The following is a 144,179-nucleotide window of genomic DNA, read 5'->3' as shown; positions in this document are numbered from 1 at the left end:
TTCATCATATCACAGGGATACAGTGGGCAAAAGATGCATGGGATGAACTCAATAAATTATTTGGTACACAAGCAAAAAATTCCAAGATAAATCTATTAATGCAATTCTACAAATTGGACATGAAGGAAAGTGAACCCTTAATCACACACTTGAACAAATATAAAAGTATTAAGCAACAGCTAGCAGCTATTGGCAAAAAGGTAGAAGATGATGAAGCATTAGCTGTACTTTTGAAGAGTGTGGACAAAGGAGATTATGAAAACATTGTAGCAACACTAAAGAATGTACCTGAACTGAAGATACACGAGATAGAAGCAGCTCTACTAGAGCAAGAGAGCAGACGCAAAGAGAAGAAAGAGCTCGACTCGACAGCAGGAGAGGAAAAAGCATTCTTCACCCGAGGAGGATTCTCTCGAGGACGAGGACGAGGAAGAGGCAGAGTAGGAGGGAGGACCTTCACTTGCCACAAATGTGGAAAGCCAGGACACATGGCGAGAGACTGCTACAGCAAACCCAGTGAAGAAGGAACGACATCGGCAAACTTCATGGAGGCTCCAAGAGAAGTGGAGTCAGATCATCTTTTCTGAGAGAGAGAGAGAGAGAGAGAGAACCCACAACCCAATGTAACCTGCCCCAATAAAGTAAAACCACCTCTGAGCCACCGATGATGTAGGCCAAGTGGTAGATGTATGTGTGAGCACTTTAGTCAAGGTCGCGGGCACTTATAGTAGCCTTGGACACATAGAGAGAAAGAGTGTCAAGGACTATGGAGTTTAGGGACTTGAGGCACTGGTCGCGGGCTACCAAGTAAGGGGAGGCAAACTTGGTACAGGGTCTAGGTGTACTAGGATTATTCACTTGAGGGGAGGTGTTGAAAATACAAGTGAATAGGGTGTGTGTGGGAACAAGCTCTTGGATAGAGGCTGTAAAAGAGGAGATGTAATTGTGAAAGAACCTGTGAAAAGGTTAGAAGAATCTACTGGGAGAGAATAATGGGTAGCATGAGGGAATTTAGGAGTGTGGAGATATTCTGGGAGATATTCAGGGAAAAGAGAAGAGGTGGAGAGAATCAGGCAAGATGTGGAGATATTCTGGGAGTGAATCATGGAGAAATCAATGGGATTTGATGCTTGATGTAAACTCTATAAATTGAGGCATAGCCCTAATGAGAATTTGCTGGTTTTTGAGTATCCATGCCTACATTAATCTATGTGCTAATTATTCACTAATTACGTCTTAATCACTTGCTAATCACTTTGTTAATTATGTTGATTCTAGTGTTTGATCCACCATAGCTCATCATTTTGCTCAAATTTCAACAACCCAAAACTATTGTTAATGAGTGGTGGTGCAATGAGTATATACAATCTTACAAAGTGAGTTTTTGGTCATGCCTCATGCAAGGTGTAGTCAGAATAAGGAGGTTATAGTAAGGTGAGTCAATGATGATCAAATGGTTTGTAATTTTTAAATTTTTAAAAATTGTTATTTATAAAGGAGATTCAAAATATTATGTGAGAATTAAATTCCATGTATTTAATATACATAATTGCATATTTTGGTCTAATTTTGGAAGTGCTGGCTATTGTTCTCATGATTGTAAGTCATTTTATGTAAGTTATTGTTTTTACAAAAAATAAAAACACTACAAAGTGAAAGGAAATCTTTTTCAAATGGGTATTTGTAACTTGTTAAATTTGTAGGAGGCTAAATAACATATGAGTATATATAAATATACGCATATGAAGACTATGGGGTATAAAAAAGGAAACACCAAAAGAAAAAGAAAAACATAAATATTTAGTTAAGGTTTTCCACATATGGAGTTCCATGCATGGCTACCTCTTCTCGGCCAACCTTGTTATAACTTGTATATTCCACTCAATTTTGGAAATACTCTTTCATGTTTCATATATTTGTCATCCTTGTACCATCATTCAAGAAATCCACCTATTGAGACTTGAATGGGTGATTCCCTTCCTCAAATTTCCTTGACTTCAACTTTGATTTGATGTATCAACTATCTCCATGCAAATCTTTCTTTACTTTGGTGTCAAATTCCTATGTATATCAAATCTTCATTTTAAAGGCTCAGTTTGATATCTAGAGGTACTAGGTGGCAAAGTTGTCCCTTCTATGATGGATCCTCTCTAATTGGAGCTTATTGATATATTCTAGCATATAGATGGACCACTCATTTTGTCATGGGCCAAGATCTGTCTTGGTGACACCAAAGTGCTCATAAGAGAGAGTTTCCTTGGCATTATATATATTATACTTCCTACATACACTGAGAGTAAGGTGAGAGGAGACATGCTAGTATGATTACTCTTTTATGTGTGAGAGGCATGTGGGCTTACTTATACTAGTGATGTCTTGGTTGAGTCTCATTCTTACATGAACACTTTCATGAGGTTGATGTGCTAGTAGAGCTTGGAATGGAGTGCCGACCCCAAGCTCCAAAAAAACCCCAAACGGGCACGTGAACTAGGACGCCCACCATACACAAGTTAAAAATGACCACCAAGAGTGTCTACTAAATATAGAGCCCATGTGTATACCATAGCCCCGCTTTCAGTGTTGCAGGCCTCCCCCCTTAGGCTAAACGTGTGCTTGTGTATTCTAGCACAAAAGGAAAACACCAACTATGTGCTTTATTTTCTTTGACATTTTTTCATTTTGAGGAGTTGGCTACTACTAAGAAAAATGGGTTGCCCAAAAGAATGGTACAATGTACTTGGATAACTATCGATGAGGCTTAGTGTAACAATTGCTTGAGATTTTACCGATGCCTATTCTTTCTAGATATGTCCACTAAATATAGAGCCCATGTGTATACTACAGGTGATGTATTAAAGGTGCCATGCAAGGGCATTGGGCTAAAGGTGTGCCTATGTATTCTTGTCCAAATGAAAACACCAACTTCATGATTTCTTTCACTCTCAAGTTTACTTTCTTTGACAATTTTTTATTTTCAGGAGTTGGCTACTGAGAATATGGGTTGCCCAAAAGAATGGTAGAATAACCACTTATGCATGCACCATTCAATGAAATCTACATGATGGGTCATACCATGGGCCACGTTTTTTGCCCACCACCATGGTCTCCCCATCTAGAGATGTACCTGGATGTATGTCAATAATAAGGGTATGGTGCATGCACACTTTGTAGTACTTGGGGTTTAGGGAGACCGTGTCCTTTGGTTGACCTCACAGTTTTGGCATATTGATCAAGGAAAACAATTTGCTTCTTCTTTGAAGTGTTTCTCGAGAAGCTTTTGCTGACACTATTAGTGTTCCTGCATTTCTTATGCAAGGTTGTGTTCTTAGGTTTAGGGGAGTGCACATGTGATTTGTGAGAACTGGGTTGACTCAAGTATAAACCAAAATCTATGAAGGGACATAAGTTTAATCATGGTGGAGAGTAGCAGCACTGCCATATAGTGAGTGGCTTGAGCACCAATTGGTTAAGGGTGTAGAGTGAAAAAAATTACCTACGAGCTCTTGGCAATGAGTTTCATCCTAGTGGGGAGAGTAGGAGCATTTCCATATGATGTCTTGACCATCAACTGCTTAAGGGTGTAGAATGAAAAAATTTACCTACGAGCTCTTGTCAATGGACTTTAAAGCTCTTAACTCCTCTTGCTACCTTTTTCCCACCCGGTTTGTTGGACATGTGCCATTGGCTTTGTTGGATTTCTCTTTTCATGCGTCATGTGTGACAATGGGGGGAACTCACTCTTCTTCTTTTTCATAATCTTTTTTGTCTTCTCCTTTCTTTCATGCCTTCACCATCCACCACTGATCTTCGTACTTCTTCCTTGTTATGTCGTCTTTTTGTGCTTTTTTGCCTTTGTCTTGTCTTATTCTTTCCTCTTCTTCTTTTTTCAATGCTTTCTTTTTTCTCCCCTATCCTTTTCTTCTCTTCTTTACTCACCTTTTCTCTCCATCATCTTTTTTGCTTTCTCTTTTGCTTCTCTTGCTCCATGTCATGTCTCTACCACTTTCCCTTCTTTCCTCCACTCCTTTTTCATCACTTGCTTCTCTTGCTCTAGATCACATCTTTGATGCTTTTTTCTTCTTTCCTTCACTCCTTCATGGCTTAATTTTCTTTTTACGCCTTCTCTTTCTGCTCGTTTTATTTGCCCAATCTTTGTCTTGCTTATGCTCTCTCTCTCTCTCTCTCTCTCTCTCTCTCTCTCTCTCTCTCTCTCTCTCTCTCTCTCTCTCTCTCTCTCTCTCTCTCTCTCTCTCTCTCTCTCATATATATATATATATATATATGATTTCTTTGCTTATGGCTCCTGATGAAACGTTTGGTTATGCCCAAATTTGCCCTTTGATCGTCAAGGAGGATTAATGGGCTCAGTTCACCGGTCCACTACTTTTTGCCTGCCATTGCCAAACTTTCACGTCTCCTCGTATCCACTCTTATTGGGGTTACCGTTAGAGCTCCCCACTTGTTGAGGATTACCATGAGATGATGCACCCTACATACCCTCTAATTACCTGCGAGTGTTTATATTTAGAGAGTGCACTTATGGATGGCACTTGTGGGTGGGTGTGTTTTGTGTATGTACACGTGCATGATGGAAGTATGTGTTTAGGTGCAATTTGTTATTTTTAAATTTATTTTGGTTTCTAGGCTTTCAATCATTCTCGGTAGATGTGTCTATACAAGTGATAGGAAATCCTACGTTACATATGTGCATGGTATGGCTCACCCTAACCCCCCTTGAAATACATTCAACAAGAGATTACCTAGTGAACCGCAACTGTCGTGAGGATCTTTCCAATGGTCGAGCTCATAACCCTTGAGGTCTCCAAGCTCTACAACTCCTTGTTGAGAAGCAATTCCATCGCACCTCCCACGAGAGCGTTGTCACACTGTCGCGTTACACTATGTGTACTCGTTTCTCCTCTCACCTCACATCACTTACACACACCCACTAGCATGCATTAGATAGAGAGATTAGCAAGACGATTAGCACAAGAGAAAGACAATGGGAGAGTATATTCTATTATGAGAGAAATTCACTTATATACATGGCCATAGGTGTTCACACTCACTTAAACTGTGGCCTGCCAGGCACTTTAGGCTCATAAGAGGCCTAATGCTATTACAATGACTACTCTCATAATATATCCATGAAGTACATCACTTAGGACTTCATCCTAACTTGCTACCACACGCTCTTGAAGCGGGAATCGCCATAAGTATTCCGTCAAACCATTACAGGGGCCCGTCCAAGTTATAGATTTGGATGCCATTGCTTCATATCTTGAATGTATGACCTTTTGGTGTATCTATCTTGACTCCTTGATATAAGATAATGGTAGTAGCTCTTGTTAACCCTAGGAATTAGTTAACATTCCCCCTTCTTAATGCCAATCGCATCCTTGTGATTGCGTTAAAGACCTTTGTGTGAGGAGAATTGATAAGCTTTGTTGATGACTTTTGATGTTGAGTGATGTTCAATGGTCGTTATTCCTTCGGAAGGAATGAGAAGGGCTAGTTAGTAATAAAAAGGTTAGTGGATTTTTGGGAGTTCCTAATGGGTGGGTGGGTGGGGTTTTTGCGAATGATTACATTTTTATATTTATGTGAGCATTTTTTGGGTTTTTTGCTCACTTTATTTTTGGCAATCATAAGCAAGGTTATGTGTGATTTATGTTAGTGGAAAAGCTAAGATATGTTAAGAATGGGGGAGAAGAGAGGAAGGATTCGGAGAAACATAGACATAATCATCAGAACGATATTGTGTTTCTCAGTTCCTCATTTGATTTATTGAAGCAACATTCATCATTTGAATATATTGGCCTTCGATGATTTTCCTTTGTGTGGCAGGATTCTTGTCAAATGTTGTTGAGTAGGACCTGCTCCTACATGCTTCTTCCCATGTGCTTTTTATGCTTTTATGTATATTTAAGTGCTCTAATGAAGCAAATATATATGAAGTACAAGCATTGAGTCAAAGACTTTTATTAAGATACTACTTTTTGTTGAAGTAGCCACTCATTGGCAAACTTGAAAGAATTACGTCGACTTGCGAGGCTAAGATATCTTCACTAAGGATTTGAGACCCATGTGTTGTGAAGACTTATGTTTGGAGAGGCTTGCAATTTGAAGGAAAGTTCTAGGCGATGGGTTGTACCATTGACCAGGCTTTTGCCCACCATGGCCCCCCCATCCATAGATGTACGTGGAAAGTTATCGATGATGAGGCCTTAATGCAAATGTCCTCCAGTGCATGAGTATGGATATGTACTCATGGAGCAGCTGTGCTACATTAAGTTAGCCAAAAGAATAGTAAGCTATAAGCTTAACAAAATTATATTGGCTATTGAAGATTGTTGGGAGTTGCTTCTGATATTCTACCTTTTTTAGGTAGGCCATATGTGTGACTCCCTAGTGTTTGTCTTTTTTCTTTTCTTTTTTGCTACCACCTTGCGATCAACGGTTCTTGTGTCTATTCCCTATTTTAGAGAATAGGTGCTTATGCCTTCCGCATAGCTTTTGCACTTATACTTCACATCTAAAGGGATGAAAAGAGCATTATGAGTTTGTCTTTGATGCGCTCATAAGTCTCCGTTGTTGCAAACATGGGAATTGATTCTTGAATTTTTGGCTCAAATATTGTCGAGGCGATAGGTAAAACTGCTAGTTGGTTACCATTGGGATTGCTTGAACACACAAGCTCTTGTGTAGGTGCTAAATGCATGAGAGTGGTTGAGTGACTTGCTTGGTGTTGCTTGGGCCTCCATTCCTGTCGAACTTTAGGTGAAGCTATTGGGGTTAAAGTTGGTAGCGAGGTTGTCTTCACTTCGTTCGATTTTGGCAACCATATGATGGGATTAGCATCATAGTATCCTTATTGTTGAAGCACGTTATGTTTCTTTGAACAGTTTTAGGGGACTTTTTGATGCGCTTGGGAATCCAAGCTTCGGTATTATCTTGGTAGTACCCTTGTGCTTGCAGTAATCTTTTTGGTACCCACACTTGTTGAGTTGGTGGAGCTCTTTGAGGAACTCGCATAGGCTTTTGTGGACAATGTTGGGGAGTACTTTTATTTTTCATTAGCCTTTGAGTGTTGCGTTGAGGAAGAGGCTTTGATGATCGAGGCACCCAAATTGGATTGGTGCCTTCATAGTAGCCTTGGGTTACAAGTAATTTCTTCTCCACCCACCTTTTGATACCATTAAGATACCTTGATTTGAGTTGTCTTGGTGGAAGTGGAAGGTTTTGGGCCCTCATTCTTATTGGTTGACGCTAAGGCTGCAGGTTTGAGACTCATGGGCATTGTTTTGACGATGAGGTTCGAGTCTCTTGCAAAGTGGTGCTTACTGATGTGGAGGCTTTTGAGCATGCGGCCCCCTCTTTTGGCTAGGTTGGTTGATGAAGAGGCGTTGCTTCGGGGCTTTTCCCTTAAGTTCCTTGTTAGATGGTTGTGCTTGGGGTACTTCTTCATGAATAGAAGTGGATTGCAAGGTTGTGGCATTAGACTTTGTTGGTGAGAATGGAGTTGAAAGAGTAGATGCTTTATTGGAGTTGGTCGTTAAGGCAGATGGTAGGTCATTGTGTAAAGGGGCTTCCATGGAAGAGGCTTGTAACTTTTTGCATTTAGTATCATAGAAATCCATTAGGTTTGGATCCTCTTTCGTGCAATATAGTATTGTCAACTTTGTGTCGTTGACCGTCATGATGATCCTATCGCTAGCAAAGCATAGTGGTACTTGGGCAACAATAATCCATTTATGCTCAAGATCAAATCTGCTTCCAACACATACTCAATCAAAAAAGTCCCAGACTATGTCGTACCCCAAGAAGTTGTCAACGAGATGGCATCTCATATCAGTTCCTCTTCTTTATTACCAAGGGGGAGCCAAAGTGAGTCTGCTAAGGTCATACAATGATATTCAGTGCCGTGAAATTATGTACATAATGACGTAATTGATTTAGCAAACATGGAATTAGCTACGTCTTGGAAATGCTTCGAGCTGCAAGTAAGGGGGTTAGTTTCAATATACATTGTATGTTCAAAGTACCCTAGACATGGCATGTTCAAGTCTTATGTAAATGGAATTCTTTCAGGATGGTTGACTTAACAAATCCCATAACTCGAGGGTCATGAGATTCTACTCTTGTGTTGGATAAAGCTGTGCTTGAATTGTGGTGAATTTATTGGAAAGTTCCAATCCAACCATAATTCTCGGTATATTCTCAGTAAGATATGTTGAAAGTTCCAACTCTTCCAAGGTCTCATCCTCCCATAAGAGCAATTGCACAATGCCTGCAGGAGTGTTCAAGGTGATTGTTTGCATGGATTCATCAAGTGAATACGAGTCATGTATCCAAGTTCTACCAATGATAACATCATTCTCAAGGGGATCTGTGGTAACATGGAATCTAAATTCCATATCTCCACCGATTTTTTGAGTAGCATAGCTAAAGTAACCTAGAACTTTAATGTTTTGTCCATTGGCTCCTCTTGCAAGACCATTGCCTTTAGGGATGAGTTTAGGTTGTCTCAATGACACCCAAGTTTCTATTGTCATGATGTTATGACTAGCTCAAGGGCTAATCAACGTGCATTTGCGCTTAACATTATTGCACGTAGGAAAGTCTAACCATACCATGATAAAATATCCAAGAGGAACCATGAATGTTTCAGTTTATGTTTTAGCTTGAGATCTCGCTTTGGTTTCATATTCCCATTCACTTCCATACTCGTTTTGGCTCTCAGCTTTTTCAAGAGTCCTCAATGTGTACAATGGTACACTTGGTCCTCTGATAATTTTTATTGAGAAACTTGTGAATTCTCACATCTTGTCCTATGCAGCTCTTTATGTCTCGGTATAACTCATGTTTAGCCAATCTAATGCATATAATTCCAATACAAACACACAATTTAAGCTAAAATTAATGATTCTAGTTCTATGTTAAATTCTAAAGAGAGCTAACATTCACTAAAAAATACATTCTATTGCATTGTTTGATGTAATAGATGCAAACTAAGCTGAATACACTCTATGTGCAAGCCCTAGGAACATTAAAAACCACATTAACAATAATTTAAGCTAAAATTAAGCAAAAAAAAACATTCTTTACAAAAACAAAAAAGAGAGCTATTCGACACCAAATCCACATCTTTTTCATGGGAAACCTTTAAATTTTGATGTGTGATTTGAACATGTCTATTAAAGACACAAAGGCAAAAAATGAAAATCTCTTTATTCAAGGCCTTCCTCTATCCCCATAAGAGCATGTAATAGAGGTAGATGGAATGTCACAAACAATCATCCAGTATGTTGGTTCAAAGGCATTGTCTGGCACTTCCTTAACCCTTTCACATTTTGCACATACTCTGAGATAGACACAGTACACTTCTTCATGCTATCCATAACTCCTCCTTGAGTTGCATCTTTCTAGATTTTGTTTTTGTCTCATAGAGACCCATAGGAATGTCCCATGCTCCTTTTTGTCTCATAGAGACCCATAGGAATGTCCCATGCTCCTTTTGGAGTCCATATATAATCATGCAGTCAATGACACTCACAGAACCCTAGTGTGGCACCTTGTGTGGTCAATGACACTCATAGAACCCCAGTGTAGCACCTTGTGTGGTCTTTCTTTCCATGCCCTAGCTCTTTCTCATCACCTATAATAATGCCCCACATGATTTTTCCCATTAGAAAGTTCTACATATAGAATTTCCATGCATGGAAATTATCCTTGTCAAATTTCTCATGTGTAATTTGAGATAGATTTGATTGTTCCATAGTTGCCCAACAACACTATGTAAAAACACCTGCAATGATGAGTAGTCGATAGAAGACCACTTCTCTTGAGGTAACCTTAGTGAGTTCCAACAACAAAATAACATCTACAAAGCATGCCTAAAATAATCTTCTAAAATCTAAAATAATTCCACAAGCATCTAATGGCATTCACAACATCTATGCCAACACATGAGCAACCATATTTTTCATTTGGGCGAAGTTGCCCATTATGTAATTGTGTTCCCGCTTCAATGCATCAATACATATGCATTCTAAATACTTAATTCAAATCTTTTCAAGCTCTAAAACTCTCTTGTAGTGTCAATTAAGCACCAAGTTCATTCACCATACATCACATACACCATCACTATTTGCATCATACATAGGATGGACTTGAGCTGCCTACAACCTATAATTTTGCTCAATTTTGACCAAGCATTGATCGCACATGATTTAACCTTTTACTAAGATATCACCACATGAACTTAGCCTATTCAAGTTCTAAACCTCACACAAGAGGGCTCTTAAAAAGACCTCGAGCAAGGCCCTCAAAGAGTCACCTAAAAATGATGACGAAAACTATAAATACTTTGTTTTAGTGTAAATCATAGCTCAATTTTTGTTGCACCTCACACATGAGGGCTCTTAAAAATACCTTAAGCAAGGTCCTTAAATAGTCACCTCAAAATGATGATAAAAACTATAAATGCTTTGTTTTAGTGTAAACTACAGCTCAATGTTTGCTTGATTTCTCCACCACCAATACACCAAATCACTTTCTATTTAGCTCTAGAGTTAGCTTAATAAATTTTTAATGGTATACCTAATCTCTCATGCTTCAATGGCTTTATGTAGATACTTCAATTGTTTGTGCACCCTTTTTTGTATTTTTACTACCTACAGTGGTAACAATTTGGAGCCTTTATCTAGCTCACATATCCTCATACAAAGCTCATATACTTTACATGGACCAAGTCTTGTGGGGGGTGTTGGATCTCTATAACCTCCTTGCACATGCATTGCGTACCCTTAGTTCACCCCATTTTGATAATGATGATCTTGTTTTGGTAGGCCACATTAAATGGGTTTGGAAAGGATTGTAACCCATTTTGAGACTTCCATCAGTGTTCATGAGTATTTTCCAAGTTTTAACAAGTTGGTACCTCACCTTGTGAGTGAGGAGGTTTATGAGGATCTAAGAGTCATGCAGGTGGAAGTGAACATGTCTTCTACACTATAAAGGTAGACAAAGCAAGGGGAAAGGCTCCTTTCATGGATATGCAGGTAGAAGTGAAGGCCAATCACAACAACAAAAATAACCCCAATATCAGTAGTCATCTCACCAGGTGAGGTGGCATTGGATATAGCTTTAGAGGAAGGGGTACCTAGACTAAAGGAATAACTAGTCTTCTCACCAGGTGAGGTGGCAGAGCATGTGGATATAGCTTTAGAGGTAGGGGTACCTCTAGAGGAAGAGGTTCTTGGAATAACCAGCTAAAAAAACAGAATTCCATATGCTTTTATCGTGGGAAGTAGGGCCTCATGCCAGAGGGACTATTGGAAGAAGCAAGAGGATGCCAAAAATGGCAAAGTGCTAGGTAACAATGCATCAACAACAAGAGGCAAGGATGTACATTTGTTTTCTTTTATGCATAGTGTGGGTTTATGCTACCCATAATAATGTATGGTATGTGGACTATGGTGCTTTAAATCATATGACTGAGCATGGTGAATGGTTTTATGGGATGGAACCTATGACTACGAGAGGCTATGTGCCTATAGGTAATGACATTGCTCCCTCAGTTGTGCATATTGGGAAAGTACCTTTGAAGTTGCAGATGGAAAGGTTGAGTGGTAGGTACTATTACAAAGAATCTTGTGTCAGTGGTGGGTCAAATGGTTGACCAAGGGTTCTAGGTGCAGTTTAATAAGCATGGATGTTTTGTAGAAGATTTTAGAAACAAGTGCATGCTTATCACAAAAGGCTAGAAGAATGGAGAGTTGTTTACATTGGATTTTAGTATGCTATTAAGTGAAAGTTTCTTTATTTACAAATGGTAGAGATGTGGCATAAAAGGATTGTTCACAGACATTGAAGACTATGTAGGCAAAAGGCATGTGAAAGAACCACCAAAGTTTAGAGTTCATGGTACACATGGTGTATGTGGGGCTTTCTAGTTTGGTAAACAAGCTAGGCATCCTTTTCCAAAGCAAGGAAATGTAAGCATAAGACCTTTGGAGTTTATAAATGCAGATGTATGGGGACCTACATAGATAACTTCTCTTAGTGGCTCTCATTTCTATGTGTCTTTTAAAGATGACCATACAAGGAAGGTGGTATGGATGTATTTCATGAAGGAGAAGCGTGAATATTTGGGAAATTTTAAAATTTTAAGGCCCTTGCTTAGAAGCATAAAGGGATATATATTAAATGTCTAAGGTCAGATGAAGGTGGTGAGTACATCTCTTATGAGTTCTCTATGCATTCTTGAGAACTCATGGTATCACTAGAAAGCTTACATGTAGGTATACACCTTAGCAAAATGGAGTTACTGAGAGGAGTAATAGGCATATTATTGTAGAGGTTGCAAGAGCCATGATGCTAAATTAAGAAAATGTATCTCATCATTATTGGACAAACAAAGGTCACGTACTTAATTAATAGAACACCCAATGGCAATATATGGTTTAACTCCTAAGAAGAGTTTCATCGAATGTAATAAGCCAGATGTAAGTCACTTGAAAGTTTTTGGATGTGTGGCTTTTACATGTGCCTGATGAAAAGAGGACAAAGCTTAACCATAAGGCAGAGAAGTGTGTATTCATATTCACTACATGTGTTACAATCCACTTACAAAGAAATTGAAGATACTTAATTATCTTTCATGAAATGGGTGGTTGGTAAAGAATGATGATTCAAGGGTTGATAATATCAAAACCACAAGATTCATCGATGGGTCCACATCTACTTCACCATGGGTAGGTAGATTTTAAGGCAAACTAGTCCATGCGTTGTGCCAAGTGGAAAGGGCATTAGTAGTGGTGGTAAAGAGGCAAATTTACATGCCTCAAGGAGAAGGTTGATGATCAACTTAGAAATATACATGAAGTGACATGTGAAAGTGTAAACATTGATGACATATCTAGTGGGTCAAATTTACATGCCTCAAGGAGAAGTTTGATGATCAACTTAGAAATATACATGAAGTGACATGTGAAAGTGTAAACATTGGTGACATATCTAGTGGGTCAAATCAAGACATGGATGAAGAATTTAGGATAGCATCTATCTACACATCTAGTGTCATGTGAAAGTGTAAACATTGGTGACATATCTAGTGGGTCAAAAAAAGACATAGATGAAGAATTTAGGATAGCGTCTCTCTACACATCTAGTGTAAGGATAAGATGAGGCCTATGCATGCATCAAGGAGGTCAACAAGAGTCAAACATACATCACACACAGACTTACTTATGATGGTTTTGCAACTATACATTATTATGCATACATGACAAGTTATACATGATGTTGAGCCCACTTATATAGAAGAACCTATAGATCATAAATGATGGCAAGGGGAAATGGATGATGAGATGAACATACAAGGTGTGAGAATGATACTTGGGCTTTATTTTCATTGCTCTAAGGATAAGAAAGCTATTGGGTGCAATGTGTGTTTAAGATTGAACATAATTTAGAAGGTTCCATAAGCAATTCCATTAACAAGGTTTCAAAAGGGTTTATAAAAACTTATGGGATTGAATATAAGGAAACATTCAGTCATGTTGTAAAGATGGCAATGGTGAGATGTTTTATTGCTTTGGTGGCATCTAGAGGATGGGCATCTAAAGGAAGGGTGCAATGGATGGGTGTTTTATTGCTTTGGTGGCATCTAGAGGATGGACATCTAAAGGAAGGGTGCAATGGATGGGTGTTTAAGATTGAACATAATTTAGATGGTTCCATAAGCAATTCCATTAACAAGGTTGGTTACAAAAGGGTTTAGATGTCCATCTAGAGGATGGACATCTAAAGGAAGGGTGCAATGGATGGGTGTTTAAGATTGAACATAATTTAGATGGTTCCATAAGCAATTCCATTAACAAGGTTGGTTACAAAAGGCTTTTGGAATTGAATATAAGGAAACATTTAGTCATGTTGTAAAGATTACAATGGTGAGATGTTTTATTTCTTTGGCAACATCTAGAGAATGGACATTACACTAATGGGTAGGTAGAGAATACCGTCGGGGCGCGAGACAACTTTCTCCTACCGACACAGGTGGGTAGGTAGAGAATACCGCCGCGGCGGCAACAGCTCCTTATCGTCACCCCGTACTACCAGGACCCCATTGGTAAAATGCACCCCTTTCAGCGGCTGGGGTGTCTTGTATAGCCGCTGCCTCAGGTACTCTTCGATAAGCCAGCGGAACTGGAGGGTCCCCATCCTCTTTCTTAGGGGAGGCGTGTATCTGCCCCTCATCTGAGTGATCTCAGCCTCGATCGCATTCATGATCTCGTAACAGGATCCGTCGTGGGTCGACCAGTATCCGTTCTCGTACTTGTACCACTCTCTCTCGGGCAGCCTGAATATCCACTTGTCCTCGAATCGCTTAGCCACTGCAAATGTGTTGAATTGAAAAAAGGTAGAAGCACCAGTGTGAGCAGGTGTGGACAAAGCGGAAGCGAGAATGTCGGCTTGAGTAACGTAAACATTGGTGAGAATCCAATGCCCCGAAAACCTAAGGGTTCCTCCGCTAAGATCAAGCCGAAAGACGTAGTCGATGGACAATGGGTTAATATTCCTGTACTGCCCCTTGTTGGTCCCGAGGGACGGAGGAGGCTAGGTTAGCCGAAAGATGGTTATCGGTTTAAGGACGCAAAGTTAATGGACCCATTAAGGGTAATAAGGGGTAGAGAAAATGCCTCGAGCCAACGTCCGAGCACTAGGCGCTACGGCGCCGAAGTAACCCACGCCACACTCCCAAGAAAAGCTCGAACGACCTTTGACAAGTGGGTACCTGTACCCGAAACCGACACAAGTGGGTAGGTAGAGAATACCGCCGGGGCGCGAGACAACTTTCTCTAAGGAATGCATTCTTGGATGGTGAATTTAAGAAGAAGTGTATATGGTACAACATCTGCTAGGTTATGAGCATCCAAAACATCCAAATTATGTTTTGGATGACTACAAATGACCTTATCATCCCCATGGAGGATGACTACACCATTCTTGTCGAAGTGAACATGTAAGTCACGGTCCATGATGGTTGAGATAAAAAGGAGGTATCTCTTCATATTTGGAACCCAAAGAATTTTTGTATAACCTTCTTTAGACATAAGTGAAATAGTCCCTGAACCTTTTATTGGGCACTTTGCATCATTTCTCACTACCACCATTTGATCTTTAAGATTCTGAATTCTTGAGGGATATGTGGCCCCATATTGGCTCTATAACAAGGCCCATGCTTTTGTAGATGTGGAGGCATGTTGAATAATGGTTAGCACACTATCTTCCATGCTGTGATGACACAGAAAGCACACTATCTTAAATGCTGTGACGACACAGAAAGCACACTATCTTCCATGCTGTGACGACACAGAAAGCATTTGAATCCCTTCGTCTCCAAGCTTGGACAAGGTTAGTATGTGGAACCGAGTTGTCATCTACATCCCTTGTTTGTGGAAACTAAACATCAACACTAATGACAGTGCCCCAAAGCTCATAGAAGGAAAGAATAGCCTTAAGCTTGAACTTCCAAAGAGGATAAATGGTACCATCAAGCTTTCCAGTAACATTGAATGGTGGTGTGGGTAAAGTTCGGTGGAAGATGCCATTTCTCTAAGAAAGGGGCTACTAGATAGCAAAGAAGTTTTATACCGAGCTGGAGCTCTGATACCATGTAAGAGGATACAACTTACAATGTATACAAGAGAAAACTCAAAAGAAGCAAAATCTTTTACAGCACAAAACTTTAAAAATCAAATTGCATAATAATAGAGATAAAGAAGAACATTGTAGTACTGAAGTGATATAATAGATAGCAAATCCCCACACCCGTTTTGTGAGCTTTGATGGTTGATCTGGAACTACTAAGATAGAGGTTGTATGCTAGTAGAAGCTAGGGAGTAAACTCATAGTAATAATTGATGAACTGTATGGAGAAAGGCCTAACTATGTATCTATAATAGGCCTATATAAACAAGGTAGCCATAATATGACCACATAGGTCCACGATCACAGTCGGTCTATCACCCATAGTGTAGAATCGGCCCATAAATATGCCCTAGAAATTGCATATAGCAGTTTTCCCACCTCCCATGGCCATTTAGGCTTAACACTTGGGCCCTGCAATGTTAGTGGTGGATGGGATGTCTAAGAATAAATTCTACCTACTCCATATGTGGATCATTATGAGATAGTGTAGCATGGAGCCTATTTGGTAGTTTACTTAATCTAATCCAGAATGTCTCTAAACCATCTGGCCTCCTAGGCCATACAAGAATGCTAGGTGCTTAGGCTACTCAATTAAGGCTAGTCCTCACATAATGGGGGCCATATAAGCTAGCTAGTGCCTAGACAATATAATATGGGGGTAGAGCATTGATATCCTCACAAACAATGCTGGGTTTGCCATCCTATACCGGCATGAATGTCTCTTCATAGTCATTGCCATATATCCCTTAGTAAAACTAATCTAACCCTATAGCGCTAGTACCATAGCCATTTGAATTATATTATGCTTCGCTTTATAGACCCAATTACATCCAATTGCCTTCTTTTCCTTAGGTAAAGGAACTAAATCCCATGCCACATTAGCGTCTACTACAACCATCTCTTCATCCATGGCATCTTCCCCCAATGCTTATGTCCAAGTGTACCTCCTGAAAATGTATGTGCTCTACCTCTTGTATAGCTTTAATCATATATACATAATGATGAATTGTATACCCAACCTACCCATTGGATATCTGGCTCGAGTATACCTACATGCACTTGAACCACTGCTAGGTGTTCTCAACACTACTTTGGCTCTTTGTAGTTTAACAATAGTTGGGATCCCAAACTTCTTATCAAGACTCTGTATTGAGCCACTATCTCCATTAACAAAGGAGTGACCTCCTGCTAAAACAGCTAAAATTTCTAAAAGCCTTCATTTAAAGTTTAATTAAATTTTAGTTTTGTCTAAAATTTCTAAAAGCCTTCATTTAAAGTTTAATTAAATTTTAGTTTCTTTATCTCAAGACCCCTCACACACCTTGTCCATAGTTTAATTAAACTGACCATCTTCTTGTTTTATTCTTTCCTTATTTTATTAACTTTCAGTATTTTCCAACCATGTCTAATATTGAAGCGTAGCATAAACAAAGTATAATTTAAATTTTCCAACCATGTCTAATATTGAAGCGTAGCATAAACAAAGTATAATTTAAATATATGTTTCTTGTTCAATCGTTTTTAAAATTTTCTTGTTGTATGTTATAAAAACATTTAAGAGAACTTTACCTAGAATTCTAGATAAGATAATTTTATTTATCTTATCTAAAATTATTTTTATTTTGATTTATGTACTAAAATTTATTTATTTTTGAATTATAGATTTTAGCAATTATTTTTTATTTTCATTCTTTTACAATCAAGATTGTTAAAATTGTTAATAATTTCTCATTGTATTTATGTCTATATTCAAATTTTAGAAGTACTCGACCCTCAAAACTCTCCAAGAGAGACCAAAATTAGTTGTAAAACATCACACCAACTACACTCAGGAAGTTATCATGCCAAATTTTTAATGTTTATAACATTATAACTCAACCATCACCTCACGATCCTTACCCACCTTTGGAGCCCTTACAACTCATGGCACAATTCTGTAATTACTCAATGGTATGCTCAACAGCCCTCGATGGTGGGACAACATTTGGCAACTCTTCGGTTAAAACATCCATATATTCTTATATCAACAAGTTTAAAGTAATTACATACTTTTGATTTTTCAAATTTTCATTTTTGACTTTGGACTGTTTTATGTTTTGATTGAAAGGAGATAAAATAGGGTTTACAAACAGTGGGTTTCCGCCAAAGCCATTAATGTGTTATGTTTCAAACAATAACATCATAAAAACAGAAAAGTACAAGAATATACCTGATCAACTTGGTCGAGCTCTATGGTGTGGTACAAGTCTATGGAAGAAATCAAGGGTGATGCCAGCACATCATGCTCACCATGCAATGCAATGATTCTACCATCATGCATAAACTCAAAGCTGTTGTGCTGGTAACTATGACGTAGGCTCTAGGGCCCACGTGGAATAACCACTCCTTTCTTAGTATCACATCAGCTCTAGTCAAGTGCATCAAGTTTGGTCTCATAACCCTTGGAATGAGATATGCACTCCTAAAACCATCGTGTTCCAAATGGTCTTATCAAAGACATTTGCCAATGAGACCATGTACTTATGTCACACGAGGTTCAGGTAATTTGATTTCTTAACCACACATAGTAAAGAAAATTATGTGTGGCACTGTTGTCGATCATTATGATGACTCTACGGTTGTTAATCGAACCACGCATTCAAATCAAATCATGTGGCCCAAACGACAGCTGCCACACTGCCTGTGTAACACTACAAGCGTGGGTGCGATCTATGTGATATACTGTCCCTAAACTCTGCATGTGCTAGAGTGGCAACACTTGCACCGTGTGCACTTGCCTAGAAGGTTTAGCATCCTTCTTAGCCTCATTCGAATTCTAACTAACACCTAGCTTAGGACAAGCTGCCATACCATGTCATGATTCAAGGCAGTGAAAGCATAGATTATCCTTTTTTTGCTTTTTTATATTGCTCTTTCTTTTGCATGTGTGTGGGGTTCCTTTCTCTATGAGATTTTTTTATGTCTCTTGGTCCAGTGGCCTCCTTGTCCCCCTTTTCTCTCTTGCCCTCCATGACCCCCTTGTCCTCCATGTCCCTTGTCGTTTCGAAAAGAAATTCTTTTAAATTTTAATGCCTCACCCTCCCCAGACTACTGTCTAAAAACTAACTTGCGATCTACGAGATATATCATTGTATATGTAAGCGTACTTGATCGCTTCATCGAGGTCTTTAGGTTCTTTGGATTGCACATAGCTTTTGTACTCGGGTTCTAAGTTTACCACGTATAAATCCACGCAAAATTTGGAATGCATCGATTCCCTTCAATTTTAAAACAATCTCGTAATAGTTTGAGATATACTGCATTTGCGTGAGTGTTATGCCCCCCTCATGGAACATCTATTATACTCATGCCATGACCTCTAAAGCTCGTTCACATATAAAAAATTATTACGGAGCGCACTGCAAACTCGACCCAAGTGTGAGGCTGATAACAACGAACGAACAAGAGAATAATGATGTGCCTACTTTTTGTTAATGCGATGATGAAATCCTTCACTTTGGTTGTGTTAGGTTTATCATTTTACAACACCCTCCACTGCGTAGCTGACGATGCCAAACACGTTGCAAAGGTCATGTGGCTATGAGTGCTAAGACGTGGTCATGAGTGCTGAGCAGCAAACGATTATTGTAATGCTGAGCAGTGAATGGGTTGCTGTAGTACTAAGAAGTGAACGGGTAGCTGACCTTGTACTTCTATGCCTATCATCTTATCTACGAATCATGAGGATAGTGTGCATTTGATTAGTGATGTATCCATTAGCACACTTGATGATAGTAATACTCTGCATGTGAGTTATGGAGACACCTATGAGCATAGGCCTCAGTTACTAGTGTTAGATGCATCAGGCTATTCTTTTAGGATTTCTATTTGTGGAGATATCGCTGATAGGACCACTACTCCTAGTATTCACAGCATTCATGGCACTATTCGTATGGATAGAGTTCACATATTTGAGCAGTTAGGGATAGTGCATGAGAGTAGTGATGATTTCATTGATGTGAGACATCGTAGTAGGATTATGCATATTGACAATTTTCATAGTAGATCATATGGCATAGATCTTGAGAGGTAGCCACGTTGTTGTAAGTACTAGCAATGCTGCGCACATTGTTTTGTGAGTGCTGAGACGTGGTTGTGAGTGCTGAGCAACAAACAATTATTATAGTGCTAAGCAGCGAATGGGTTGCTGTAATACTAAGCAGCGAATGGGTTGCTGACCCTATACTATTGCTTGTGTGTCGTAAAAATACAAGTAGTGTGCTGGAGTTGAATTGTCATTCATGCTGCACCAGCTTGCAGAAACTCTGTTGTACGAGATTTGCACAAACAATCATTGTTACACACGATGAATGGTGTGATGTGTACACAAGTGTTTCATTGCAATGATGAGGTTACGGTGTGATGCGTTGAGATGTCCGACACTGAGCAATGAAGCTTGCGAAAGCTTTGATGTTGGCTGAGCCAAGAGAAAGGCGATGAAGCTCGAATAGCATGGCCTTACACACTGAGTGATGAGGCTTGCGCAACCTCTGCCTTCGGTAGCTATGGCAGCTTCTCAGCTTCCAACAGTTGATGCCAAAGTTTTGCAGCCCCAAATTCCAGATTCTAGAATGGAAAAGCCCCTCCAAGACTACTTCTTTATTTCTTTCTTCAAGTTTGCTTCAAATTCCTCTGTTCCAAATGCTGTCAAAGCATCCACCCCTTCCTACACCTTTTCAAAACTTTATCAATCCCCCCTTGCAGTATGCATGTAGCATCCGTTGTACTTTGATATCTCTTGTCAGAGTATCAAGCACTACCAACATGTAACAATTCTATAATGTCAATAAGCCTTGAGATGCTTCCTCGTAGCCATGAGATACACATATTTTAGATGTAATGCATGCAGAGGCTCTTAAGGAAACTTCGCTAAACCTCTTGCTATGGACTGTGTAACCAGGGTGAAAGACAAGCATGTGTGCATGTCAAAGCTTGTTGTGCATTAATATTTGCTTTCTAGCCCTTGTCAAGACTTATCTGCCACTGTTTGCTTGCCCTAGAGCAAGGATGAGAACTTGATTCTCTCTGTCTCAATAGATCCACCAAGGATCAAGTATAGGAGTGCACAACACGATCCACCAAGGATCAAGCATACATCCAACAGGATCCACCAAGGCTCAAGCATACATCCAATAGCTGTCTTGCACCATTTTACCAAGATTTTACAATTTTGCCATTAAGATCCACAAGATTTGCTTGATCTTGAAGAGTTTTGCACCTTTTTCAACAAGATTCGATTGATCTTGTCCTCATGCATCAATCTTTGCACACTTTTCCAAGCAAATTCTAACCTGCTACTATTCCTAAATGGATGCCAACCAATCAATGGTTGGTATTCCCACACCAACAGCCAACATAATTTCAGCCCTATGGTGTACAGAGCACCTTGGCTAATGCCAGATGCCAGATGACTGGGTCGACTCCCAGTAGGGCTTTATAAGTATCAACAAACAGTAGTGCATACATACATAATTTCATGCTTTACATACATTAAGATTTGCATCAAATTGTCTAATTGGTCAAAATACTTGTTATCTTGTAAGATTTGCACTTTCTTGCACTCCAACACACCAAGATTCACTTCTGTCTCCATTTCTTGTGCATTTATGGCTAAATAAAACTTGAAATTGAAGTTTTATTGCACAAAATGTAAAGATCTTGTACAAATTTCAAGAAAATCACCTTTAGGGCAAGATTAGGGTTTAGAGTAACTCATTGGCACCATTTCTTGCACTAAATTGAAGAGATTTGAATGTTCTACACTTTTCTTGAAAATTTGCACCCAATCTTGAAAATATGCTCAAAATTGCAATGAATCTGCACTCAGCACAACACTATGCAATTCCGTAATAGAAATCTGAGAACTTTGCACAGTAATCTAAATACTATGCATAATAGTCTGAATACTCAGCACAACAATATGAATATTATGGATAGTAATTTGAAAACTCTGCACAGCAACCTTGATTTTTTGCACCACAATCTTCTATTTGAATGCTTCTCCAAGAACTCAAGATTTGGGAATCTAGGATTTGTTCTTGAAGAAATAAGAGCTTAAAGGATTAATATTTGAAAATGTAGGCTCTCTAAGCAAGGTAATGTAAGGAAATCATTCAAAATTGTAAATTGTAAGTAAATACTATGCATAATAGTTTGAATACTCAGCACAACAATATGAATATTATGGACAGTAATCTGAAAACTCTACACAGCAACCTTGATTTTCTGCACCACAATCTTCTATTTGAATGCTTCTCCAAGAACTCAAGATTTGGGAATCTAGAATTTGTTCTTGAAGAAATAAGAGCTTAAAGGATTAATATTTGAAACTGTAGGCTCTCTAAGCAAGGTAATGTAAGGAAATCATTCAAAATTTTTGCTAAAATCTCTACAAAGCCTAATTTAGAGAATCAAGTAAATTTTAAAGAAAATAAAGATCAAGAAGTTCAAGAAATCAAACAATATAGTGGATTAGGGTTTTGAAAACAATGATTAATACAAATTGAAAAATGACTAACATAAATTTCATTGCTAATCTTATCAAAACAAGAAATTAGCAAATATGAAAATTGTATAAAAATCAATTTCGAAAATGGTTAACACTAATTATGATCAAGAGAATGCATTCTAAAAAATTAGATTAACATTAATCTGAAAATGATTATCACTAGTCAAGATTGAGAAAAAGCATTCTAAAAGTTGGATTAAGTATAATCTAAAAATAATTATCATTAATCACTTCCTAATATCATTAAGCAAGGATCTAAGCCAAAAGCTTTGATACCAATGCAATGAAGTAAACCTACGGGATTGCACTCATTAGCAAGGAGTACACACATGTCCCACCTATTGCACTCATAATGGAGTATACATATAGCTTCTCAAGAGGGAGAATTTCATCGTGGAAGCTTAAAGCTCCAAAGAGTAAGTGTACTCATGAAAGTGTAAATGATCAAAAGGGTACAATGTCCATGAGCCCTATGCCTAGGCCCCGTTCCCCATGTGTATGTGTATCCAAATCTACTTCATTACATAATAGATCCTATAGGGCATCACCAACTAGGGCAACTTAATCTCACTCCAGTAGGGCTTCTGCTAATTGGCCTTGAAGCACTCACTCTTCTCGTCGGGGTGCTAATTTTCTTGTCCCAGTCCTTGATCACATTGTGGGTGATTTTAATAACATGTTTGTCTGCCTCCTTCTCAAATGGGCTCCAGTAGGGCTTCTGCTAATTGGCCTTGAAGCACTCACTCTTCTCTCATCAGGGTGATAATTTTCTTGTCCCAGTTCCTTGATCACATTGTGGGTGATTTTAATAACATGTTTGTCTGCCTCCTTCTCAAATGGGCTTATGATCACACACTTTGTCTTTTGGTCATAATAAGTGGCAATGGCCTCACAACATCTTTTGAGTTCTATTCCCCATGGTGACAACTCCAAGTGGGAAGCATCCCTATCTTATCTAAAGCTTGCCTTGTATGTTGGTTTTTGAGTGCTAGCTTCTTGCACTCTAGTGTGGGCACATAGTAGACATAGTTGAGCTATGGGTGAGGAGATCCTAGCGGTGGAATCTAAGGATGCTATCCCCCACCGCTTATAAGCTCTCTTTGTCTATATAGCTCTCCTCGGCTTCACTGACATCCATAATGGCATGTGGCTCTAAATTGGGTGATGGAATCCTAGAAGTGGAATCTAAGGATTCCCCACACCACTTATAAGCTCTCCTTATCTATATAGTTCTCCTTAGCTTCACTAGGGTCCATAATGGCATATGGTTCTTATCACTGGAGTGATATAATATTTTATTTTATATTCTATCACTGGAGTGATAGAATATTTTATTTTTGTAAAAGAAAGCTTGTGGGATTTTTAAGATATTTTATTATCTAATTTTTGTAAAAGAAAAAGATTGTGGAGCAAGCAAAGGCTAAAATTGCTATGTAATCTATTTTTGAAGTAATAAAATCTATAAATACTCAAGCGAGGATGCTTTTGGCACACGCTTTTGGAGGAGGCAATTGGGACCCAATCTGGTGTTTTCTCTCGTTTCTATATTTTTCGATTGTGCGTGTTTCTCAAGGTCTGTGGTTTCCCATTTCAGTGGTATCAGAGCCCAGGGTACGCTCTGTCAAAGGTGCGTGTTGGTTGGGGCACTCAGATGGCCCCGGGACCAATAGGTCCTGTGGTGCATAGAGCAGCACAGCAGCATGGGCACGAAATCCAAGGATCCACCACCCCGTGAGCACGAGTCCTGATAAGGGACACCAGCAGGGCAGCGACAATGCATAGAACGACTGTTAGCACAACCGAGCGAACATAGACAGCTCAACACCGCCACCAGTCGGCATCAAGGTCAACCACCATGACGGCAAACAACACGGCTCAACACCGCCACCAGCCGGCATCAAGGTCAACCATGACGGTGGCAAACAACACTAGCAATAACCGACGAGACGACGGGTGACGACAATAAGCCGGCACAGTACCGCATCGGCGGGCAGCATCACATGATGGCAGACACCAGACCGAATGTGCACCGATGTCTCCTAAGAGACAAATACAAAAGAGACAATGCTTTGCCCTTTATACTCTTGCCATCAACTATACACAATGTTATGTGGGATTAAGGGAGTTGTGTGATAGTGCAAGTGGAGCCGTAGGAGAAGGAAAAGAAGAAGAAGAAGAAAAGAGAGGAAAAGAAGAAGAAGAAGAGGAGAGAGAAGAAAAAAAAGAAGAAAGAAGAGAAGAAGAAGAAGAAAAAGAAGAGAGGAGAAGGAAAAGAAGAAGAGGAGGAGGAGGAGGAGAGAGAGAGAAGAGAAGAAGAAGAAGAAGAAGAAGAAGAAGAAGAAGGAGAAGAAGAAGGAATAAGAAGAACAAGAAGAAGGAGAAGAAGAAGGAATAAGAAGAACAAAGAGAGAGAGAGAGAGAGAGAGAGAGAGAGAGAGAGAGGAAGGAATAAGAAGAACAAGAAGAAGGAGAAGAAGAAGGAATAAGAAGAACAAAGAGAGAGAGAGAGAGAGAGAGAGAGAGAGAGAGAAATCATTGTTATACAATCTACAATCATTTACGGACTTGACCCATTGTTGGATTCAATGGTTTTAGATGTTCTCTCAACTCTGCAAAACAGGGACTTGTGAGACGGGGGTAAATTTTTAGATTATGCACCTCCTTAAGGCCAACGTTATTCTAGACCGTATGTTTATTTCACTTAACTAGATTATAGGCTTGAGTTTGTGCATGAAGGCAGGCATGTTGTTATGTGTGGTGTAAGCATAATGTGTAGGATTTTTCGATGATTTCTATCATGTAGCCGCATTGAGTTTTCAACAACTATCAACTCAACTTAAACACGATAAGTCCTCATCTTTACCAAATGATTATATTTTTTAGTTATTCACGAGTTGTTTTAAAATTCTATATTTTTCTTAACTTTTTGTGTAATCAACAATACATTAAGGTAAGACCTTCTTACTTTTGCATTCTATTTTACATCGTCAAGTTTTATTTAATATTTCTTTATTTTTGTAGCAACTTTTTATTATTGAAAAAATGTTTTTTCCAAGAAACCAATGACAGTCCAAACCTCGATATTAACATTTTTGAAGCCTAAAACCTCTCCAAAACCATTTGATACATCTCTTAATGACCATAACATAGGTATTCACACCAAGGTAGATGATTCAAAAAAATCTAATAAATATGATTCAAAGAAGTGTTTCAGGTATAACGAGATTCGACTTAATATGATCGATGAGATGATGAAGAACAAGACTACCACGAGGAAGGGTAACATATTCATTTGATTATCTTTACAATAAATTTTTTAAAACTTTTTGTAAACTTCAAGGAGAGTTCTTATGCATCAAAATTATAACTTCTTAGAGGAACTGGCCCTTCCATCTTGAACTATACTTTATGAATTTTTCACTATGTATTAGTCTTGTGGTATGGGACACAAGATTAATTCTCTGTGAAGTATTCTGATGCATACTTATCTCTAGATTTGTGTGGGATAATTTATGGTGGTATGGAACACTAGAATTTATTACACATATAAGTCCTTGATACAATGTCTCTTTTACATGTCTATGATGAATCCTTGGGGATATTTATTTGTGGCGGATAACTTATCATAATTAAGAGTTGAAAGGGTGACCCAAGTTGGTTGTGAGTGAATCCAACCAGCTATGACATGTGTGAGGCATGTAAGGTATGTGTGAGTTTGATTGAGAGTGAATCCGATCGACTCTTTTGGTTAAATTTTGAGAGGGTGACCCAAGTGTGGTATAAGAATTAAGAGCGACTCTGATTAATTCTTTAGAGGGTGACCCAACTTGGTTGTGAGTGAATCCAACCAGTTGTGATGACACATGTGACGTATGGTGTGATGAGTTTGATCAACTCTGTGAATATGTGCGACGCGTATAAAAACATTGTGAGTGAATCTAATGTGGCAGTTTGATTGTTGTGAGTGAATCTGATCAACTCTAAGACACATGTGACATATGTAAAGGTTTTGTGAGTTTGATTGTGAGTGAGTCTTATCAACTCTAAGACATGTGCGACACGTGTGTAGTCATTGTGAGTGAATCCAATGTGGGAATGATTAATGTGTTTAATCACTCGTGTGTGATGATATTTACAACCGAGGATGGCTATTCTCAACCAAGAGGACTTTCACGGGAGTGAGATTTTACAATCGAGGATGGTTGTATTCTCAACTGAGAGAACTATCACAGGAATGAGATTTTACAGAATATTTTATTTTTGTAAAAGAAAGCTTGTGGTTTTTTTAAGATATTTTATTATCCAATTTTTATAAAAGAAAAGGTTGTGGAGCAAGAAAAGGCTAAAATAGTCATGTAACCTATTTTTGAAGTAATAAAATCTGTAAATACTCAAGCGGGGATGCCTTCGTGGCACATGCTTGGGGGGCAGTTGGGACCTAATCCGCCGGTGTTCTCTCTCAGTTCTGTATTTTTTGGTTGCGCACGTTTCCTATTTCGATTCTACATTAGGCTCTTGGACCTTCTTTTTTTCACTTAGGGTGTGGGTTCAATTTTGAGGCGATAGTGCCAATACATAACTTGTGAAAGACTGGTGTATAGTTGGTGATTTAAGAGGAGTATTGGTCAATTGGAGATTTAGATTGTCTGCCAATAGGACCTTTTGATCTCAACGATCTATATATATATATGGGTGCTTTTTCACATTGCATGGGTCCTAACAGTCAATTAGCACGCCTAGATGCATATGTCCTTTATTGCAGTCATCTCAAATTGTGTGTTAATGTACCAGTGTGATGAGACTCCCTAAGGAATTACGCTTGGGCTTGTTTTGACCTTGACATTTGGACTCTTATGCCATTAGTGCATTTTGGTCTCCACTGACCTGACTTAGAGTTGGATGCTTACTTGATGGCATTGCTATGCTTTAAGCAATGGCATCTTTAGTTTTGTTCTCTAACTTGAGGGTATTTGCATCATCTTAAATAAGCTTAGCTTCTACCCACATTAAGAAAGAGGCTTTGATGGTCTTTGTGCCTTCTTGTGTAGGGACTATCCTTGCATTGTGTTCTTCAGAGGTTTCGACAAGTAGGGATGTTGGGATTTCATGCAGAGCTGAAGAAGAGGGTAGTCCTTGGATTCTCTTTTGAAGTTGCTCCTACTCTTCCATAGTCCATGTGTGTTGTATCTTTGCTTTTCCCTTATCTTGCCTTTTGGGAACTTATACCTACTTTGGTGTGACAAGTCGATGCACAGTCCTTGACCATAATGATGATTTTGTTTTCTTTTGTCACTTTAGGAGGGTTGTATCTTTGTGTGGATTGCATCTTTGGCACACCCAGATTTGGCTTCTTCCTTATTAGTGTCCTTGGGCTATTAGTGGTCTTTGTGTGGTCACCCATCCCTATGTAGCTAGATCACTATCTAGCTTTTGACTTCTTCTCGGATTAGGGATCCATGTCAACTCGTCATCAACTTTGATTGGCATTTTGAGATACTTTCCTTTGGAAGCCACACCTGTTAAGGCTTTTGTTTTTGGGCTTTGGCTTTTTGGTAGGCATATAAGTTGGTTTCCTTAGCATCTTTGGTACCCATACTTGCTTCATTTGGCTCCTTGGGACCTTATGAGAGACTGAGCTAGTAGTTTTGAAAGTGTTAAATACTCGCCTTTGGTTTCTCTTGTTGTCCCTCCTCGACTGTTGTTGACAAAGCTTTTCCTTTTTAGTTGGGCTTTTGCCTCCTTGGCTTTTGGTTTTATATAATATGGAGAGGGTTGAGTGGATGAGGCCTTGACTTTATGGATAACTACACTTATCGGCTCGATTGGACCTACTTTTAATTACGTTAATAACTTTTGGATCTCAATAGAGATGTGTCCTATCTCCCCTTCTATGAGAAGAATGCTTACAATCTGCTCTTTTGACATCGTACTTGCAGACATAACATAGAAACTACCTTCCACGGGGTAAAAGTTGATGTAGAAATCAAGCTTAAACATCCCTTTACATTCATTATATAGGCATGATATAGTTTGTAACAGAGTTTGACTAGGATAAAGGGTATGTTTTCTTAACGAGACACAACTCTCATTTGACATTAAGTTTCTTCCTGCTCCTATATCCAATAAAGCAAGTTTGGCTATTGTTTATGTGTTTATGGGGAAGTCTAGGCAAAATCTTACGGGTTCGACCTCTTCCTTCTCATGATCATTATGCATTTCAGCTATGTGGACAAGTATAATACCCCTCCTTTGCTTTTCTTTTTCTATCTGGGCGGCGTTAGCTTCCGGTTTGGGCTCGTCTCTTCATCTCAACCTTATGCTTTTTCCTTTCTTCAACCTTGTGAATTGCTTGAAGGTGTTCATAGGATAGCGGCCCATAGTACTCCCTAAGTTTACTCCCATTAAGGAATCCTTCTATCTAGACTCCATTAAGGGTCTCTAGGCATGTTGCCCCTCCCGTCTTGAGTTTGTAGATCCTAAAGTAATCCATCCCTTTCAACTTCAATTTCCTTTTGTTTTTCTTGAGCTTCTAAAGTAGGACCAAGTCCCCTTCCTTGAACCTCTTGGTTTTAATGTTAGTATCGAATCATCTTTTTCTTTTTTTCCTTGGTGTACATGCCCACACCACAAAGTGTAGCCTTGCTTCACCAAGTTTCTTGAGCTCTATGAGTCATTCAGATAACTTGTTGCCCGTCCATTTGCCACCCTTAAAGGTAGGCTCATGAATTCTACTAGGAGTATAGCATCAAGTCCAAAGACTAGGTTCTATCCTAATGCTTTGCTTGTCTTATAAGTACAATACTTAGGACCTTGCTAGTGCTCTTAGTGTGTCCATTTGTGGATAGTATGGGAAAGACTTGTAGTGCATTACTTTCAATTCTTCCAAGAGAAACTCCACCGTGTCGCTCAAAAAATTGGCCCCTTAGTCACTAATTAGCTCTACAGGACATCTAAATCTAGTGATGATATGCTTATAAATGAACTTGGTGGTTGTTCCTATATCAGGTTACTGCGCCTTACCCACAACCCACTTGGTCACATAGTCAGTAGCCACGATGATGTATTGTGCTTGTGTGCTTCTAGTAGTGGTAGGGCTAGTGGGTCCTACAAAGTTAATGCCCCATTTGGCAAAAGGTCTTATGGACATGATTGACTATAAGGGCATTTTGTCATTTCATTCTATCCTTTTATTGGGAAATGGTGTACTCATTGCAATGTTTGACATATTCTAATGCATCAGCGAAGAGTGTTGACCACCATAGTCTTGCATTTAGGACTTTTCTTGCTATGATGTCTCCTCTGGTACTATTTTTCGTCATCCTTTCTTCTCTAATTGGGTCTAGTGAGGAAGGAATCTGAAAGTTGGCATCCTGTTTGTGGCTATAGAATAAGAATCATTGCTTCCATTGGATTGTCTCTTCTTGAAGTGATTTCCTCCTAAGAGGTTCTTGCATCCCTTCCTCTGGATGTTCCTTCACATGCTCTAGTAGGTTAAGGGTGGTGTAATTCCCCCTTGCCTAGATCTTTATGTATTTCTTGCCTCCTTGATAAGTCTTGGGAGGGTGTAGGTGTTACCTTACTTATTAATATATATTATTTGATTAGTGGCATGCTGGTAACACTTACTCACTAGGGGTGTATCAGGGAATTAAATCATCCCTGCAAGTTCCTAGGAATATCAATGATCATGTAGAGGTTGTTTGATTAGTGGCATGCTGGTAACACTTGCTCACTAGGGGTGTATAAGGGAATCGAAATAATCCCTACAAGTTCTTAGGAATATCAATGATCGTGTAGAGGTTGTGTGAGGCATCCTCATACATTACCATTCCTTCATTGTCGACTTAACTCTCAGTCTCTCCTTAAGAAGAATTTATCAATGACTCATGGAGCTGAGTCCTTACCAGCTCTGTTTTTGATACATGGTAGCTTCCTACAATCTTTTGGGCCTTTCTATCTCATTGGCCATGGCCAAAGTTCTAACCTTCTCGTAATCCCTTGTTGGGATATATATTGTCCCATCAGAGTCCAGATAGAACTCTTGATTTCCATTAGTCAACAATACCACTCGCAAGTTGTCTAAGAGTTTTAGCTCAATTTCATGCAGCACTGACGGCATTGGCCCTTTCCAAGTGTATTCAATGAAGATTGGGGCTTAGTTGTGTGGAAGTAATAATGTTGTAATATATATGGTTCACTGGTTCTCCTACGTTGCGGGCCTAGTCCCTAACTTGATTGCTCATGGCATTTCTCTCACCCATTAGTCTTCCATCTTGGGGCCTTTTGGCTCCTTGACTCCCCTCTAAACACTACACGGTCTTGTTCAACCATATCCAAGTTCAGGTGCTGAATTGTGGTAATGCCCCACACGTATCTTCTATTGTGAATGATTCTTGGTCCTCTTTTGAACTAGAACTAGGAGCTATTAGGTGGTTAATTTGACTCTTAGTCTTGTCCCACTCCCTAGCATTTGTGTACGATAATGTTTCATGTTCAAAAGTTGTGTTTGAGTATGAAGTCACAATGATTTGGACTAAATGCAAGCACTTGGTCCAATGCCAAAATCACTTTGTTGAGGTTTTTTTAATGGCTTTCTTTAAATAAAAAAATAAAAAATAATACTAAAATTGAAATAAAAAATAATAATGACTGTGCATATTGAAATTGTCCACAATTTAACTTTTCTTTCCACACTTGCTTAATGAGCGATTGGATCCTTGGACTTCACAGTCCAACGATTGGACTTTCCAGCGAGCAGATTTTGCCTATTTTTTCTTGCACAATCTTGATTCTACTCTCTCTTTTGGGCTAAATTTATCCCCTATAATGCTTATTGGATAGATTAAAGCTCTTCTTAATGATGCCATCAACACCATAAAATCAAGAATCGCTGCAAAAATTGAAAGTTCCATTTAGCTTATTTAAGCAAAAATTGGATAAAATTGAATCTATTGATGATGAAATTGGTACCTAGGGAGGTCGTAAGGCCTTAACCTAAGAACTTGGAGGGTTGCCATTCCTTCTTCTATCACCCATCAATTGATCAAAATTAAGAAAACAAAGGAAAGAAGATGGTTAAAGTTAGCAAAAACCACACAAATCTCTTGCTCTAATTACACTTTCACTACGCTTAAAGGGTTGCCCTTCCTTCTTCCTTCACCCATTTATTAAAATTTAAAAAACAACAAAAGAAGATGGTTAAAGTTATCAAAAACCACACAAATCTCTTCCTTTAATCACAATTTCACCATAATAATCACTCCAAACCCCGACTCTCATTATACCATAAGTTTTATAACTCATGGGCAATCTAAAATAAACAATAGATCAATAGAGTGTCTCTATTTTACTCTAACACTAGTTCTACTCCCTGGCAGTTGTGCCTCTTGTTCAAGGAAGTTTTAGCTTCATCATAAGCTTTGTCTTCACCAAGGATTACAACCTCTCTAGAGCATAAAAACACATTGAACGTGGGAATGGAAACCTCAAGGGTGGTTAAGGCCTCAAGCTCTACTAATCCAATTCTTGGACCTTCGTAACCTAATCACTCATGAGGGAGAAGCTACCAAGCTTCCTCTCTCTCTCTCTCTCTCTCACACACACACACACACACACACACATTCCACATCTAGCTAATCACTCACTAATCACATGCAAGAATCAAGCAAAGCTCACCCCAAGTGCACACACACTCACGCACTCACACATATAAGAAAGCAACTCAACAAGGCTCCATAGTAGCTAATGAGACTAACACAAACAAAATAGTATGCAATAATCAAGAAGAGATTTAGAAAAGCAAGAATGAAGGAGCTCCCAAGCTTAAGCTTAAATGTGGATTGTATTATCAAAAGTTACCTTACACACTTCCATAAGCTAGTTATATATAGGTTGGCTTTGTTTGACTACCCACATTTATGGGGTATTCACGGAAGAAATCTTCACAGAGTATTTGGATGATTTTATTATGGTATTCTTTGATGATATCTTGGTTTATTCAAAAGATACTGCTGGTCATAGAAAACATGTTCACAAAGTCTTGGACATCCTAAGGAAGCACAAACTCTTTACCAAGAAGAGTAAATGTACTTTCTTCACTATTCAGGGTTTATTGTGTCTAAGGATGGTATTTTGGCTGACCTTGCTAAGGTACAAACTATTATAGATTGGCCAAAACCAAAAACAATAAAAGAAGCTTGAGGTTTTCTTGGATTAATAGGATGGTATCACATATTCATCCAAAGATATGCCAAGATTTCTTCACCTTTGAAGGCTCTTCTAAAGAAGGATATACCTTTCAATTAGATGCCAATGTGTGAAAGTGCATTTGACAAACTTAAGATTAACTTGTTAACCAACCTTGTGCTGAAATTGTCAAAATTTGGCAAGACTTTTTGTTAAAAGACATGATGTGAGCTTAAGCTTGACAATGATTGAATGAATCACACAATGGAGATGGTTATCGCATAAGAAAACTCACACCTCACAAAGAATCCACAAAGAAGTCACCAAGTCGATGTAGGCACCACCAAGATAGTCATCATGAATTAACTCCCATCTAGTATAAACACTATATTCGTGAGTCACCAAGTCGATGTAGGCACCACCAAGATAGTCATCATGAATTAACTCCCATCTAGTATTATATAGGAATGAAACCATCAGCAAGATTTGATCTCCATCAAGAAGTCCATGAAGTTCACCACCACGAAGGACCATGATCTCACATAGAGAACATAAATGATTATCACCAAGGATCACAACCAAGGAGATGTGCACAATACATGTGCTCACATAGAGAATGTACCACAAAGGTAACATAAAGATAACCACCGCGAGTAAGAACTCACAAGGTATGCAAGTGACCTCCATCTCACACATGGAGAATATCACATGCATTATCACAAAGATTGATCCAAGTCCTCTATAACATGAGGACATTACATGGTGTTGTTGAAAGATTTCACATGGTGATGATAAAATCACTTCCCTGTCACACGTGAAGTGCCTAGAGCCACCATAATACTCACAAATTAGAACCACCACTAAGAGATCATCACATAGATGCATGGCCACATAGATGAGGTCACATAAGCTCACAAGGATAAAACTCACACAAGCCCTGATGCCAATCACAAAGAAATGGAAAGCCCTTTATATCACTAGGGCATTACAAAGGTAATGTTTCACAAGGATGATGTTTTGTAAATTTTGTTTGTTTTGTTAATAATAATAATGAAAAAAGATTATCCATCTTTTAAAGGAGAAAAAGGCAGGATCTCAGCACCGCCTCTAGATTGACACAAAATGCTGCCATTTGCTACCTTCTATATTCAGTTAAGCTCGCTGCCTGCTTCCAAGTTCACATAGCCCCTTTCTCACACGGCTCTCTCTCAATCGCTTCTAGCGGCTGTTGATGTTGGCAGAGCTAGTGTCTCCCCCACACACAGAACTAGGGCTTTCAATGCCCTATATATTATTGTGAATAAGACGCTATGCCAACCTCTCCACGCAAGAGCTTACAGCTGCGCCAGAAGCACTCGATGGTCACCTTTGTAGATCTATGCTTTGTAGGAGCTGCCTTGCCTCTGTAATCTGAGTAATTGCAACCATGAATCAGCTTGTTCTGAGCTGAATATTGAGCTCACTAGTGAGAGCTTGTAGCTCAACTCAGAAGGCTACTCACTGTTGCTCACACATAGAACACCAAGATGATAATCTTGTAAAGAATTTGCCAAGAGGAGACCCACAATGCAAGGGAGTTTCTCCTTACTCTCTCTTACCTCTTACTCCTCTCTCTCACTTAGAAATGAGGATGGAAAGGCTCTCTCTCTCTCTCTCTCTCTCTCTCTCTCTCTCTCACACACACACACACACACACACACACACACACACACACACGTGAATGCCTCACATAAGATATAAAAATAGGGATTTCGTTTCTACCTCTTCTCACTCACAAAGAACTTTCCATAGATGATTTATCTTCTTTCTCTTGTTCCACTCAAAATGAAGAGGCTAGTGTTTTCCCTCCCTCACTCCTATGTATACCACTTACGCAAGCATAAAGGGAATGCAATGTCACAACGTAACGCTTCACTAAGAAGTTAAAGTTGTTGGCCTTCTTGATGCTTCAAAGTGTCACTCTAAGAAGCAAGAATCAGCCTTCAAATGCAACAAATGCAAAAACGAGTCTCTCACCAAAAATGCCACTTAATGATAAGAGAGAATGTTTGTGAACAAATCACACATACACCCACAACCACTAAGATGTATCCTATCAACACATGAAGGACTCCACTCCCATGGAAAGGAGCTTTGATACCATGTTAAAAGACATGGTGTGAGCTTAAGCTTGACAATGATTGAATGAGTCACACAATGGAGATAGTTATCACGTAAGCAAACTCACGCCACTAGCGCAACACATGCAACCACTTAGATAAGAATGAGGTGTAACCAATGAGCAATAGAATGACTCAAGGCACCACAAAGCATCACATAAACACATGCTAATAAAAATTCCAAAGAGGAGAGTATTTCCACAAAGGACCACTTAGTATATTAGCTACTAAGTAAGTACACAAAACATGGGCATTACACTCTCCACTTAGCTCTCCAAAGTCAGTAGTATACTCTGTTTATATAGGCTCAAGAGAGGGGGGCGCCTAGAGCCCATGAATCTCTCCACCTCTCTTAGATTTCTCACTAGACTCACCTAAAAGGTGATGCCATAATCAAGGGAAAGTATCTACTAGACCTACACTCTGTTAATCTATTAAATGAGCCTTTTAACCTTAGAACAAGACACTCTAAGGTACCACTAAGGATATCACACTAAGAATGGATGCTAGATCACATATTTTCTAACACCTTCCCTTGAGCTTCTTTATCCAAGATTAAAGAAGGATGTAATGAATTATGTTAAAGCCAATACAAATAAGGCATTGGCAAACATAATTCATTATATCCTTCTTTAATCTTGGCCAAGGAAGCTCTTTTTTTTGCAAAGGTCTTCACATAACTAGGATGTCCAGCAATTAGACTATCATGAGCCTCATCTAAGATCCACTTCTTGAATTTCCCATTACTTGTTGGGACACGTAAGCGATTGCCTCCATCTTTGATTTTGTACCCTTGCACTTTGTTCATCTCATGACTAGCTTTACTTTCTAGCATCATCAGCAAGGCAAAAATTAGAGAATACATCCACCCCAATCTTCTCCTTCATTTTTGCAGGGAGGAATGGATTTGATATAACTATCATGCAAGCGAGGATACTTTCCAACTTAGGGCATCTATTGCCACGTTCTCTTTTCTTGACTTATATTTTGATCTCAAAGTCAAACTTTTACAATATTTTCATCCATCTCCTCTGATGCATATTGAGATCACTTTGGATAAATATCTATTTTAGACTTTTATGGTCACTAGAGGAAATCTCTGTCCAAGAAGATAATGTCTCCATACCTTCAATGCATGAGTGACTGCCAAAAGTTCTCAGTCATGGAACTGCATAATTTTGCTCATAAGGCTTGAGTTTTTGTGACTCATAGGCTACTGGCCTCCCATCTTGCATAAGGATTCCACCAACTATAAAGTCACTTGTATCAATAATCACCTCAAATACAAGTATGGATTTAAACACTAGATTACTAGTAAATGCCAAATATGATTCCATATTTCTATAGTCGACCATATTTGTTGTAGTCGTCGACACTCATAAAAGTTCCACACCTTATTCCAATAAAGAAGACCTTCACTCCTTAGATATTGTCAAGATATCTTTGTAAGAAGCCTTATATTTACATGGATTACGTCATAGAATAATAAGCGATAGAGATGCAAAGTTAGCCTCTCAATTTTGGACATCATTCTTTGAAGTAGTTAGAACTTCCTTAGATCTTAGCATGACCTATCATCCAAAAATAGATGGCCAAACCAAAAGGGTTAATCACGTCATTGAGGATACTCTTATAGCTTTCAGTGGATGCGAGCAAAAAAGATGGTTGATTTACGTACATCTAGTAGAGTTGCTTATAATTCTTCTTATCACTGGAGTATTGGTATGAGTCCTTTCTCAAAGCTTTGTATGGTCAAGACTACCTTTCACCTTTAAAGTACTATGACCCTCTTATTAGGGTAAAAATCTTAAGGAAAATTCTTAATAAAATGGATAACCAAATGCAGTCCATAAGGAAAGATATCAAGGCTGCTCAGGACGGCTGCTCAGGACAGACAAAAGCAATGTATAGGCCCAAAGAGGTTGAGTCTTGAACTCAATGAAGGTGATATGGTTTTTTTTTGTATACGATCCAAGAGGAGCTCTTTTTCCTTGGGAAAGTATAGGCAGTTATAGCCAAGATATTGTGGGCCTTACGTTATCACAAAGAAGATTAGGCTTATGATTGCTCCTTCCTCCACATCTTAAGACTCATAATGTCTTCCATGTTAGACTGTTGGAAGAAGTACCTTGGGCACATCTTAGAGGATGATTAGATGATCATGCTAATATAAGGACAGATAGAACTAGAGCTTAAATAATCCTGGATGTTAGAGAAAAGCCTTTGCGAAACAAGATTTTGAGAGAATATTTGGTCAAGTGGAAGTTTTTCCTTGTTGAGGATGCAACTTGGGAAAAAGGGGGGGATCTAGCCAAAGACTATCCCCGATTCACAAGATAAGGATATCTTGATAATTAAGTGGGAGAGAATGTAAGATCTCTCCTACCCTTATAAAAAATGAAATTATTAAATAAAGGATTTTTCGGCTTAAAAATGAAAAAATTGTGTTCTTTTGAAGTGATAAAATTAAGAGGAGACATAGGAAATTTTCTAAGTTGAGTAAAAGCCTTAGAAAAATTAATATTTAGATAGGAGCATTAATTTCAACCTAAAGTTTACATGTGATGGAAAAAATAAAGAAATTCAAATAGTAATATTAGTGCACACATGTAAAAAAATGCACATATATGGAAAGCTCATTAATGCTGAAAGAATTTATAAAAACCAACTTCGTAAACTGAGTTTGGCACGTGGGTTTACCTTAACACCAGGAGCGTGGGGCATAATGTTGATAGTGCTTTGGTAAAAATAAATTAAAAGTGACTTAGCTTTGGAATACACCCTTGGATAACAAATTAATTAGAGTATGGTTTAAGGGACAAAGGTTGGAAAACCATGGGTTGGAATAATACAAGTGGAATTGGGCAAATGGTATGTGTAGACATCTTCACAAAGTCTCTTAACAGGGATCAGATGGAGTGGTATCTTGGCATCAGACCACAACGATAATTCACCTTTGGGTGGACATTAAGGGGGGGGGCATGAAAAAGGATCATGCCTAGTGGAAAATGGGTCAGATGGTTTAGAGACGACTTGGATTAGATTTGGCACACTGCCAAATAGGCTACATGGTACACTAGATCATTATCTCATAATGATCCACACATGAAGTAGGTAGAATTTACCCTTGGACATCTTGTCCTCACATCTTAGGCCTGAATGGGGCGGCCCAAGATGAGCCTAGATGGTCATGGGAGGTGGGAATATTGCTATGCAATGTCTAGTACATCTTTATGGGCGGAGTCTACACTGCGGTTAATGGCACCGACTATGACCATGGACCTATGTGGTCATGTCATGGTGGGGCCACCCCATGTATATAGGCCTATATAGGTACACCACTAGCCCCTTTTCCACATAGTTCATCAGTTATCACACTATGAGTTTACCCCCTTGCTTCTACTAGCATACAACCTTTATCTTAGTAGTTCTAGATCAGTCATCGAAGCTCCCTTCACAGGAGCACACGATTGTGTAAATTTACCATCTATTGTATCCCTTCAGTAACATAATATTCTTTTTGATCTTTGTTATTGTGCAATTTGAGTTTTAAAGTTTTGTGTTGTGAAAGATCGTATTTCTTTTTAGTGCTCTTGTATACATTGCACTTTGTATTCTCTTACATAGTTTACATCTAGGTACACCCCACAACAAAATGGGTTCACACAAAAGAAAAACAAGCATATTGCAAAAGTTGCCCATGTATTGAGATGAATGAGAAAGGCATGCCTCATTATTATTTTTTGGCTAAAAACAATAGTAATTGTAGTTTATATCACTATAGTAGTTCATGGCATATATCATGACACCTGAAAAAAAGTTAACATGCAGTTTATATCATAAACAAGATGCCCACTAAAGTAGTTCATGGCATGATGCTTGAAAAAAAGTTAACAGGCAGTAGAAAACTAGATTTAGCACACTTGAAAGTGTTTAGGTGCATTACTTCTACACGTACCAATATATGAGGTGAGAAGGAGATTGTTAAAAAAAAGTATATTCAATGGTTATTCCCTGGATCAAAAAGGTTATAGATGTTATAACCTCAGTATGTGTGAGATGCAAGAGATGAGGGAGCAATATTATGTTTGATGAGATGCGAGTGATCAAGGATGTTGTGCTTGATGAGATGAGCAGTTGAGTGAAGGATTCTATAGAGGCTAAAGAAGAGAATCACATGGGTGCCTTAAATTTAAAGCAATAGTATCACAGGCACTTAGTGAACCAAGAGAGTCCTCTATAGCAATACATCTATTGTCAAATATGTTGAAAGCAAAATGTTAGGCATTCTCATGAGTCATTTTGATGTGTCATGTGGTGGTACTATAGGTGTTGAAAATAAGTTAGCAAGTTCGCACATGTATTATGCAAGGGAAAAGTAAAGGTGGATCAACTTTTCTTTGTGAGGGTAAGAATGATAAGCTTTTTTTAAAGCTTTTAAAATGGATAATTTATAAGTTTTGTAAAAGCTTCAATAGACTTTTCATCATGAAAGATTTTGGTCTCCAAAGTCTAAAGCTTTACTCCAAAATTTAAATCTTCTAAGAAAAATTATAACCAAAGCTTATATCAAAAGTGCTTTTATAGCAAGTATAGCGAGTCTCAGCACAGTAATAATTTTCTCAACAACGTGGGTTTAGACCTTTCGTCAAAAATTTTTAACTTGTTGTGGTCAAAGATTTATAATAAAGCTTAACATAAGCTTTTAAACAAGTTTTAATAATGGGTTTTAACTTTTAAATTAAGGATAGCTAAAGCTTTCTAAAAACCCTTTGGTCTTTGCCCTTTGGATAATAGATACAACCCTTCCAAAAACCTTTGAATTAAGCTTTTAAGCTTTCAATTCTTGTCTCTGTCTTCCTCGATCTAGCTCTGATACCACTGTCACCGATCTAATTTACAACAAGAGTTAGGGATAGAAAATACCACACAAGGCAAGATTGGGTGCAATCTCCCCTCTCAAGTGTGTAGCACCACTTGCACGACTTGAGTATTTACAGAATTGTATTCATAAAAATAGCCCAAGGAGCTAATAATAGTTGTGCGTATACAAATTGGGTTTGCTTTTTCCCACTTTTGGGTATTGCTTTACATATTAATAACCATACGAAAGTTCCTAAGGTTTATACATATAAAAACCTTTGCCTCAAATATAAATGCTAATGGGCCTTTACACATGAAATAATTTTGTGCGCATTTGCACATTCCATTAAGCCGATTCCTGCACACGTTAAATCAAGCATATTTTTCTACGATTATTAATTCATCAAAAAATATAATAAAATATATACCTATAACAATGAGTTATTTGATCAACTCACTAGAGCGCGATATTTTACTAAGATAGATCTTAGGTTGGGCTACCATTAGGTCCGTATACAGGAGCAGGATGCTACCAAGACTGCGTTTAGGACTTGCTTTGGACATTACAAGTTCTTTGTTATGCCGTTTAGCCTAATGAACGCACCAACAACCCTTATGACATTGACGGACAATGTTTTACGTCCATACTTGGGAAAATTCATAGTAGTTTTCCTAGATGGCATACTTGTTCATAGTAAGTCACATAAACAATACTTACAACATTTGTGTCTAGTGTTTGAATTACTCCAAAAAAATTTGCTATTTGAGTAGAAAAGCAAATGCGAATTTTTTGCTAAGGAGATTCACTATCTGGGCCACATTGTGTCCATGCTGGAATTCGGATGGTCTCAGAGAAGGTGGAATCCATTCTCAAATGGTCAGAGCCTAAAAACCTAGAAGAATTACAAATTTTTATTGGTTTGTCGGGATTTCAAAAGTATATAAAGGACTATGCAAAGATCGCAGTCCCATTAACTAATTAGTTAAAAACAAAAGGTAAATTAATTGACTGGTTAAAAACAAAAGGTAAATCAATTAATTGACTGGTTAAAAACAAAAGGTAAATCAATTCATTGGGAAGAACTCTAACGAAAGATCTTTGAAAATCTTAAGGTTGTGATTGATGTCACACTTGTGTTAAAAATAGTTGACCTTGATCATCCCTTTGTCATAGAAACAGATGCTAGTGGGGGAGCCACTGGGGTGGGGATGCCCAGTTGCATTTGAAAGTAAAAAGCTTCATCGTACCTACAGTCTATATATAAGTGAGAGTTACTTGTAGGAGTTTCTTCAAAAGTGGCAACATTATTTATATGGTGCTACTTTTGAGGTCCGTATGGACCATGAAAGTCTGAAACGGCTTTCTAGTCAAAATAAGTTGAAAGGCAGAAAAGTAAGGTCGAGCGGCTACAAGAGTTTGAACTTCAACTTCATTACCAAAGAGGTAAATTTAATGTAGTAGCAGATGCACTGAGCCACATGCCAATGGTGAACGAGTTGATCTTCACCATATTCAAGAGCAAGTTCTTGGATTTACTACATGGTTTGTCCACACTTGCCAGCAACCATTGTCTTCCTTGTCAGAATGGAAAGCTAATTCGAAGTGATTAGCGGAGGTTTCAACAAGAAGAAGAGAGAGTTCTAGTCCAGAGAGACTAGACGGGTCTCTTGGGTTATGTACCAAGACGAAGAGCTCGGGGATGGACCCTTCACTACCATTTAACACTGTTTCAAATTAAGGTAATAAAGTTTGTCGGGGAGAAAAGTTTGGGAACTTTACTTTGATGATGGGTACTTGCTTTACAAAGGTGGAGTTTGCATACCATCTATTGGTGACTTTCAGCGCCAAATTCTTATTGAAAGTCATGATAATCTAAGTGCTAGTCACCCTAGGGTACAAAAGACCTATGCACTAGTTAAAATATAATTTTATTGGCCTAGTTTATTCAAGGACGTCCAAGACTTTATACTGAAATGCAAGAAGTGCCAGGTTAATAAGCATGAGCATCTCAAAGTTGGAGGTTTGCTATATTCACAAAGGAAAATGGGAGAGTATTTCCTTAGATTTTATCACTGGGTTACCTAAAACGTATCGAGGGTATGATTCGGTTTGGGTGGTGGTAGATAGGTTGGCTAAAATGGCCAATTTTATTCCTACTAGAAAGGAGGTAAAAACTCCTAAGCTAACTAAATTGTTTATCGAATATCTCTACAAGCTATATAGCCTGCCCACATATATAGTTTCTGATAGAGATAGGAAGTTTGATAGCCACTTTTGGAGGGAAGTCTTCAAAAAGTTAGATACTACTCTGAGTATGGGTACGGCCGACCATCTGTAGTTTGATGGTCAAATAGAAAGAGTCAACCAAGTGTTAGAAGATACGCTTCGAGCCTATGTCAGTAAAAAGTAATCAAATTAGAAGGAGTACCTGGAGAGTACCTGTCCACTGTTGGAATTTGCTTATAATAGTTCAAAACATTCAACGACTGGATTTAACCCATTTGTGTTGATGTATGGTTTCCAGCCAAGATCTCCTATAGCCATAAGGCTAGAAAAGGAGAAAATTCAGTTAGTCAAAGATTTCCTTGAGGACATGCAAAATATGTTAAAAGCAACAAGAGATAGCATTCTTAGTGCACAAGATCATGCCAAAACGTATGCTGACAAGAGCCACCGAGAAGTGACCTTTAATGAGGGTGATTTTGTTTTCTTGAAAGTCACTCTACGAAGTCGGAGACTCTCAAGATGAGAAAGTGTCAAAGCTTTCCCCTAAATTTTGCGGTCTCTTTCAAATCCTTAAGAATATTGGTAGTGTAGCATACAAACTTGAGTTGTCAGAGAGCTCTCAAGTACATCTTGTTTTTCATGTCAGTAGAATAAGAACAGTGGATTATCAGGATAACGTAGTTACTCCTGATATCTTGGTGAAACTTATTGAACCACTGTCTCTTTCACATGAACTTGAGAAGATTCTTGGATTTAGAGATTGGGACATGAGGCATAATGTGTACCGAGATGCACTTATCAAGGACAAATACTGGAAAGCATCCTCTTGGGAACGCTTAAGTATGCTTACCATAAACTATCATGAATTTGTTTTTGCTGAAGAAAACTCTTCTTGGAGGGGGAGGTAATGTCATGTAGCTTGTAGTTGGTTACGTAAGGCTCGACCGGATATGGAGCACGTGTTGAGATGTCAAGCTCAACATGAATTGACACTCACGAGGTGCCTACATGACCGTTCGACATTTATATCACTGGCGGGTTTGGTAGTTGTCACCAACATATCTTCACCAGAGATTCTACAACTAGACTACACTGACTAGTCCACATCTACCCACTCCTCTTAGCATGTTCACATTATGGAGGGCTTGTACATACTCTATTATGTGTGTTAGTCACTTTATCTTCCTTGTAGACCTCTTTTGTTGTGTGAAGAAGAAGAAGAAGAATTTTCAACCTCTTACCTTGTGTATTCTCTTCTAGGGTTGTTAACCTATGACGGACATTGAGACGTACTATGTTTTACGTCATTAATTTAAATATTCTGAGTCATGGGCCGGGCTTGTCGGCACCATATGTTAAGGATGAAGGGATTGGGTGATCGTCGATGAGAGGCGCACCTTGAATATTAATAGGATAAGGGTTAGGATCGGTCGGCCATGTATGGGCGCCCAAGTGTGAACGGCCAAGTCACCTATAAGAGTCAAATGTAACCCTAAAATCTTCATTCTCATGTGTTGTGAATACAAGAGTGCTCTTGCCTTATCTCTTGGGTTTCCTTCTCCTGCGTGTGTGTGTGAGAGAGAGAGAGAGAGAGAGAGTGAGAAAGCGATCGAGCAGCACTGTGTAGCGGCACGGCGGCAGAGAGGCGGTAGAGCGGCGACAGCGTCTCCTTCTTCACTGCGACGCGGGAATCCTTCAAGGCGGCGGTTGAGCGGTGAGTGACACACCCTTTGCATTATGTTGAGCTTCCTTCCCTGGATGTATGCTTGCAGCCATTCATGGCTCGCATACGGTGTCCGGCAAGTCCCCAGCTACGACCTGTGCGGCAAAAGCGCACATTTTTGGCGCCGCTGCCGGGGAGTTGCCCTGCACCAAGCTCCAGTCTGCAGCTCTCGGCTGCTGCGTGAAGTTTAATCTGCACTGTAGGAAAGCGACTGTGTGTTTGTTGTTGAGGTGTTTCTGTGTTTTGTAATCTGTTTCTGCAATTTGTCTTCTGCATTTCTGTTTCTTTTGTTATTTTTCCGCTCCACATGTGGGCGTGCATTCTGTTATCTGGCTATCTGCGTGCGGGGGGGGATTTCTGAATCCCCAGATTTGTGCTGTGTGCAAACTGCGCCGCGACCAAGGCTGAACCCTAAAGAAACCCCAGAAAACTTATCTTTTAAAAAAAATAGAAAATAAAAATTAAAAAATATAAAAAATTAAAAATTATTTTTAAAGAAAGAACCAAACGTGTGGAGAGGAAAGATTTTCTAATTGGAGAAAAAAATTTTGAAAAGAAAGAACCCCAATTGACCCACGCCCTGACCTCGGTCTTGGTCTTTTGATATATATATAGGAGAGTGAGCCTCCATAGCTTTCTTCCAAGTGAGAGCTTATGGGAAGTCATGCCCTATATGTAGCCCACTCCCCAAGGAGTAAAGTGAGCATGTGGGATAAAGCCCTCACCCTTTCCTCCACAAGCAAATAGCCTTTTGCCCCTTCCCCCATAGGGAAATGGACTGTTTTGAGGACCACGAGAGCTCTGGATAGGCGAACACGGTGCTATAAAGCACACTAGGACCCTTTGAACGATACGCTCGTTTCGAGCTATCACACGCCCTAGTCTAGGTTCAACCATAAGTAAGGGAGTCAAAAACGGGTTAAAAACAATCTAAAAACAAGTAAAAACGGGATACGAAACACCTAAGAAACCACTTGTGTGAGTTTCAAGGGTAGTTACCAATGCATGTAGGGTACCCACGTCACATGCATCTACGTTCTGGTCGGGTGCTAGAGCCTGAGCCACTAGAAAGCGTTTCAGTTTATGCAGGCTCACACCATCCCTCCACGTTAGCATCTTGGCCTTCGGCTGGAACCCAAGGGAGTGCAACCCAAGATCCACGAATAGTGGATAGTGACTCGTCCTCTGACTTAGAAGCCATGGAAGGGCACCCTACTAAGAACCCTGAGGAGACAAGCCAAAACATGCCAGGTTGGGCCCCACAACCCGGATCTAGCATGTTTAGTCGTCTAATAGAGACCTTTAGTAGAGCTACACGCTCTGAGCATGCGACAAGCGAAGTAAATGAAGAAGGAGGGGTAGTGGATTCACCATTCACATCTTATGTAGACCCTACCCTCCCAAAGAGTGTCCATGTGGATATTCTACCCACTTCATTTAATGAGGGCCCTATTGAGCTACCACCTTCCGACGTGCCTCCTAAAGTAGAGGTCCCTAGAAGCCAATCCATAAGAAGTGACATTGCGTCCACTTCAAGAGAACCGTTTGGCACACCAAGTCTAGATGGGATATTTCTCAATGAAAATTGGAAATATGATCTACACACAGAGACTCTAACTGACCTATACACAGGTTACACATACTATGTAGGTTGGCTAGAAGTCCTACGATCTACATCTAGCGCCACTAATCTAGAGGAGCAACAACAAATGATATGTGAGGTTATTCATAGAATTATCCAAATTGAGAGGCAAAATAAGGGAGTGAACTTAGTTTCCACTGGCCCTATGAGATTTTTGGATACGGGCAAGGCCAAACAACCAACCCTATCACAATTGGAGACTCCCTCGGTGAGTCCCATAGACCCCTCGTATGTTGTTTCGCCTGGAGTCTCAATGCAGGTTGAGCCCATGAGCAGTAACTTTAGCTTTCCAACCTTGGCTCAACTTTCCATTAAGGAATCCACAATGCCTACCCCAATGATGAGCATGACAGAAAGCGCACCTGTTACCACTGTAGTTAGTATGACACCGCTACCTAGTGGAATAGTACATACAACAGTGCGTGCCGGTGCCTATCAACCATATGTACCTATCGCTACTCATGCTCATGTAGCTCCTACGCCTCTTAGTATGCCAATGGCGTATGCTCCACGACCGCCTTATCACAACCCTTATCCAAGAGGAGCTAGGCCTAGTCACATATCATATCCTACGTCATTTGCCAACATACTCAGACCAACGCCAACTCCTATCAGCCAGGCTATCCCAGAAGTACCTCCACCAGCTATGCCTGCTCACCTAGGTGATCTCGCAGCGTTTGCTCAAACGATCGGATGATCCATTGCGGAAAACATGCGGGGCATGCCTGAGAGAGAACCTAGAAGCAAGGCAGTACAAGTGGCTAAGCTCACTCAAAACTTCAGTGGTAACGAGGATGTTAGGAAGCACATTGAAGTCTTTGAACACGTGTGTGATTCCTTGGAAGAGCACAATGAGCTACATAAGTGTAAAGCCTTAGGCTTAACCTTGAGTGGGAAGGCCGGAGATTGGTATCGAACCTTAAGGGTTGAAGAGCGCACTCACTACCCCACTCTCAAGAGATTGTTCTTGAAAGAATACATACGTGAGGGTGTAGCATCTCAACTCCAAAAAGCTGAACGCGAGGAAGGGGAGTCAGTGAGAGACTTTATAAGTCGATTGAAGCATCTAAATTCTCGCTGCACTCCCGATGAGAGCTTCAATAATAACCAACTGCTCGATAGATTCATCCGAGGATTGCGCCACGAGGACATATACAATGGCCTAGTCATTAGAGGTCTTACAACGTGGGAAGCAGTCACTGCCAATGCAATCCAGTTAGAAGACAACTTGATGATTGCAGGTAAAAAGGTGTCTTCGGAGACAAAATCCGTTAGTTCGCAAGTATCTGGGCACGAGCCAATGACGGTAAAACCTATTGCCAAGGAGCCCAAGATATCTGAAATGTCTGTGACCGACCTTACTAAGGCTCTCCAAGAATACTTCAGGGGTAATCGAGCTCCTCAGAATAGCCATGTGTACCCAAGGAGAGAGCAACAATGGTGTTCGGTGTGCTTAGGACCACATAGCACGAGTGAATGTCCCACATTCAGAGTTAAATTCAATGGGAATTGCAATGCATGTGGTAAGTATGGCCATCAATCTAAAGATTGCCTAGTACTTAAGCGAATGTTGGCAAATCAGGCACCACTAGACTGGTCAAACACACACCTCAAGTACCCGCGCTAATGCCTGCACAACCTGTCGAGTAACCGTCACAGCACATAGTTCCAAGGAATCCGAATGTAGTCCAGTCTGTGCCGTTACCACCGCCAGTGCTAGGACCACAACCTCCACATCCAAGGATAACCCCAATAAACCAGATGGGTTGTGAGTCACATAGTGCGTGTGGGGATTATGAAGAGGAGATAGACCCCACTGCTCCATATGGGATTGATACGTTTGAAATGATTCCCCAGTACTACATGGAGGATCATTTCGGGCAAGTCAAGCCTGTATATCAAGCGGCTGCTCTCGCCACAAGAGGGCAAAACCTTAATACCTTGGCGAGGAGACCACCTCTTCAATGCTACGATTGTGGTGGACCGCATCGTGTAGCGGAGTGCCCTATTAGGCTACAGAAGATCGCTACTCAGATGCAACCAAATCAAGGGAGCACATCGGGAATGCCGGTACTTACATGTAATCGTTGTGGCATACATCATTTGATCGCTCAATGTCCACATAATCCTAATGCACCCAAGATTACGCCATTGAATTTGGTTGAGGTCACCAACCAAGCACGAGGATCCACACCCGTTGTACCCGCGAATATAGTTACACGGTCAATGCTTCAAAATCAAAACTACATTCTTGAAGAGAGGGATACTGCATCAATCGCTCAGGCAAAGAAAAAGAAAACACGGCGAAAGAGATCGCTTAATGCCACGAGCTCCAAGCCTAGTTCAAAGACTAACATAGGGACAGGAGACGACCCCGTGTATATGAATGATCCTGAAGATGATTCCGATTCAATAGAAACCATGGGGACAAAAGCCACTACCTTAAGGGAGGAACCCACTCGGGAGCTCAATGAAGGAGAATCAAGCGAGTACCTAAATAAGGGAAAACAGAAGGAAACTTCCTCGGCCCCACAACCAAGTCAGTTAATGCCCTCTCGACCACCCAAACTGACTGAGACTCCCCAAGACAAGCCACATGGGCCAAAAACCCTCAAGAAAAAGATTGGAACTTACCCAAACCCAGTTGAGGAGATTGAACAAGTGCAACAATTAAGGGGTTTGGTGGAAGAAACATCAAGAGAACTGGAGCCAAACCCGAGAAAAGTCAAAATTCCAGACACAGTGTTTCCTATGCAAGTTTAGCCTCACGGGAACCATAAACCGTTAGCTATACCTAGTATCATTCGAGAGGAAAGTGAGGATAGGACATCAGGAAGTGGGCAAACACCCTTCCTGCTGGAAAGAATGTTTAGTGAGGGAATGCCTGACCCTATTGAAGAGGAAGTGATTCCATCTTCACCAGTCCCTAGTCAAGGGGCGATATCTCGAAAAGTACCATTGAATGTGTCCAAGCTAATGGATTTTATGTCCTCCGAGATCAAAACCACGATCATATCCAAATTATATGGAGATCCTGAGCTATTCTTAGCTCTTCGGGCATTTCGTAATGGAGAACTAAAGGCAGGGCTACCACAATTTGCAAATATGGATAGACCCGACACGCTTCAAGATGAAGGGGGACATTGGGATCTACAACCCAACCTAGATGAAGACTCGGTCGTTGAAATACCTGTGAACAAGTTGGGACAGTACTTTGAAGGTGACGAATCTAATGCCACCCTCCCCATTACTACCAAGGGATTAACTCTAAAGGGAATCCTTGATGGTGGTGCTGGCGTGAGCATTGTGACTAAAAACTATTGGGAATCTATGGGAAGACCTCACCTCGAAGCCACAAACATAGTGGTTAAGATGGCAAACAGAACTATTGCTAAACCTATTGGAATGTTAAGGGACCTTAAGATCAAGTTCTGGGATACAAGGTAAAACATACCTTCATTGTAATGGATTTCTCCAAGCATCCTATGTCATATCAAATGATCTTAGGACGTCCTTTCATGAGGGAAGCACAAATGGTGCATGACTGGTCGAAAAACCATGTCTATCTATAATTCCAGGACTCTGTCATTCGAGTTGATCTTGAGAATGGTCGTGCACATCCTTTAGGAAGCAAGGTTATCATTGATAATCGATCGGATACCACTATTCACTCCGCCCCATTAAGGTATTGCTATACATGCAAAAAAGAGACTGATGATGGGAAAGATTCTCCTTATATGGATGTCCTACAGGGTATGACTGAGTCGGATAACGTGGATTGGGTACACCTAGCGGCAACCATAGACACATGGGGGAATAGAGGCACAAGTTGGGTAACACCTGCTGAGGGGCAAGATATGCCACCGTTAGTGCCAATAAACATGATAGGTGTTATGCACTTGACTCCTGATGGCGAGAAAGCGGCACACTCCACTGACACTGAAAGTAGCGAAGACTCGGACCAATGTAACTCTGAGTATGAATCTCAAGAACAAACTGACCGCCGTGAGCCTGATGGGGGGGATGAATCAAATATTCACCCAAATGTGGAAGCAATGTGCTCAAGGCCTAGGACGGTGACCTCCTGCAGTTCATCCGAAAGTGAGGGGGACACAAGTAAAGATCGATCAAGTGAGTTTGAATCTGACAAAAACAAAAATCAAAAACTTGGTAAGAAGAAAACGAGACATAAGCGCCAACGCTATCGAGCTAATGTACGCACTGTAATAAACAAAGAGAGATCCACTGCAGAATGGCTTAGTTATGTAGGAGCCATTGACGCTCATCGGAAGATAGCAGATAATTGGGGACAATATCTCCAAAGTGTCATGTGGTGTATTCCGCAACCTCATGACGTCGCCCAATTAGAGATCGAAGAGAAGCCAAAACTAAGTCGTACTGCAAGAAGGCGACAAAACCAAGAGTTAGCTCAGCAACAAAAGGAGGCGGAATTGAAAGAAAAAAGCCTGGCACAACAAGAACCAGTAGACTTACACCCTGCACCCGAGCATTTCAAATCATTCACCACATAAAGTGGTCTACACAAAAGCCCAACGAACGCCTACCAATGGGAGTAGCGGTGTCTACGATGGCCCTGCGGTAGTTAAGAAGATAGACTTAGCAGATCCGGGTGAGGAGTCTAAACCAATTTTTATTGCTCAAGACCTCACCAAGGCGGAAGAAGCTGCACTTACGAAGCTTCTTAAAGAATTCAAGGATATATTTGCTTGGACATATCATGATATGAAGGGTGTTCCACCCTCGGTGGTGCAACACACGATTCCAATGATTAGCACTGCTAAACCAGTCCAGCAACGTCCCTACCCAATGAATCCTAAGTACGCAAAGATTGTACAAGAGGAAATTGAAAAGCTTGTAAAATGTGGATTCATATACCCTATTGAGCACTCAGAATGGGTTTCTCCGATAGTCATCGTACCAAAGAAGAATGGGAAACTCAGAGTGTGCGTTGATCTCAAAAAGGTTAATGCAGCCACCAGAAGGGATCATTACCCCCTGTCATATTCTGAACATGTGCTTGAAAGAGTGGCAGGCAAAGAGCATATAGCTTTTTAGATGGGTACTCGGGTTACAATCAGATCACAATTGCAGTCGAGGACCAAGCTAAAACAGCATTTATCACAAAGTTTGGAGTGTTTGCCTTTCGCGTCATGGCTTTTGGCTTGACCAATGCACCTGTAACATTCCAACGATTGATAAACACGGCCTTTAAGAAATATCTAAGGGACTTCTGTGAAGCTTTCTTAGATGATCTTTGTGTTTATTCCTCTTGGGATGAGTACTTGATGTGTTTACGAAAAATATTTGAAAGGTGTAGATTATATCGTATCTCCTTGAATCCTTTCAAATGCCAATTCTGGGTTAAACACGGAGTTATCTTAGGGCATATAGTGTCCAAAAATGGGATTTCCACTGACGAGAGTAAAATCAAGGTCATTCTGGAATTACCCCCACCCACCAACTACAAGGGAGTCCAACGGTTTATGGGCCATGTTGGTTATTATCAAAGGTTTATTCTATTCTTCGCCGAGATAGCTCGACCATTGTATAAGCTTCTCATCGAGTTTATTTGGACCGAAGAATGTGACCGTGCCTATGAGCTATTAAAGAAGGCCTTGGCGAGTGCTCCAATCTTGAGAATGCCTAACTGGGATTTACTCTTCCATGTGCATATTGATGCATCAAACTTTGCTATTGGGTGTGTGTTAACTCAACCTGGAGAACACAAGCTAGACTACCCCATTAGCTTTGCCAGTCGCCAATTGAACGATGCTGAGATGAACTACACCACTACGGAGCGAGAAGGGTTGGCAATGATATATGCAGTAAGGAAATTTTGTTATTACCTCCTTGCCACCAAGTTTGTTTTCTATGTGGATCATCAAGCATTGTTGTATCTGGTAAACAAACCATGCTCCACAGGAAGAATCACACGATGGCTATTGATTCTTCTTGAGTTTGATTTCACGGTTGTTGTGAGACCTGGCAAGAAACATGTTATGGCTGATCATTTGTCTCGCATACCTAATGGTGAGGCTCCTACGGGGGTTGATGATGACTTACCTGACACTTCCCTGTTCATGGTGGAGACAATGCCTGAATGGAGTGAGAAGATTGTTAACTTTTTGGTTAATGGCTTTCCACCCAAGGAGCTTCGTAAAGATCTAGCTCGAAAGCTGATCAAAGAATGCGAACCCTATTGCTTGATATCCGGGACTCTTTATAAAAGAGGAAAGGATGACGCTCTTAGGCGTTGTGCCCGAGAGGATGAGTATCTATACATTTTGCAAGAGGCACATATGGGCGTAGCCGGTGGTCACTTCTCAGGAGACTTAACTGCGCGAAAGATCTTACAATCAGGGTATTGGTGGCCCACTATGTTCCAAGATGCATCACTCTTTGTGAAGAGTTGCGATGAATGCCAACGATACAAGAAACCCCAGAGGAAAGATCAGATGCCCCTACATCTGATCAAAGTAAACCAACCATTTGAAAAGCGGGGTTTAGACTTTGTAGGTCCAATTAGTCCAGCGGCCCGAAACACACAATCTCGCTATATTATTGTGGCTACTGACTATATGACCAAATGGGCTGAAGCGAAAGCGACACGTAAGGCAGATGCAAGGACAACAGCCAAGTTCCTCTTTGAAAATATAATCACACGATTCGGTTGTCCTTTTGAACTTGTGAGCGACAATGGGACGCATTTTATAAATGACGTGATTAAGGAGCTCACAACAAATTTCATGATATCCCATCATAAATCTACTCCTTATTATCCGCAAGCGAATGGCCAAGCCGAGAGTACAAACAAGACATTAATCTCTGTTTTGACAAAGACAGTTGAAGCTCATCGCACGGATTGGGATCTAAAGCTTACGACAGCTTTATGGGCCTATCGTACTACGTACAAAGTGGCTATTAATTGCACACCATTCAAAATGGTATATGGCCAAGAAGCAGTCATGCCGTGGGAATTTGTCATTCCTAGTCTTCGTGTTGCTACTTAGGAGGGTTGGGATGGTAATCCCTTAGCAGAGCGTCTGTATATCCTTGAGCGGCTAAACGAAGAAAGACAATTGGCTGTGTACAATGCCCTTGTGGAGAAGGATAGAAGGAAAAAATGGATATGGCGTGTGGTGTCAACTGGGAAAACCACCCTTATCCAAGAGTTCTATCCAAGTTCAAGGAATCAACAAGAAGAAAATCCTTGTCTTAGGAATTCTACACACTCCGGTTGCTTATGACAAGGGAACCATAATTCAAAGCTTTTTGGTTATGCCTGCTGGTACCATGGAAGGGATTGTAATCTTAGGGCGCAAATGGATGATGGCCACCAAGTGCAATATCGATTGGGCAACCAGAAAAGTCACAACGCAAGAACCAACACTAGGTCTGACTGCTCAAAATCCCGCACCTAAGTCATCCACTCAAATATTAGATAATGAAAATTCACAAAGTCCAGTGGCAAAACCATCTTCGATTGTTGGCCACCCCTCTAACGCTTCAACGCCAAGAGTGGAAACAGGCAAGGTGGTCCCTAAAGCTTCGCTTACTATGCCAAAGAGTACATACAAATGGGTCCCCAAAGCTTCGTTAACAGCTACTTCCCCTGCTCAATCTCGTTCAGCCACCAAGAAGCCTCGTAAAAGGAAAGCAGCTACCCACCCGAGAAAGGGCAATGTAACATCGTGATGGATCCCTAAAAAATTATTAGTAGCCCAAGGGTACTACGAGGGGAATGACCAGATTTGGGTCCCTAAACATAAGCTGAATCCCTCTACATCACCTGTAAAACCTTGCAAACCAATTGTTGCCACCCCAATGACAATTCAAGACCGTGGTAAGGGAAAGGTAACAGAGTGCTCCGCACCACTTCTTCCAGAGTTAGTTTGGATTCCCAAACGATATCGATCATTACCACCTAGCTCAGGAAAGGGGGAGCCACATGAAGCTTCTAGCTCCTCATGCCAAGCACACACTCATATAGAAGTTTCTACATGCTCTACACCTACTCTTGTCAACACCCAACAAAAAACCAATGAGTCTACGTCTCCCCTTGTAATAGTATCGTCGGAAACCATTTCCTCCATTCGTCAATGGGAGCGTACACTACCATCTCTGCAATTGGATGTGGCCACAAGGGTCATTAAAAGCTATCTACCCACATCACAACCTATGACCCGCTGGACAAATTGGTTCCAAGAGGCTGCAACATCATTGCAAATAATATGATCTACGCAAGGAAAGGGGGAGCATGTACTCACGCTCGACATTCTAACCTTCTCCCCTGACCATGTAATTGCCAAATTCAAGGGGATGTATATATATAGCTTCATACATTTTTTTTAAAAAAAAACAAAGAAAAGAAAAACAAAAAATAGTAAAAAGAGCAAGAGCACAAAAACAAGAGAAATATCCGTATACAATCAAGAACTAGATTGACCTGTCATAAACCTACTGATGCTATATCTGTGTTTGGAGATATGGCAGATGCCCGATCATCATACACTTCATCCACTCCTACCTTTGGTGAGAGGTATCATCTGTACCTTTCTCAGATATTCCACATGTGCTATCCTGTAATTGAAACTGAATGGGATCATATAGATGTACTAACCAGAGAGGAAAATGTTGAGGAATTAGAATGGCTAATTCGCCTATTGACCATGACTGACCCCTACTCCGTAGGACATATCCCCGATAGCCCAATGCTTTCCTTTTCCACAAGATGACTATCCTCGCATGGTTACATTTTTTATGAGTTTATGTGGATGGAAAAATGAAAAGGAAATATCTGACAATGATGAATTGACGGATGAAACTCGTGGCACTACTGAGGTTGACTTTATTTGTTTGGATGATGCAGATAGAGGCTTAGCCTTAGGGCTAGAGCCAGGACTCTACAACATCCTCTTACCGTATCCTCAGTAGTAGTGTGGTGATTGGTAGGTAGGTTAGTGTTTTCAAGTTTTTTCTAGTTTAGATTCCTTAAACAAGTCTTGAAATTTTCACACTGATGTGCCTCTCGAGGTATAGTGCTTGTTAGTTGATTGTACAGGTTGAAAAGTTTGAGGTGGGTTCGCTTTCAAGTCCTGAGACTACCGCAACGTTCATCAAAATATATCTACATCAAATTGCAAGCTGTCTCGTCAAATCAAGGAGATCTCCAATTTCAGGTGTAATTCTTCCATGCCCACTCTCTTTAATTTTTTACTGTTCAATTAGTTGCATGAACTATAATGCATGACCACATGGAAATTGTCAATGTACTACTTAGTTTTTGAAGTTGCCTGACGTGCTAGTGTGAATCATTAATGAGTTTAACCTTATTGGATATATTCTTGAAAATGCATGCAGTCTTTAGTTAACCTTGGAATACGATTGTCTTAGGTCTAGGGTCAAACCATCTTAATGCTTGACACCTGGCCATGTGTGTGTTGACCTCTAGGACGTAGCTTTTACCCCTTTGTCGAAAGGATGCAAGAATTATAGTTCAGGAGTGAAGATCAAAAGAAATAGATTTTTTTTTATTTTTAAAAAAAGCCTACAATAAATGGCAATACAAGTCTATGATGTGCTTTAATGTTGGCCTGTAGGCGAGGAGTATTCTACTCCAGACCGATGCCTTGGTTGGTAGGGGGTAGTGAGCTAATAGATTCCTGGATAATGCCTTGTGTTAGACATGGTACCAGGATCGATGTTAGTTTTGCCTTAGGAAGGTCGCCATTGAGTGTAAAAATTGTCACGTGCATAAAAAAATAAAGGCAAAAGGCTCCTGTAACTCTGATGTTTCTTGTGTCCCTAACTACTTGTTCTTAGAGTAGACACACTGTGGTCATCTGTTTATTTATTAAGCTTGGTTATTTTCCTTGACTTAGGCCAGTTATAAACCTTGATTAACCTTTGACACCTTGCTAACTCTTGATTTACTTTCAATAATTTTAAACTCCTGTTAATTTGCTACACTAGCTCATTCATGTGACCCTTAAACTAAGTTCTCATAGCAACATCCATTGTGGTCTAACATGCTTGAATTTATACACTTTATATCTTTTAATTTCCAGCATACTTTCACTCTACTTCCCTGTTTTGCAGACGGTCAACAATAACCCTCTCGAGCTTACCATACCATAGCTTCCGAGGACGGAATCTACATCAGGAAGGGGGGCATGTTAACCTATGACGGACATTGAGACGTACTATGTTTTATGTCATTAATTTAAATATTCTGAGTCATGGGCTGGGCTTGTCGGCACCATATGTTAAGGATGAAGGGATTGGGTGATCGTCGATGAGAGGCGCACCTTGAATATTAGTAGGATAAGGGTTAGGATCGGCCGGCCATGTATGGGCGCCCAAGTGTGAACGGCCATGTCACCTATAAGAGTCAAATGTAACCCTAAAATCTTCATTCTCATGTGTTGTGAATACAAGAGTGCTCTTGCCTTATCTCTTGGGTTTCCTTCTCCTGTGTGTGTGTGTGTGAGAGAGAGAGAGAGAGTGAGAAAGCGGCGGAGAGGCGGTAGAGCGGCGACGGCGGCTCCTTCTTCACTGCGACGCGGGAATCCTTCAAGGCGGCGGTTGAGCGGTGAGTGACACACCCTTTGCATTCTGTTGAGCTTCCTTCCCTGGTTGTATGCTTGCAGCCATTCGTGGCTCGCATACGGTGTCCGCAAGTCCCCAGCTACGACCTGTGCGGCAAAAGCGCACAAGGGTTTGTGTGAGTGTGCTTGCAAGAGCTCACGATCTCTTCTCCCCTATATCTTTTCATGGTATCAGAGCCTCGTTCATGCTAAGGTCTGAGCGGCAAGCAAGAAAAGCACAGGAAGCGGTACGAGGGTAAGAGCTTCATCTACTCTTCCCCCTTTGTGTTGGCTACTACACCCTTGTCCTCGCGGGAGCTCTTCGGGAGACACCGACAAACAAACTCCAATTGAGAAGATTTCTTCGCGGGAGTAGAGCTACATGGTAAATTTATTGTTTGTTGGACAAACTTTATAGGGCTGAAAAAACGTTTCGGATGCGTCCGGGTCTCTGTTTTATAGTTTGCAGGCGTTTATACGGGCACTGCGGGTAAGTTTCGATTCTCTACAGAACTCTATTTTTGGAATTGCAGGAAGGGTGATTGGTTGTGCAAACACTGTGTGTACTGCAAAGAGGTCTTAAAGTTGCCATTGGGTGTATGTATGCAAATTGAGGTCACTGGTTGTGATAGTTTGGGTGCAGTATAGTACCACTGCAAAAAATACATCAGTTTGTGTGAAGCTCAAACAAGAGTGTTGTTTTTGGTAATTTTGTGTTGCAGATAAGATGCTGACTGATGGAATAAACCAGATTGTTACAGAGGAGCTTGACAAGAACAACTTCCATGCTTGAGGTTTAGATTGACAAATTTCTTGATGAAAAAAGGTTACTGTGGGACTACATTGAAGGTGAACATGAGGAGCCACCAGAGATACTAGAGATTAATCCAACTGCTGTAGATGTAAAAAGAATTTAAAGATTGGAATCAAGGAGCAAGGAAAGTCATGTATTGGCTTTCTATCAGCATACAAGACACTATGATTGGGCATATACAGGATGCCAAGTCACCTAAGGAGGCATGGGATACCTTGGTGAAGCTGTATGAAACTAACACCAAGGCACAAAAGATTCAGTTAAAGAATGAGCTTCATACTGTGGAGAAGAAAAATATGTCTCAGAATGATTATGCCTTGAAGATCAAGGGCATTGTGGAATCCCTTGCACCAATTGGTGTTTCTGTTGATGATGATGATAAGGTGGAAGTGTGTCTATGTGGCCTCGGGCCACAATATAAGGCGTTCAAGACGTCTATTCAAACTCGAGAGAACATTCCCAACTTCACAGATTTGGTGTCAATGTTGATCATTGAAGATAAGAATTTGGGTAAAGATCAACAGTCTTCGCAAAAAAAAAAAAGTTCAGGCCTTCTACACAAGTGTAGGTAGAGGATGAGGTAGAGGTCGTGGACGTGGACGTGGCCAAGGTGGTGGGCCGAACGAGTAATCAGAATTATGGTTAGCAACAGTGTGGGAATTGGCAAAGATAGCATAATGATGCACAAGGCTGTTTTTATTGTGGTAAGCCTGGACATGTGTAGGTAAATTACTATAAGAAGCAAAGTGACATGTGAAATGGAAAAGTGCAGCAAAACAACTATGCATCCTCTAGTAGAAATAATGAGGATAATGAGAGGCTATTTGTTATGCAACATATGGTTAATGTTGTGTCTAGAAATGATGTAGCAGCATGTAAGGATGCTGTATGGTATGTTGATTTAGGTGCTTTGAACCACATGACAAGTCATTGTGAGTGGTTCAAGGAAATGAAGAGTCTTGAAAGACCATGTTTTGTGACATTGCTCATATGATTGCGCATGTTGGATATGTGGCATTGTCTATGTAGGATGGTAAGGTGAAGTACCTTGCAGAGATGTACTTCATGTTCCAAACGTTATAAAGAATCTAGTTTCTATTGGCCAGATGATTGAGCAGGGTTTGCAGGTCTGGGTTAACTCTGATGGTTGTTATGTAAAGACTTTAAAGATAAGTGCAGGTTGGTTGCAAAAGGCAACAGAGTGGGCAGAATGTTTACATTGAATGTAGATATGCCTGAAGTGAGTGCTGCAATGTTTGCAAATGGTTCAGGAGTTGTTGCATATACAGACATTTGGCATAAGAGAATTGGGCATGTAAATGTGCAAAGAATGAAGTCTATGCAGACTAAAGAAATTATGACAGGGCTGCCTAAGTTTAAAGAGTTGAAGGTATGCAGATAGTATGTGAAGCATGTCAATTTGGAAAGCAAACAAAGCATGTATTTCCACATGACAAAAATGTGGGAAGGAACGTACTAGATGTTGTGCATTCAAATGTATGGGATCCTGCGAAGACTATGTCTATGGGTGGCTATAGGTACTATGTAACATTCATTGATGAGACCACACAAGGAAAGTGTGGGTGTATTTCATGAAGGAGAAGGGTGAAGTGTTTACTCATTTTCAGAATTTCAGAGTGATGGCTGAAAAATAGACAGGAAAACATGTAAAGTGCCTAAGATCATATGGAGGGGGAGAATACTTCTCTGATGAGTTCTCCAAAATCTTGCGAAAGAATGGCATTCAAAGACAATTTAAATGTAGATACACTCCGTAGCAAAATGGAGTTGTTGAGCAGAAAATCAGGCACATTGCTGAGACAGCGCGAGTATTCATGGTAGAGAAGAATATGCCACATAGCTATTGGGGACTAAGGCTGTGTCTACGATAATTTATATCATGAAGAGGACTCCTACTGTAGCCATACATGATGTAATGCCAGAGGAGAAGTTTATTGGCAAGAAACTTGATTTGTCTCACTTAAAAGTTTTTGGATGTATTGCATATGTGCATGTGCTAGATGAGTTGCGTACTAAGCTGGATGTATTGCATATGTGCATGTGCTAGATGAGTTTTTGGATGTATTGCATATGTGCATGTGCTAGATGAGTTGGGTACTAAGCTGGATCCAAAGGCAGAAAAATGTGTGTTTATTGGGTATTCCCTTGAGCAAAAGGGATATAGATGCTATAATCCTGCTACACGTGAATTGGGAGTAAGCAGGGATGTTGTATTTGACGAGACGAGTAGCTATTAAGCTGCTGAAAAAGATATTGTTAGGGCTGATGTAAGTGGAAACGTGGTTGCACTGAATGCGAGTTAACAATAAAGTCATTGAGTGGACCAGGAGAGTCCTCATCTAGCGGTTCTATTGATAGACCATGGAGTATTGGAAATGTGTGTTGGGAGAAAGCTATGGAGGATGAGGAGATAGATGCATTGTATGGAAATGAGACTTGGGATATGGTGCCATTGCGTAAAGGCAAGAAAGCTATTGGCTGTAAGTGGGTGTATAAGGTGAAACATAACAATGATGGTAGCATAAGTAGGTACAATGCTAGATTGGTAGCCAAAGGATATGCGCAGACACATGGGATTGATTGTGAGGAGACATTTGCCATGGGATTGATTGTGAGGAGACATTTGCCATGGTCGTAAAGATGGGAACTATGAGAGTTGTGATTGCAATGGTTGCAGTGGTTGCAGCTAAAGGTTTGTTTTTACATCAGATGGATGTAAAAAATGCGTTCTTGCATGGTGACTTGCAAGAAGAAGTGTATATGGATTAGCCACCTGGTTTTGACGATACAGGTCACCCGGAGTATGTATATAGGCTTCGTAAGGCTTTGTATGGGCTGAAGCAAGCTCCACGAGCATGGCATGACAAGATTGTTGAGTATCTTGTCACTATTGGTTTTCATATGGTAGATGCATATCACTCTTTGTATGTGCGCAAGAGTGATAAGTGTATTGTGATCATCACCATATATATATATGATCTTATCGTTGGGGGTGACAACTTGGATGAGATTGAGCATGTGAAAAGTCTTCTCAAAAGGAAGTTTGAGATGAAGAATTTGGGAGATCTGCGCTACTTTTTGGGAATTGAGCTCATTCGCACACCTGCTGAGGGTATTTGGCTGACAGAGATAGACATGTTGTCCAAGTATGAGATGGCTGATTATAAGTCAATCTCGGTGCCATTAGATCAAAATGGCAAGCTTAGTGCAGATGCAAGTTATGTGTTGGAGGATCCCACTATGTATAGGAAGATTGTGGGGAGTTTGATCTATGTCACGATCAGCAAGCCAGATTAGAGTTACACTGTTAGCTAAAAGAGTCAGTTTATGCAGGTTCTATGCAAACCATATCTTGACAGTGTGCGACACACACTTCGGTATTTGAGGGCCACTCTTGATTCTGCATTGTTTTATGCAGCAGGTGTACTATTGGAGCTATATGGGTACATAGATGCCAATTGGGCATGTAGCATCTCAGAGACGGGAGATCTACTAGTGGATTTATGTTTTAATTGGGGAGTGTTGTTGTGACATGGAGTAGCAAGAAGCAGTCCACAGTTGCCTTGTCGAGTACAAAGGCAGAGTACGGAGGAGCTGCGGTGGCAGCGTGTGAGGTAGCTTGGTTAGGCAAGCTACTTTGCTAATTTGGGACTACATGTGGAGAGAAAGGTTGTCATATATTGTGACAATCTTAGCAGTATACAGTTGGCTAGGAACCCAATTTTCATGGATGAAACACATTGAGGTACATCACCACTCAGGGAGAGTCTTAGCAGGTGACATTGACTTGGCCTATGTCGGCACACAGGATCAGGGCTGCTAAAGGCCTTGGGAGCTGAGAAGCTCCGTAGATTTGAGATATACTTGGAGTTCATGAGCTGGAGTTGAGCTTGAGGGGGAGTGTTGAGATGTCAAGCTCAACATGAGCTGACACTCATGAGGTGTTTGCATGATTATTCGACATTTACATCACTGGCGGGTTTGGTAGTTGGCACCAACATATCTTCGCCAGAGATTCTACAGCTAGACTACACCACTAGTTGACACCTACCCACTCCTCTTAGCATGTTCACATTATGGACCGCTTGTATATACTCTATATGTGTGTTAGTCACCTTATCTTCCTTGTAGACCTCTTTTGTTGTGTGAAGAAGAAGAAGAATTTTCAGCCTCTCACCTTGTGTGTTCTCTTCCAGGGTTTGTGTGAGTGTGTGTGTGTGCTTGCAAGAGCTCAAGCTCTCTTCTCTTCCTTGCATCTTTTCAGCGCCGGAGAGCGATCAGCGAGAGTGTCCGGTGTTCATGGATGAGGCACCCGAGTCAGGGGTCCACGGGTGGCTGGGCAAGTGTGGGCAGGCAAGCCACTACATAAGCCCAACAGTTTGGAGCTTATCCACAATTCCTCTATAGTTAGGTGGTGAACAAGAGCTCTATCTCCTCTCTGGCTATAGTGTCTTCCTGGCGAGAAATGCAACACCCCTATTACCGAGTGGATTCATCCACAATATATGCCAATACCTACAACTGGAGTGAATTCTCATATAAGCTCTAATACAATGAATATTTGGTAAACTTTTGAAAGCTGCCCCATCATTGCCACAAGGTGAGTTGATGGATGAAGATTGGATGCGACAGGTGATGAAATTCTTTTTGGAAGAGCATTAGAATGTTTGGGGTTGTGACTTTTGATGGCAGTTTCCCACAATTCATAAGTTGATATGATTGTCTTCATCTTGAACTTCCGTAGAGGATAGTTGCTACCGTCTTGCTTTTCTTCATAATTGAATGGTTGTGGATGACTTTGGTGCTGTTTTCATTAGCATTTGCATCGATTTCTCTTGGTCACATGTAAGAAGTCTTGCACGAATACTAAGCTTTAATATCATGTAAGAAATACAACGTGCTTTATGACACCCATAGTGAGATCTCTCAATTGCAAATACATATTAAGAGATGTAGAATGATGTTGACAATGAATGTTTGGGGTGAATTGGATGTAAAATTGTATTAAACCCAAAGTTTTGGCTATAGTAATATTAAAAAATTCCCCCAAATGATACTTGGTTGCCCATAGTCACTACCATATGGTAATTTTGAACATAAAGGGTTGCTAAACCTTGCTTTTTAGGCATAGAACTCTTTTTCTGATTTATTGGACATGATAATAAACATATTGGACAAATGTATGGCTAAAAGTATATTTTGCTATACCTGTAGTTAAGTATCCAAGAAATTTAAAATGTGAGTAAAGCTCCTTGCTTTTTATGCTTGTTACAATGTTCATGGTTTGAAATTTTGGAAGGAGCACTGCAATTACTATTTTTTAATAAGGTTGTTTAAAAGAAAAGTGTTTATGTTAAGTAACTTACAAAGAAACTAGTTGTGACATATGGAATATAGCTCCCCACCTATGTGCTCATGTAAAGGGAGCTACAGTGGCAAGAGAACTAGTGAAACTAGGTTGTATGCGGATCCCCGCCAATCAATCCAAAATCTGGTGCTATGGACACTCACGTATGTAGAGAGAGAGATAGAGGTATTACCGTCGGTAGAATGCAACACGAGGGCATATACGACCAACGGTGGGTATTAATGTAGAGAGAGTACAAAAGGGTGCAAGTGTATTGAGGCGGATGAGGATACACTAGGGGTCTATTTATAGTGTGTTGAGGGTGGGGTAGGTCAAGGTTAGGTGTGTGGTTAGCCATGTTGATCCCAATCAATCATAACATCGACTTGGGGTAATATGGGACTAAAACAAGAGATCATACTTAGAGGATCCAAGTGCAAGTTCAAGGCCCATTTGAATATACCGAGTGGTTATTTGAGTTGCAACACCATACAAGAGAGCGTGAATGGTTCTAATACTAGATTTGTTTTTGTTTTTCGAGCCGTTAGAAACGAGCAAGCTCGTTCTAAGACTCGTACAGAGAAACACTTTTGTCATTAGCTTCGTCATCTCCAGTCTTAGAGACGATTTCGCTACTTCCTTAAAGTATTATCCCAGAAGACCCATGAGCTGGGCACAACAGCGACCAAGTACTCTCGAAAGAGTCTAACACCAGACAAGAGAGTGTCTCCTTCAAGCCTTTATGAGAGTATGGTGTTCCAAATCTATCTATACAAACCATCTAGCTTCCCTATCTATTATTTGTCCTCAAAAAGTAGGGAAAGGGTTTTCGCGTGTAAGAAAAGCGTAGGGGAACAATCCCACGAAGCCCTATCTCTCGGGACACAACAGCAGCAGAACAAAAGCAACATCCTTGCCATCTACGGCTCTACCTCTGCGCCGGAGCCCTAGCCCCGGCTCGACGGAACCCTAGCCCTTCGGCTTGCCGGAATCCTAGCTGGTCGTCGTCTTCTTCGACCTCGAGAACCCTAGCGCTGCGACGGAAGACGATGGGAACCTCGCTGCCCCCGAAAGAGGCCAACCTCTTCAAGCTCATAGCAGTAATCTCTCTCTCTCTCTCTCTCTCTCTCTCTCTCTCTCTCTGCGCGCTTCTTGACTCGACTTTCTGTCCCGCCGATCGGTTGGCGTGTTCACTGAATTTTCCGTCGCTTCGCATCTGGGAAACACCCGTGCGACCCTCTGGGCGAAACCCTAGTATTACAGCTATTATTTTCTTTATTCCTTTCCAGTTGAAGTGCTAGGCTCCTTTTTTTTTTGGGCTGTTTATGTTCTACACTCCTCATCTGGTCATTTTCAAGTGTTATCAGAGGTAAGGGAAGTTCATCTTGTAATCTGCTGGTAGGCTTTTGGACATGAAAAGCTATTTGAGTAAAATAAAGCTCTTTCTAGTTTGCTCAAATCAGTACAGAGTGGTTTTGTTGTGCTTTGGTTTTGGCTCAAAGTGTTTCGTGAACATGAATGAGATGGCAAACTGCATAACAAGCATGCCGAGTCGTGGGCCTTGAAGAAGATGGGAAACGTGAGCTAATCCTACCATCATCTTGTCAGTGAAGATATTAGGCCTACTGGGTCTCAAACCTGACCTTTCCAGGTTTCATAAAGCAGGCATAGAGTAGCTTGTGCTCACCCAATTTGCAGCTTGGTTATCTCCCCTCATCGGGTGCAACGAGTGGCACTCTGAAGAGCCTCACTTGCACGTAGATCGGGTTTGGAAGACCTTGTTTTCAAAATTGGCAATCATTTAAGGGCAGCATCACAATGTCTGGAAGCATCCCTTTTTCACCATCGAAGCCAGATTCTGCTTCCTTTTAACTCGAGGAACTAGCATCGGTCTTCATATGGAAATGGTGATAGTTCTAGTGTTATCATTATTCAATCACTTAATGTGCATTTCTTGAGCTTTGGCTATGAATCAACAAGGTGGTGCATATTTGCCCCAAGCATTGCAACCCTTTTGGGTTTGGTGTTTATGGTCTGAGTGAGACCCTTTGGGAACCAGGTGAGGCTATATTGTCACGTGTGATGCCATATCAGAATAAACCAAGTTAACAAACAAGTACATGCCCATGCAATCTCATAATCCAGAGCAATAGTGAATGCCACGTTTGGCATTCGTGAGAGTGAACCATCATGACGCATGGCCCAGTAAAGCACTTGGGCCAGTTTGATGGCATGGGGGCTTTTTTGTGTTGTGCATTGAGGTTCTGAATGTACTCAATCACATGGCATTAAATTTAGTCAAGAAGTCATTTTGTTCTGTTATCCATGTACTTTTTGCTTACATCAAGGCAATACTGTGCCATGAATTCTGCCTGGCCTGGAAGTGGCAGAGTTTCTGGTTGATGTCTCTTAAGGTTGCGTGCGTAGGGTGGAACTTAGTGCCTGTGTAGATGAGAGCTTCATTATGTACTTGTTCTCTTGGCTACGTACAGCTGGTGTTGCAAGGTACAAAGGTAATGTCACCTGGTGCTTTGTATTTTTGTTTGGCAGAAATCTTACGAAACAAAACAGTACAAGAAAGGGCTGAAGGCTGCGGACCAAATTCTGAAGAAATTCCCTGAACATGGAGGTATGCTAGATTTTTGATTTGGAGGGTGTAAGTGAATAGTGTGCTTTTCCTGTGAGAGGACTGTCACAAAGCTCTTAGCCCAAAGCCTCATCTGCTTCTGGAATTTTGTATGCTTGGCAGAAACCTTGGCCATGAAGGGACTGACTCTAAATTGCATGGACTGCAAGAGTGAGGCCTATGACCTCGTACGGAAAGGCTTGAAGGTTGTGGAAGATAACACCATTTTGGTTTATTGGAAGTTGGAACCTCAGCCCCCTCCTTCCTTCCCCTCCTTGTTGCTTTGGAATTTCATCTGTCTAAATGTTGTTTTTGGCAGAATGATTTGAAGAGCCATGTCTGTTGGCATGTGTATGGCCTTTTGTACCGTTCAGATCGTGAGTACAGAGAAGCAATCAAGTGCTATCGAAATGCCTTGAAAATTGACCCAGAGAATATTCAGATTCTTCGGGATCTCTCACTTCTTCAGGTGTTGCCTTAAACTTCGTATGCCCTTGTTGCATATGTTGTATCAGGAGCTTGATCTGGGGGATAGCTTTGGGTTTTGATACGCTTAGATTTTGATTAAGTAAATACGTGTTTCTTTTGGACTTACATGCAATTGTATGAAGTGTAATGCAGGCCCAGATGAGGGATTTGGGAGGATACGTGGAAACATGCAGAATTCTGTTGACTCTGAAACCAAATCATCGCAATTATTGGATAGGCTTTGCAATTTCACATCATTTGAACATGGAGTATGCTCAGCTCTCTAAATATGATTGGATTCATGCATTGCAATTATGTCATGGTTATGTCCATGCCCATGCTCAACCTCATGCTCATGCTCAGGCTTATTCACATGCAACATGGATATGCAGTTACTGCACATGTATATGCATGTTGCTTCTGCATTTTCCATTGCAATAGAAGGCCAGTATATATACACTGTTGTGTTGTACATGAGTTGAGATATCAAGAGGTAGAGATGCTTTGTGTTGGTTTTTGAGATTGACAATTGCTCCATCTTCTTTTTACATGACCAGTCCGGGCAAGGCAGTGGATATACTAAATGCTTATGAGGGTACCCTAGAAGAAGACTATCCTCCGGATAATGAACGATATGAACATAGTGAAATGCTTCTGTACAAGGTTAGTGAGTGTAACTATGTTGTATGCTGTATGTGCTTCATTTGGGAAGCTGTGTTTTGGATTCTATGCATTGTGTTAGTATCGAGTACATGAGGCTCAAATCTTTGAGGAAATCATGTGCAGGTCTCTCTTCTAGAGGAGGCTGGAGCTTTGGACAAGGCTTTCGAAGAGTTAAACAACAAGGCAACAAAAATTGTATGTTATGTATTACTTCCACATTTGTGTGCGTGCGTGCATGTCTTACGTCCCAAGGCTAACCTTGAGATCGTTAGGTTAGGTTAACCATAGCCTAAGTGGGGGTAAGTAGCTTTTATAAGACATGCTATATTTGGCTCCTAGTTTATAGGAGGCCTATATAAGTGACTTTATGAGTTAGTTCGAGGGAGAGCTCCTCAGACTTGGACTTGAGGCCAGGAGACTACTCCCTGCTAGCATCTGATGGGTGTGTGTGCTCGGTTGGTATGGGATGCTAGGGACTTTGTACGTGGAGCCGTGCCTTTGATGCTACTATCCCCTTGTGCACAGGGGTGAGTTTGAATGGCTCTGCGGTAGGGCCGTGAGCTAGAAGCCTGAGTCTCTGTGTTTTCCTATTTGTTTATGCTTAATCTTAGGGTCTGTTAGCCCTGGAGACTTGACATTGGTATTAGACCCAGACCTGCTGGAATTAAGTAGGGGAAACACTCTGGTAGGAGAGGAGAAAATCCATCACGTGGATCTTCCAGGGGGGTTCTAATTTGTGGGCTACTTTTTGTCTTCTATAAGTGAAACATGGGTTATTGTTGTCATAACCAAGAGTTTGACCAAGACTCTGGCTATGCGTGTAGCTTGGCATGCCAAAGGATTGGCATGGATCTGCGGGAGTCCTTGGCTCAGGGGTGGTTCGAAGCATAGAACCTACTGTTGGGAGGTGGGCTAGTGTGCCTCCCTCTTAGGGGGTTTATACTAATCACTCGTTTGCATTTAGGAGATCCGTGGGGTTGTAACAATGTCTGTGTGTTGCTTGTTTTCTGACAATCACCATGTCAACATGTTTATGGGTGAAATTCCAGATCTTACTACTTAGTCGTCTTAGTGCCCATAAGATTTTGTGGGTGTATGAAACAGAGAGCTGGTTGTTTTCTGTAGAAAGCTTTCACTTGTGTGCCTTTTGGTTGTGCTGGGTGTTCATGCTTTTTGGACTCTTGTGCATGTGAGAGAGACAGTGATGGCATCAAAAGAACTAATCTCAAGTTGAAGAGAGAATTATATCGAAAGCACCAACTTTGATTCAATCATCCTTGTGCTTGCTTCTACACATTTACATACAAAGACACATAAAATAACAAACTTATGATCTCTCTATTTTTTTCACCCTCTCCTAACTATATTTCACACCAAATACAAAATAAAGCGCAATAATAACTATTGGTATATATATATATATATATGGAGAGAGAGAGAGAGAGAGAGAGAGAGAGAGAGAGAGAAGACCCATCCATAAATAATCTTAAATCTTATTACATTATCTTTACCAACTTTTTCAATGGAATGCATTTCAATATTTCCCTAAAAATGAAGCGCTTTTCCTCGGAGCTCCTACATCTACTACCCACAATGTAAAATCCATCTAATAACCAATGCCTCTTTGATTAAAAGGAGCTTGAGATTGTCATCTAGCCTGTAAGGATCTAATACTATATAAATATATCGAGGATTAATATCATCCCACCCATCAGAGCCAAGAACTTCCCATTTTAGGCTACGTGATATCCAAAAAAGCTCAATTGTGGCATCTCCTCAAAGAAGATCGTATCCAATAATTTGTTATTGTCATAGGTCAACTTCAAGATATTTAATGACAGAAAACCCTAACTTAGGACTAGTTTATAGTAGATATAGGGATGCCTGAGAAGGATTGTAGCATGCCAAAAACTGCCATACAACGCTGACTGCTGAGACACATGGTATGGGGCTAACTATGACACAGGCCCACGTGTGTCAATTCATAGAGCAGACAGCAAGGCTGGTATGGGCTGCATTTATGGGCGGACTACAGAGGTGGGATCGCCATCTGAAAAAAGCGTGTGGGGGGTTTTTTTTGGCAACTTTCACCATGAGTACCCTTTATGTTAAAAAAGGAGTGAAGTTGGCGCCCAGCTATTTTGGGATTGTACTTGGTATTTTGGGGGTGTGCTTGGTTTACAAGCTCATAAAAGCCTGCATGATTGAAGCGTGGGCTGAAAGTCGACCTCTGTGAGTTGTATCTTGTCTAAATGCTGAAGCTACAGAACTCTTACCCATTCAAGGCAGCCATTTTATGCTTTCTACACTATTTGATTCCCTGCAGAGTTGCTGAGATTTCTTCATCTTCTACTCCATGACGGAATTGTTTTTAGGGTGGATGCTTTTGGTGGCAAGCCCACGATGGTGTCATCTGTTTATGACCTCGTGAGCTATACTACCATGTAGTCCACAGAGGTGCCTCTCGCCATTCAAGTACATAGGACTTCGATGCCTTAGGTACCATTTCGGTATTTGGGACAGCTGTTCCTATGGCAAGTTCTCGTATTGATCCTAATCTTTACTTTGCTTTTTCTCAACACTCATAGCGGTATCATTAATATATGAGCTATGTGCAACCTTCTCTGCCATCTCGATCGCCATCACCTGCATCTCAACCTCTTACATCTCCTTTTGTGGATTCTTTGTACTCCACTGTGCTTGATTTACAAAGACAGTTGGAGGCCCCCCAAGGTGCAACTGGTAATCCTCCACCTCTGTAGGTTTCCTTCCACCCGTGATCATTTTCCGGTGAGAAGAAAGAGCGAGGAAGTTTACTCGGACAGCAGGCTTGGGAAGTGGACTGCTTTTTTTAATCCATACAAATACATTGACGCTTAGCGTATTAGTCAGATTCAACTTACGCTTTAGTGTGAAGTGTTTGCATGGTAGAAGGACCTCCATGTGAAACCAACAATATGGACTGATTTTCAGCATGTGTTTTAAGACACAATTTGTCTTTATAAACAAGATAGATAACTTCCGACGGTTGTTAAAATTGGAGGTGGAAAAAAAGAGCATGAACAACTATTTCCTAAGTTTAAAGACCTGGTTGTAACACGCGGAAGCTCTGGGTAGTCTTCTTTCAGCCCTAAACACTCTTGGAAACCTTCTGATGCAAAAACGCACCATCTGATGCAAAAACGCAGGTAGAGAGAGAGAGAGGGAGAGAGAGAGAGAGAGAGGTGCTGGAAATTCAGTATAATCTATGGTACAAAAAAGGTACATGTCTGCAGCCCTGGGCTGCCTTCTAGAAAAGGTGATAACACCCCAAAATTCAGTCCCAAACTAGGACTCCTATTGACTCAAACCCCTAGTGGGCTGAATAAATACAGCGTGGAGCACTGGGCCTTTTTATATGGGTCTTGGACCCCTTTTTATGCTGGCCGACTGCTGGTCGGCCAGTTCCATGTCCATACAAGCTAGTAAACGTTGCCCGATTGGATGATCTACTTGTCCATGATGCGCCTGCTGCTGCCCCTGTGTACTGGTTCATGGTCTTTATCTGTTTGCCTCTTTTGGATCTAGCCTTGAGAATGTCCATGGCATCTGTGATGCACATGACATCCCCCTCTGCTAAACTCGATGACGGGAATCCAACCTGCTCTTGGATGACTGTCATCATCCCAATCCTGTCCCGAAGTCCATCTGTCATCATCCATCCCTGGCAAACCTTTTTCTCTGAAAACCCGGCCTGTTCTCCAAACCACTCTCTCTGATGAAGATCTATGCATCTGGTCTTCCTCTAGTCCACAATCCATTCCTGCCCTGACTCTGAACACCGTCTTGGTCTTCATTCCTGGAATTGAGTCTGGCACTCTCACATCACCCTTGGAGGATCAACCTCCCTTGGGACCGTTACCTGAGAACCTATCTGGCTCATGGAACTGCCATCCCCATCTGGCACTGTGGAACACCACCAACAAACCTCTTGGGAGTTCTTCCCGCTTCTGTGCTCCTCGCCTTGGGCTTCGAATCCTTGTACTTTCCTGTACCTTGGACCTGTACACCATCATCTGGGACTGAATCAGTGTTTAGCTTTGCTGAGCCTGATGCTCTGATACCAATGTAACATGCGGAAGCTCTGGGTAGTCTTCTTTCAGCCCTAAACACTCTTGGAAACATTCTGATGCAAAAACGCACCATCTGAGAGAGAGAGAGAGAGAGAGAGAGAGAGAGAGAGAGAGAGAGAGAGAAGTGCTGGAAATTCTGTATAATCTATGGTACAAAAAGGGTACATGTTTGCAGCCCTAGGCTGCCTTCTAGAAAAGGTGATAACACCCCAAAATTCAGTCCCAAACTAGGACTCCTACTGACTCAAACCCCTGGTGGGCTGAATAAATACAACGTGGAGCACTGGGCCTTTTTATATGGGTCTTGGACCCCTTTTTATGCTGGCCGACTGCTGGTCGGCCAGTTCCATGTCCATACAAGCTAGTAAACGTATGGATGATCTACTTGTCCATGATGTGCCTGCTGCTGCCCCTGTGTACTGGTTCATGGTCTTTATCTGTTTGCCTCTTTTGGATCTAGCCGTGAGAATGTCCATGGCATCTGTGATGCACATGACACTGGTGAACCGTTGTAAGCCACGTGTTGGTTTACATGCTATATTTGTTTGGTCTCATAGGTTCTCCAAGACCATTTTCACTCACTAGACAACATTTACCGTTATGCTAATTTTTTTTGATGATAACGTTGTCAAAAGGGGTGGTGAGCGTGCATGTGATACCTCATGAGAGAGCCAAAAATCCTCTAAAGACGGGAAGCAAGGGAGAGTTAGTCGTCGCAATGCAATTCCAAGAAGGCTCTGCGCCACTTATCAAGGAACAGATGGTGAGGGCGTAGAAGAATAACATGTGCTCCGAGTGCAACCAGCCCGCGATCACTACAGGGATTGTTTGAAGGAGAAGTCTTCAGGGGGTAAGACCTCGGTACACATGATGGAACTACAAGGTAACTCTTTGATTGCTTTTGTTGAAATTCGTCATCGGGATGGTAGTAGTTGCCAGGGGTGTTAGAGTAGTGAGTGTACACTGCCTTTGGTCCGCATGATCTCTTCTGAGGTGAGGGGATATATAGGCGGTAATCGGGTGCAGATTCTATTTGACGACGACTCGAATCACAATTTTATTTCTTTACGTTGGTGCAGATAGACTTCGGCTACACACGGTAGCAAGTGATCACCATATGTGGTCTATCTTGCCAGGGATATAGACGTGAGTGCGAGATGGAACGGTGCCTAGGTTGGATGTCCAGGTTTAGGACTACCTAGAGGCTTTGGACTTCCACATCATGAATCTTGATAAGGTGGACGTGATCTTGGGAATGTCTTGGTTTTTTGATAAGAGCGAGACAATGATGTTGGATTATTGGATTCATAGGCTCTCATTTATTCACAGACGATGAATTGAGATTTTATGATGTAAACTTGACTTAGACTTTAGCCGAGGATATATATGAAGCTCTTTTTGATCCAAATTTCGAGTCGTCGTTTTCATGATCTTTTCAATTATGAAATTTTGTTAAGATCATTTGGTTGTGAATGTAATTCTATCTCAAGCAGTGAGGTTTCTAAAGAACATCAAAGTTTGGATGATATTTTAAAAGAGTTTCGTGATGTATTTCCGAGACGACGACCAAATGGTTTGCCCCTTGACACGAGCGTTGATTATGCGATTGAGCTATTGCTTGGTAGTAATCCTTATCAGTTTAGCTAGAAGGAGGAGGACGAGATTGCTTGGTTGCAAGATTATCTTAATAAAGGTTTTGTTCAGTCTAGTAAATCTCCATGGGTGCTTTTGTTCTTTTGTCACGGAAGAAAGATGGTAGCACACGCTTGTGTGTAGATTACAAATGCTTGAATAAACTCATTGTTAAGAACATGTATCCTTTGTTGGGGATGGATGACTTGGTAGATCGTCTTTAGGGTATTAAGTATTTCACTAAGATTGATCTATGGTTAGGCTATTACCAAATAAGGATCAAACTTGAGGACGTGCCCTAAGGCTGCGTTTCGGACGCACTATCGCTACGATGAGTTTTTGGTCCTATCTTTTGGGTTGACCAATGCTCTTGCTATTTTTCAGCAATTTAGGGTCTTTTGTAGATGTTAATATTACTTTCTTTCTTTCTCACGCAAATCAAATACGACTGCTTTGAAATAACTGACCTGACTCTTTCTTATGGTTGCTTTGTATTTTAGGGTTTTTCTCTACACTTAAGATCTTTGGTGTGCATTTTAGGGTTTCCACGTTGTAGGGTTCATGCTTGGGTTTTGAGGTTCTCTCATGCTTGCCTTGCATTTTAGGGTCTTCTTAGGATTTTTGTTTGTGTTTTAGGGTTCTTTTATGGTCACATGGCATTTTATCATTTGTGTTTCATGGGTAGGATTTTTGTTTGCATTTTAAGGTTTTTTTGCATGTTAGGATTTTCTTGAGTTTATGGTTTTTCTCTACTTTCTTTGAGTTTTTTTTTTGTTTCTTTGTTAGTTCTAGGGATTTCTCTTAGCATTTTAAGGCTTTTGTGTTTTAGTCTTTGTTTCTGTGCCCTTTCAACCACTTTCCCTACGCCCTTAGTCTCACACGTAACCTTTATATGGCCACTTCCTTCTCTCCTAGTCTTTATCATTTGCTTCAACCTAAAAAGAAACTGTGGAGGATTCATCAAAGCCATGGAGAATGCTTTCTATGGCCCTCTGAAGCTCGCCTCGTTGGATGCCTCGTCTCTAAAAGCACTGAGGTCCCCTAAACCCTGAATGTTTCATGAAACAATCCGCATATCAATCTCGTTGTGATGCGGCACTAACGGAACTACCCTCCACTCGAAAAGTCTTGGACGAGGGTTTAGGCGGGGAATAATCACAATATGTGCGAGGGCAAAGGTGCGCCAAGTGCTCTGGACTCCATCGATCACAGTATAGATATCTATAAGAGAGGAAAAGAGGTATCGCCACAGAGGTATCCATGAACACAAAGAGCAGCACCTCCACACTGGAGACTATCATCTCTCCGTCCTAGCCACGATGGGCTGAACCTCCAAGCTCCATCCTAGCCAAAGGCCGAAAATGAGTGAGAATGTCGGTGATGCAGAGATCGTGAAGATGATGGGAGAGCTCAACTGCCTAACCTTGAATGGCAGCTACCACTAACATTTATTTTGTCTATACCTGGGAAATTGTCCTCTTGGATGACATACTGAGTTACCTTAGGATATTGGAACAACACATATAGCATCTGAGAGTCGTCTTGGAGACACTTAGACGAGAGAAATTATATGTGAAGGAGTCAAAGTGTGACTTCTTCAATTAGGAACGTTTGTATTTGGGTCACATCATTTTTGAGGTGTGAGGCTTGATCCGGATAAGGTTCGGAAGGTCCTGGAATGTCCATCACGGACGAGTAGACATGTGAAGTCATGTCTTGGTTTCATTGGCTTTTTATCAAGCCTTATGCCATGATTGCTACCCCTTTGAGTTAGCTTTTAAAGGGAGTGAGAAGCAAGATGGGCAAGATACGTCTTCTGTGGTTTGGAGTGACAAGTTGGAGCGGTGTTTTGGAGCATTGAAGGAGCTAGTCACCTCAACACCTATTTTGTAGATCGTGGATCCTAGTAAATGAATGTTGGTGATTATGCAATCACTGATGCCTTGTTCTGGCCTGAGAGACTTGTAGCAAGAAGCTTTTACAGGCACAGATGAGGTATCCTACCCAAGAAAAGGAGCTTTTGGCAGTAATCCATGTAATGAAAATTTGAAGTTTTCGTCCAAGTTGCAGTCAGTTGATATTGTGTTAATTCTTTCTATCTTTAGTGGTGCATATGTCCTATCAACTACCTTTTTGTTGTAATAATTATTTCTATTTGTTATGATCCTAAGTGCTAGGCTTCATTATGGCTGAGTTTGCCCTGTATCTTCGGAGCTCTGACAGAAACTCAGTACATGGACCTCTTTATGAATGTATGCTCTTATGTGTGTGTGTGTGGGAGCATATATTGATATACCAAGTTCTACACCCACTATTGGGCATTGATGACGTTAGTGGGGATGTCGTAGTATCTAGTCCATATTATGCATGATGAAGTTGACATATTATGCATGATGAAGTTGACATATTATGCATGATGAAGTTGATGGTTTATTGTCTTGTGGATGACTACCATGAGGTTATAAATTGCACTTTCTTATAAGGTGAATTTGGACATGTTCTTGGATTCATCTAGGTATATACTATCTATTTGTATGGATCTCGATTTGTTGTGGACCACCACTTGTTGAAGTATATTTGTAATCAACCTAACCTGCCTTGAAGGGTCGGAAGGCTATATGGGTTGACCCCATGGAGGAGTTTGACTTTGAGATCCGTTAGCGTAAGGGAGTAACTAATTGGGTTGTTGATGCCCTTAGTTGGATCCTCGAGGTCAATGCTATCTCTTGTAAAGAGATAATGATTGGCTTCTATCTCTCTCTCAGAGGGTGTTGCCAACATGATTCCCATTTTGGTCGAATCTGGCAATTGGTCCAGGCCGGTTGTAGCCCACGAGATCTGAGTATTTTGGACACTCCTAGAAGTGCTGCTAAGAGAAGATATTGGAAAAGTATTCAATTAGAGGTGGATTACTATTTAAGGATGGCAAGGCTTGTGTGTCTAGTGATTTGGACGTCCAAGCTTTGATATTGCATGAGTGCCATGATGCACGTAGTGTGGGGCACCTGGGCATACATAGAACCTTGGCCTTGGTTCGTCGGTATCTCTATTGGCCATGCATGAAATCTTTTGTCGAGGATTGTGCAGAAATGTAGCCAGTACCAGCTTAAAAAAGTTGAAAGGCTAAGAGCTGGAGGGTTATTGTTGCATGTGCGGAAGCCTTGCTATATTGATACACAGTCCTAAGCTTGATGAAGGACAAGATGTTGATTTATACATGATTAAGACAGAGGAGAGAGAAGAAGAGAGATTTGTGTCAGGGTTTTTCCATATTTAATATGGTACAAAAAGGTTGCGTAAATGCTTGTACATGATGCAGGTCCTTGGTCATTCACGGAGGGTTGACCTCTGGCCTCTACTTAACTTCTATTGCTACTTATGAATGAATGAATGATTTGATGAAATGACTTCTGCGGAACAAGACTATTCATGTAGATGTCTAGCCATGGCACGGGCGTGCACGTGACACTTATTGACTGATTGATGAAGATGGGTAGATTATCCCTACCAAGTCGTCGGTGAAGAGTTACGAGTTGGCTCGGCTCTTAGTGGAGCAGTTGTGCTCTATGGATTGCTCGCGGAGATTGTCAGTGTGACTGGGATCCCAAATTCACTGCACTATACTGGCAATCAGTGTTTTCCAAATTGAAAACACGCTTGAGCATGTCATCTTTGAATCATTCCGAGTCGGATGGTCAGTCGGAGAGGACAAACCAGACTATGGAGGATATGTTGAGGGCGTATCTCTCCAAGACACAATCTGAGTGGGAAAGGTATCTCCATAGATTGAGTTTGCTTATAACAATAGTAAGCATGCGGCCACTGGTTTTAGCCCATTTATGCTTATGACGGTTATCAACCAAAGTCACTTAAAAGATATACAAGAAATATCGAAAGTTGCAAGGGAAAGCGTTAAAGAGTGCTCATGATTATCCTCAGTATTACATGAGGGCATGTAGGTGTATCTTAAAGTCCCAAAGGACTCTTAAGGCGACGAGGAGTGGCAATCATTACAAGTCATCTTCTCGATGTTGTGGTCCTTACAAGATCATAAAGAAAATTAGTGATGTGGCTCACCGGCTAGCACTACTTCCTAGAATCAAGATCCACCATGTGTTTCACATAAGTACGTCCAGGTGAAGGTGATGAGATAGTGCTAGTGGCGGAGATTCCTAATCTCGAGGACATGAGTAGGTATATTCCAATGGAAGACATGTACTAGATAGTCTTGACATACCATCTATTCAGAGTACTTGATCAATTGAAAAGGACGGTTTGAGGTCGAGGCTAAATGGGAGTGAGTGTGTAGTCTGAAGAGTCGCTTCCCCGGATTCATTGGTTCCTAAGGGGGGAAGTATGTTACTTCCCAAGGATAATGAGGGTCAAGACCTTCAGGTTAGGTTAACCATAGCCTAGGGGTAAGGAATCTTAAGTGGGGGTAAATAGTTTTCATGAGTCATGCTATATTTGGCTGCTAGTTTATAGGAGGCCTATATATGTGACTTTATGAGTCAGTTTGAAGGAGAGCTCCTTAGACCTAGTCTTGAGGCCTTGAGACTACTCCGTGCTAATATCGGATGGGTGTGTATTGGTGGTATGGGATGCGAGGGACTTTGCATGTGGAGCCATGTCTGTGATGCTACTATCCCCTTGTGCTCGGGGGTGAGCCTAAATGGCTCTATGGTTGGGTGGTGAGCTAGTTGCCTGAGTTTGTGTGTCTTCCTATTTGTTTATGCTTAATCGTAGGGTCTTTTAGCCTGGGGGCTCAACAGTGTGTGTGTGTGTGTGTGTGTGAGAGAGAGAGAGAGAGAGAGAGAGAGAGAGAGAGAGAGAGAGAGAGTTGTCCTCACAAGGCTTGAAGAGCATAAGAGTTTTGGGTGGAGTATTGTCAGCGATCCTTTCGCAGTGGATATTTGTAAGATCTAATGTATATTATTGCAGGTTGATAAACTAGGACTCACAGAAATCAAGGCTTCCTTGCTACTGAAGCTAAATCGCTTTGGAGAAGCTGAGGAAACTTATTATTCTTTGTTAAACATAAATTCAGAAAACTACAGGCAAGTTAAAACTGCCTCCCTCTCTCTCTCTCTCTCTCTCTCTCTCTCTCTCTCTCTCTCAACAACACACACACACACACACACAGACACACACACACACACACACACACACGAAAAAAAGTGGGAAGAACTTGGGTCAAAAGAAAGGATTTCTGGGAAAGGAGTCGTCTGTTATGGGATTGTGAGGCCTTGTATTCTACAATCTATCCGTCAGTATATGTATGTGTGCGTGTGTGAATCTGGGTTTTTTTTGTGAAAGGATGCTTGTCATGTATGTATTCTGGTTCAATATTTTGAAACCCAGTGAGCACCTTATGCTTGGGCGCTGATGAGAAATTAGTATTGCTTGGCTTACCAAGGGTCTCTCTCACTCACACACACACACACATTTTTTTAAAGACTAGTTTTCTTGATTTATATCATGACTTGTAAATTTCTGTTTTAGTTGTTATTCTATTAGTTGATCCTTAAATTTACAAATGACTCTATTATTTCTTTATGTTTTTGTATTCTTTTTTAGTTTTTCCTTGTTTATGTTTGTGTGTGGTTAAAAAAGTGGAATTCTCTGAATTTGTAAGGCTGGATATATTCTAGTTTTATGAAAGTATACTTATTCCAGTTCACTCTTGCCATGGTGCCTTTTTCAGATACCATGAAGGGCTACAGAAGTCCTTAGGGCTGTCTTTTGGAAATGCTACTATAGAGAGTGGTGAACAGGCGAAACTTGCTGAGTTGTATTCCAGTCTTCAAGCCAAGTATTCGAGCTCTGTTGCTGTGAAGGTAACTTCATGCCGGATACATGACTCTATGTATTGCCCTTCATTGTGTTTCTTTCGAAGCTATTCCCCCCTCCCTCCCTTCCTTCCTTCCCCTTTTCCCCTTTTGCACAAAAACCAGTTCCACGCTTGCACGATCCAGTTGAAATGTTTTTGAAATACTTTCATGGAACTCAATCCAGGGAGCCTTTGGCATCTGTGGTAATGCCCCTTGTGTTGAATTTAGTAGGTGTATGTTACATGCAAATAGTGGTGTGCTGATTTGTGACTACTGTGGTTGTGACTTTAGTCGGAGGCAAGGCATGGGCAGTTTCCTTTTGTATAGGATGGTGCATTTGCCACTCTTACTAAGTTTTCCCTCGTTAGAGGCAAATTGAAGTCATGATAGCTTCTTTCTTACTACTTATGCTGATTGCATAAGCAGGATTACCATGCACATGCATGTGAATATGCTGGGCTATAGGGCAAGGCAGGCAGAGAATTGCACAGGCCATAAGAAGTGGGGGCAAGAGGCAATAAAGGGTTTAGGACTGTACAGTCTCCTAATTCTAAACTGCACTGCTATAAGAAACTGGGAAAATTGAGTTAGTGCCGCTTGCTTGAAGCATAACAGGAGGAGTGCATTGTGTTGGAGAGCTCTCTGTGTAGAAGCCTTTCGGCCAAAATAGATCCAGCCCTTGCCATGTCTAAGTCTTTCTCCAACTCCGGACTCTGTCACATGTTGGCCTTGCACATGTACCCATGCCCTTGTATTCATGTGATTGGGAGCCCATAATCCTATATAGGATCCATGCCTCTTGTGAAGTGCTTGTGTTAATGTCTTTCTGGATCTTGTTCATTTGTTTTTAGTGATTTTTCCAATCTAAAAGTACGACCTTAATGACAGGTTGGTTTCTTGTTCTGGGAATCGTTTCTTGTATTCAGCGGATCCCTCTTGATTTCTTGGAGATGGACACTTTCAGGCTGGCTGTAGACAAGTATGTGAGGCCGCTTTTGAGGAAGGTGAGTGTTCATATCTCTTTGGAGTTTTAATGATGTTTTGGGTGCCCCCATGCTGCACCTAATGTACCTATGGTCTGTGTCTGTTTTGTTGCGTGCAGGGTGTCCCCTCTTTATTTTCGGACCTTAAATCTCTGTACAATCAATCGGGCAAGGTACACAGATTTCAATGATGTCCCTCACATGCCATGTCTAATCTGTGAAGAATTATCTCAATTGGTTTTTTCTTGCAGGCTGATGTGCTAGAGGAGATCTTGGTCAACATTGAGACGTCTTTGCGGACAGAGGGGACATTTCCAGAAAGGTAGTCTAGTTTGATAGTGGTACTGCTCAGTTTTCGAGGTGTCCATTAACATGCTCTCGGGTGCATGTGTGAGGAGGTAGCAGTTTGCTATAAAATCTTTAGGCTGAAAGGTGCACATCTTGATACAGTTCTGAGCAGGAAGCACCTTCAACTCTCCTGTGGACTCTTTTTTTGTTGGCGCAGGTTTGGCTTTGAAGCCATGGTCCTAATATGCGTATTTTGATATTAGATGATGCTTCAAAAAATGATGTGAACTCTTTCATATTTCTGACTTGAACATATGCAACAGCACTATGATCGAAGGCGGCAGTATGACAAGGCAATCGAGAAGATTGATGATGCTATTTCTCACACTCCCACTGTGATTGACTTGTATTTGGTGAAGGTATTCCAACAAACCTAGTTTTTTATTTTGGTAGGGTTCATGCGTAAATTTCTTTCCAGTGGAGTCAAACAGAACACATTTTGTTTTTGACAGGGGAGAATCTTCAAGCATGCAGGTGACATGGCAGCTGCAGCAGCATTGGCAGACGAGGCCCGTATGATGGATCTAGCAGATAGGTTCTTAAACAGTGAATGTGTAAAACGCATGCTCGAGGCTGATCAGGTATATTGATATTCAATGTGATGCATAGATCATTAGGATGAAATGTTCCAAAGCAGGGATGAAATGTTGTGATGGCTTATCTATAAACATTTATCTACTATGTTGACAATTACTCATGCTGCATGCATGAACCTGAACATACTTGGGTGTTGATGCATAGATCATTAGGATGAAATGTTCCAAAGCAGGGATGAAATGTTGTGATGGCTTATCTATAAACATTTGTCTATTATGATGACAATTACTCATGCATGAACCTGAACATACTTGGGGAGTAGTCTGTGTATCATGCGGAAGCTTACTGATAAGGATTGTATTTTGATAAATACTTTCAGCCCCTTTGTTCTTGATGATGTATAGCACAATGTAATAAAAGTAAGAGTGCAGAGAGAGAGAAGAAATGAAATGATATATTAACGTCTTAAAAAGGCCAAAATGACCTATGAGACCAAAAAGGTTACAACAATTGGTGGATCTGATACAATGTCTGTGTAAGAAAAGCTAAAACAACTAAACAACTAACTGAAACTGAAACAGCAACTATGAGGAAAAGTAAGGTACTAGGAGCTCCTAATGGATAACATCTGGGAAGGAAAACTCCAGCAACAAAGGTAAGCATCATATACATCACTATCCAAAGATGTCTCTCATCGGTCGATGGCGGATATCCTCAATGTCCTCCATGGTGAGTACTCTGACTGGACGTCTCCCATGCCGTGCTAGTATGGTCCTGATCCTCTGTTGTAGTCTCCGCTGGTGTCGAGATGATACACAAGGCTGGGGCCCAAATGCCGTCTGAAGGCCCCCCCAACACGTATGGTGTATTTGCTTTATTGAATGAGTAGACTGACAGACTGCTGGCTGTAAATAACCAGGACTGAATTGACTTGGATACCTTCACTTGGCTGAGATTGATTACAGCCTGAAGATGACCCCTTGTTCTACTCTTTCTCCTTCTTGGCTGTCTCAGCCCTTGGACTATGGCTCTCGCAGAGAATATGAGATGAATGATTCAAAAGGCAGATCGTTGCTTATATAGCCTCCTCATGCTGATGTCGGCTTGCTCACTGTTTCACACATGTGAACTTTGGCAGCCTTTGCTGCTGGCCGACAGGGTCGCATGGGCCTTTACAAGGCTTTCCTAGGCCTAGGGCTTGGCTTATGGCTAGCCCCAATAACCATGGGCTCTTTGGTGGCTCTTGGACAAGCTCTACATGGCTGTCCATGAGACAGACTATTTAAAGCCTATCTTGTGACCTAGACTGGTGCCTGTGCATCCGGCTGGAAACCTAAAAAAATGCTTGGTACACCTCTACATCATTTTAGAGGGTTACATATACATGTGGGATATGCATTGACTTCATGTGCGGGACATGCACACCTGACCATGACCCTCTACAGTGGATCCCTAGTTGACTGTCGTGGATGACAAGGGCTCACAAAGGGTCATTTACCGCTCTAAGACTAGCACTTGCTGTACAGATATGTCCATGTGGCATCCAAGTGCGGGATGCACATGACACTATGCCATGCATGAAAGAGTTGATGATTTGAAGCTTTTTGAGTAGACTCTTGTGGAGTCAAGTTTGCACTGGTTTTTGTAAGTTTTGGAAAGGACTTGAACTTTCCATTGGTGTACTATAGCCATTTACTTTGCCTCTTCTTTCTCCTTTTCCCCACCATCTCTTTCCCTTTCTTCCTCTTTTACATCTTTTCCCTTCTTGTCTTTCCCCTTCCGTAGTTCTTTTTCTCTTCTTCTTCATGTCTATTCTTTGTCATTTGTAAATCTTTCGCTCTACTTTAAATTTAAATCATGTTATCTAATGATTTCTAAAAGCTGTCATTCATTCATTTATGCACATGTACAAGCATACATGCATGCATCCATCATAGTATATACGAATATATAATATGTTTTATAATTTTTTAACTTTCAAGATCAATCTTCATTTCAAAATGTCACATTTTTTTTTCATATTATTTAATGATTTTAAAAGCTATCGTTCATACACATGTACAAGCATACATGATAGTATGTACGTACAAATAATCTGTTATATATATTTTATAACTTCAAAAATCAATCTTCTTTTCAAATGTCATGCTTTTTGATGGATGAAACATTTTGAGAGGAAAGCTCAAATACCTCGAAACCTAAAAAACCTAGCATTTCTTTTGACTATGGATCATATACAAGTCCTGCTTGGGTTTCAGTTGTCTCAACTTGAAATAAATTGAGCATGACACTTGTAAATGGCAGGTGGAGCAGGCAGAGAAGACTGCATTGCTCTTTACAAAAGATGGGGATCAACACAACAATCTCTATGATATGCAGTGTATGTGGTAAGTTCTTTGATTACTAAGTAGGGTAATATTGAATCGTGTATCCTGCTCACAGTTGGGCAAGACACTCATTAATCCTGGTCCATCAGACTGCATCTTGATCTTAGTGAGTCCTTTTTTCTATCAGGTATGAACTGGCTTCGGGGGATAGCTATGTTCGGCAAGGGGCACTTGGGCGGGCATTGAAGAAGTTTCTAGCAGTTGAAAAGCATTATGCAGATATGGTGGAGGATCAGTTTGACTTTCACACTTACTGTATCAGGAAGATGACGCTTCGTGCTTACATTCGTATGTTGCGGTTTCAAGACCATCTGCATTCACACCGATTCTTTCATCGAGCTGCTGCTTCTGCAATCAGGTATTTTTATGGAAGGCAGCATAGAAACGTTTTGGAGAATAGCTCCATCACAATTATCCATGTCATTTCCATTTATCTATAGTACAATCTTTTCTGTTTTCTGTGGGACTAGTTACTTTATCGTAATTGAAGTTCCTTCACTTTAGCAATAGCCATACTGCTACTGATTCATACCTGGAATTTTCAGATGCTACTTAAGGCTGTATGATTCTCCACCTAAAGCTGCTGTTGAGGAAGAGGAGGCAGATGTTGTTGGACTAAGACCAGCAGAGAGGAAGAGGCTTCGTCAAAAGCAGCGGAAAGAGGCCGCTCGGGCGAAAAAGGTATTGTTGAACTCAATTGTGCATCAACATATTACTTTTGCAGGTTTAGTGAGCCTTTAACCTCCTTTTTGTTTGGTAGGAAGCTGAAGAGAAAGCTAAGGGGGAAGAGGCTGCATCCTTGCCTTCAACTAAAGGAGGAAAAAAGGGTATTCAACAACCTAGACCTGTTGACACTGATCCTGATGGTGACAAGTTATTACAGGTAATTTTCCATACTCAGTGCTGTGCTGGGTTGTTGTAATGAAGCTTGATTCGTCAGTGGATAGATTACTGTAGATCCAGTATAACCATCTTACGCCTGTGAATATGCTAGTAGGAACTAGTGAGTCTTACGGTCTTGATACCTTACTTGCAGGTTGAAGATCCTTTGGGAGAGGCTACTAAGTACTTAAAGCTTTTACAAGATCACTCTTCAGAGCTGTTGGAAACCCATCTGCTTGCTTTTGAGATTTACATTCGAAAGAAAAAGCTTTTACTCGCATTGCAGGTATGGCATTTCATGTAAATTTTGGTGTTGGCCAAGTGTGTTTTTCTTATATATACATTTACCTCTTTGGAGAACTTTTTTTTTCTTGTGTATGCACGTAGTTTTAAATACACACCAGGAGCACCTGCTTAATGCTGTGTAGCTCTCTGTTGGCATTGGGGCCGCACTTAGTTTTAAATACACACCAGGAGCACCTGCTTAATGCTGTGTAGCTCTCTGTTGGCATTGGGGCCGCCTATATATTACAGTATGCTACCTTTTCCTACTAAGCAATCTCCACACTGTTATGAGATGGGCTGTCAATAATCAGGGTCACCTTACTATGCACTTTACAAAGACAGAGAGGAGCGTGCACAAGGGGGGTTTGTTGTTGCTGGGAGAGACTTAGTAGAGAAACATTGGATTTTCAGAAGAAAGATAGTTAGTACTAAAAACAAGCAAATTTTTATGCACTTGTAAACATTTGGATAAAAACTTGCTCGTTTTTAAACATGTTTTGTATTTTCTACTCATCGAAAAACTCGCTCATGGTGGGGATTTTTTAAATCTATCTAAGGTTTTAAACATTAGCATCTCTGATTCCCTCTCTGTTTTTTGTCAATTGAGCTGCACCTCTCTCTCTCTCTCTCTCTCTCTCTCTCTCTCTTTCTCTCTCTCTCTCTCTCACACACACACAACCCCCCCCCCCCACCGACCCACCCGCTCACCAACCCACCCACCCACATCTGATTTGCATTTCGAATCCCTCTCTAGACTGTCTTTCCTCTCTATTTGTTGCATAGTACAAAACTTAAAAAAGAAACTTTTCAAAGATCCCTAAAAAATAAAATAAAAAAACATGAAAAAATGGCACAATAAATAACTAAAAACCACATTTTTAACTGTTACATTTTAAAAGGTGTGCAAAACTGTTTTACCTTTCATGCCAGATTTTCATATATCATCACTCCTCCAATTCACTCTATATCAAAGCCGGAAAAAAGATCATTGTCTTCTAGTTCCATTATTAATGGTTGCCCTGTTACATGCACTGAGGTTGATCGTGGTAACGGAAAAAAGATCATTGTCTTCTAGTTCCATTATTAATGGTTGCCTTGTTACATGCACTGAGGTTGATTGTGGTAACGCACAACAGGGCCTTCTTTATACCTTTATGTTGTGAGATTCTTTAGCATCCAATTCATTGAGAAGAGAGAGATAAGAGAATAAGAGTGAAGTAGACGACACCTTATTGGGTCACAAAAACCCAGTGAAGGCCCCCCCCTGCAAGCAGGAGTATTTGCTTATATTATTCTTTGGAGAATGTTGTACAATGCTTGAGAACAAGTGATATGACTGCTCAACATGACTGCCCGACGCAAGGACGAGGAAGACCGTACGTTTGCCGAGTATCTACCGATTCGAGGCATTGGAGAAGACTCTTCGGGCCACTTATGCAAGTCCTGATAGCTGTAGGACAGCACGATGTTGGTGGAATGCTGAAGAGGATATTCAATGATTGCCTAGAGATGATAGGATGAATATCTGCTGCTTGAACTGCTGATGAGCTTTGCTGAATACTGAATGATGAATGAGGGACTGATGTGGCTGCTTTTATATGCTCAAAGGCTGCTGGTCGGTCCAGGTAAGCTGTCAGCTTCTTGCTAGTTGACAAAAAATGCAGATTTCGCAGCACTAAATGCTGCACTTGGTATCTTGTGTTGTATTTTGTCTTGGCTGACTTCTGCCTACTGGTTGACTGCTGTTGCCTTCATTTAAGCTGGCCGACAGGAGCTCCAAAGCCCCCATAGCAGGCCGACTGGTAGGGGCAATATCAGGCAGCCGACCGGCTGCTGTGCCCCTGCATGGCCTAGATGTTGCCCCTTTGTGGGCTACCATGATCATGGGATGGCTTTGGCTGTCCCATATGCTTTCTAATGCAACTAAATGCAAGACCTACTGCTAAAGCTGACTTCTACATGCACTATATGATGAATTCTCCAAGTGGGTTAAGAGGACCGACACTCGACTGACCTCTATGGCTCTGAGATTGACCTACGTATCTCGTGCGAGACTGTCCTTGGATTGAGGGCTCACAATGGGGTCATTGCGTACGTCAAATATTCCTATAAAAAGGTACTATTCTGTACAAATGTTTGCATTGATGATCATGCTAGTGTGTCATTGTGTACCCCAGCGCAGGGTGCACGTGACATCCCCTTACATGAATGTTACTTCCCTAATCTCCCTAGCATGGTTAGCCTAACAACCTATTAACCCTACCGGGGATTATTTAGCCCATGCCTCACAAATGCCACTGACCTCCTTGTAAGATGTCTTAACCCATAATTCTTGGTTAACCTAACTTGACAGTAGACTTGTCAACCTTGCTAGGTAGCAAGAACAGTCCACGACTTACCTTTGGTGTTCTAGTGGATGTTACAATTATTTAAATCTCCATGTTAATACGGAGTTAAAGACCGTTGCATGGACATGTAAAAATTAGTCTTTGATTCTTTTGAAACACCATACTCGAGTTTCATAGAGGTGATTTTGGAGATGAGAACTTCTTACTCTTTGAAGAGAGTATCGATTTTCGGTTGTTAGAGACACATTTATTTTCTAATCACCTTGGCTCAATGTCATGAACAAAGCTAACACCTTCGTTGTTATGTACCTGATGCAAAGTGTTACATCCCAAGAGTAACTGAGGTTAAGACCTTCATGTTAGGTTAACCATAGCCTAGGAATTAGGCATCTTAAGTGGAGGTCAGTAGCTTTTACGAGACATGTCCTATATTTGGTTCTTGATTTATAGGAGGTTTATATAAGTGACTTTATGGGTCAGTTTGGGAGAGACTTCTTTGAGACTTGAACTCGAGACCGTGACACTACTTTGTGTTTTCATCCGATGTGTGTGTATTGGTGGTGTGGGACGCCAAGGATTAGGTGCTTGTGAAAGCGTGTTTATGGATTGACTGATTGTGATTAGCTCCTAATCACAGACTTAAATCCCATGCACAAACTGCTGCTTCTTCATGCCCTCTCCAGAGTAGAGAGAGATGATCTAATCTACCATGTATTACTAACATGAAATATATACAATGTTGAATAGAGATACTCAATGGTAGTATTGCCCTTGAGCTCTCAATGACTCAATGATAATTGAGTGATAAATGAATGAATATGGCTAAAGTCTAGACTCCTATTTATAGTGTCTAATGTTGGTGAGTTGGCTACCAACTCTACCAATCCTAATAATAATGTCCAATTAAGTGTGTTCACACAATAACACAATAACGATGTCCACACTAGGCTATTCATTGGGCGCGTGGACAATATTACAATGATTTGGCATAATAGCCCATGTTGACCTCTGAGGTGGCTTTTGGATAGATGCATGCCCATGTCACTTGGGAGAGGGTGCACATGGTATCCCTTGCTACTTCGCTTGGAACACGGGTGCAAATGATACTCCATCGATCCAACCCAGTACAGAGCTTTTGGCGACAAATCTAACTTTCTGCGCTCCACACACCGGGCCAAACTCCACTAGCATGGTTGTTGGACATGTCTCCAATGTTGGAGTTCGCTGAGAGAGGAAAAGAAGAAAAAGACAATGCTCCAATGCTCAAGTGTTTGCATGACTCAATGAGAATTGTAGTGCTTGATATGATTTGAAGTACATCAAGTGCATGCTTTTATAGGTTGCAAACCTTATCTTTTGACTCACACAAATCACACTCACATATAGTGACATGACACATGGCGCACACTTATCTTATCCAGATAAGATGGTTTTCACACTGACATAGGCACACTTACACAAACATGGAGTGTTGCGCTCCGGCTGGATGCAAAACGGCGCGAGCTGGTCCATCGCTTGACGCGGGGCACTGTGTGATATCTTATGAAGTGGTCTTCATACTTCTGGTACTGGTACCACGTGATGCAAAAGATCACAGTGGTCGTACCTGGCATGATACAACAGATCACAATCAAGTCTGCAAATGGAGCTTGACCACACATAAGATTCCTTAGTTCTTCTAGACTATCCCCTTGACTCAAAACAAGGTAATTGAGGAAACTACAAAGCCTTTTATAGCACATGGCGATACAAACATATAGGCGGGAAAACATAACCACACTTAAGATTATTTTTCAGATCTTGGGGGACATCTTGGGTGGAGAACCCGATTCAAACACAAAAAGAGATAAAAATGGACTAGAAAGCCGAGTTTCTATCTATCTATGTAAGAGAGAGATCGGAGAGGTCAGCAAAAAGGGCTTTATTAGGTGCTACTGTAGAAGTCTCTAGCTTTTCTAGTTCTTCCTCCTTTGAATTTGCATCTTTTGCCACCAAGTTTACGTGTTTTTTTCCTTGTTCCTTGGCCATTCTCTTGAAGCCCCTGTCTTCAGCTTTCGGCAATATGTACACTTCACTGCCTTGCCTGTGAATTTCCTTCTTTGTTTTGAGAAGAAGCTTTTCTCCATGTGGAGGAACATTGTGTTCTGGTCTTGTAACCTCTTGTCTTCATCAAGGACTACTACGATGGTATCATAAGTCATCTGCCTAGACAGTAGAGAGCACTTCTTTGAATTTGTCTATGTCCTCAAGACTAGAAAAGAGAACATCTTTCTTGTCATCTTCATTAATGTTGCTAGCGAGGGCACCAAGTTGTTGTAATAAATAACCAATAGTGCTTCAACAGTTCTTGAAGTGAGTGTTGCTCCTTCATTTTTAATGTATAGTATTTTTGTTTTAAGAACACTTTGGAGTTATTAATTTTATTGCAAAAGGGGTTTTCCAACTTGTTCCATATCTCCCTTGAATTTTTGTCGAAGTTGATAAGATGTATCACTTTCAGATACGATAAGTTACTTAGACCAGTTACGTTTACCGATGAACGAATGTTACAAATTTTGGATGTCCGTCCTGTACAAAAAGTGAGAATTGAAGAGGTGACCGAGGGAGGTCCAGATCATGAACATCAGACTCGGGCAAATTTAATGACAAGCGCTCAAAGGGAACATCAAGCTGCAATGCTTGCATTGCAAACAAAAAGGGAAAATGTTCGCGCACTCCACGCCATGAATCGGGAGGCGCTGCAATTTTTGTTGCCGGAGTTCTATGTCCCCTTTAATATTAGAGGGCATAGATGTTATTTCCCGATTCATGCTGAAGAAATCAACATTTTGTTTGAGTTTTTGGTGTCAATTGGAGATTTCTTGGGTTGCTTGGGACTTGGAGATCGGGTAGAAGGTGGCCATCACCATTGGACAGCCACCTTGCATATTATTTGCAGCCTCTTCTTCCACCTACCCTCCCTTCACAAGACCTTGTGAACCTTTGAGATGGCAGGCTTGCTTGAGATGGCTGAGAAGCGCGTGAAGATCCCTACTCTCTCCCCACATTCTTGGTGGATTGATAGTTGGACAGGACCAACTACGGCATCCGGCAGGTAATGATTGAGTATGTCTTGGAGTCTTATGACTTGGTTGATTTCATTGTGGTTGGTGTTCCACGACCGGAGTTGGAGGACGGGGAGATTTTACCCTCTACTCGGAAAGAACGGGAGGCTCAGACACAGTTATATGATCGTGTGAATGCCTGTATGCGTTCTTTCATCTTCCTTAATTGCACACCACAGGTGATTAATCATATCAAACATATGACGCTGGCTAGAGGGACTTGGTAGCATTTGACTTCTTTGTATAACAAGGTATCACCAATGAAGGGGATTTCCTTGGTAGTGCAGATGCGGATGATGGATCTTGCAAAGTCTTCGACGATGCGGGAGCACATCAACAAGTTGCAAGCTCTTCAGCAAGAGGTTCTTTAGGCTGGAAAAGGAGATATCTTCGGAGGACATGGCTATCACTTTAATGTCTGAGCTGATGGGATACTCGAGTGTGGATTCTCGATAGTTGTGCTTCCAGGCACATGACTCCTTTCCAAGAGTTATTACAGGATCTTAAAAGGCAGCCAGATCGCATTTTCATTGGCGACAATTTCACTATACCGATTCACAGCGAGGGCAAGATGGAGATTATTCCCGATGGCAAAGGGGGGAAGCATTCCTCTCGTGTTCTTTACGTCCCAGCACTTGGTTTTCATCTAGTGTCAGTGCACGAGGTTTGCAAGACTGGCTTCCGGGTGGAGTTTGAGGAGCTGTTGCTCTACGGGACAAAGAAACAGGCTAGGTTGTATGGGAAGGCGTAGTGGAGAATGGCATCTACAAACTTTGAACACTCTCTTCTTTAACAAGCACTCAGATTGGTGATTTGTGGCACTTGCGTTTTGGCCACTTGAATGTGGATGCATTGCGGCGGGCTTTCCGGGACCAGATGGTGGATGACTTGCCAGATGTTGGCTTTAGGCAGGAATGATGTAGTTCTTGCATTCATGTAAGCAGCATAGGGAATCTTTTCCGAAGCAAGCTACTAGGCAGGCTTCGAAACCTTCGGAGTTGGTACACACTGACTTGTGTGGACATATGCAGACTCCATCCTTGGGAGGGTCTTTGTACTTTATGTTGCTTGATGATTGTAGCCATAGTTTTTTCATACTCACATGGAAAATATTCCATACTTCCATACCCGGTCACGTATGGAAAAACTTTTTAGACTCGAGCCAAAAAAAAAATGTTTTGTATCTTTTCTAGACGTAGATATTAGAGATTAATTGTCAATGTGTGAAAGTTATGATGGATGAAACATGGTCAATTTGTGAAAACCATGATAGACCATCTATCATGGCTTTCACATATTTTAAGTTTCTTATGGTTCACTTATTTGTAAATGGTATGTCTACCCTTTAATTTAAGAATCAAGTATTAACTCCCACATATGGAATTTCTCCAAGGTTTGAACCATACTTATTTCATACTTCCACACTCATATGCGTATGTTGTATGATTGCCGTATGAAAAAACTATGATTGTAGCAGATTCACATGGGTTTACTTTCTTTCCCAGAAGGACCAAGCTTTTGCTTGGTTCAAGGAGTGGCATGTTATGGTGGAGAAGAAGTTTGGATTGCAGGTGCAGACTCTTCGGGTTGACAAAGGAGGAGAATTCTCTTGTAATGCTTTTGTGTGGTTTTGTGCGGAACATGGCATCAAGCGGGAGCTGGCCAGTATAGGTTTGTCTTTAGAGAATGGAGTAGTTGAGTATAAGAACCGGACTGTGCTGGAGATGGCGAAGACGATGCTGGAGCATCATGATCTTCCTCGTCCACTTTGGGGAGAGGCTGTGGCTACGGCTGTCCAACCGATCTCCGACGACTTCAGTACCAAAGATGACTCCATTTGAGGCTTATTTTGGCAGGAAACCAGATGTCTCTCATTTCCGTGTGTTTGGGAGTGATGCCTATGTTCACATTCCAAAGAAGTAGAGGGGGAAGCTCGACTTGAAGTCCCAGAAGCTTGTATTTGTGGGATATAACTCTCTTTTCAAAGGCTATCGGTTATATGATCCACAACGAAACGAGGTTGTTGTCAACAGAGATGTTATCTTTGAGGAGCATGTTCCAGCTTCCACTATTGATGAGCCGCCACTTCTTGGAGAACCAAATGAGTCTGAGGATGATTCTCAGTCTATTGTTCTAGCTAGACAGTCGGACTCAGTTGTAGAGATTGAGTCTGAGGCTGGAGATGAGCCCCAATAGCAGCAAGAGGCTCCGCATTCTGTTCGAGTTCCAAAGTAGTTGTTAGACACCATACGGGAGTTAGGTGTTACGGAGCTTCCCTCCGAGTGGAGCACAGAGGATGGACCTCGAAGATCGCACAAGGTTCGTGACAAAAGTCATTCCAAGGCGTTGTAATTGGTAAACTATGCTTTGTATCATTCGTGATAAAGAGCCCACTGCCGTGAAGGAAGCTCTTCTCAGGAGACTTGGAGGAAAGCCATGCAAGTGGAACTGGATGCCATAGAGAAGAATAAAACTTGGGAGTTGGTTTCGAGCCTGTGAAATTTGTCTGTCATTGGTGTCAACTGGGTCTTTAAGACCAAGTATACATCAGATGGGTCGGTGGACAAGCACAAAGCCAGACTTGTGGCTAAGGGCTATGCTCAGCGGCTTGGCATCGACTATGAGGATACCTTTGCACCGACAACAAGGATGACCATGATTCGGAAAATTCTTATATCAGATGTATGTAAAATCTGCGTTCCTTAATTGTGACTTGCAGGAGTAGGTGTATGTTGAGCAGCCCCCAAGCTTTGAGGTTCTGGGATCAAAGGTGATAGTTTATAGGTTGCGGAAGGCCTTGTATGGTCTTAAGCAGGCCTCTAGGACTTGGAATTAGAGGATTGATTCCTTCTTTCTATGGACAGGATTTCAGAGATCAGTTGTAGGTCCTAACTCGTATCTCTTTTGGGAACGCGGTTTGGTCACGTTGATTATTCTTTATGTGGATGATCTCATTCTCACTGGCGGTCATGTGGAGCACATTTCAGTGACGAAGGTTGCCTTGTCACAGGAGTTTGAGATGACCGACTTAGGCTTACTCCATTTCTTCTTGGGATTGGAGATTTGGCAGACCAAGAGGGGGTTCTTTGTTTCTCAGCTAGCAGTGTGTTCATGAGTTGCTAGAGACCCTTGGGATGGAGAATTGGAGTGACTCAGATTGGGGAGGAGATCCAGACACGAGGAGATCTACATCAGGCTACAGATTTACCCTTGGCTCATGAGCTATTTCATGGAGCAGCAAGAGGCAACCGACTATTGCCTTGTCATCTATAGAGGTAGAGTATGGGGTTGCTTGTGGTGGTGCTTGCGAGGTTGTGTGGCTGCAGAGGTTGCTTGGCAAGATTGGGTTTCCATAGAAGGAACCCACGGTCATCCAGTGCGATAACTAGAGCTATATAGCTATTGCTCGGAATCCGGTCTTCCATGCTCAGACCAAGTACATAGAGATACAATATCACTTTGTTCGTGAGAAGATTTTGGCTTGTGACATCTTGTTTGTTTATTGTACGACGGAGGACAATGCGGTGGATCTCTTCACAAAGTCTCTACCTCAGGCTATGCTCCGGTAGCATTCCAGCTCATTGGGGTTGGTTCCACATCCAGGAGCTGAGAGGGGCTATTAACAGTCATCTCCTGTCTATACTGTGAGGGCCTTTGTTGTGGGTGTGCCCGCTCAGAGCTTTTCTCATTTTTTCCCATTTTTTCATGTTTTTCCCTATTTTTTCTTGGGTTGTGGGAGGCTGTCCTGTGCTGGCTGACTCTCTTGATTGCTTGCCGTCTCTCTCAGGACTGGCCGACTGATGTCCTTTGCTGGCCGAGTGTCTTTTTCACAGTTGTGGACATGTTGAGCATCCTGCCGGTTGTTTTGACCTGGCTGACCAGCACTTGGGGGTGTTATAAATACCACCCTTGCCCCACACCTAGTTTTGTACCGGATCTTGTGCATATAGCAGAGTTTATACAGCCTCTCTCTCTCTCTCTCTCTCTCTCTCTCTCTCTCTCTCTCTATCTCTCTCTCTACACTTCTGTGTTTTGGTTCTCTACAGCACTTGTCTTGTTTTTCGGCTGTGCATTCCGTCAGAGTAGGACAATCGGTGTTGGATGGCGAGACCCGTTGACAAGAGAACTGCAGGTTGGCGATGCAAAACCGCGGGGTTTGAAGTAGGCTACTAGGCGCGCATCAGCGATGGTAGGCTGTTGGCAATGTGAAACCACCGGGTTGGAGACGAAAACCGGTGCAACAAGCGATGCAAAACGAAAAAACCCGGGTTGGAGTAGTCGAAGGGAAAAATTGCCACAGATGAGGCAAAAAATGAACCTGGCCTGGCAAGGCATAATGGCACCACTTGGTCGAATGGGTGGCTGGGATCCTTGCCTCCCCGGTCTGCCCAGCCGGCTGAGCGGTGGTGCTCAAGTCAGCCCGGCCGGCACCCTATCATGGGGTCCGCCAGGCGGGCGGTGCAAATGGGCGGCGCAAGTGGAGACACAAGATCCAAAGAAGCATTGGCGCGCAAGGTCTAGAGAGTGACTGGCTGGTGGCTCTGATACCACTGAAGGCATGCTGCTACTACCCTAAGGAGGGTAAAGCTCCATATTGGAGTTTTTTGAGAGAGGAAAAGAAGAAAAAGACAATGCTCCAATGCTCAAGTGTTTGCACGACTCAATGAGAATTGTATTGCTTGATATGATTTGAAGTATACCAAGTGCATGCTTTTATAGGTTGCAAACCTTATCTTTTGACTCACACAAACCACACTTGCATATGAGGACATGACACATGGCACACACATATCTTATCCAGATAAGAGGGTGTTCACACACATATAGGCACACTTACACAAACATGGGGTGCTCACACCTAAATAGGTGTTCAAACCTATACAACCACATGTAGATGGATACACAAATACTAATAGGTATACGAGGTCGACATGTAGGACACGAGACTCCGAAATACCCAACATGCAGCACCCCCTTGGAGGTGCCCTTCTGCTGTGTTTTGTTGCTGTGTATTGCCGCCTACTATGTGCTGTCCTGCAGCCTGAATAGGCTGTGTTTTTGCCCTATCTGGCTGCCTTTAAGCTCTCCCAGATCTAGCCTTTGAGTACCCACTACTAGACCCCCCTTGACGCGATTTCTTCTACCCTTGTCTGCGGCACTCTTAGCACCAAAGCCGTCTTGCTTGCTTGCTCTGTCTACCCTCTACTAGGTACGTTTGGCCCTCTTTCTTGCCCTTTGGCTGAGTGCCACTTGCACACACAGCCGCATATACCCTGATATAAAAGGCTCCATCCATCCACAAACGGGACGGCCTATTGCACCCCCTTTGAGGCACCCTTCTGCTGCGTTTTGCTGCTCGGGATGGCCGTGTACTGTGTGCTGTCTTGCAGCCTGAATAGGCTGCATTTTTGCCGAATCTGGTGGCCTATTGTGTGCTTTACTGCAGCCTAAATAGTCCTGATTTTGGCCGCCTATTGTGTGATGACTTGCATATACCTGGATACTTGGATATAAAACGCTACCCTATGTTACACCTATCTCAAAATGAAGGGAGAGGGCTTCAATTTTACAGGTTTGAGGTTAAAAGATTTGGAAATCGAAAGGATGGGCTGAAATGACACATGAAGATACATGCATGGGCTGAAATGACAAGTGTGTGTGCGACGTCTCAATCTTATCACTTGACCTTGTACTACTGCCAACTCTAAAAAGATCTTAATTGGTGGACTTTCTGGCGAAGGTGCTTCGAGGCATACCCCCGTTTGCTTTGCTTACGAAGGCCATGACGCGAACGGAATTTCCATTTAGATTCTTGCCAAAATAGCAACTCCCCTAGATTTTAGGACTTGATTCCCTTTCCTCGTTGAGATGTGGTGGTCATGATGGGACCACTATCAACTCATTAGATACTTACGATATGCAAAACCCATAAAACACGTGTTAGTCTCAAACAGGGATGAGTCCATCAAGATGTCCCTGTCATTTTGGACATTTCATTTCATCAAATCTAAGCAATGTCTGTCTGTGCACAGTGTGTATCTACCATGTGCTACACGCACGCAAGACTAGTTTTGAGGCTTGGGGAAGCTTGGAGCTAGGCAGGCTGATTGACGAGCTGAGTTAGGGATAGACTAACGGGCGGGCACCCAAGTATGGATGGGTGGGTGCCCAAGTGTGGACGCCCGATGACCGGCCAAGAGCCTATAAAAGGGTGGCCAAGGTTAGTTATTGAGATATAGAGAGTCTCGCGAGTTTGTGAGAGCTCTATGGTCTTGGAGCCTGGATCTAGTGCAGATGTGCACTTGCTTTACGCAGCCGAGGCCGGCAGCAATCTTGAGGCCCGCGAGGGCAGCTTCGTGGCGGTATGGGATGTCGCGAGGAGATTGGTCGGTACGTCAACCTAGTTAGCTCAGCTCGTGGCTCTGTGGGGACAACCAAGGGGAGTATGTCATGTGCACAGTGTGTATCTACCGTGTGCTATACGCACGCAAGACTAGTTTCGAGGCTTGGGGAAGCTTGGAGCTAGGCATGCTGATTGACGAGCTGAGTTAGGGATAGACTAACTGGCGGGCACCCAAGTATGGACGGGCGGGCGCCCAAGTGTGGATGCCCGATGACCGGCCAAGAGCCTATAAAAGGGTGGCCAAGGTTATTTATTGAGATATAGAGAGTCTCGCAAGTTTGTGAGAGCTCTATGGTCTTGGAGCCTGGATCTAGTGCAGACGTGCACCTGCTTTATGCAGCCAAGGCCGACAGCAATCTCGAGGCCCACGAGGGCAGCTTCGTAGCGGTATGGGACGTCGCGAGGAGGAGATTGGTCGGTACGTCAACCTAGTTAGCTCAGCTCGTGGCTTGGTGGGGACAGCCAAGACCGTGGGCTCGCCCACGGCTGTCATGGTTGGGAGGTGAGTCAGGCCTGCACCCCCTTGTTTGTTTATTCGTTTGTTCGCAGGTTTCGAGTCGCGTACCAAGAACGAACACGAGGAGATTCGTGGGGATTTGACAATGTCCAAACATCCTAAACAATTTCACATAACTAAATTAAAGTTGCACAGATACATGAAATCGTTTGTGCTCAAGGGAAGAAGTCCCATCTACTAATTGTACTTTAATACATATCTTGCCATTGGTGGACTTTCTGGCGAAGGTGCTTTGAGGCATACTCCCGTTTGCTTTGCTTATGAAGGCCACAACGCAAATGGAAATTCCATTTAGATTCTTGCCAAAAATAGCCAACTCCCCTAGATTTTAGGACTTGACTCCCTTTCCTTATTGAGATGTGGTGATCATGATGGGACTACTGTCAACTCATTAGATACTTACGATTTGCAAAACCCATAAAACACATGTTAGTTCCAAACAGGGATGCATCACACAAGTCCATCAAGACGTCCCTATCATTTTGGACATTTCATTCCATTAAATCTAAGCAATGTCTAGACATCCTAAACAATTTCACACAACCAAATTAAAGTTGCAAAGCACAAACACATGAAATCGATTGTGCTCAAGGGAAGAAGTCCCATCTACTAATTGTACTTGAATACATATCTTGCCATGTTGTTGGGCTCCTAAGGATCCATTCGTACACATGTGAACAAGACACTTGTCTTGTCATGGACACATCTTAAGTGACATTTGCCCCATGGCCATGACCATAGACATGATTGAAATCAATCATTCCGAGGGTTTAGGGGTTTGTGACATCCCCTTGGCTTTTAATCAATTGTCAGCAATTGAAAAGCTTTGAGGTAGTGTTTCAAGAGATTGGGATAATCCTTGAAATAATCCTCGTTCATCCATGTAAAATCAAGGGCAAGGTAGTTCTTGAGTTTTACAAGGTGTTGGCACGTTATTTTACCTCCATGAGCCTTCCGCTCCCTGTGAAATACTATTTGTTCTGGTTGGAGGTGTTCCCACATATGGCTTCAAAAAGCTCACATGAAAAGCATTACGAATCTTCGAGTGATTAGACAATGCAAGTATGAATGCCACATCATTGATCTTCTTGGTCACCACATCATTGATCTTCTTGGTCACTTTGAAGGTACCATAGTATCTGTTTGAGATTTTTGAGTACTTGCCTTCTTGTCTAGGTCTCTTTCCAAGGCGAGCCTTGTCAAGTTTCAGCAATATCCAATCACGTTCCGTGACTTCCATTTGTTACCTATGCTTGTCCGCAACTTTCTTATGTCTCTTTTGAGACCTTTGGATTACTGTGTGCACCTGAGCATAGGTAGTATCCAAGTCTTGTACACACTCATATGCCCCAAATATCTCATTCTTTGTGCGAAGGATGCAAGGCAGCACAACTTTGCCTTAAAGTGCCTTCCCTCTCGAGGAATGCACGGTGGTGTTGTAGGCGAATTCCATTGAAGGCAAATACTTCTCCCATGCAGAAATTTGTTCTGTCACGTAACATTTCAATAGATCTAGCTCGACTGAGGCTAATGAGAAATTAAAGTTTGTGCCCATGTTGTAAAACAAGGCCTCCAAAAGAGACTTGTTGTCCTATGGTGTTTAAAGATGTGGGAAAGAAATAATCTTGCCATATGGTTTGGCTTGATGTTCTTCCTCACACTAATTGAGCATGCTTGCTTGCTGAACCTATTATTGATGGTCCAAATGGCATCATTGTCATAAGAAGATTTTGGCAAATCCATAATGAAGTCCATTACTATGCTTTGCCAGGGTTCTTGAGTCATGGGCAGGGCAAAGGTTGGAGAAGTCTAGGTGCCTTGTGCTTGTCAAACTTTACCTTCTAGTAGGTTATGTATTCCCGTACATATTGTTGTATGTCCTTTAAGAGAATAGACCAAAAGAAATACCTTTCTAAGGTGTGAGTTTTAGCTAGAATTCCCCTATGTTCTCCATAAGGAGGTGCATGTGATTCTTCCATGACTTTAGGCCTCAGATCCTTTATCTTTGAAATCATTATCAGCTGCATACAATGGACACACTACTAGACTCTGAAATACCCAACTGTAACATGGGTGCTTGTGGAAGCGTGTTTATGAATTGATTGATTGGGATTTGAGCACCTAATTAGAATTAAACTCATGCACAAACTACATCTTCTTCATGTCTTATACACAATAGAGATAGATGACCTAATCTACCATGTATTCTTAACATGAAATATATACAATGCTGAATAGAGATACTTAATGGTAGCACTGCTCTTGAGCTCTCAATGACTCGATGATAGTTGAGTGATCAATGAATGAATATGGCTAAAGCCTAGATTCCTATTTATAGCATCTAACATTGGTGAGCAGGCTATCAACTCTACCAACCCTAATAATGATGTCCAACTAAGTGTGTTCACACAATAACCCAATAAGTATGTCCTCACTTGCTTGCTCATTGGGTGCGTGGACAATATTACAATGATTTGGCATAATAGCCCTTACAAACACATGAATATAGCCACTTACTTGACCTTTGAGGTGGCCAATGGGTAGAAGCATGTCCATGTCACACTCGGGAGAGCGTGCACGTGACATACTTTGCATGCTGAGCCATGTCTCAATTGTAACTATCCCCCCTTTGTGCTCACGGGTGAGCTTGAATGGCTCTATGGTTGGGCGGTTGGCTAGATGCGAGGTGTTTCCTTTGCTTATACTTAATCGTAAGGTCTGTTAGCGTAGGGGCTTTACATTGGTATCAAAGCTCGTCATTGGAACCTGCTGTCCCAAGTATAGAGAAGGTACCTGAGGTGTACAAGTCATGTGCACTTATGTGCTGGGAGGAACCTGTGCAGACTTGTAGACTGCATTGCAATATCGCTCTTGATGTCATAAATGGATGACATAGTCGTGGGCTGGCCACCAAAGGCATCCACATGGACCCCGAAGTTGCTTGTTGTTTTGCCATGTAGTAAAAGATGCAGAGATCTTAGCAACTGTGTAGGGAATTAAAGAAGGTAGGAAGTTAGAGAAGGTTGCTTAGAGTGAGTAGAGCATTTAAGCATCAACTTAAGGTATAGGCACAACTCACATAGGCCGACTTTCAGCCCACGCTTCAAACATGCAGGCTTTTATGAGCTTGTACCCCAAATATGCAAGCTAACACCCAAAAAAAAGCAAGTGTAACCCAAAAATAATGGGGCGCCCAACTTTCCCCCCCTTTTTTTAGCATAAAAGCCACTTTTGGCTAAAGATGCCCAAAATAACCCACGCACATGATTTTTTTAAATTTTTTTTTCTCTCGTAAGGACATGGAGATCCATTACAAAGAACCCCATCACATCCGGTTCTCACTCAAGTTTGTGTTTTTTTTCATCAAGGTTGCTTTTTGCAAATTCTATACCAAATAGCTCGTGTGTGTGCAAGGGGCGCTCAACCAACAGGCAAGAAAGCGGGCCAAACGCACCAAGTCAAGGTCAGACACCAAGCAAGTACGACAACATGTTGATGCTTCAAACGTAGCCAAACACGAGTGGAAGAAGCCGCATCATGGGGGGTCCAGTGGTGGGCACTCAAAGACTAGATCTTAGAGAGCATAAGGGCAACCACATCAAGAAAAAAACGCGACAACCTATGCAGGCTGTAAGACAGCACACAGTAGGCGACCACATTCAGCAAAAGCACAACCTATTTAGGCTGCAAGACAACACACAGTAGGCGGCCAAAATACAATAGCAAACGTAGCAGAAGCGGTAGCGTTATATACATTTGGGTATGTGTGGCTCCCCTGCCCAATAAGCAACCTAGTGTGGACAAAGTTATTGAGTTATTGTGTGAACACACCTAGTTGGACATTACTATTAGAGTTGGTAGAGTTGGTAGCCGACTCGCCAACATTAAACACTACAAATAGGAGTCTACGCTTTAGTCATATTTGTTCATTTATCATTATTGAGTCATTGAGAAATCAAGAGCAATGCTACCATTGAGTATCTTTATTCAGTATTGTATACAATTCATGTTTATAATGCATTGTAGATTAGGTCATCATGTTTATAATGCATTGTAGATCAGGTCATCTCTCTCTATTGTGTATTGAGCATGAAGAAGAAGCAATTTGAACATGGGTTTAAGACTTTGATTAGCCGCTAATTGTAATCAATCGATTCATCAACAAGCTTCTGCAAGCACCCATGTGACAAGTATCTCCAATCTTCGTTGCATAGATAGCAACCAAAAGCTCCTTTTCTTCGATAGTATATATATATATATATATATATATATATATATGAATCGAAGAACATGCCCAAATTCACCTTATAAGAAAGTGCAATTTATAACCTCGTGGTAGTCATCCACAAGACAAGAAACCCTCGACACCATGATGCATAATATGGACTAGATACTATGACATCCCCACTAACGACATCAATGGCCAATAGTGAGTGTAGAACTTGGTATCAATATATGCTCAATAGAATATCTTATTCGTGTCTCTGAAAGCTTCTTGCTTTTAAAGGCTATGGGCCTCCCATTTCAAAATAGGGCAGCACCTATTGCATAATCACTAGCAATGATTTCAACCATTGAAAGTTTACTAGGATCCACGACCTGCAACATAGACACTAAGGTGACTAGCTCCTTCAGTGCTCTAAAACCATAGTCACAATGGACAGGGACAGGGACAGGGACAGGGACAGGGACAGGGACAGGGACAGGGACAGGGATAGCCATAAGTATAGGGAACGAGGACGGGGGAGGGAAAGACACTCAAAAAATACTTTTTTAAAAAGTTTTTCTACTCTACACTTATTCTACTTTGGAAGTACATCAAAATGAGCACAAATTTACACTAAAATGGTAAGCTTTTGAGTCATATTAACAAAATACGCCGATCAAAGAGTGAAGGCGTTCACGGTTGATTGTATTAATAATTAAGTAGATACAAAATGAGTCATGACTCAAGAGTCAAGACTAAGCCTTAAGGAGGCACAATACATGGAAGGACTCAACTGAGTCAATGACAAAAAGTGCTAAAGCTTAAAGACTAGAGGCTAGAGCTAGTAGTAAGGCCCATGAATCATGATCCATGAATGATCATCCACGTGAAGTGCTCGCCTCATGGTCATGGGTAGCTTGCGCCAAAGGAGCATCAAGCTCATCCTCACTCTCATCCTCACTGGCATGCTGCTGCTTCACCTCATCCTCTTGTTGCTCTTCTTGTTGACTCATCTCCCACTCGGTGAAGAAATCTGCCTTCTTGGTCACGCTCTTGCAAATCATTCGCAAGTTCGCGCTAACAAAGACAAGGTCATTGGTACGCTCTACCCCGAGTCGGTTCCTCTTCCTATAGGCAATGTGACTGTAGGTGCTCCAAAGTTGCTCCAAGCAAGAGGAGCTGACGGCTTGGCTAAGTATGCGAATGGCCAGCTGCAGTAGCTCCGGTCCATCCAAACCAAAGTCCTCCCACCATAGAGCAGCACCAACTTTGGAGCGGTCGATCTGTGCATCATGATAGCCATAGGAGCCATGAAATGCCATGTACATGGAAAATTGGTCCCTAATCTTGCGTCTAACCGATGGATCTGGCACAAGACGGTTCAAGATAATCCTCCATCCAGCGCTCACCCCCCGGTCACTCTCTTGCTTGTTGCCTTGAAATTCTGGGTCCACCACATAAGCTATTGCATGCAATGGAGAGTAGTAGGAATTCCACCTTTCTAGACACAAGGCAGGACCTCCTCGTATTTGTCTTTGTCAGGCACGAAATCTCTCAACTTCTCTATCATGCAATCCATGGCCTCGTAGACCTTGCCTATGCATGGTTGCATAGCGTCTACAATCCTCAATAGGTGGACTATGGACCTCACCATAGCAAATATGGTCTTCACACACTCCCACCAAGAGGCGTCATCCGTCGTAACCTACACTCTTGGCCAGTGTTTGTACGCGACTCTTGCATGTCGACAAACTCGTCGCTAAGGAAAACCCCCCTCAAAGCACCGCTACAATCCTTCAATCGGCCCAACATGAGGAAGTTGTAGACAAACCGGGTGTCGAAATATTTGAGGAGAGAGAGAGAGAGAGAGAGGACCTCGTGAGGTCAAAGGAGACCATGGTGTTGGTCTCCTCAATGAGTGGACTGATCCATGGCAATGCCCCTATGTCCTTGAGAAGGTTGTTTAGGCAATGAGCCATACAAAAGGACACCGTGACATGTCCATACATACCTTGGAGGATAGCTCCCGCCGCCCTACTCGAAGGCTCCCCATCCGCAACAAAGCCCACTACATGCTCGAGGCCAATGATCTCCATGGTGGTAGCCCACTCCGTCGCAAGCACATCTGCGCTCTTCCCGATGCCGGATGCATCATGAGATGAGATGAAGTACATCTCTCTGCGGGAATATGCAACCACGCCATGAATACTCCTCTTGCGGGTGTCGCTCCATCCATCCACGATGAGAGAGACTCTGTTCCTCTCCCATTGTCGCTTTGTGTTGTCGGCCGCTTGCTCTACAATGCGCTTCTCCTTCTCGAGCAATGTAGTGCGCAAGCTCTCGGATGACGGGCGCGTATAGGTTGAGCCATACTCCCCAATCTTCTTAACCATGACCTTGAAGTATTCCGATCTATTCAAGAAAGCAATTTACTAATGAGAAGGGGACTAGGATGATGAAAACATGAATGATGAACTGGCAATGATCGATTGCACTTACCTAGCCGCTTGCGAGGCAATGTGGTCGTGGAAGAAGAAGCGGGCCACCGCCATATCCACCCTCCTTCAACTTGGGGTTCTAATTCTCCCGAAGTGTAGATTGTCACCGTGGGCCACGTAAAGGTTAAGAGGCCGTGGAGATGGAGGGTGTCGGTGTCATGGATGGAGCAACATTCCAACTCGATGGTGAAGGTGATGGCGTGCATGATCCCAATCCACCACATGACTCCATCGTAGAGGCTTGAGTTCCTCTCCCCATCGTCGCGGGATCCATGGCCACTCGTGGTGTCCTTGCCGCTTCGACCGCCTCGTAAACGACAAGCTTGTCAAGAAGTTCCCGTCTCTTTTCAGGCATGACATTCATGCAAAACCGCACCTCATGCCCACTCATGCAAGAGGTGGGCTCGCACTTTGTCTGCGCCACCCGTTCGCCGGTACGTGCAAAGCTTGCATGCCCATGGCCGAGAACCGCCTCCATGAGCGGATGGGGTGTAGTTAACCTCCTCCCACCCTGTTCATCTCGTCGTCCTTCTACGGGAAGCCTCGGCACGTGAGGAGGATGCCATGGTTGAAGATGGCTTGAGCCTTGAGCCTTGAGCCTTGAGAGAGGGAGAGAGAAGCTTGAGCCTTGAGAGAGAGAGAGAGAGAGAGAGAGAGAGAGAGAGAGGCTTGAGCCTTGAGAGAGAGAGAGAGGCTTGAGCCTTGAGAGAGAGAGAGAGAGTAGAGACTAGACTCTAGAGTGCTTGTGTGAGAGCCTAGAGGCTTGGAAGTTGGAAGACTCAAGAGGCTTGAGAGAGAGAGAGAGAAAGAAAGAAAGAAAGAAAGAAAGATATATTAACGTCTACGAGAGGCCAAAGTCGGCCCATGAGACAAAATAATACAACTGTGTTCTTCCGGTCATCGGAAGAAAATAAACAAAAGAAAAAGTGTGCATGTGTCTGGATACAACTGTGAATCATCATGGATCGATGGAGCCCATATACAAACAATATAAGGAGGGTGGGGATGTGGATGGAGTGCTAAGGCAAGATGCATCTCTATATGCTGAAGGGGTAGTACAAGCATGCTATGCAAATCTATGTCTAACTCCATCCAGTGCCATAAGAGGGATATAAGATATCATACATTGCCGATTCCGAGGCTGTGATGGGCATGAACATGTACCCTGAGTCTGAATGAAAGCGAGCTAGCCTCTCCTGTGTCTCCATCTAGTGTCTCGTTCGGATAGCTGCTATCTCTCGGTGACGGAGTCGGGGTGCTCTATGTCCAGTCTGTCTAGGTCTCCTCCTGGCTCTCAATTCCTCTGCTCTCTGTGCGGTCACCCCACGTGGTACATCAGCTGGCACTGGCATAGCTCTCTGGAAGAAATCTGTGAGCTGGGACTGTCTCCCACCCCTAGTGGGAGCGGGTGTCTGGAGGAGTCTCTCTCGAGAACTATGAAGCTCTAGTAGTAGTTTGCCAAGCTGTCGCTGGTCCGAGGCCTCCATCAACTGATGTAGTGAAGAGTGCTCCTCAAACAATCCTGCATATCTATCTCTGACCCCTTGGTGGGCTCTACATCTACATACAAAGTGATCCTCAGTCTCCACCTCCTCGCGGCACAATCTGCATATCCGCTCAGCTCTAGGAACCCGTGCCGCTCTCCCAGCCTCTATCTCTAGCTGATGTGATGAGACTCGTAGCTGTCCAATAGCAACGCGAGAGCTGTGTGGCATGTATACATCCATGTACCGCTCAGCTCTAGGAACCCGTGCCGCTCTCCCAGCCTCTATCTCTAGCTGATGTGATGACCCTTGGTGGGCTCTACATCTACATACAAAGTGATCCTCAGTCTCCACCTCCTCGCGGCACAATCTGCATATCCGCTCAGCTCTAGGAACCCGTGCCGCTCTCCCAGCCTCTATCTCTAGCTGATGTGATGAGACTCGTAGCTGTCCAATAGCAACGCGAGAGCTGTGTGGCATGTATACATCCATGTACCGCGGTCGATGTATAAACCCATCCCCTGAGATGCTCATAAAGTGGTCTCTGTAGTACAGCATCTTCGGTGGTAGTGGGCTCTCTGGTGCTGTCCATGTCTCTTGTATGTAGTGCTGCCATATGTCCTGTCTCATCACTCTGTTCCTCTCATTGAGAGAGAGGTAACTCCGTGGAGCAGACTGATCATATTGAAAAGGTGGCAACCGCTCAATGTCTATACCATGATGTGAGAACCACTGTAGCATCTGTGCATACCAAGATCCAGTGTGTCCAGCCTCGGCCAGCTTTCTGGATGCCTCAAAAGCTCGGCGGGATAGTCTCTCCATGGGCATCTCCCTCATCCTGTATATAAAGGAGATCGTCTGGAACAATGCCTCCACTGCCATAGGTGGTGCAACAAACTCAGCTCGAACAATGTCGTGCGGGACGGATGGTTTGCTGTGTATCATCCTCGAGAGCATCAAGATCTGTGGTCTCTCCAGCTGTACCCATGTGGAGGCTGCAAGCCCTGGTGCCCAAACCGCTGCTGCATACATCAAGGCTGGTGTCACTAATGTATCAAAGAGCCACCCCTTCGTGCGGGGTTCCTGAAAATGTGCCTGATAACACTGACGCTCAAGGCCAGCAAGAGCTGCATACCCCCGGGTCACTCTGTCTCGGACTGCCTGAGCCATGGAGAAGCGTCCAGCTGAGCTAGTAAATGTGATGCCAAGGTAAACATAAGAGCTCACCACCTCGACCCGCCCTCCTGCTAATGTGAGAGTAGTGTGGCTCCTGACTGCGGGTGAAGTGTGGAAGATCATAACCTTGGTTTTCCCAAGGTTCACTGTGAGCCCTTGCTGTGCGCAGAAGTCATCAAGAGCCACAAGGTGTCTTTGAAGCCCAACCTGCGTGTCGGATACCAAGACGATGTCATCAGCATAAAGCATAACATGGACAGTAATACCTGATAGCTCAACCCCAGAGCCTCCTCCCTGTGTGATGTAATCGACCACCTCATCAATATAGAGCCCAAAGAGTGTGGGGGAGAGCGGGCACCCCTGCTTCACATCTCCCGCTTTATGGATCGGCACAATAGTGTGCATCGTCCACTCAGCCGGAAACCCCTCTGATAGAGCTCTGTTGAAGAGATGAGCAAGAAATGGTGCCAATGTATCAATAGCATAGATGAGATGCTCTCCCTGTAATCCTGTATGATCTGTTGCCCGTCCATGTTGGAGTCGGCATATGGCCTTCCTAACCATAGGTGGGGTGAAGAAGGTGGAGACTGTGGAGCATGGCTCTGTGGGCTGTGGTATAGGGGGCTATGCAGGCACATCATAAAGTCTCTCTGCATATGTCTGCCAGGTCTGAGGATCGGCAATAGGTGTGGGAGGACGGGGCTCTCTGAGTCTCCTCCAAGCAGCAGCAGCATCTCTGCTCATGAGCATGTGATATGTGTCCGAGTACTGAGCCTCCTCATAAGCTCGCCGCTTACGGCGGGTGAGAGTATGCATCCTCCTGCCTGCCTGCCTCCGGGTGATCTCCCCGCGAGCCCTCTGCACTCGGAGACTGCGGTAAAGGTTTCTGCACTCATCATCATACCATCGGTTCTGGGGCATGCTCCCAGATGTAGGTGGCCGTCCTGTCTGTATGTGGTATGGGAAACTCCTCGCGGCTGCAGAGTGAAGTACATGTGAGAGCTGGGAGGTGAGCATGGCCATGGGTGCCGATGGATCTAAGGCAAATAGCTGATCATGAACATGATAGTCGTACACCTCGGCTAGGTCCGGAGTGAAGTGAAAAATAGTGCGTGGTGGCTGTATGATGGGTTGGTGGGTCTCCAATAAGCTCCTGAAAGTGAGGGATAGGTATGTATGATCCGCCCCAATGGGGCATGGTGGTACGATGAAGTGAGACACCATATCCGCTGCCTCCCGGGATCCCATCACATAATCCACTGTACTACTGCCGCCTCCCACTGGAAAGCAAGTCAACCCACCTGAATCTGGCCACTGAGTCATCCCATTATAAATAACGAGATAGTGTCGGGCCCCAAGCTCCAGCAGATGTTGCCCCTATCCAGTGCTGTCAGCTCCTCCATCAGCGGAGATCCGAGTGGTCCCTGTATCCTCTGTAGCTAGCGGCTCTAGTCTCAGGGGATCCTCAAAGTCATAGATCTCGCACTGTCTGCTCTGAGTCCGTGCATTGAAGTCCCCCATCAAGAAGACTTCTCCCAGTGTCGAATAGTGTAAGATCTCCTCAGATAAGACAGAGTATGGAGACTCACTAGCCTCTCCTCCACCCGGCTCCTCGGTGGTGGCAAACCGCGACCCCTTCGGAGGAAAGTAGCAAAGGGCGATATAAATCCATCTGGTCGCAGAGGCGTAAGCTAATCCACATGTATCTCGCCTCCGAGTCTCGTGCTACGACTCGAACATGCTCATGTAACCCATGCCTGAAAAGCACTGCAATACCTCCTGAACCTCGGGAGGTGGCCTGTCTCATCCCCTGTCGGTGAGCTGACTCCCACTGATAACCCTCAACCCGTGGTAAGCCCTCTCCGGGCTCTCATGTGTCTGTCATCAAGATGATATCCCGGCCCTCCATCACCTCCTCAAGTCTCCCTGGATGTGTCCATAGGACTCCATTACAGTTCCAGATTGCTATGTGTATCTCTTTGTCCTCATGTTGTTTCCTCCGTGTCTCATAGGCCAGATGGCGCTATTCGACCCTCTTCCCATCAATGTAGATGTGACCATCCCTATAATGTGCCTTCTTCCCTTCTTTGCGTGTCGCCTTGATCTTCGGCATGCATAATCTTCTATGCTCCAGTTGCATCCATGTGAGGTCATCATCGGAGTAGATGGGGTCCCCTGGCAAGCTCCTCAAGATAGACCGTCTTCTCATAAAGCTCATCCTACTCTCCTCGTCCGGGAACTGTAGCACTAAGGCCTTGCCTTTGGTGGAGTCCTTTGGGGTTGTCCTCCATATTCTAGTGAATGGGAGCGGCTCATCCTCCTTTAGTCCTAGCTTGGTACATAGGTTCCGCCCGTCAATCTTGGGCGTGGAGGTAGTGCTCTCTGGTATCCCTGTGACTCGGATGTTGAGGCGCCGGATCCGTCGCATCTTCTCTTCATCAAGAGTAGACTGCATCATGTGTACATCTTCTTGTACCTCCTTCTTGATGTTCTTCTTCATCACTTGTACATCTTCTTGCACCTCCTTTTTGATGTTCTTCTTCATCACTTCTACCCATCCTTCGCGGGCCGCCTCCATTTTCCCCTCGATTGTGTGGGTGAGGGTTTTGGTGATCTCTTCTTTGATCGCCTCTTTGTCCACCTCAAGAGTCTCTCCTTCCTCCCGTGGACGATCGCGTAAGGATGCCACTTCGCCCTTCAAAAGGTTGATTTCCTCCTGCATGGCGAGCTTTTCCTTCTCCCACTCCTCTTGCATGGTAAGCTTCTCTTCCTTCCATATTTCTGCTTCGGCCTCCAGCTTTCCCATGCGCGTCAATAAGTCCTTGTGTAGAGAGAGAGAGAGAGAGTCTAGAGAGTAGAGCCTTGTGTGAGAGGCTTGGAACTTGGAAGTTGGAAGAAGCTTGAGGGAGAGAGACTAGGGAGAGTAGATACACTCATAAAGTGTGGCTTGCCACTTGAAGCTTGAGGCTTGAGCAATGAGCAAACTTGCAAAGTGCCAAAGGTTCAAGACTCGAGAGACTAGAGAGAGAGAGAGAGAGAGAGAGAGAGTTGCTTGAAGGGGTGTGTGTGTGCTTGTAGCCTTGTTCTTATATAGATAGGGAAGAGAGAGAGGCAAGGGCCAAGCCTCAAAGGCCAAGGCAAGAGAGAGAGGCAAGGGCCAAGGGACAAGAGGGGAAGGTGTCCCCAAGCGGCCACCTAAACAGCCAAAAGCGGCTAGAAACGGTCAAAAAACGAGCAAAAAAAAAGATAGTTGCAAGGTGCAACGCCTCCCCGCCCCCCCCAAGGTCCGTCCCCCACAACGTTCCCTGCCAACAGCTATCCCCCGTCCCTTGTGAGGGACGCCTCCAAGGGGACGTCTGACCGTCCCCTTCTATCCCCATTTCTGACGCGTCCCAAGACGGCGTCCAATGTGACTATGTCAAACATTGATCAAACTTGTCACTCCAAAACAACCGGAGGACTTAATTTCTCACCTCCTTTCAAAAACTGAGTCACAGGACAGTTGTGTCTATGTGTTTACTTTTGTTTATTTTTAATGGCAAGACAACACACAGTAGGCTACCATATTCAGCAAGAAAACATAGCAGAAGGGACAGTGTTATGATGTACATTTGGGTATATGTGGCTCCCATGTCCAATGAGCAACCCAGTGTGGACACAGTTATTGGGTTATTGTGTGAACACACCTAGTTGGACATTATTATTAGGGTTGGTAGAGTCGGCAGCCAACTCGCCGACTATAAATAGGAGTCTAGGCTTTAGCCATATTCATTCATTGATCATCATTCAGTCTAAGCTTTAGCCATATTCGTTCATTGTTCATCATTGAGTCATTGAGAACTCAGGAGCAATGCTACCATTGAGCATCTCTATTTAGCATTGTATATAGTTCATGTTAGTAATACATGGTAGATTAGGTCATCTCTCTCTACTTTGTATTAAGCATGAAAAAGGAGCAGTTTGAACATGGGTTTAAGTCTTTGATTAGATGCTAATCGCAATCAATCAATTCATAAATAATCTTTCGCAAGCACCCGTGTTATGCAGGTGTCTCCAAATTTTCATTGAATAGATTCTAGAAAACAACCATAAGCTCTTTTTGCTCGATATAATACCTCATCAATGTCTCTTAAAGCTTTCTTTCAAAGGCTATGAGTCTCCCGTCCTGGAACAGGACAACAACTATTGCATAACCACTAGCATCAAGAGGCCCACGCGTGTATGTATACAGGGTATTCTTGCCTTTTGGTAGAGCACCCCTTGCACACACAAGAGCTATCTAGTACAAAATTTGCAAGAAGTAGCCTTGATGAAAAAAAGGCAAACCTGAGTGAAAATTTCAATGTGATGGGGTTCTTGGTGATGGATCTTCACGCCTTTATGATAGAAAAAAATTGCAGGCTTTCTGTCGTCAAAACCCTGACGCTTTGATACCAATGTAAGTGGGTGCTTGTGGAGTCAATAAGCGCCTAATCAAGGACTTTAAATTGTTGTTCAAACTGCTGCTTCTTCATGCTTAATACACACTAGAGAGAGATGACCTAATCTACCAGTCTTACTAACATGAAGTGTATACAATGTTGGATAGATATGCTCAATGGTAGCATTGCTCCTAAGTTCTCAATGACTCAATGATGATCAATGAATGAATATGGCTAAAGTCTAGACTCCTATTTATAGTGTCTAAGGTTGGCAAGTTGGCTACCAACTCTACCACCCCTATTAATAATGTCCAACTAGGTGTGTTTACAGAATAACCCAATAACTCCATCCACAGTGGGTTGCTCATTGGGCATTCCGACAATATTACAAAGATCTACCACAATAGCCTTTACAAACATATAAATACGGCCACGTACTTGACCTTTGAGTTGGCTAATGGGTAGAAGCCTTCCAAGACTTGAGTTCCTCTCCACCATCTCCCTCTCCTACTCAAGCTTTCCTCTCCACTATCTCCCTCTCCTACTCCACCACCTTCCTCTCCACCCTCTCCTACTCCACCACCTTCCTCTCCACCCTCTCCTACTAGACTACTTCAATCTTCCCTCTACTTCTTCTCCTACTCTACCCTCTAAGCTCTCTCCACCCTCTTCTACTAGACTACTACTAAGTTACTAACTATTCATGGCATCCTCTTCTCGTGCGGGCGGTAGGAGTAGAACGGATGGGTGGTCATGGTGGGATGAGGTCAACTTCGAGCCTGCTACTCATGCGGGGGGTGCACATCCATGGACATGCAAGCTTTGCCCATATAAGCGTGTGGGTGGGACCAATAGGGTGAGGGCCCATTTGTTGCATGAGCCCGGTCATGAGGTGAAATTTTGTGAGCGGGTCACACTGGAGATAAGAAAGGAGCTTCTTGCAAAGCTTGCCGCCCATCAAGCTTTGAGTGCAGGCCAAAGGGTGCGTGGAGTGGATCCCAACACTTATGTCACTCCAACCCAAACATCAGGTTCTACATCGGGTGGTGGTGCATCTTCATCTACCCCTCCATCACGTCCTCCTCGTGGCACTACTCGAGGCTTCACACAAGCCGCCTTCTCAATGCCGGAACCTAGTCCACCCTCTCTCTCGCGTTGGCAAAGTACTCTTGAGGGGAGTTGGGATCCCAAAAGGGAGGAGGAGGTTGATGCCGCGGTGGCCCGCTTCTTTTTTCATGACCACATTGCTTTTCGTGTGGCACGGTACGTATTTCACTCACATGATTTCATCATCATGTCTCACGAGTCACGATTCATGGGTCACCATTTTGCCATTCTAATTACTTACCCTCTTTTTTTTTGAAATGATAAATAGGTCCGACTACTTCAAAACGATGGTGAAGAAGATTGGCGAGTACGGTCCTCACTACACACCTCCATCCTCCGAAACCTTGCGGACCACTATGCTTGACAAGGAGAAACGCCTTGTTGAGCAAGCGGCGGCAAACACAAAGAGACAATGGGCTCGCAATGGAGTCTCTTTGATTGCAGACGGATGGAGTGACACGCGGAAAAGGTCCATCCATGGCCTTGTGGCATAGTCACGGGGGGAGATGTACTTTGTCTCCTCACATGATGCTTCAGGGACGGGAAAGAGTGGGGATGTACTTGCTGCTGAGTGGAGTAGTGCTGTCGAGATTATCGGCCCCGAATGTGTGATCGGTTTCGTCACGGATCATTCAACGAAACGTTTCTTTTGAATGAAACACGTTTCTTTTCCTTCCACCTATTATTAGTAGGATTTGGGTATTTTTTTAAATCTAGAGAGCTCTTTTTATGTCTACCTGTGGCTATGAAAACCAACGAAGAAGCTACTTCAACCCCTTCCATCTCCTCCCACACTTATTGGCTTCCGTGCCCACCATCTCTCAAGTTGGTTGTTCTGATTTGTGCCTTTTTTCTTCGATTTTGCAAATAAGAAGATTTTGAAATTTGGCATTTCACAAGGTGGAAGACACCTGTGTGATTAAAAATTGAGGTGGAGTTTTTACAAAGAATTCATTGGCATGGATAGGCCTGAAAGATGGTCACAAAGCATGGATTCTAATTATTTATGTGACTTATAAGGTTCATGAGTCAATGTGTTAGAGACATCATTAAAGTTTGGCCGGAAATCGTGTCGTTTGGGCATGGATTCATAGACAAAAGAGGGCGGCTATGGTTGAGGGACAAATTTGGCGTTCAAAACTTGGGCATGAAGTTAGAGAAGGCTAAAAGTGTTTTCACAAGTTGTTTTTAGCTGGCCAATCTGCCTTTTGGGGGCTTGAGCCATATTTATGGTGGTCACCTCCCATACATGAGGAGGGAGACTGCTGCCGTACAGATTTATGTGCTGCCTTGTGACTTCATGCTGGTTGTGCAGCTTTGATGCTGGCTGTACAGTTTTGACAGGCTGCCGTACTGCTTTCTGCTGTCTCCGTACTGTTCAGATGCTGCGTCACTCCTTCTCCCTGCTCCTGGTTTTTCTCAGTGTTCTCACGCATGGTTCGATCCAGTTTCTCTCTCCTTTCTCTAGCGTAGAGGGACTGCCCACTGAAGGTTCAGTTCACTTTCTCTTTCTCTTGTCTCTGGTACAGAGGTTTGGTTCTAGGAGTGTTATGTTCTCTCTCTTGCTGAAGTTTGGATGCAAGTGAAGCTTCTTCTCTGTCCACTGCAGCTGTTGGAGGATTTATGTTATTTCTCTCTCATGGTCGTGAGGTGATTCTTGAGGGCTTTATGTTGAAAGAGCAGGGCTCATTGGATACAGCTCAAGGAGTCTCTTATGTGGTCATTCCGGTCCCAATGTGGTGTCCTAGGCATATGATAGTTATTTTTCAGCCCATGTGAATATGTTTAATGGTTGTGGCCAGTGTTTAAATGTGTAAGTTCAGACTGATGCTCATGCAAAAGTGTGTGGAAGATCTTAGTCTCCTGCTGCGATTGGGTGTAAGTTCAGACTGATGCTCATGCAAAAGTGTGTGGAAGATCTTAGTCTCCTGCTGCGATTGGCTTGCCTTCGGTGATAACAGGACGCGGTTGTGAGCCTATGCCTGAGGATATTGATGCTAGTGAGGATACGGGTGTTGCATCAAAGATAACACGGTTGGGCACAGAGGAGGATGCACAGAGCCAAGCAGGATTCAAGGGTGTTGGTAGTTCCACTCCCACAACAACATGAAGCCCTTTGCTTGGGTGGTGAGCCTGCGCCTGCACCTTCGCTTGACTTGTGTGTCTTGTGTTTAGGAGATCTTGGGAGGATTCTATCTTGAGAAATCTGGTCTCGGTGCTTTGTGAACCCCTTACGTTTGCTTAGTGCTATCAACAAAATCTCACAGGTTCTTATCATGGTTGTAGTTGGTGAAGTCATTTTTCTTGATTTGGAAGACTCCAATGCCATGACTCGAGATTATCGACGAAAACAAGATCCCAAGAAGAACAAGATCTCCAAGGAATTCAAAGATCCAAGAGTTCAAAGGGTTCCAAGAGATCTAAAGATGTAGGAGATTCGAAGACTATATACTTCCAATTATAACTGACGATGACAAATGGCAAGAGTTGAAAGTTTTCAGAAGGTTCGAAGAACTAGAATGGTTTCAAGAACTAGAACACTATAGAGGACTTGAGGGATGATTAAAATGCCATAGATACCCAAAAATATACTTGTAGCTCAAAGTTATGGTTCCTCATTGTTCAAGATCCATAAACTTGCTTCCAAGATCCCATAGCTCAACGAGACTGCTGCAACTCTCTGCTTTGCCAGATTCTTTCAAGAATGTTATGCATGGTGTGTTGAAGCTCTCTCTGCATCAAGGACATGATCAATAGCTTACATTGAAACTTTTTCACTGTTTGAAATACTATTCATTACACATATGGTACATAAAGAGTTAGTTATAGCACGGCCTTTAATTCTTGGTTCCAAGACCACTTTTGGGACTCGCTGTGAGGAATAAATTGTTTTTGGGTTACATTTGATTCAAGACTTCTCAAAAGCCACAGTCAAAGTGAAAATTCTTAGTCTTCTTGGAGTATTGTGCATATAAATATATCGATGGCAAGTTTTGGCAAAAGAACTTTTTTTGGTTAGCATATAAAATTAACCCAGGACTTCATATTTTCACATATTGCAAGCGGTTTTCTTTTCACAGCTTAAAGAGAGATGTTAATATGTCTTATGATGTTGAGTAATTGACTTCAGGCACTTAAGAGACAATTGAAGTTGGAGGCTGACAGCCCAGATGTTCATCGGTGCATGGTAAGTGACTAACACCCATGTGCCTATAAAGCCCAAACACAAACACTCATGGCACACTTTTTGGCTCACTCATGTGCATGCATAAAACATGCACGTGTGCATATGTATACATGCACCCACTCATTTGTGTTGCTGCACCTGGGGTGAGGCTGGAATAAGGAAGAGAAGTATGTTGGGATTCAGAAACCTCTCTTCCCTTCTATTTGAGTTTCTAGCTTCTGAACACCTTTTTACTTGGTGTGGGTTTGTTGATTTTTAAGTGTGTTTTTCTTACTTTCACAATTATTGTCTGCAGATTCGCTTTTTTAATGTGGTGGACAAGTTCCCTGCGGCAGAGACAGACTCAGAGAGATTGGTTCATAGTGTGATCCTAATGGAAAGGGCTTGTTTCAAGTATGTAGCAGATCATGAATGCTGTGTGTTTTTAAAATGTTTTCTGATATCTTTGATGTTATCTATTGTTTACAACCGCTGCATAAGCTTATTATTTACTCCCAAATGGATTAATCAGGTGCTTAGACTCAAGAACACTGTTGGAGGCGAATCAATCTTTCATGCATCTGCACACAGGTTTACATTTTTTTTGGGCGGGGGTGTGGGTAGAGGCTGGCTCAGGTTTGTAACCCCCGAGTTGATTATGTGGTGCTTGGTTTTGTAGATTCACTTCGGCATAGAGCTGCTGCAGCAGAGATTCTTCATCTCCTCGCGCCAGATCAAAAAGCTGCTGCAGTGGAGATTATAGAATCTTCAGTTTGCAGGCCTTTCACAAGGTAAATCTGAGTTTTCTGTGAAGGAGCCACTTAGGTGTAAAGTCTGCTAGTAAAGTCGTTTTATTGCCAAAAATAACACCTGAAAGAGCCTCTGGATTTCAGTTATATTTAGAAATGGTGTGCCACTTTGTTTGCCACCATTATATACATGTATCTTGCACTTAATGCAGATGCTTTTCTTTTTTTTTTTTGCTTCCAAAATTGTTCAGTGGCGGCCTAGTTGCCGAAGGAGTTGGAGAATGGGAGCTAAAAGACTGTTTGTTTGTCCATGAGATATTGGTGACATTGCTTAACGATCCAGATGCTGCCTCAAGTAAGAGTTTGATTCTTCATAAGTAGTTGGTGTTTTTGCTTAGATATGTGGATTTACACAGGAACAATGTGCAAGTGAAGGGTAGGTGACTGATTGTTGACTATCTTGATTCAGCACAAATGTCTAATGTTTTTCTCAACAAACTTAGAATCTTCCAAACAGAACAATATATGATAGATTGAAGGTTTAGGTGGCGATATCTGCATTAAGCGGCAGTTCGAAGCTTCAAACACTTACCTTGTGGATTTCTTGAGCACATTGCCCTTGCAAGCTAAGCCAGCTTTTATTAAGGATGGCATTAGAACTTGTCACCATTCAGAGGGAAGGATGAATGAAAGGAAGTGCAATGGATGAGGAGATAAAAGTTCTGGGAAAGCCTGGCAAGGTGAAGGTGGAGTTTCTAGAGGTGGGGTTTGTTACTAGGACAAGCTATGTTACGTATTAAAAGAATAGAGATGCTGAATGGAAAAGCATGTGGCTTCCACCTGCCCAGATCGTTTGCAAGCACCTTAATTGAAAAACTGTGGGCATAGGTTCCAAAGCTCCGAATGGAGAACTATCTGTAGGCTTTGATATGGGGGCTTGATTGGCAACAATCAAGAAGAGCACAACTAAGAGCTTCCATGATATTGCACATGTGCATGTATATGTACATGCGTTTCTGGATGTATCATGTGTGCAACATTCCTCAGCAGGGTACAAAAGAAATGTGAAGGTATCTTCCGAATGTGTAGTAGAGGGGTATATGGTGCCTGTGACAGGAGTCAGGACCAGCTATGGTGAAAGGGTTCCTGGTTGATGCAGTCTCTTTCCTGAGGCCTGCAGGGTACCAGTACTTTATCTTAGGACCCAATGGCATCTAGATTCTTGTAGGGCAATACTCCTGGGCTGTCTGGATCCAGTTGCCTTCTGGCTGATTTCATTGAAGGGCCTAGGCAGCCATTCCGCACTCAAAAAGTGACCGCTTGCTAGATGGCTCCAACCCTTTTCTGCACCTCCAGGTATCCTAGATGAGTTTGTTTGGTATCCTGTAGAATTGCTATCTGCAACCTCGGTGGTTAAATTGATACCAACCACAGTAGCCTCAGCTTGTGTCACAAACAAACGACTAAGGATCTAGTTTTTTTGACCCTTGACTTGCCTGGCGTGCCATAGACTTACGTTCAACAAATTAGGTTTAGGGTTCTGTAGATATTACATGCAGCTTCATTTATCTGCATTTAACTTATGTGGGGTTTTCTGGCATATATCATTAGTATCTCTGTTGTAGGTTTTTTGCAATGCTCGAGTCATGTGAGCTATAATTGCTTTGATTTTGACCTTTGTGGCAGGATGGAGATCACGGTGTGCCGAGTATTTCCCTTACTCCTCTTATTTCCTGGGCGCTAAAAGCTCAGCCACCCAAGGAAGCATGAACAACCTCCTTTGCCGAAAATCCGAGAATGGTGATGTGCCTAGGCACAATAGTGGGAACCAGGCTGCCAATGGTGATTTGGTTGGTTTTCAGGAGTTAAAAATCTGAGAGTGCAGAGGGTAGGGCAAGGTACACAGAATTAATTTTTAGGCTCAGTGTGTTGTTTGATAGCTAATTTCTTAATAATAAAGTTAAAAGCTGTAAGAGCAGCATTTGGCAGTCCAAAGGGGGAGAAGTGGAGTATGATGATATATCAAGTTTTGTTAGCTGCACAGAGGTGGTGATGACCTAGAAGTAGGGGTTTGGGCTTGATATCTGATTGTGCTTAATTCAAGAGCTGTACACGGATTTTTTGGTAAGTTTTAGGGTATGTAATTCAAGGATGCTCTATATTTGACTGATGAGAACTGTTATATATGAAGACACGATTAAAGTGGCGAGTATTTTGAGCAAGTTGTAGAATACAAAATTCTTCACTATCTTGTGCTCCTTACAGTCTAAATGTGCATCATGTAACCTAAGAATCTCTGGTGTGTGTGTGTGTGCACCCCCGCTCACTTGTGTGAGTTGAACCACTCAACTATCAACTCAATTAAAACTTAATAACCATGCAGAAGCCACATTAACTATAATCATGAAGGATGGAAACAACACTGGCCTGAAATGGGTGGACCCCTCCTCAAGGTATCTTAAATTATTCAAGAGAATATTCGTACAAGCACCTGTCTTTTTTACCAGGGAAGAGATCTTGCTAATCAGTTGACGATGCTGTGCCTTCCCAAGCTAAACCCATCGGGAGGCCTGAAAGCAAAGGAGCATCCACTGCCCTCCACCGATGTAGGTGAGTGGGATTTGATATCTCCCCAGGCGCTTGAATACTTACCAACTCGCCCAGAAAGTCATGGCTTTAGGTACCCCCCTATTTACAGACTTCCAAAACTAACTATCCAAAGAAGCTATGCGGTAGTGGTACCAATGATCATGAGTTGTCAAGGTGCAAAGGGACAACTGGGCTAGACCAGTGGATTGCTAAAGTGCTAGGAGGCTACCGATCCTAGGTTCCTAACTCCCAATTCTTTTATATCCCTTTTATGTGCAAGAGACCTTAATATGACTTCTGCAACACGAAACTGCACGTCACACGCCAAGCACAATGGCCTTGAGTACATTGGAGACGTGGCGGTTCACCTGATGCTAGTGATGGAGCAATTCCCTTGGATAAGGGTATAGTTATTGCAGCATAGAAACAACGCTTTGTGCAAAGGCCGGCTGGGTTGAGTGTTGCAATGGTGGTGGTTGGCTAAGTTAGGTAAAAATAGGCAGCAAAGCTTTGGGCACAAGCTGCTGCAGTTGGGCAAGGCAAGTAAAATACGATACAGCTGAGCAAGATTACAGGGTAGAAGCAAAGCGAAGGTGCCCATGGTGATGGGCTACGCTGAGCAGTAATGTGTTCCAATAGTGTCATGTGCACGGTAGGGCTAGGCAGATTGGCGAGCTAGAGAGTGATGTTGTGGGCGGACATGTGCTGCTATTCATAGTGTGTGTTTTTTGGGCGTTTCTTCCCTATTTATTGGGGGGAGGGGTACCAGTTGGACACACACACGAGTTAGTCATGGCCTTGTACCATGCAAGGCATAGACCTAATACCCTACAGATATTGGAATGACCATTGTTTTCATTGTTGGGCTTTGATAGGCAAGACTTATCTACATATGTAGGAATAGTTGACCACACGTTGCCACTGTGGCTACATAGACATTTGATAGAGGGCATCTAGCTTAAGTTTACATGTGATTCATTGTGAGATTTCTTGACAAGATGGTTATGCGACAATATCTAGTATGTACCTTTTCAGCCTTACAGTCTTTAAGGTTTTGATGGTCCTCTAGTTTTAAGTCCATAGTAGGAGTGTGTATAGATATTCACATTATTCCAAGTATACTTGCGTATTCTTATACCAAGACTATTGAATCATGGTTATTCAAGAATTTGCGCTATGCGTATAATTTTTTGAAAGCAAGTTTTGGTTTCCAAGATTTTTTTGGATTTAGACAGAGGCTTTGATTGGGATGCTGGTGAAGGTTGTTCTTATTTGTGTATACTGATGTTTTCTAATCCTTGGATCGAGTTATGATCACTAGTCTCGTTTGGAGTTCTTCCTTTCGAGAACTTGTTTCAATTTGTGGCACATGGTCAGCCATTGACATTTATTGTTTTTGATAGATTGCGACAGATCCACAAACTGGTGTTTTGTAGTATTTGTAGCACGTGTATGGGGTGTATCATGGTAGTATGGGACGCCATGATCCATCGTATATTACGGGGGTACGCCAGATTGTCAAGACTTCATACGGACTCTTCGCCTATAAACACAAGTCTATCTCAACATTTTTGACGGATAGATACTTTACTTATGATACACAGATAGTTATGATAGATGCTAGCTTACGTCATAGCCAGGTCTGTTGGAATAGTTGTTTCTTTCATGTCTCAGACTTTTCGAGGTGTGTTTCGGAAGTTAGACTTCCGAGGTGACGAAGTACAGATTGATGATCTTCTCTAGAAGATCGGTTCTTCTCTTGTTTGGGAAGAGACCACTGTTGTGATCCACTTAGTTCATGCTTCAGTAGTAGGTTTTGAGTTTTTCCAGTTTGGTGGTTTTTTTCCTAAACAGATTTATAGAGGACATCAAGATGAAAGCATGGTAGTCAAATGGAAGATACTTATGGTTTCGGGATAACTCTTTAGGATAGTGGTTGCTTACCTTTGGTACTAATAGCATTGCCAGCTTCGAGTTACTCAGATGATCCATTTGCTCCGGATTCGGCTTTTGTGACTAGGAATTGACGCTCATGTCATGTTACTTGAGCAAGTCGATGTCTTAGTCGGATTGTCCTTGAGACTATTGGTTTCGACCAATAGAGGGTGTTTCTTTAGTGTTGTGAGTGTGACAATTTCTCTTTGAGTTCTTTTTCTTGAGCTCAAGAGTGAGGAAGGGGGGTATGTCATGTGCACGGTAGGGGTAGGCAGATTGGCGAGCGAGTGTGTGATATGTTGTGGGCGGACATGTGCTTTTTGGTCCGCTATTGATAGCGTGTGCTTTTTGGGCATTCCTTCCCTATTTATTGGGAGGAGGGGTACTATTGGGCACACACCGATGGATGGAGCATAGGAGTGCAGAGTGCGTGGAGCAAGAGCACCATTGTGCAGGAGGCGGTTGGCCTTGGGGGACAACCTCGGATGGTAGAGGAGACACCGGATGAGGACGATGACAAGGCACTTACGAGAGCATGACGTTCTAGCTCGTGGCTTGGTGGGGACGAACAAGATTGTGAGCCTCGCTCACGGCTTTCATGGTTGGGTGCACCCCCTTTATGGTTTATGGTTTGTTTTATAGGTTTGCCTTACGGGGAGATCCTGGAGGCTTGACAAATAGTGATTAGCGAAGGGGTGGTAGTGGGCTTTGCAGGGCAGTGACGAGGTCAAAACGTCGGGGATCAAGGCCTCAAAATAGGGTGAAGTAGTTGGTGAAGTTAGGCGGCTGGACACGATAGCAATGGGTTTCACATGGGAAAGCGGGTGCCCTCCTCCATGTGTGCTTGCAAGCTTGAAAAGCCAAGAGATGTGGGCCTCGTGACCCCTTCACACCCACATTAATGAGATGGGCGTCCTTTATACTCTATATTGAGGTGTTTGCCCATGCCACATCACACCCACATTAATGAGATTGGTGACCTTTATACTCTATATTGAGGTGCCTGCCCACTTATTAATGTGGCGTGGACACTTCAAAAACAAGCTAACTATTTTCGACAATAGAAGGTTATAGATACTACCATTGGGTACATGTATTAAACTCGTTTAGGCCTTAACAATGTACGCATACATGCCCTAGTGGTTTGAGGTGTCTTCCGTCTCCTTGGCCATTACATTGGTGTATAAAAATAGTCTAAATTGTATTTTAGCTAGTCCACACACGCCGAGATTATCTTTTATCAGTAAGTCAAGGAGTGTAGTGCAGGAGTTGGGTTGGATTAACTCCCATTTTTACTTGTACATTCCATTCAAGCACGGACACGAAAGAAGGCCCTGGTGTGCCTCAGAGAAGTCATCTCACTAATGTGCTACACAAACCCAGCAAATCATGGAGGTAATATCCAATCGATGACCACCTGAATAGCCGATCTCACCTGTAGTGTATGAAAAAATATCAAGAGATTTCTTTCACCCCTTAATTTGATTGTAGCTTATAATTGGAATATAATTACATCATGGTGGATATGGTTTAGTGGTAAAAGTGTGATCTTGTCTCTTTTTGAGCTGACTAGTCAAGGGATCATTCAAGCCGATTTTCCCTTGAAGTGTTGACATCAATGATCTCACTCTTATTACATCCTTGAGAAGAGGGGCAATGAGAAAGTTCTCACGGTCCCGCATTTAAACCCAAGGTAACAGTAGTATGGGTGGAGATGAAACTGTCAACGGAGGTGCTATCATTGAACACAAACAATGTGGGCTGGTTCTTGATTGTCCCCCATGCCTTGCAAGTTTGATGGACTTGTCAGTTGATTTGAACTCCATAATGTGCCTTTTGTGGTGAGACCCATCTTCTCGTCCTCTTGCTTTGCTTCATGTCAAGAAGATGATTGTATAAATCTACTCTTTGAGTACTGGGTCTTGTCCTCTGTATGGTGAGAAGAGTGGTGAAAGCGAGTACCATGCACAATTGATGTAGTGGCATAGGTTGCATCTTGACGTTGGGCTGTGGATCTCAAGCTTTTTGAAAGGGAGCTTCCAACCCGGTTTCTAAATCACCTTTTCTTTTGGGACCAGATATAAAACAAGCTCTCTAGGCTTAAACCCCACTTCTTTTGCAAAGTCTGATGAAAATGCTTGGTCTTCCTTCCCAAGCAACTTGCTTCTGGAGTTGAAAACTTGTTGGGCATCTGGGTTGTTTTGCAAGGGCTCGATTCGATCATCTGTCTCTTCAAGTTGATTCTTGAAGGCAGTTTGTGGGCACCTGTCAAAGCTCCCTTCACAGAGCACACGGGTGGGAAAATATTGTAATTTAATTTTCAGGGTATTCCTCCTTTTTTTGGGGGTAATTTGAGCTTCTAATTTGCATAGTGAAGATCTTGCATCACTGAGTGCCATGGTTACACCACAAGTTGTTGACCCAACTCTCATGCTCTTTAATAACACCTAGTCTACACCACCGAAAATTAGGCCACAAAGATTGCATTTTTCTAGATTTAGATACATGCTCCTTAAACCTTTCATACCTAACATGGGAATATTCATTCCTAGTTACATGTAGCTTTAAGGGATTTCTTGACCCCCCTAAGGGCTTTCTCTCTTCCTTAAATTAAGGAAAAGTACAAAAGAATATATAAAAATTTGGCACTCCCTCTGTTCTCTTAGAATCTTAAAGATCACATTTGGGAAATATTCAAATAGATTAAACCATTTCTTTGTTATGAAAATGTCTATTTCCAAAGGAAAATTCAAATCTCATCAAAATTTGAAGATCTTAAAAGTACTTTGTTATTTTAAGAAAAAATAAAGTACCAAAGAAAATATTAAAAATTAGCACTCCCTCTTTGCTTTTAGAATCTTGAAGATCACATTTGTGCAAATATTCAAATAGGTTAACCCATTTCTTTAGAAAATGTCTATTATCTTCAAAAGAGAACTAAAATCTCATCAAAATTTTAAGAAGTTTCTTGTTATTTCAACAAGATTTGACTTCTGAAACCAACCTCTTGTCTTTTCCTCTTTTAATTCCATCATTATGAGGTGGATCTGAGCTCCATGTACGTTCCTCTGGAATAATCCGATTAGATTTCGCAATGCTAATCTGGTCTAGAGATCCAGAGCCAGGACATCCTACAGCGGCACCAGACAACTTCCACTTAGCTATCTGGCTCGGTGGACCTAGGCAGCTTCTTGGCAGTTGCCCTTGATTTCTTCATGGCCGATGTTCTCCACGGACCACTTCTAGGGAGGGGTGCGAGCTCTGTACATTACCTCATCTATCACTTAGCTCTATCATTGTACCCAGCTGTTACCCTTTTACATTCAGTTCATTTCATTTTTGTACTATCTAGGATGAGATATATCAATGGAAACATTGTAACACTTTGGTCTCATAGGCCAATTTGACCTTTTGTAGACATTTAATATAACTTTCTTTTTCTTTCTTTCTTTCTTTTTGTGGTAGTGGGGAAGTGAAAGTTGGTCTTCCATGGGTCATTATAGTCATTGAATAGTCACCATAATATTTTCTCCAATGTGATAGGTGACGATTTCACTTTGGTCCCATCACAAGGACTACCTTTCTAGGAAACGATCAGTGCACATTCCCTACACATTGGCAGGACCTTGCCCACCTCCGAGTGCATATGAGTCAATATCGCACAAGAGATATAATAGGCATGACAACCTTCTTATTCTTGAAAGTTTGACTCTCTATAGGTTCTCTTTTACAAGGAAATTCTAAACTTTGGAGATACATATGTGACTAGATGAATGAATGCAAGAGCCCATACAAGTGAACCAAACTGAACTTGAAGAAGGGGAGGACGAGTCGTGCCATAGTGTGCACTCTCCTTCCATACTTAAGACAAAAGAACAAACAAAAGTGCCCATGAATAAGCTGGGACACTACTTCAAAAGTGATGAAATGATGCCATGTTACATGTTGTTTATAAAGGAATGACGATTCTCCCATGATCTTGGATGGTGGTGCTACTGTTCGTATAATCACCAACAAGGATTAATGGGATGCCTGGTTTATCTCACCACTCACATAGGCACAAGCTTTACAATCAAGCTTGCCGATAGAAACACAAGATGCAAAGATTAAGACCTTTGGGCTAAGTTTCCACCACACATTTGTGGTGATGGATTTTTAGAAAAGAGGGTCATACACAATGATCCTTGAAAGGCCTTATGGTTCATAATTGGAAATGACATCTATATACATAAAGGCAACCAGTCTTTGAAAAACTTGAAAACAAGGAAGACATCCCATGGGGCGAGGCATTCTCGCCAATGAGTTAAGAGACAATCGATCGGACAACTTTAGCTGATAATTCACCACAAAAGCTCACACCATGTCAACTTTGACATCTGTAGAGCTTGTAACAAGATAATGAATGAATATGAGGACTAAGAATATGAGCCCCTCCCAGAGCTTATCGACTTCGAGGACTAGATTCATGTTCTTACAACCATGGAAGTTTGGGAGGACAAGGTTTGCATAATTGGTTGATGCCAAAATCACATTTATGTTTGTGGTCGATGCATTTGAGAGAGAACCAGCCAACGAAATCGCTCCCTTCGAGCTAGAGTTCTCCTAAGAAGACCAACATGGCCATCCTTGGTTAATACCAGGGGGGCTAGCCACAATGCTTTACCTTGGGAGATGTGGACCTTGTTTAGGCCACCCACCCTCACACCTTTTGTTGGCACAGTAAATAACTCCCAACCGTTGTTTTAAAGAGGAGTTTCTTATTAGATCTAGATCTGCACCCTGCAAGTTTTATGTGAACTCCAGAGGTACATTGAAAGAGAGCATCATCCTCCAGAGGGGATAGATCGTGTACACGAATTGCATCATCAACAACTTCTGGCAAAGAAGGACCACGATGACGCTCGATCTTTCCTTTGGAATGGTTTACCATGGATGAGGGCAACCCGAATCTGTTAACATCCCACGCCTTGTTCTCCACTTACAAACCACCACCTTAGGTAGTCTATAACAATAAACAACCCTCTTGCCTTGCCGCGTGTCGACGACCCTCTCAAACCATTATGAAGACCCAAAACCTCGCCAACAACAAAGACAAAGACCACCTCACAAACCTCAACCTTAGCAATCCTTCACAGGGAGGCGACCAAGAAGAGATGGGTACTCAAGTGTACCTTGGCTAGCCCAAGGAAGTACGATGCTCATACAAGGACTTGGCAGCCACCATTTGGCCCAAAGTGAAACCATGAGAGCGGAGATCCACCAAGCAGAAGTCCCATGCAATAGTGTTACACTTAAACCTCAAGCTTCGCTCAATCCTGGTCAAGCTGCTAGAAGACCAGGGCCTCTACAAAAAGAACCAATCTACTGGGTCCCAAAAAAAAACCTTTCCACCATAGGCATGGCTCGGGAAGCCAAAAAGATCCAAGTGAGATGGCCTAAGTACCCAGTACCACTCTAGAAATCTACATTGGATCTCAACAAGATTTCTAGATGCACAAGGATTCTATGAAGGAAACCCCCACATCTGGGTGCCAAGATCAAAGAAAATTGTGCCCGAAATCCTTGCAAATGCACCCTGAAATGTCAAATTCAAGTGGGTGTGGAGACCCAAAGCCATACCTCTGATGCCATCTCTAAAGCTTAAGCAAGAATGGAGAGCAGTGGCTTCCACTTCGACTCATGTGTTGAAACCACCTTCAAAACGATCAAAAGATCCCGTGGACTTGGAGAAGCAAGAGGAAACACCTTCCCCATGTGCAGTGGCATCCTTGTTTCCATTGAAGAAGAGCCACGCATGGTGCTGAACCCTAAAGAGAACCATGCACACACTTTTGTGGCACCATTGAGCAGCCCTCATGGCTCAAAAAGATCACCACACAATCCCACAACATCTATGTACAACACGCCACCACATTAACTCGGCCAACTGTAGGGTGGCATCCAAGCGTTCATCATGTATGGGTAAGCAACTCTCTGTCTCTACTAGCAGTAGCTCAGTGCACACATGGTAAGCATCAAACCCTAATTCACGTGTACATATGTAACATAGTGTCCCCATGTAATTGTACAGTTTCCACCTTAACTAGGAGTGTTAAAAAACACAAAAACCCAAAAATATCAAGAAAGCCGAATCACATTTGGAGAAGTAGATTCGACGATTCAAAAAGTGGGATCGTCCCAAGAGTCAGATCGTCGATCGTCCACCCCCATGATCCAGTATTGAAGATCAAAGGTGTTGAATCATCTAAGAAGCTGAATCATCCAGGAGTTGGATTGCCACACACGATCCAATATCGACGATCAAAGGTGTTGAATAGTTTGGGAAGTTGAATCATCTAGGAGTCAAATTTCTAGGATCTAAGATCGTTGAATAGTCTATGAAGTTGAATCCCTACGATCCAAGATCACCAATGATCAAAGGTGTGAGATTTGGTTGGTTGGATTGTGATCTTAGAAGTAAGATTGATGATTAAAGAGGTTGGATCATCTGAAAAGTCGAATTGACAGGGAAGTGTGATTGCACGATTGGGTCACTTGGATTTTTGCCCAATCACATGGGCATCCCAATCATGGTCTATGGAGCCATTAGATCCAAGTACCCAAATAGTGATCAATAATGATTCCATCTCAATCTATGTGTAAGATTTTGAAAGATGACTTTGGCACAAACCATGTATGGGTGAGTGTTTAGTTAATTGATTGGATATAGTGGTCAAGTGTGAGTGGAAAGAACACACTCTTCACTTAAGAGGGGGTGTTAAAATATGTAAGCTCGGGTTATTTGGTTGAGTGTGTGAATGCAGCTTAGAGGTGCAAGATATTATCTTGTGTGTTTTAGAAAGATTAGAATACCAAATGAGATATTGTGTGAATGGTGAGAACCAACACCATTATGGGCACCCATCCAAGTTGTAGATTTAGACACCATTGCTTCATATCTTGAATGTATGACCCTTTGGTGTATTTATCGTGACTCCTTGATTATGCATAGGGAGGGTGGGGGAGGGAGAGAGAGAAGAAAGAGGGTGGGAGAAGAGGGGGGAGAGAGAGAGAGAGAGAGAGAGAGAGAGAGAGAGAGAGAGAGGGATGGTGGGAGAGTGAAAGGGAGGGAGGGAGAGGGAAATGAAGGGGAGAGAGAGAGGGAAGAGGGTGGGAGAGGGAGGGAGAGGAAAAGAGAAAGGGAAGTGGGTGGGAGAGAGGGAGAGAGAGAGAGAGAGAGAGAGAGAGAGAGAGAGAGAGAAGAGGGGGAAAGAAGGAGAGATAGGGGGAGAGAGAGAGAGAGAGAGAGAGAGAGAGGGAGGGTGAGAAAGAGAGAAAGGGTGAGAGAGAGCGAAGGAGATATTATGCATAGGGAGAGTAGGAGAGGGAGAGGGCAAGGAAGGAGTGAGGACGAGGGTGGCAGAGAGAGAGGGGAGAGAGAGGGGAGAGAGAGAGAGAGAGAGAGAGAGGGAGGGAGATAGGGAGATAGGGGGAGAAGGAAGAGAGAGAGAGGGGGGGGGGGAGATAGGGGAAGAAAGGAAGAGAGAGAGAGAGAGAAGGGAGGAGATAAGTTGGGCTAGAGGGGAGAAAGTGGGCTGAGAGGTGGTGGTGGCGGTAGTTGGAGGAGATGGGAGGAGGTAGTGGTGGAGGGGTTGGAGAGTGAATGCCCACATTTTTAAGAGAAGTTTCTAGCAAAAGCTACCTCTAAATATCCCTCCACCAAGCTGCCTCAAAAATCACACTCAGGCAACATTCACCTCCTGGCTACCCAAGAATGCACCCTGTGTTTATCCACCACAACAACTTCCTAAGGAGCTGAATGACAAACAACCCAATGGCCAAAGGTTAGGCAACCCCAAGCACAACAAAGTCAACAACGATGAGTGTCTACCAACGTGCTCAAAGCTCAAGGCTTCCATGAAGGTAACACACACATGTGGCTCCCAAAGCCACAATCAAATGCTTGTCCTCAACGTCAACAACCTACTCTTAGCTCAAAGCCCCATCGACAAAAAACCAAGAAGCCTCGTCAACCACAAGCCCTCATCACTCAGCAACGATGGGTTCCTAAACATCTCTTAGAAGCCCAAGGCTTCAATGATGGTAACTCCATCATTTGGATCCCATAGAATAACCCTCAAAAGTTGGCCCAAACCACACAAACCAAGCCAGTACCTGCCCAATTGACGCAAATGGTTTTGTAACCAACGAGGAAGCAAGTCCCCTCTTCATCATCAAAATCCTATGAACTTTCCCACACACAAACCATGGGCTCTCAAAATCTCGATTCGCCCACTCCTTTCCACAATAAGAGCCTCTTCCACAAAGCTCCAATCCACCCCTCAACCTCATCGCTAAACCAATGGGCAGTACCATAAACATCAGAGCTTATACAGCCACTCAAAGAAAACCTCAAGGGTAAGCTAAGCTCACAAATCCAACCAAATGGGCTAATCAATACAAAACCCTCTTTTTGAGTGCTGACCAATAACCACATGTAAGTCCTCACCCACAAGAAGGACCCAAAAAAAGAAGAAGAAGAGTCTCTAGGTGATTAGACATGTCTCAGTGATTAGGATCACGAGCACACCTTTTTACCTTGCCCATGCACGACACCTGCAATTCTCACTAGGCTCTGTCAATGTGCGCACGCACAGCACACAAAGTTTCATCATTGATAGCCATCTAGGAACATCTTTGGATGGGGGGAGCATTGAGGACGCAAGCCTGGTCAATGGTACAACCCATCACCTAGGTCTTCTTAATCGCCCCCCCTTCACCCAAATAACGGTGCTTCATGCCTAATCCATTCTACCCCTAACTTCTTTATATGCTACCTTAGCTTTGGATGCCAAACAATTTAAAGTATCTTTAATTTCCATATTCAAAAGCTGCTACGCCTATGGATCCTTACCATCAACTACCACTCTCGTCAACACAGGATCCCAGTCCCATGAGCTACAATGACAGAAGAAGGCAAACCACTAAAAGAGAAAGAGAGCCCCAATAGATCAACACCCATGGGAGCCAATATACCCATTAAGGTGTCTTGACAAAGATGCTATGGTTTTTGCTTTGTTGCTTTCTCAATGCTATAGATAGCTACTACAACCTCAGGCAGAGCCATGATGCCTCTTCTCTACACAACAACAGACTACTTCCACACAGACAAGAATGCGGAAAGTCCTAATGAAGCCCTAATTTGCAAGAGAAATAAAGAACTTAATGATTTCCTAATAAATAATCACACTTGTAAGTGAATGATTGATACCATGTTGAAAGAGCATTGATCTAGGGCGGCTCATAGCAAGCAATCAAATCCATGGTGAAGCTTAAGAAGAATACTAATACAAGAGTATACTAGAGATTAAGCAATCACACAATAATAAGGACATAAACTCAATAATCTCATTTTTTTCAGAGTTGATGCAAGTACATTCTTTTATAGCTCTCATGGAGCTCCTAACTCACAAGATGTGTGCATCCTTGTGCCAACCATGTGTCCATAAATGCTCACACTACATGTACCTCCTTGCACTTTCCATGTATGTGTCCTATCATTGTGTTTGTGACACTAATTGAAAGCTAATACATGACTTTCCTTACACCCTGGTTCCAATCCTTGAATGCCTTTATGTCTGCTGGAATGGCATTCTCTTTTTAGACAACTCAGGAAGCTCCTCATTGTCTCCTTCAACATAGTCCCAAAATTCTTAACCCATAAGAAAATTGGTCATTCTGAACTTCCATGCATGGAATTTGTTCTTGTTCAGCTTCTCACTGACAATCTGATTGATTCTGTCAAACATGTTTTCCTACAAACAAACAATTTCTATATGGAACCTGTAACACATCAATATCTTCAGTGACTACTGCAGAGCGATACTTCAACACAACCTGTAGGTCACCAGATCTCACCAAAGTACATGTACATACACCCAATATCAACAATACATGTGCAAACACTATCTGCACTCCCAAAATGCACTACTGCACTACAATAACTAGATTTCGACGAGAGAGTTCTCAACAAAAACTTTTTGAAATTGGAGTGTGATAGAACAAAGACCAAGACGCACTCAAAATGTAATTTTGGCCACAAAACCGTAGTACAAAGTACTACGTACCACATAGACACCTCTAAGCCTATTAAGATAGCTCCTCAATCGGAGATGTAGCTATCAAGGGGTATTGTACCTAAACCAAGAAGGGAAAGAGATGGTGAAGCTCTTACCCATGTACCACTCCCTTTCTTACTTGTTCTTGCCTCTTGCTTGCCTCCTTAGCTCTCACACAAACCGGAGCTTTGATACCATAAAGAGAATGTGGGGGAGAGAGAGATCTTGAGTTCCTTGTGAAAGCAAACACACACACATACACGAGAGTGCAAGACACAAGAGAGAGATGGATGGCTGAATTTTCTTCTATCTTCTTCTCTTCTCTACAACCGTATAACTAAAATATATGAGTACCTACATAAAGGAAAATTACTCTCCTACAACAACATACAAAATGATCGGTCTATAGTGTGAACTCGACTATATGAGCCGGTGCTATAACTATGCCATAACTCTAGTACTCCAAAATGGTTGTCACACAGCCTGTCACCCACTAGCGGCATGTTGACCATAATCTCACCAACCATGTTAGTGGCATAAGTGCAAAATCTCTCACCCAGGCATGTCATCAATGTTCGCTGTAGCACTATGTGCATGTGTGATTGCGGGTGCACGTGCAAATGGGCATAAGTGTATGGGCTGTATATGAAAGTGTGTGCCTGTATGTGTGTCAACATGTGAAGGTGGGTCGCACGTGCATGTGTGCACATGTAAGGGGTGCAAAGGTCTATGTGCATGTGCAAATAGGAATGTGGATGAAGGTGCATGAACACATGCACATGCAAGCACGAATGAATGGGGTGTAAGTGTATGTGCATGCACATATGTATGCAATGTTGCATGCACAAAGTGCAAGATGTGTACACACGGATGGGTGAATGTGTACATTGCTATGTGCGTATTGTGCAAGGGTGTATGCAGGGCACAATGTGTGCATGGGACAAAGGGAATGCGAGTGTGTGTATGTGTAAGAAACAGTGCACGTACACGTGGGTGTGTGTATGCATGTGTAAATGTGAAAAGTTGAGGCCTATGATATTGAGAAAAGCAATATGTGAGGGTGCAACATGACTACAGTTTAGGAGAGGAGCATGCACATTAGAAAAGGATAGACTAAGGGTACATTGTGGCAAAGGTTGATTTGTATGGTCATTTGTAATATGGGTCCTAAATTTTGATTCAAGTTAATTAACTTGATGGTTACTGGAGAATTTTTTGGATCTTATAATTTAATGGTTGCTAGAGAATTTTTTGGATGCACTAGTGGATGAGCACTAGTAGACACGTGTAGTTTGGCAAGTTTTTTTGTCGCTTGTTTTGTCGCTTGTTTTGCGCTCTTTGAGTAGTTTGTGTGTGGTTTTATCTCACGCATTCATGTTTCCTTCTTCTCGTTTGCCTATGCCTCTTTCTCTTTGCTTGGCTTGTCTTAGCCTTGTTGACAATAGGCGCAGGCAAAGACAGACGCCTCCATTTGTTTTGTTGTGTTTGGGTGCTTTGGTTCCCTTTGGCTGGCTGCATTTCGTTCTTCTCTTTTGCTACAAAAATATCTTTTTCTTATCCAAAACCTTAGTCATTCATTAATTAGTGCTCGCTAGTCATTCTAGGCACTAATATTTTCGAGAAGTTTTGGTTTTGAGAACTCTCTCTGGTTGAAATCTGGTTATTACAATGCAGTAGTGCATTTTGGGAGTGTAGACAGTGTTTGCACATGTATGGTTGACATTGGGTGTATGTACATATACTTTGGTAAGATTTGGTGATCTATAGATTGTGCTGAAGTACCACTGTAGTAGTCACACAAAATATTGTTGTGTTATACAGGTTGCATATAGAAATTGTCTATTGTAGGAAAACATGTCTAATGGAATCAATGTATAGGTAAATGATTTTGGGACTATGTCGAAGGAGACAATGAGGAGTCTTGCTGAGTTGTCTAAAGAGAATGCCACTCGAGAGAGAAGACATAAAGGCATTCAAGGATTGGAACCAAGGTGCAAGGAAAGTGATGCATTAGCTTTCAATTAGTGTCACAGATATACGATGATAGGACACATACATGATGCCAACACTCCAACAGTTGTGTACTAGAGCCTAGTCAGATGTTCCAGACCAACACAAAGGCAAGAAAATTGCAGCTAAGACAAGACCTGCATACTGTGGAAAAGAAAAGCACGTCTATCAATGAGTATGCTTTAAAGTTCAAGGGTATTGTTGAATCCCTTGGGTCTATTAATGTATCAATGGAAGATGATGACTTGGTAAGTGTCATTTGAATGGAATTGGCAAAGAGTACAAGTCATTCAAAACCTCCATTGCAATCAAGGAGAATATTCCCAACTTTCGAGACTTGGTATCTTTGCTGATCATAGACGAAAAGTCTTTAGGTGAGGACTCTTCTTCACAAAGCAAGAACACATCATAATAGTCCTTCTACTCCAATTAAAGTAGAGGTAGAGGTAGAGGTAGAGGTCATGGTTGAGGCAGCCGAGGTGGTGGCTGACTAGGAAATCAGAATTCTGGACAACAAGAGTTCAACGATTTACACCAGCAATCATACACAAGTAGAAAAGGCTAGTCTAGAGGTAGGGGGAGCCAAAAAGACTGAGGTGGTTGGAAAAGAAATCAAAATTCAAATAGCATAGAGTGCTATTATTGTGGCAAAACCAAGACACATGGCAAATGACTGCTATAAAAGTAGAATGACATTAAAAGTGGAAAGTTGCAACAAGGCAACTATGCATCATCTAGTAAACAGGAAGGTGATGACAGAAGTGGGTAGTTGTTTGTGATGCAGCACATGCTCAGTTCCATAATAGGAGATGTGTCAGGATCTCAAGATACATGGTATGTGGATTCTCACATCTCTAACCACATGACTAGTCATGCTGAGTGGCTTAAAGACATGCAAAAAATGAAAAAACCAGGTTAGGTAGAAATAGATGATGATACTGCGCATCCCATTGCACATGTTGGTAAAGTGCCATTGTCTATGTAGGAAGGCAAAATGAAGTACTTGGTAAAGTGCCATTTTCTATGTAGGAAGGCAAAATAAAGTACTTGTACTTCATATTCAAAATAATACAAAGAACCTGGTTTCTATTGGACAAATGGTTGAGCACGGTCTGGGAGTGAGGTTTAATCCTCAAGTTTGTTTTGTGACCGACTTCAAAAATCAGTGTTGCTTGGTTGTAAAGGGTAACAGAAATGGTAGGATGTTTACTTTGGATGTGAACATGCCTGAAGTAAAGGCAACCATGTTTGTGCATGGAACATGTGTCATTGCAGAGATATTGACATATGGCACACGCGCATTGATCATGTGAATGGTGAATGTACAACGAGTTTGAAGTCTATATGCAGGCCCAAAATATTGTTGCGAGTTTGCCAAAGTTTAAGGTTGATGGTATGCGCAAGGTATGTGAAGCATGCTAGCTTGGTAAGAAGGTTAAACATACTTTTCCACATGAAAAGCATGTAAGTTCAAGGCCATTAGATGTCATACATTCATATGTATGGGGATTGGCCAAGATGGCAAGATTGGTGGCCAAAGGCTATGCGTAGACTTATGGCATTAAGTATGAAGAGACATTCAGCCCGGTTGCAAGAATGGCAACCGTGAGAGCTATCATTGTTATGGCTACAGGAAAGGGTTGGTATTTACATCAGATGGATGTAAAGAATGCCTTCTTGCATGGTGATTTGTAAGAATAAGCTTACATGATGTAGCCACCAGGTTATGAGAGTGATGCACACCCAGATTTTGTGTGCAAGTTATGTTACCATTGGATTTCAGATATCTAATGCAAATTTTTCACTTTATGTGAAAAAGAGAGATAGAGGAATCATGCTATTAGTCATCTATGTGAATGACTTGATTATTACTTATGATAGTGGTGTTGACATACATGATGTTAGGAGGCTTTTGAAGTAAAAGTTTGAGATGAAGGATTTGGGTGAGCTGCGGTATTTCTTGGGCATAAAGGTGATGAGATCACCTCATGGCATTTTGTTATTACAGAGGAAATATGGCTTGGACATGTTGTCCAAGTATGGTATGATAGGCTGTAAGCCTATTTTAGTGCCATTGGAGCAAAACACAAAGCTTTCCCGCCGCAGATACAAGTGAGCTTGTGGAGTTCCCCACTTTATATAGGCACATAGTGGGTAACTTGATCTACATAGGCACATAGTGGGTGAGTTATGTTGTTAGACTTGTGACTCCATTTATGCAGGCCCCTAAGAAGCCACACTTGGATGCGGCTAGATGGATTCTCAGGTACATAAAGTCCACAATTGATTATGGACTTTTCTATGAGGCTGGTATAGAGATATAGGTACATGGGTACACAGATATAACTACATGGGTACACACATGTTGATTGGGTTGGTAGTGTTGCAGGCATGAGATCTACCAGTGGTTTTATGTTCTCATTTGGGAATGCCACTGTGAGTTAGAGCAGTAACAAGAAACCAACAGTTGCCTTGTCAAGTACACAGGTAGAGTACATGGGTGGTGCTGTTATGGTAGCTTTTGAGGTAGCTTGGTTTCAGAAGCTACTTGGTGATATGGGTGAGCCCGTGGATAGGGCAGTTGTCATTTATTGTGACAACATGGGTAGCATATAGTTGGCTAGTAACTCAGTATACCATGCTAGAATGAAGCGCACTATCACTTTGGGAGGGAGAAGGTTCTCACAGGTGATTAGATCTGGTATATGTCAGCACATAGAGGATCAAGTGGCTGATATCTTCACGAAGGCATTAGGCATAGAGAAGCTCCACAGGTTTTAGGAGCTTACTTGGAGTGCAGTGTGTGGAGTTGAGCTCAAGGGGGAGTGTTGAGATATCGAGCTCAACTAGTGATGCAGTGGACATTGATGATCCGCTTGGGTGACAGCTTCCGTACTTATGCCACTGGCATGGTTGGTGAGATTATGGTCGATATGCTGCCAGTGGTGGATGACAAGCTGTGTGATAGCCACTTTGGAGTACTAGAGTTATGGCATAGTTATAACGCGAGCTCATAGAGTTGGTTTCACACTATAGACTGACCATTTTGTATGTTGTTGTAGGAGAGTACTTTCCCTTTATGTATGTACTCTTATCTTTTAGTTATATGGTTGTATGTGCTCTTATTTTTTAGTTATATGGTTGTAGAGAGGAGAAGAAGATATAAGAAAATTCAGCCACCATCTACGTCTCCTGCACTCTCATGTGTGTGTGTGTGTGTGTGTGTGTGTGTGTGTGTGTGTGTGTGTGTGTTTGCTTGGAAGGAACTCAAGCTCTCTCTCTCTCACACATTCTCTTTAACGTGCACACATTTTTGCATTCACACACACACACGACCATTCCTTTCCTCCATTTTCACCCACATGTGTACCTCACACATTGCATGTGCACACACTTTTGCACACATGCATTCCCGCGTGCACAATGCCCCCTCCCCCCAAAAAACGCTCATTTTATTTTATTTTATTTTCATTAAAAAAACCCCTTCTTTTTATTTTCCATTTTTTGACCTTTTTGTTTTATTTTTTTCCTTTAAAAAAGCCCCTCCTTGCTTTGTTTTATTTTTCCTCATTTTACTTATTTTATTTTTCCTTTTTATTTAAAAAAATACCAAATAAGAGAGTCCCTTTTTGGTTTTACTTCCATCTTTTTTCCTATTCGCCTAATTAAGGCTATTCTCACTAATTGTGACCTAATGGGAGTGGTCTAGGCATAGATTTAGGTCAAGGCAAGTGTTTAGAACCCTAATGCCACTCCAATTAGTCCAATTACAAGCAATTAGGCTGTATTTTTTTGATTTTTAGCTCTCTTTAAGCTCACTAATCACACTAACCAATACATTAGTGATAATTAGTAATAATTAAGAGATTGTTTGTGATTTTTTAAATGTTTTTTTGAATGATTAGGGGTCTATCTTACATTCCTAAGCTACCTATGTACCTAAATCTAATAACAAACATGATTGAAAGCTAAAAATTAAGAAAAAACGCTTTAGATTTAAGTAAAAATCCTCTTTTTTGAGCTCTCTAATCACTCAAATCTCTAGATTTTTTTTCTTAAAATCTTGCTACTCCTACTCCCAACCATAAGCTATGCATAGAATTTTAAAAAATGGCCAAAATAATTAACAAAAAAAATCAAGCAAACCAAAATCGAATACCATAGTTACTTACTTGGCACCGACGAACAATGGAGACGCTGTCGGATTCAAACAAGGAAGGATTCGACATGAAGCAGAATGATGCTCCCCAACATCAGGCCTGTGAGATCCCTGCCCCCTCCGGGGCTCTTGCCAGCGGCGGCGTAAGCAGCGCCGGCCTCCCACGCGGGGCGGGGATCCACACTCGAGGTCTCGCCCGCGAATGTTCGGACGAGAGGCTAACCTGGTCGGTTCCTTTGAAACTAGGCCTGAAGGACTCCCCTCGCCCAGAAGGCACGGGCGATTCCGCCATGGGAAAATCTTCTAATGGGGAAATTACTCTAACGGGTCAAAGTCTTAACTAGTTAAACTGATTTGACCGCACAGGAAGTCACATGGTCAGATCAAGAAGAGACTTACAGTTGGTCCATGGAATCACCGCTTTTTTCCTCATTTATGAGGCACAGATGACTGTTGATCCCCTCCCACAGAACAAGGTCTTCTCAAGATTTAATTTAATTAACATAACTAATCGTATCTAGTTATTTCACAGGAATCCTCCAATCCAGCCATCCGGCCGATGGGTTTAGCCAACCACCCGACCACTGTATTGGTGGGATTCCTTTATAAATATTTGGTTGTGTTTTTGCCCGGGTATCGAGGAAAAGAGTTCCCATACCCCCTTGCCAGTGATTCATGCAAAAATTAAGGTAGGCATACCATGTACACACCCAATATGAAATTGCCATTTATAACAGATTCGACTAGCTTTAAACAATCCTTCAATAGAAATCATAATATTTTTTATCATCATTTTCCAAAATTTTGAGTCCATTGTATTACAAAATGTATCCTCTGGACTCTCCATTAAAGAGTAGCTGGCCAACCAATGAGATCCAGTATCAAAATTTGGTTCCCAAAATTCTTTCCTTTTAGTCCATCTGAAATCTTCCTCAATGTACGCATGGGTGTCCTAGCAACTGCGAGCCTGTGCATTGCCTGGTCAAAACCCTCTAGGATCCTCCTTAGGTATCCTAGCACTTCTTCACTCAAGGACCGCTTCGTTGGTTCTCGCCCATCGTACCGGAAGCGCACCATTTTAACTGTACCGAGGCTGGTCAAGACCTCGGCAGGCTTTGCCCCGCGAGCGACGTCCCTTGACGACTCCCTGCCAGCTGTTCCAAGGAACCTCCTCTTAGTAAAAACATATGCCAAATGCTTCCTCCAACATTCTGGCATAAAACAATCCTTTGAATGAAAAACAGAGGTTTCAATGCAAGTAAATTCTAGTTTGAGATTGGTTCCAAAAACCCTTTTTTCCATAATTTCTAGTTTCAATATGAAGATCCTTGATCTCTCATGAGGGTAATCTACCCATCATTTTGTCTGTTTGTCCAACTAGATTCTTGGTGAGTTCAGTCAAAGGAAAAACTAGTTTAGTTTCGATAGTCTGTTCTTTGTATTTAGGAACTGGAATTGGTCAGGAAGATTTTTGCTTGATTCAAATCGAGAGATGGACAAGTAGGGTTACTATCCGTCCCTCTTGTAGTCTAACCAAATTCATTCGGTTTAGTTTTAACAAGGATTCCCTTTAGATAAACATCTAGTTTTGGGTAAACATCAATTTAGTGATTTTACCAACTAAAATATCCAAAGATATTCTTTTTGCCATATAATTTCTCGACCTTAATTCATTAGGTAGAATTATGGTGAAAATTCATCTTTTGACACTAAGATTTAATTCAAATCCATCTTTTCTTGAATATCATAAAAATTATTCTTTTAACTAAATACCAATACTTTTAAATAAAATATCCATTATTTTGGTATTCCAAATTTTTCTCTTTCCTCATTGGAATACATGGATTTCTATCGCCATGGAAATTTCTCTTTTATCATAAAATGAATTACTAGAAATTCTCCTTTTTTCTAATTAACTATTTATGTATAAACAAAAAAATCAAAATTTTCATGGTTATGATGAGAATTATTCAATTAATCTAGGATGATTAATCCTAGAATATGGTAGGAAGTCCTCTTTTCATATTATGAATGAAAATGATTTATGTGTTAATTTTTCAGAAATTTTTCCATAGCTCCGTTGCTATTACTGATAATTTTTTAATAATTTTGAAAGTATAAAGTTTTAGTAATACAATATGATAGAATAACTATCATTAGGATCAATATCCAATTATGGACTTGATTCCTAAGTTTTTCATAATTTAAATAGCATAAAAGTATTTGGCCTCTAATTGACAAGCATAGAAATTACTTTTAGATTTGAGAATTGCTTCATGAGAAGCAAGCATAAATAGCATAAAAGCATTTGGCCTCTAATTTGGCAAGCATAGAAATTACTTTTAGATTTGAGAATTGCTTCATGAGAAGCAAGCATCATTTGAATATAGAATAGGTCATAGGAATGAGGGGGAGAGAGAGAGATATGCTTAAAAAACATTTTAATTTAAGCATAAATGTAAAATTTATAAGATTTATCACTAAAATTCATTAGAAAGTTCCAATTGCATTAAAGAGCCATTCAATTGAATGCTTCTCAAGCTTGAGAGGGGTTAAGAAGTGAGAAACATTTAGAGATTAAGAAAAAAGACCATAAATCACACTTTACCTCTTAATTTGCTTGATTCTTTAGTCTATGGAGAGGCCCCCAACGTTTAGTTTGTTGATGAAGACTCCAAGGAAGGTTGAAGAGAGAGAGAAGCTTCAATCTTCTCTTCAATTTGTAGAGGATTTTTAGAGGATAATAGAAAATAAGCTTATCTTAGAGTAATACCGGCATAGTTAAGTTCACAGATGAGAATACAAAATAATGAGGGTCTATTTATAGGTGAGGGAGGCCACTAACTGAGTCCAACTAGGTTCTAGAATTTTTCAGCTTCAGTTTGGCTGAATTCAAACAAGATTTGGACCAGTTTGGCTCCCTTTTTTATTTGGTTTGATCCAGGAGAGAGGAGAGATAAAAATATCCTATTATTTTTGACTTTGAAACTCCTCCACACATGTGAAATAGGCAGCTCCTTGAAGGCCCCCCTTTTCCTTACCAAGGTGTCAAAAATGAATGATTACTCTAAAATATCTCATTTTTTTAGTAATATTTCATAATTTTTAACTAATAAATCTTCTACTCAGTCAACTCTTCATCTTATGTGGGCATTTACTCATTTTTGGGTATTTTCTTTTATTCATTGGATTTATCTCATCCCAACACTTGGATTAATCTTATTGGTCCATAGGAACCTTAATTGGACCATAATCCAAAATTTTTAGAAAATCTTAACCCTTAGGCTAAGATCTTTTAAATCATTTTTAATTGATTGCACCTTGGAAATTTTATTTTGATTTTCTGTTTCAAGGAAACATATTTTTGATATTTGTAAAATTTATATAACTTAAAATATCTCAATATTGAATTACCACTCTCTAGAAATTTTCATCTCACTAGGCAAAAACAAGGAAAAATAATATTTTCTTGTATTCAGAAACATGGAACGATTATAGGGCAATGAAATAAAGGCTTATTCATTATTCAGGTTGAGGAGGAATCTTACATCCTCTCCACTTGAAAAACGCGAGATGTCCTCATCTCGCAAAGTGGGGGTAATCCTTTCCCAACTCTTTTTCTTTCTCCGAGGTGGCGTCTTCTAGAGGGAAGAACTTCCACTTTACTAAGAATTCTCATCGTGCCGCGATCCTCCCGCACTTGTTATCGCATTGAGGCGGTTGCTAATCCTATGAGTGGTGCAACCTCTCTCGCAAATATCATGTGGGATCTCCATGGAAGACGATCGTGGTGATAGCCTAATCACTCAAGAAAGAGGGACAGAAGAAGCAATAGAAAACGAGCGATTAGCACTAATCACACCCAAACCCTAACCCTAAGCATACAACATATGTAGATTAGAGTTGCAAGAGAGAGGGAGAGAGAACACTCCACTTCTATTGCATAAATGGGAGAATGACCTACAAACAAGAGAAATTGGCTTTTTTAGTTCCAAGCCTTTTCCCACTAGGCCGCCTGAGAGTAAATGACCCGAGGTGCCCAAAACATAGTTACAAGGCTTTTCTTTATGGTTTGCCTAACTAACCGGAGATCCTCTTGTATTTTCTTTGAAGCTCAAGACTTGGGAGCTTTAGGGCATTTCCCTCATCAAATGATGGGATTTACAATATAGTGTGGGTGCCCATTAGAAGTGTGCGAATGTGTTAACCATATGTGGTTAACAGACATCTTAAGCCTCTTTGGCTCTCTACACAGTACTGTTGATGATAGTGGATGTCTTCTTTATTGCTATAGACTTCGAGGAGGTGAGATGCTGATAATATGCACCTATGGGCGCCATGTTGCTTCCTTTCTCTCCTCTTTTAGCTTTTGTGGTTGGCACACTTGTGCATTATGAATGAGTTGCGTCAGACTTGTGTTGTTGGATGTGTGTAGTTTCTCCTCTGCACGGCGCTGCTGAGATGCACTGGTTGTAATGCCTTAGAGAGGCTGTTGATGTTTTGCCACTGCGCACTAATTGAAGCTCTCTCTACAGCAAGATGCTATGTTGTGAGCTATCTTTTGCTCTCTTTTGATGGGTTTTTGCTCTACAATTGTTGTCGTGATGAGCAACAACCCTCTCTCTTCTTTTCTTTGTTGCTTTCTCAATGCTATAGATAGCTACTACAACCTTGGGCAAAGCTATGGTGCCTCTTCTCTACACAACAACAAACAACTCCCACACAAACAAGAATGAGGAAAGTCCTAATGAAACCCTAATTTGCAAGAGAAATAATGAATAACTTAATGATTCCCTAATCAATAATCACACTTACAAGTGAAAGCTAATCACTTTACTATGGGCAGTCCCTAGGTGGCTTTGATACCATGTTGAAAGAGCATTGATCTAGGGCGGCTCATAGCAAGCAATCAAATCCATGGTGATGCTTGAGAAAAATACTAATACAAGAGTATACTAGAGATTAAGTAATCACATAATAATGACATAAACTCAATAATCTCATTTTTTCGGAGTTTATCCAAGTACATTTTATAGCTCTCATGGAGCTCCAAACTCACAAGATATGTGCATCCTTGTGCCAACCATGTGTCCATAAATGCTCACACTACATGTGCCTCCTTGCACTTTCCATGTGCTATCTTTTGACCTTTGACTTCACCTTTCCATGTGACATATCTAACCGTACCGAGGTTTACCGAGGTTGGTCAAGACCTCGGCAAGCTTTGCCCGCAAGCGACGTCCCTTGAGGACTCCTCGACCAGCTGTTCCAACAAACCTCCTCTTAGAAAAACATAAGCCAAATGCTTCCTCCAGCATTCTGGTGTAAAACAGTCCTTTGAATTAAAAAAAAGTAGAGGTTCCAATGCAAGTAAAATTCCAATTTGAGATTGGTTCCAAAAACCCTTTTTCCATAATTCCCGATTTCAAAATGAGGATCCTTGATCTCTCATCAGGGTAATCTACCCATCATTCAGTATGATTGTCCAACTAGATTCTTGGTGAGTTCAATCTCCGGAAAAACTAATTTAGTTTCGGTAGTCTATTCTTTGATTAGAATTTGGAACTGGTCATATGAAGTTTTTATTTGATTCAGATCGAGAGATGGATAAGTAGGTTTACTGTCCGTCCCTCTTGTCGATTTAGTTCTACAAGGATTCCCTTCAAACAAACATCTAGTTTTGGGTAAATATCCATTTAGTAATTTTACCAATTAAAATATCCAAAGATATTCCTTCTATCACATAATTTTCCAACCTTAATTCATTAGGTAGAATTATGGTGGAAATTCATCTTTTGACACTAAAATTTAATTCAAATTCATCTTTTCTTAATTATCTAAAAATTCTTCTTTTTAACTAAATATCATTCCTATTTTTTTTAATAAACTTGAAATTCCTCTTTTTCTCATTTTAATGAGTGCAATCCAATTATCATGGGAATTCCTCTTTTACCATAAATCAAATCTTTTCACGTGTATTGCTAATCTTGGGTATATGTACATGTACTTTGGTCACATCTGGTGACATATAGGTTGTGCTGCTGAAATACCGTTGTAGCAGTCACATAAAATATTATTGTGCTACAGGTTACATACAAGAATTATCTGTTTGTAGGTTTCTGGTTATTGTAGGCAATATGTCTAACATACTCAATTAAATTGTCAGTGAGAAACGAGACAAGAATAACTTCCATGCTCTTTACCAACATGCACAATGGGATGCGCAGTATCATCACTTGTTTGTGCATAACCTGGTTTTTCCATTTTCTACATGTCTCTAAACCACTCAACATGACTGGTGGAAAACCAAGGCACATGGCAAAGGACTGCTATAAAAAGCAGAATGACATTAAAAGTGAAAAGTTGCAACAAGGCAACTACGTATCATCTAGTAAACACAGAGGTGATGATAGAAGTGACTAGTTGTTTGTGATGTAGCACATACTCAGTTCCATAACAAGAGATGTGTCAGGATCTCAAGATACAAGGTTGTAGGTATTATGTTACATTCATTGATGACCACACTAGGAAAGTGTGGGTTTACTTCTTGAAGGAGAAAAGTGAGATGTTTGCTCACTTTCAGAGATTTAAAGCCTTGGTTGAGAAGGAAAAAGGCATGCAAATAAAATGCATGAGATCAGATGGTGGGGGAGAATATTTCTCCAACGAGTTCAACGATTTCATAAGAAAGTAGGAAATCAATAGACAGTTTACATGCAGGTACACTCCACAACATAATGGTGTTGCAGAAAGAAAAAATAGGCACATTGTAGAAGTGGCACGTGACTTGATGTCTAAAAAGAATATGCCACATTATTTTTGGGCAAAAGCAGTAGCAACTGCTGTGTACATTATGAACAGGACATCCACTGCAACTGTTCATGGTATGATGCCTACTATGAACAAAAGTTTATAGGTATAAGACTGGATGTGTCTCACTTGAAAGTGTCTGGGTGTATTGCATATGTGCATGTTCCTGATGAAGTGAGAAAAAAGTTGGATCCAAAGGCAAGGAAATGCATCTTTATTGGTTACGCTATGGAGCAAAAAGATTATAGATGTTATAATCCTGCCACTCGTGAGATGTGAGTAAGTAGAGATGATGTTTTTGACGAGATGAGTAGTTGGTATGCACCAGCAGTGAAGGTAATAGAAGATGCAGAAGTAAGAAATGCTGATTTTGCACCACATGTAGAGCAGTAATCATAGGTGCCTAGTGGACCACCTGGAGAGTCCTCTAGCAATGGATCCAATGTTAACCCATGGTCAGGTAGGTTGGCGATAGATGTAGATACACATGTATCATGCAGAGGGAAGGAAAAGGTAGATCAAGATTTTGTGCCTGATCTGTCATCAGGTCACTCATATGTGGATGGTAACTGTAGTGGCTGACGCATCCATTGTTGGCACGACTATTAAAGCCATTGGCAAAGATAAACGCTCCTCCAATAAGATGGCCGCGCTGACCCATCAACTCCGAAGTTTTGGACCAAAAGCAAACAATCACGTTGGCAACTTCAAGGCATCAAAACACCCTTGATGGCTGGCATGCCAACCTCAAAGCTAGTGTAACCACAAGCCACCACGCCTGACACACCAACATCAACACCGATAATAAGCAAGGCAAAACTACCACCAGTGAGAAGAAGACCTTAACGGCCACTATCGGCACTTCGACATTGCCGTTCAACGTAACGTCGATATCTGCATCTTCCCAAAAAACCCATAAGTACAAGTAAACCACTTTTCACCCTCCTTTTATTGCTTATTTTGGCTTTCCACCACTAATGGGTAGAACACTTTCCATGAAGGATAGGGTTGGTACAACTGGGATTGTTTGTAGTAAATCACCAGGATAGGCCAATTTCCAAACCACCCATAAACCCCAAAGAAAATCCTGCTACCACCAAACCCAAATCAGCTTCCACTAATAGCTACACTTTGGAAAGTTTCTGATTTGCACTTAATCCTCTTCACTCATAGCCGTTCACCATCAGCTCTTAGGAACAAAGCCCCAAGTAGCCTTTCCTATCTTTTGTAGTCTACTTGGCGCCAATCCACACACCCATGCCTTTTGTTGATCACTCCTAATGGTCTCAACTACACCTTCTCAAGGCACTTTGACACATCGGATCGTGTTCTTGCATGTAGTATTAGGGTTGCCCCCAAAGCTTCCTACCACTTTGCCTTGCTGCGGATCGGTCCCAAACTTTCTCATTTAACCTCGACCACCTCCATGGCGTATCCTAGTCTATCCACACCATCCACTTCTCGGCAGCAGCAGCTTCACCACCGACTTGGGTGATCCAAGTATATGGTCAACCACTAGGAAGGAGGTTATATTAACCACTCCATTGGTTAATATGGTTTCACCTCCTTAACATATCATGAGGTGCTTTACCATCTTACCTATGCAAGCATATATTTAACTTTTATAAGATGATGCTGAAATATATAAAGTAGCCTTACAATTCTCTTAATGGCTCTCCTGTTCCACTGTTGGCCTATTTGGTTGAGCAGATTTTTTGCCAATTCGTCCATGCTCATGTACTTGACTAGAACTCTTATTGGTGCTTTATTGGTGGTGGTTGGGCACCCTTAGTTGAATAATGCATCCCCTATCTCTTTGTTTGGGTGGAAAACTTCTATATCCATGTCTTGAAGATTGTTTACTAGCCTATTACCTTATGGCAACACTTATCAAATATGTAGATTTGTAGATATGGTCATGAATTCTCTAGCTCTTTAAATTGATCATAAATCTGACCAATGAGTGATAAATCATCAAGCCTTATGGGGATTGCATATTATATGGAGATCTCATATGGAGATACTTGGTTCTAGCAATGTAAACTCGCATTGTTTTAGCATGTAGAGATACTTGGTTTCAGTGTTGTAATCCTATATTTCTCTCTTTCCTTTTATTTAAGGTTATAGATCCATGCTATGGTGCTCCATCTAGCTCCACTGGGTGACAATATCACAATAAAGGTGTGTCTCAAGACCTCATAGCTGGCCTTTTCATGTGGGCTACTTTGCCTTCAAGGGAAAGTATAAAATGAGCAGATATCGGTTGGATAGTCAATCCTACTCATAGCTTCACAAACTTAATCAAAATTATCTAGGTGTATTGAATAGAATCTTTAGTTCCATCAAATTTGGTCTTCGTCCATGAGATGTGGATTTGGCTTTAATTTGTTGAGCCTCTAGGTGCTAGGTCAAATGCCATCCTAGGCATGTCTTCCGTATCATGTGACAATGAAACATAAGGGAAAACTTGCACAAAACCTCTAATTTCAACTTTCTTAACCCAAGGAGTTAGGTTGTGGGGTTTTTATTAGCACTTCTCCTATACCAACATGGTTTTAAGGCTACAAACTTACTATGGCTGAGGACATGTTATGCTCTTGTAGATCCCTTGGGTTTGAGGTACTCCCATTCATTAGCTCTTTACCCTTCCCTATGGTTCATGTTCCTCATCTGAAAGAGGAACTGGAACTTGGTTTTGTGGTGAAGAAGCTTCTATAATGGGCTCATATAGATACAATTGTGGGACACTTACTTGCATTGTGTGTGTTTATTAATGGGTGTTTTATAGAATAC

The 144,179-nt window shown here is 41.8% G+C and overlaps 1 protein-coding gene across 1 annotated transcript; it reads left to right on the top strand.

Annotated features, from left to right (window-relative positions):
* Positions 1–62,648: 62,648 nt before the first annotated feature.
* EMB2753 (tetratricopeptide repeat (TPR)-containing protein) lies at positions 62,649–116,034 on the top strand. Its single transcript, XM_086779681.1, has 26 exons — positions 62,649–62,952; positions 64,403–64,481; positions 64,602–64,684; positions 64,798–64,947; positions 65,100–65,215; positions 65,504–65,609; positions 65,733–65,804; positions 76,295–76,410; positions 77,058–77,190; positions 78,111–78,188; positions 78,287–78,340; positions 78,419–78,489; positions 78,618–78,672; positions 78,779–78,874; positions 78,968–79,096; positions 81,357–81,439; positions 81,567–81,797; positions 81,985–82,120; positions 82,200–82,322; positions 82,476–82,607; positions 113,002–113,058; positions 113,354–113,451; positions 113,570–113,628; positions 113,717–113,828; positions 114,038–114,141; positions 115,473–116,034. The coding sequence occupies exons 1-26, from the start codon at positions 62,902–62,904 to the stop codon at positions 115,661–115,663; spliced, it is 2,715 nt and encodes a 904-aa protein (XP_086635807.1). The 5' UTR covers positions 62,649–62,901; the 3' UTR covers positions 115,664–116,034.
* Positions 116,035–144,179: the final 28,145 nt, after the last annotated feature.

The sequence above is a fragment of the Cibotium barometz genome, chromosome 40, assembly GCF_041138505.1.
Source record: "Cibotium barometz isolate CiBa-2024 chromosome 40, ASM4113850v1, whole genome shotgun sequence".
Classification (NCBI taxonomy): domain Eukaryota; kingdom Viridiplantae; phylum Streptophyta; class Polypodiopsida; order Cyatheales; family Cibotiaceae; genus Cibotium; species Cibotium barometz.
The sequence above is the reverse complement of the archived record's forward strand: the minus strand, read 5'-3'. Positions and strand labels throughout refer to the sequence as shown.

Bases quoted from the DNA above. Each gene is read 5' to 3' on its own strand.
- EMB2753 (XM_086779681.1), top strand. From the start codon at position 62,902: ATGGGAACCTCGCTGCCCCCGAAAGAGGCCAACCTCTTCAAGCTCATA. The intron at 78,673-78,778 runs GTTTGGCTTTGA...CATATGCAACAG, and splicing joins CTCTTTTTTTGTTGGCGCAG to CACTATGATCGAAGGCGGCA. The intron at 78,875-78,967 runs GTATTCCAACAA...TGTTTTTGACAG, and splicing joins TTGACTTGTATTTGGTGAAG to GGGAGAATCTTCAAGCATGC.